The sequence below is a fragment of the Symphalangus syndactylus genome, chromosome 14 (assembly GCF_028878055.3).
Source record: "Symphalangus syndactylus isolate Jambi chromosome 14, NHGRI_mSymSyn1-v2.1_pri, whole genome shotgun sequence".
Classification (NCBI taxonomy): Eukaryota; Metazoa; Chordata; class Mammalia; order Primates; family Hylobatidae; genus Symphalangus; species Symphalangus syndactylus.
Window position 1 is genome coordinate 56,201,071 of NC_072436.2, and position 103,017 is coordinate 56,304,087.

At 44.1% G+C, this 103,017-nt stretch overlaps 3 protein-coding genes and 1 long non-coding RNA gene across 8 annotated transcripts; 1 reads left to right on the forward strand and 3 right to left on the reverse strand.

The window, feature by feature from the left end:
- Positions 1-13,505: 13,505 nt before the first annotated feature.
- ZNF892 (zinc finger protein 892) lies at positions 13,506-22,156 on the reverse strand. Its single transcript, XM_055243434.1, has 2 exons — positions 20,651-22,156; positions 13,506-13,791 (listed from the first exon to the last, which is right to left on the reverse strand). The coding sequence occupies exon 1, from the start codon at positions 22,154-22,156 to the stop codon at positions 20,963-20,965; it is 1,194 nt and encodes a 397-aa protein (XP_055099409.1). The 3' UTR covers positions 13,506-13,791; positions 20,651-20,962.
- Positions 22,157-26,846: 4,690 nt separating this feature from the next.
- Positions 26,847-29,020, reverse strand: LOC129462570 (uncharacterized). Its single transcript, XR_010115434.1, has 3 exons — positions 28,618-29,020; positions 27,704-27,792; positions 26,847-27,027 (listed from the first exon to the last, which is right to left on the reverse strand). It is a non-coding gene; the product is annotated as an uncharacterized lncRNA (long non-coding RNA).
- Positions 29,021-51,237: 22,217 nt separating this feature from the next.
- ZNF2 (zinc finger protein 2) lies at positions 51,238-70,240 on the reverse strand. Of its 4 annotated transcripts, none has more exons than XM_063617694.1 (6): positions 68,587-68,656; positions 61,490-61,747; positions 58,222-58,293; positions 56,852-56,978; positions 53,928-54,041; positions 51,238-53,102 (listed from the first exon to the last, which is right to left on the reverse strand). In XM_063617694.1, exons 2-6 carry the CDS (start codon positions 61,520-61,522, stop codon positions 52,099-52,101), a joined length of 1,350 nt encoding a protein of 449 aa, XP_063473764.1. In that variant the 5' UTR covers positions 61,523-61,747; positions 68,587-68,656; the 3' UTR covers positions 51,238-52,098. The 4 variants fall into 4 exon arrangements, with proteins under 4 accessions (XP_063473764.1, XP_063473765.1, XP_055098633.1 ...); XM_063617695.1 differs by having other exon boundaries at positions 59,547-61,747; XM_055242658.2 differs by lacking the exon at positions 61,490-61,747 and having other exon boundaries at positions 68,587-70,240.
- Positions 70,241-74,961: 4,721 nt separating this feature from the next.
- On the forward strand, positions 74,962-89,952 carry ZNF514 (zinc finger protein 514). 2 transcript variants are annotated; one of them, XM_055242655.2, is made up of 5 exons: positions 74,962-75,721; positions 77,109-77,197; positions 81,485-81,611; positions 81,982-82,077; positions 84,654-89,952. In XM_055242655.2, the coding sequence occupies exons 1-5, from the start codon at positions 75,598-75,600 to the stop codon at positions 85,637-85,639; spliced, it is 1,422 nt and encodes a 473-aa protein (XP_055098630.1). In that variant the 5' UTR covers positions 74,962-75,597; the 3' UTR covers positions 85,640-89,952. The 2 variants fall into 2 exon arrangements, with proteins under 2 accessions (XP_055098630.1, XP_063473763.1); XM_063617693.1 differs by having other exon boundaries at positions 74,997-75,616.
- Positions 89,953-103,017: the final 13,065 nt, after the last annotated feature.

Sequence of the window (103,017 nt, forward strand, 5' to 3'; positions counted from 1 at the left end):
GCAAAAATCCTCAATACAATACTGGCAAACCGAATCCAGCAGCATATCAAAAAGCTTATCCACCATTATCAAGTTTGCTTCATCCCTGGGATGCAAGGCTGGTTCAACATATGCAAATCAATAAACGTAATCCAGCATATAAACAGAACCAACAATAAAAACCACATGATTATCTCAACAGATGCAGAAAAGGCCTTTGACAAAATTCAACAGCCCTTCATGATAAAAACTCTCAATAAATTAGGTATTGATGGGACGTATCTCAAAATAATAAGAGCTATCTATGACAAACCCATAGCCAATATCATACTGAATGGGCAAAAACTGGAAGCATTCCCTTTGAAAACTGGCACAAGACAGGGATGCCCTCTCTCACCACTCCTATTCAACATAGTGCTGGAAGTTCTCGCCAGGGCAATCAGGCAGGAGAAGGAAATAAAGGGTATTCAATTAGGAAAAGAGGAAGTCAAATTGTCCTTGTTTGCAGATGACATGATTGTATATCTAGAAAACGCCATCGTCTCAGTCCAAAATCTCTTTAAGCTGATAAGCAACTTCAGCAAAGTCTCAGGATACAAAATCAATGTGCAAAAATCACAAGCATTCTTATACACCAATAACAGACAGAGAGCCAAATCATGAGTGAACTCCCATTCACAACTGCTTCAAAGAGAATAAAATACCTAGGAATCCAACTTACAAGGGACGTGAAGGACCTCTTCAAGGAGAACTACAAACCACTGCTCAATGAAATAAAAGAGGATACAAACAAATGGAAGAACATTCCATGCTTATGGGTAGGAAGAATCAATATCATGAAAATGCCCATACTGCCCAAGGTAATTTATAGATTCAATGCCATCCCCATCAAGCTACCAATGACTTTTTTCACAGAATTGGAAAAGACTACTTTAAAGTTCATATGGAACCAAAAAAGAGCCCGCATCGCCAAGTCAATCCTAAGCCAAAAGAACAAAGCTAGAGGCATCACAATACCTGACTTCAAACTATACTACAAGGCTACAGTAACCAAAACAGCATGGTACTGGTACCAAAACAGAGATATAGACCAATGGAACAGAACAGAGGCCTCAGAAATAATGCCACATATCTACAACTATCTGATCTTTGACAAACCTGACAAAAACAAGCAATGGGGAAAGGATTCCCTATTTAATAAATGGTGCTGGGAAAACTGCCTAGTCATATGTAAAAAGCTGAAACTGGATCCCTTCCTTACACCTTATACAAAAATTAATTCAAGATGGATTAAAGACTAAATGTTAGACCTAAAACCATGAAAACCCTAGAAGAAAACCTAGGCAATACCACTCAGGACATAGGCATGGGCAAGGACTTCATGTCTAAAACACCAAAAGCAATGGCAACAAAAGCCAAAGTTGACAAATGGGATCTAATTAAACTAAAGAGCTTCTGCACAGCAAAAGAAACTACCATCAGAGTGAACAGGCAACCTACAGAACGGGAGAAAATTTTTGCAATCTACTCATCTGACAAAGGGCTAATATCCAGAATCTACAATGAACTGAAACAAATTTACAAGAAAAAGACAAACAACCCCATCAACAAGTGGGCAAAGGATATGAACAGACACTTCTCAAAAGGAGACATTTATGCAGCCAAAAGACATATGAAAAGATGTTCATCATCACTGGCCATCAGAGAAATGCAAATGAAAACCACAATGAGATACCACCTCACACCAGTTAGAATGGCGATCATTAAAAAGTCAGGAAACAACAGGTGCTGGAGAGGATGTGGAGATATAGGAACACTTTTACACTGTTGGTGGGACTGTAAACTAGTTCAACATTGTGGAAGTCAGTGTGGCGATTCCTCAGGGATCTAGAACTAGAAATACCATTTGACCCAGCCATCCCATTACTGGGTATATACCCAAAGGATTATAAATCATGCTGCTATAAAGAAACATGCACATGTATGTTTATTGCGGCACTATTCACAATAGCAAAGACTTGGAACCAACCCTAATGTCCAACAATGATAGACTGGATTAAGAAAATGTGGCACATATACACCATGGAATACTATGCAGCCATAAAAAATGATGAGTTCATGTCCTTTGTAGGGACATAGACGAAGCTGGAAACCATCATTCTCAGCAAACTCTCACAAGGACAAAAAACGAAACACTGCATGTTCTCACTCATAGGTGGGAACTGAACAATGAGAACACATGGACACAGGAAGGGGAACATCACACACCGGGGCCCGCTGTGGGGTGGGGGAAGGAGGGAGGGATAGCATTAGGAGATATACCTAATATTAAATGATGAGTTAATGGGTGCAGCACACCAACATAGCACATGTATACATATGTAACAAACCTGCACATTGTGCACATGTACCCTAAAACTTAAAGTATAATAAAAAAAGAAAAGAAGTAAATTTGCCTCACTGAGAAATCCTTTGAGTGCTCGTTTTCTTTGCAACTCTGAACTCTTATTTCCAACACAGGCCAAGGTTTTTCCTTGTCCCTTCCTTTCCAAATTTTGATTGGAAGGAGGAAAACAATTGTAAGAATTCGATCTTTTAATTGCAACACTTGTGAATTTGGTTCTGGGTACCCACTGGTCATTGACCCACAGCCTCCCATGAAGAGTCTTCATTTTCTTGTCTCTGACCTTTGAAAGTGTGATTTGTCACAGGGGAAAAATCCTAAGAAGAGATTCTCCTTTCATCTTGTTTCATGTCCTAAGAGCTTTGGTTTGTGACCAGCAAAAATATTCTCTGGTCTCTGTCAGAGAGGACCCAAGTGGTCAGGCTGAGCCCTGGATGACAGCCCTGAAGCCCAGTAATAGTGCAGAGGACTCCAGTTTCCCCTTTTGCCAAATGTTGCCCTGGAGTTAAGTTAACTTGATCTACTCAGCCAACTTCAAGCTTTTGCTAGGCAGTTCATATTTCTGTCCTTCCTTTTTGTTTTACACTTGGAGCCATAATTTATACACACACTCTCGTATATTTATACGCATTTTAGGAAAATTTTATATATATTGCATATGTAAATCTTAACTACAATTTTGACAAACAGATACACAGTTGTATGCACACCCCAATCAGGACAAGGAACGTCATTGCCCTAAAAAGTTTGTTCTGCCCCTTCCCAGGCAGTCCCCCTCTAAGTATCAGTGACTCTTCTACTTTCTGTCACTATAGATCAGTGCTGACTTTTCCAGAGTTTCATATAAATGAAATAATGTAATATGTACTGTAGTGTTCTGACTTCTTTCACTCAACACGATGTTTTGAAATGGGCTCATTTGTTTTATTGTTGAGTAGTCCATTGTGTGAATACACTGTAATTTGTTTTTCTATTATACTGCTAATGGACATTTGGGCTGTTTCCAGTTGTGAAGAGCATTGCTAGGAACATGCTTGAAGAAGTCTTTTTGTGAACATATGTGTTCATTTCTCTTGGGCAAACATCCAGGAGTCAGATTGCTGGGTCAATGGGTATCTTTATAAGAAATTACCAAACCATTTTCCAAAGTGGTAGTAGCATTTTTATCTTCCCACCAGTAGTGTGAGACCTTCCTTATATTTTTTTAAGTTGGAAGGGGTCCAATTCTACATGAGCAGCAACATAAGTGCTAAGAAGCACTCACAGACACTATCGTGTCAGCACTGGGTGAAGTGGGCATTCTCTACAACTCCCCACACTTTAAAATGGAAATGCTGGATTAAAACATCATAAATCAGCTCATGAAAACATAAAAGCAACCCCCAGAGCTTTAAAAACACATAGTCATTCCTCACTAAAAGGAACCAAGGATCCTTGGCTGATTCCAGATTTGGTGCAAGGAAAGAACAAAGTGAGCCTGAAACCTCCATCCCATCGGAAGCAGGGAGGCGCCCAGAGGCGGCGACGGAGGAGCCAGCGCAGAGGTCTGCCACTTCCCGTCTCACCATCGCTGAGTGCTGGGAGACAATGTCCCCAATCCAGACAGCTACCAGCGGACTTGCATTAAGAATACAGATAGAGAGTAACTGTTGGAGGCCCACGCGGGGTGGGGAAGGGGGCGTGAGCGCCCCGTCTGGCTGAAGCGGGGGGAGGGGAGTTCTTGTCAGAGCAACAAGATGGCCGCGGTGGCAGCTCCGCACCTCAGCGCGAGGGGCCCGGGAGCCGCAGCCGCCGCCGCCGGCTCCGCCGCCGCGCAGCCTTGAGCACCGCCCGGACCGCCCCGACAGGGCCGTCCCAGCGCCCGCCTCGCTCCCGCCACCGTTACCGTTGCAGTAGCCGCGGGCCGCCCGAGCCGGAGGCGGAGGGAGCGGAGCGGCCCCGCCCTCAGCCGTCCGCAGCTGCCGCAACCGCCGCCGCCGCCTAGGACCCGGGCCGCGCCGGAGCCCCGTCCCGCCCGGCGTGAGGAGGAGGACGCGTCGCAGCGTTGCCGGGGCCGGACCTGGACCTGCCGGGACGCGCCGCCGCCCGCGCCGGGACCTGAGTCCGCGGCGCCGGCGCTGAGCGGGCCCCCGGCGCTGAGCTGGCCCCCGCCGCCCGCGCACTCCGGAGGCCCCTGGGCGGTTGTTGTGTCGCCGTCGCCGCCAGGCCCGCGCCACCGGAGCCCCGCGGAGCCGCCACCGCCGGGGACGGAGCCCAGTTAAAACAATTTTGGCGGAGTAAGAGCCCTCGCATTCCAGGAGGAAAGAAAATCAATGGCAGTAGCCCTGACACAGACACTTCTGGTGGTTACCACTCAACTGGGGATTCAGCAACAGGTGTCTACAGGGAGGACCCTCCGTCAGCTACCCTGAAGGATCTGGAGGCTCCTCGCATGTTGAAGGAGGGGAAGCATCGGTTACAGAAACTCAGGAAGAGCTTGTTCAAGCTAAAAAACCAGACGGCTGAACCCCTGGCCCCAGAGCCCCCAGCAGGGCCCTCTGAGGTGGGGCAGCTAAAAGGTGAGACCAACCAACTAAGGAAGGAGCTGGAGATTGTGGGAAGACAGCTCCAGGCCGAGATGGAAAATAATCAGATATTGAGTTTCCTGAACATGAGACAGGAAAAGAGGCTACACAGACAGGAGGAGCCGGAGTGGGAAGCCCTCGATGAGCAGTGGGACAAGCCATCCAGCGCCTTGGAGGACCTGGCCCTACAGCAGCTGGAGCAGAAACTAAAGAAGAGGAAGCTGGCATCAGCCACACAGCAAAGTCACTGTGAGGACTTCAGAACCTGCGTCCAGAGTCTACTGGAAGGCTGCCCCACACCAAGGAAAGACCAGCGTCACTCTATTTAAACAATTTTTTTTTTTTTTTGGCCATGCCAGGTGGCTCACGCCTATAATCCCAGCACTTTGGGAACGAGACCCTGTCTAAAAATAAAAACTTTAAAAAAAAAAAAAAGAATACAGATAAAGAACTTCCGCAAAGGAACTTAAAACACTGAATTTTTTTAAATGGATAAAAGATTCAGTCACTTTTAAAGAGAATGTAACCAATATCCAATAAACACTTGAAAAATTGATCAACAGTAACACTCAGAAAAATGAAAATTTATTTTATTTATATTTCAAATTTTGGAGGGAACAGGTGGTGTTTGGTTACATGGATAAGTACCTTAGTGGTAATTTCTGAGGTTCTGGTGCACCCATCACATGAGCAGTGTACCCTGTACCCAGTGTGTAGTCTTTTATCCCTCATCTCCTTCCCACCCTTTCCCCCTGAGTCCTCAAAGTCCATTATATCATTCTTATGTCTTTGCATCCTCATTGCTTAGCTGCCGCTTATAAGTGAGAACATACAATGTTTGGTTTTCCATTCCTGAGTTACTTCGCTTAGAGTAATGATCCCCAACTCCATCCAGGTTGCTGTGAATGCCATTATTTCATTTCTTTTATTCCATGGTATATATATATACCACAGAAAAATAAAAATTTAAACCAGTATGAAGAGACCAGTGCACATGAGCCAGATGGTTAAAATGTAACACTAAAAGTACAAAGTGTTGACAAACTGGAACTCATGCCTTGCTGACAGAGGTGTTGTAAATTGGTAAAGTCAAAACCATTTGATATTATCTTCTAAAGCTAAACATCTGTCTGCTCTATGACTCAGGAATTCTACTCCTAGGTATATGTACCCAAGAGAAATGCATATGCTTACTAGGAATGTTCATAGCACTTATATTCATGAGAGCCCCCGAACTGGAAACAATTCAATTATCCATCAACAGTAGAATGAATAAACAAACTGTAGTATATTCCTACAGTGGAATACCACACCATCAGTGAAAAAGAACAGTTGATACATACAGAATGGTTGAATCATACAAAATGTGGGGTGAGGAAGCCAGATACAAAGGAGTATATACCGTAGGATTTTTTTTTTTTTTTTGAGACGGAGTCTCGCTCTGTCACCCAGGCTGGAGTGCAGTGGCGCGATCTCGGCTCACTGCAAGCCCCGCCTCCCAGGTTCACGCCATTCTCCTGCCTCAGCCTCTCCGAGTAGCTGGGACTACAGGCGCCCGCCACCACGCCCGGCTAATTTTTTGTCTTTTTAGTAGAGACGGGGTTTCACCATGGTCTCGATCTCCTGACCTCGTGATCCGCCCGCCTCGGCCTCTCAAAGTGCTGGGATTACAAGCGTGAGCCACCGCGCCCGGCTATATGATTTTATTTAAATAATGTTCAAACAGATAAAACTAGTAGAGGAGATAGAAACCAAACCAGTGATCACCCATGGGGATGGGGAGGCGAGGCACTGGGATGATGAGGTGGGGTGGCGTGGGGTGGATTAACTGGGAAGGGAAGGGCATGGAGGAGCCTTCCAGCAGAATGAAAAGGGTCTGTATGGTTGGTTGTTACCTGGGTTTATAGACATGTAAAAATTCACCAAGCATATACTGAAGATCTATACATGTTACGAATGTTAATCCTCAATTAAAACTTTCTTTAAAAGGAATCCATGGACCCATAGTGATACTGTGAACCCAGAAAATCTGAGACAGGTCTCAGTTAATTTAGAAAGTTTATTTTGCCCTGGTTGAGGACACGCCCATGACACAGCCTCAGGAAGTCTTGACGACATATGCCCAAGGTGATCGGGGCACAGCTTAGTTTTACACATTTTAGGAAGACATGAGATATCAATCAATGTATTAAGAAGTACATTGGTCTGGTCTGGAAAGGGGGGACAACTGGAAGAAAAGGCAGGAAGACTGCAAGTGGGGAGGGAGGTTCCAGGTCACAGACAGATGATACACAAATGGTTGCATTCTTTTGAGTTTCTGATTAGCCTTTCCAAAGAGGCAAATCAGATATGAATCTATCTCAGTGAGCAGAGGGGTAACTTTGAATAGAACGGGAGGCAGGTTTGCTCTAAGCAGTTTCCAGCTTGAGTTTTCCTTAATGATTTTGGGGGCCCAAGAGATTTTCCTTTCACAATATACATATAAAAAAAATACCACCAGGTGGAAAGTGTAGATAGAAAGCTCTTCTTTTCATAAGAATGCCAGCGCTAAATGTGGGAGGAATAACAGAATTATAAAAACACCATTTTGTAGGCACTAATGTAATAATTGATTCAGGCAAGTATCATCAATGGAAAGCAAAAACACTAGGTGAAAAGTTGTTAGGAGCCAAGATAGTCATAGATTATTTTATTAAGTACAAAGGGAGAAGTTATTAATTACAACTAGAGAATTTGGACAACATGTGAACAAAGTAATCAAATTTAGCATTAGGAACAGGACAAATTGGCATCTTGAGTCTCTTGATGTGATGCAAAAAAATTTTTTTTAAAAACAGGGTCTCACTCTGTTACCCAGGCTGGAGGGCAGTGGCATGATCCTAGCTCACTATAACCTTGAACTCCCAGACTCAAGCAATCCTCTTGCCTCAGCCTCCTGAATAGCTGAAATTACAGAGGACAGCCACCAAGCCCAGCCCTCATAATGTCATTTAATGAAAATCAAACATATATGTAGATTTCTTGTCAAAATTGCTTAATCTGGATCTAATCATGAGGAAATAGAAAACACAGATGGTGGAACATTCTACACAATAACTGGTCTGGACTTCTCATGAAAGACAAAACGAGGTGGAAAGACCATTCTAGACTGAAGGAAACTAAAGAGGCAGGACAAATAAATGCAGTGTGTCCCAACTGATTGGAAAATGGACAGGGAGCTGTACATGACATTTGGGGATAACTGTGGATAAATTTAAACTAACTTTGTGTTAGACAGTAATCTTCCAACACAGTTAGACTGTTTGGGTTGAATAACAGCATTGCGATTATGTTGGAGAATGTACTTGCCAATAGAAGACACATGCTATAATCCCAGCACTTTGGCAGGATGGCTTGAGCCTAGGAGTTTGAGACCAGCCTGTGTACCATAGCGAGACTCTATCTCTACAAAGAAAAAAAAAATTAGTTGGATGTGGTGGTGTGTGCCTGTAATCCCAGATACTCGGGAAGCTGAGGCAGGAGAATTGCTTGAGCCCAGGAGTTCAAGGTTACACTGAGCTATGATCATGCTGCTGCACTTCAGCCTGGGCAACAGAGCAGAGACCCTGTCTCTAAAAATGAAATATCTGGGTGCAGTGGCTCAGGCCTGTAATCCCAGCACTTTCGGAGGCTGAAGCAGGTGATCACTTGAGCCCGGGGTTTGAGACCAGCCTGGGCAACATGGCAAAACCCTGTCTCTACAAAAAAAAAAAAAAAAAAAAATTAGCTGGGCATGGTGGTGTGCACTTATAGTCCCAGCTACCTGGGAGGCTGAGGTGGGAGAATCACCTGAGCCCAGGAGGTTGAGGCTGCAGTGAGCCATGATTGTGCCACTGCATTCCAGCCTGGGAGACAGAGTAAAACTCTGTCTCAAAAAATAAAATTAAATTAAAAAATACACATGCTGATACATATTCTTGTAAGATACAGGACATGAGTAGTAAAATGCCATGATGTCGGCAATCCTGTTGCAAATAGTTCAGCAAAAGGAAAACATGCATAGGCAAAGATAAAGCAGATGTGCTAGAAAGAAAAAAACAAGGAGAAGGAAGGAAGGGAGGGAGGGAGGCAGGGAGGGAGGGGAGCGGAGGGGAGGGGAGGGAGGGAGGAGAGAGGAGCCTCAGGTCTCTCCTTTCTAGGGCCATAGCAATAAATTGTGGTAGCAATTATTTCATTGTCTTGAAAAATAATTCATTTAATAAAATACTTCATTTATAAGGACAAAAGAAACCAGAAATTTCCTGCCTTGCATGCTGCTCTTAACTCCCTGGGACTTTGGGACTCAAGAGCCACTTAAGCCAGGAGACCAGGACCTGGGCGTGAGCAGGGCAGTGATTTGGATCCAGGACACCACAGTGGATCGAGACCCTTAGTGAAACAGGTGGTAGAAAATGCATCTAACCACTAAAAATGGGAGTCCACAGGGACACGTGGGCCTAAGCACCCCCACACTTGGTGATGAGAGTTGGGAATGGGGTGATCTTCCCTTAGTGAGTCAATAACCACAGACCTGTCCCAAGGAGAGTTTGGCATTTGAGGTAATGTTTCCTGCTTAGTCCAGGAAATCTCAATTCAAGAAATAAACTTATTTAATAATTCTTCAGAGAAACATCCCACAACACAGGCCTTCCAGAATCCCTATGTACTAAGGCCAGTAAAACGTAAGCTCACAATTCATGATTATAAAACCATGAGAAGCTAAGTCGAACCAAAGTAGGATACTGTCTTTAAAGAGATGAGAGAAAAATAACAGCAGCCTAGAACTGAACATCCAGTGAAAATACATTTCAGGAACTGAGACAAAAATGTCAAACAGAAACAGAAATGTCATCAGTCAACAGAAACTGACAATTTATCAGCTACCAATCCTCACCAGACTAACTTCTATTCAACATAGTACTAGAGGTCCTAGTAAGAGTAATTAAGCAATAAATTGGAAAGGAAAAAATAAAATTATCTGCAGATGACCTGATCTTCAGTGTAGCCCTAGATTTCCAAGAATGTGATGAACAGCCTGGGGCAGAGACTTGTTACAGGGTGGAGCCACTGTAGAGAGACCCCACTAAGGCAATGCCCAGTGGAACTGTGGGATCAAAGCCACTGCATAAAGTCTCCCACTAGGCCTAGAGGAGCTGTGGGGGCAGGGCCACTCCCAAGACCCCAGAACTGTAGAGCTACCAGTGTGCAACACCAGCCTGGGAGAGCTGCAGGCACAAGATTTCAACCCACGAGAGCTTCTGTGTGTACTGAGCCCGGAAAGCCACAGAGTGGACTTGCTTAGGATCTCCTCTCTTTTTTTCTGACTCCTTTTTGGAATGCAAATGTCTATCCTATGACTGTCTCACCACTGTATTTCAGAAGCACATAACTTGTTTAATTTCACAGGCTGAGCTGGAAATTTGCCTTTGCATGAATAGTGATTTGAGTCTCACCCATATCTGATTTTAGATGAGACTCTGGGCTTTGGAATCTGGTGTTGATTATGAAATCAGTTAAGACTTTTGGGGACATTGGGATGGAATGAATGTATTTTGTATGTGAAAAGGACTAAAGTTTTGGGGAGCCAGGGGTGGAATGCTATGGTTTGAATGTTTACCCCCTCCAAAACTCATGTTGAAATTTAATTGCCGGTGTTAAGGGTTTAAAGAGGTAGGACCTTTAAAGAGGTGATTAAGCCATGAGGACTTCACCCTTGTGGGTGCAATTGGTGCCATTACAAAAGCATGAGTTCAGTCTTCTCTTGCTCTCTTACCCTTCCATGTTCCATCATGGGATGATGCTGCAAGGAGGGCCTCATCAGATGCTGGCCCCTTGATCTCGAACTTCCCTGCCTCCAGAACTGTGAGGCAATCAATTTGCCACCCCTTATAAATTACCATCTGTGGTATTCTGTTATGGCAGCACAACACAAACTAAAACAATGGTTAAGAGGGTAAATTTTATGTTATGTGTTTTTATACCACAATAAAAAAGTACTATCACATTTGAAATTTTTTTAAAAAAGGAAACAATGTTTTTAAAATAAATGAAGCACTAATATATTCTATAACATAAACCTTATGAAAACATTATGGTAAGTGAAAGAAGCCAATCACAAAGACCATGTCTTAGCCCCTTCTGTGCTGCTATGACAGAATGCTATAATGGGTAACTTATAATGAATAGAAATTTATTTCCTCACCATTCTGGAGCCTAGGAAGTCCAAAATCAAGGAGCTAGTATCTGTTGAGGGCCTTCTTGCTGCATCATTCCACAGCCAAAGGGCAAAGAGAGGGCAATAGAGGAGCAAGAGGGAGCCAAACTTGTTCTTTTGTAAGGAACCCACTCCTGTGATAACAGACCCACTCTCACGAGAATAGTATTAATCCATTCATGAGGGTGGTGCCCCCATAATCCATTGACCTCCCATTAGGCCCTACCTCCCAGAACCACCGCACTGGGGATCAAGTTGCCAACACATGAACTTTAGGGGACACATTCTGATATGGTTTGGGTCTGTGGCCTTACCCAAATCTCATGTCAAATTGTAATCCTCAATGTTGGAGGTGGGACCTGATTGGAGGTGATTAAATCATGGGGGCAGATTTCCCCCTTTGGTGCTATTCTTGTGATAAGAGTTCTCATGACATCTGGTTGTTTAAGTGTGTGGCACCCTCCCCCTCTCCTACTCTGGCAGTGTAAGATGAGCCTGTTTCCCCTTTGCCTTCCCCCATGATTGTAAGCTCCCTGAGGCCTCCTCAGCCACGCCTCCTGTAAAGCCCATGGAACCGTGAGCCAATTAAACCTCTTTTCCTTATAACTTACTTAGTTTCAGGTTATTTATTGCATGTGAAAACGGGCTAATACACCTTCAAACCACACCAGATCATATACTGTATGATGACTGTATGATTCCATTTATATGAAATGTCCAGAACAAGCAAATCTACAAACATAGACAGTGTATTCATGGTTGCCTAGTGCTGGGGAGAATAGAGGAGTTAGGAGTTATCTTAGTCTGTTCCAGCTGCCATAACAAATGCACCATAGACTGAGTAGCTTATAAACAACAATAAATGATTTCTTACAGTTCTGGAGGCTGGGAAGTCCAGGATCAAGGCACCAGCATAATGAAATTTGAGTGAGAACCCACTTTCTAGCTCACAGATGACTATCTTTTCATTGTCCTCACAAGGGAGAAGGGGTGAGTGACCTGTTTGAGGCCACTTTCATAGGAGCACTGAGCTCATTCATGAGGGCTGTGCCCTCTTGACCTAATCACTTCCCAAAGGCACCATCTCCTAATACCATCACCTTAGGGGTTAGGATTGCAACTTATGAATTTTGAGGGTACACAAACATATAGACCATAGCAGAGGTTATAGCTAAAAGTTTTATTTTAAAGGTGATAATGTTCTAAGATTTATTGTGGTGATGGTCGTACAACTCTGTGAATACACAAACACTGAATTGTACATTTTAAATGGATGAATTTTATGGTATGTAAATTATATCTCAATAAATCTGCGGTAGAGCAGAGTGGCTCATGCTTGTATTTCCAGCACTTTGGGAGGCCAAAGTGGGCAGACTGCTTGAGCTCATGAGTTCAAGACCAGCCTGGCCAACATGGTGAAACCCCATTTCTACAAAAGATGCAAAAAAATTTAGCTGGGTGTGGTGGTGCATGCCTGTAATCCCAGCTACTCGAGAGGCAGTGGTGGAAGGATTACTTGAGCTCAGGAGGTTGAGGTTGCAACGAGCCAAAATCGCACCACCACTGAACTCCAGCCTGGGTGAGAGTGAGACCTTGTTTCAAACCTCCTCCCCCCAAAAAAACCCCCAATATTATCTGGTATAAAGTATTCTTATGTTTAAAGAAAGTTGCTACATAATGAGAAAACATTCAAATCACCAGAGATTTGATAATTCTTAACTTGTATTCAGATAACAACTGAGTGTCAAAATATATAAAGTAAAACTTGACATAATATATAGACAAATATATGACAGTGGAAACATATAAATTAGAAAAAGAATAAATTTGAAGGGCTTACATTACCTGATTTTGAGATTTACTACAAAGCTACAGTAATCAAGAAAATGTGTGGTCTTGGCAAAGGGATGGACACATAGATCAATGGAATAGAACAGAAAACTGAGAAACAGACCCACTTAACTATGATCAATCAATTGTTGACAAAAAGGCAAAGGCAATTCAATGGAGAAACAATATGTTTTCCACAAATGATGCTGAAACAATTGGATTACCACATGTAAAAAGAATGAGCCTGGGCCTTTATTTAACAACTTATATAAAAATTACCTAAAATGGATGTAAGTGAAAAACATTATCATTAAGCTAGTAGAAGAAAAATTTCCTAAACATTAGTTAGGGGTGGGGTTCTTAAATATGACACCAAAGTATGGTCCATAGAGGGAAAAACTGGACTTCATTAAAATTTAAAACCTTTGCTTTATAAAAGACACTGAAATAAAAATTGAATAAAAGAGAATAAAAAGACAAGCCACAAACTACAAAATTAAACTAGGAAAACAAACAATATAACTCTTTTAAAATGGCAAAAGATTTGAACACTTCATCAAAGATACACAGATGGATAATAAGCACATGAAAAGATGCTCAACATCATGTCATTAAGGAAATGCAAATTGAAGCCACAATGAGATACCACTACACATCTACTAGAATGGATAAAATAAAAACAATGAGAATACCAGGTGTTGGCAAATTATCTTCATACATTGCTGGTGGGAAAACACCTTCTTCAAACATTGCTGGTGGGAAAACACCTTCTTCATACATTGCTGGTGGGAAAACAAAATTAACCAATCATTCTGGAAAAGGTTGGCCCTGTGTTACAAAGGTAAACATACACTCACCATATGACCTAACTAACCATTTCACTCCAATATTTACCCTACAGAGATGAAAATTTATGTTCATACAAAAACCTAATGTTTGTAATAGTTTTATTCATAATCACCAAAAATTATAAACAACCTAAATGTGCTTCAGTGGGTTAATAGCTAAGAATATTGTGGTACCTAACATGGAAAACTACTCAGCAATAAAACTGAATAAATGACACAACACTGATGAAAATCAAAGCCTTTATACTCAATGCGGGGTGGGGAGCCACTCTTAAAAAAAAAGCAGCACAAGCGGAATTTGTTGGTGCAGTGGAATTGTTCTGTACCCTTTGTGGTGATGGTTACACAAGTCTACATAGGTCGTTTTAAGACAGAACTGTGGAAGAAAGGAAGAAGGGAGGAAGAAAGAGAAAGGGGTGAAAGGAGAAGGAAGATGGGGAGGAGGAGGAGAGAGGGAGGGAGGAGGAGAAGGAGGAACTATTATAACCACACACACAATTACAGTGGTGGTTAAAAGGGTAATATCTTCGTCAAACATAGCAAATACCTTTTAGTGGGTGAATTTTATTGTGCATTTTGATAAAAGTTGATTTTTGCAAAAGTTCAAAAAGTCAGTTATTTTAAGACTAGTAAAATTGACACATCTCTAGAAACATTACCAAGAGAGGATACAAATAAGCAATATCAGGAAAGAAAAAAGGGACTAAGTTCAGATAGAACAAGTACTTGAAAATAAAAATATTTTAAACAACTCAATGACCAAAAAGGATACATTTTTAGAAAAACCTAAAACTTTCTAGAAGAAACAGTAAATCTAAATAGCCCCTAAAACCAACCAAACCACACACTACAAACACAATAATCCCAGTTTAACAGATGAATGCAACTAAAATTCAAGGCACACAAACTCCCCCAGAGATGGAGAAAAAAATCATGAAATTGCATCCCCGAAGTGCAAGGATTCTTTAACATCAGAAAATCAATGTACTTTACCACATTAATAGATTAAAAGGAACCATATGATTATCTCAAAAGATGCAGATTTTAACGGGATCCCAGAAAACTTACTTAAAAAGATAAAAAGCCTCATTCCATTATATTCACAGTTGTTTTTATTGGGCTACACCACTGTGAAGCATACATGATGGATATGTCTTCTAAATGACTATATCAATAATACCTAATAGTTACATAGCACCTGATAGCTTACAAACCACATTTGCATCCATTTTCTACCTAACTCTTAATCATTCTCAAGTAGGCATTAAATTTTAAAACATGTATCTATGAGGAAACAGATTTCAAAGAATGAAGGTCACCTGTCCCAAATCTCAGTTATTTTCATTCTTTATTTTGTTGATTCTCTATGATCTCATCTGTCATATGGCAAATTAAAGTGAACAGATAGCCACGTGTAGATAATATATAATTGGAAAAAAAATCCGAAATTCTGAGTCCAGTTCTCCAGTGCTTCTCATATGTTTTCCAAACAAAAATACAAATAAAAAAAATTTAACCCTACAGTTTATATTCTTAGTCATAGCTACTCTTCTCCAGTTTATAACCTACAATTAAATACTGGTGTTTCCTCAATTTATAAACTATTGTTCCTTCAAAGCTAGATGAAGCAGGCTGATAGTTTCTACCTATCAAATTGGCAGCTTATCTTCAGGACAAATGACCTGTATATACCACAAACCCTTAGGTTACACACCACAAACCCTATATATACCACAACTTGATGTGCGATTTCAGTGTCAAGCACAAGGATGTCACGGGAAAGGTGAAGCACTACTTTCTCCTATTGCTCTCACTAAGTACAACTAAAAATCTGGGATATTATATACAAAGCAAACATAAAGTTCTAAAAGGTAGACAGAGAATGGACTGGCCAGGGACCTCAGAACCTGAAGAAGAACACAGCAGTGACTTTCTTGGGCTTTCTTATTGCCTCATCTATCCCAGATCGGGTTCTAGAGAAGCTGGCAACCCGGAAACGCCAACAGGCACAGACAAAAAAAAAAAAAAAAAAAGCCTCAAGAAAAATCTGCTTTTTCTAGCCAAAGGACTGGGAAGGGAGCAGCCTAGCAAGACAGAAAATGTTTAGAAAACCACAATCCTACTTCAAAGACCACAGAAGCTATAGTCCTATCCCCGCCAACAAACGCCTATACTTCCACCCTCACCAGGCTGTAACAAGGCTCCTCAGTCCTCCACCTTTACTCTGGGGTGCTATCAGAGAAGACCAACAGGGCAGACAGATTTCTAAAACCCACCCCTCCCCATACATCGCCCTGGCAGCGTCCCCCCTACCCAGAGCCCTCTCTCTTCTTCCTTACTGGTGTGGTCTCAGTGGAAACCAAGTGGGGAGTCAGGACTTACACCAATTCCCAATAGTAATGATGTCACCCTCAACCCCACACCATGCTGTCAATCGAGGCCATGTAAGTAGCAATAACAAGGCATTCCTGATCTTCCCCAGCCAGTGTGGTGTCAGCGGAGGCCTAGTGGGGAGCTGTAAATCCCACCCTTGCCCAGCAGTATTAAGGACCCCTGCCCCAGGAGTCATTAGAGGTCAATGGTGAACCTGGACTTCCAACACCAACTTAAAGTAATGAGGCAGCACCCCCTGCAACACTTTCTCCACCACAGTGGTATCAGAGGAGGCCTGTCAATGCAGAAGACTAAATAGGATACCAAGTCTCATACCAAAGTACTCAAAATGTCCAGACTTCAACTGAAAATCACTCGTCACACCAAGAACCAAGAAAATCTCAACTTAAATGAGAAGATAACCCAAAGATGTCAATACAGAGATGACACAGATGTTAGGATAACCTGCAAGGATTTTAAAGCAGCCATCACAAAAATGCCTCAATGAGTAATTACAAACATGCTCAATACAAACAAAATAAGCAAAGAAAGGCTCTCAGCAAGGAAACAGAACAAAGAATCAAATGGAACTGAAAAATACGATAACTGAAATAAAACTCAAGGATGGTCTCAACAGCAGAATCAAAAGGACAGAGGGAAGATCTAGTGAACTTGAAGACATAACAACAGAAAATACTTGGCCGGGGTGGTGGCTCATGCCTGTAATCCCAGCACTTTGGGAGGCCGAGGCAGGCAGATCATGAGGTCAGGAGATCGAGACCACCCTGGCTAACATGGTGAAACCCTGTCTCTACTAAAAATACAAAAAAAGAAACAAAAAAAATTAGCCGGGCATGGTAGCAGGTGCCTGTAGGCCCAGCTACTTGGGAGGCTGAGGCAGGAGAATGGCGTGAACCTGGGAGGCGGAGCTTGCAGTGAGCTGAGATCGCGCCACTGCACTCTAGCCTGGACGAGAGCGAGATTCCCTCTCAAACAAACAAAAAAGAACAACAGAAAATGCTCAATCTGAAGAGAGAAAACTGTTATGAACTATGTTCCCCTGACCCCAATTCATTATGTTGACACCCTAACCCTCAATGTGACTATATTTGGAGACAGGTTCTGAGGAAGTAATTAAGGTTAAAAGAGGCCTTTAAGGTGGGATCCCAATCCAATTTCTCTCCACACCTATGCACTGAGAAAAGGTCATGTGAGAACACAGTGAGAGGGCAACCATCTACAAGCCAGGAACTGAATGCTGTTGGACCCTGATTTTAGACTTACAGCCTCCAGGACTGTGAGAAATAAATTTCTGTTGTTTGAGCTGCCCAGTCTATGGATTTTTGTTATGGCAGACCAAGCAGATTGAGATTTTGGTACCCAGAAGGGGAATGCTGCTGTAACAAATACCTCAAAATGTGGAAGCAGCTTTGGAACTGGGTGATGGGTAGAGGCTAAAAGAGTTTTGAGGTACATGCTAGAGATATGGATATTAATGGCCACTGGCAAGGTCTCAGATGGCAATACATCTGAGTTACATGTAACTCAGATGAGTTACATGTTATTAGAACTGGAAAAAAAAAAAGATGGTTCTTGTTATAAAGTGGCAAAGAACTTCTCTGAACTGTTCTAGTGTTTTCTGAAAGGCAGAACTTGAGAGTGATGAAACTGTTTATTTAGGAGATTTCTAAGCAAAGTACTGAAGGTGCAGCTTGGGTCCCCTTAGTGCTTGTAGTAAAATGTGAGAGGAAAGAGATTAAGTGAAGAAGGAACTGTTAAAAAACAAGGAAGCACAATTATAGAGATTTGAAAATTCTATTTGTATCACAAAAATATGAGAAAATTTGCTACGAAGAAAACACTAAGAGTGTGGCTTAACAACCACTTAATAGATCAAATGGGTTTAGCAGCCCCAGGAGAAGCCAGGAATATAAACGGGATTATAACAGCAGAAACACAGCCACCTGGCACTAAAGGGGACAGAAAAACAACAAAATAAAATGAAGGCAGGCTTTAGGACTTCTTAGATCCTATAGAACCAGACTAGAGAGCCATTTGTCTATGAATATGTGTTATCCTTCAAGAAAAGAGAATGAGGCCGGGCGCGGTGGCTCACGCTTGTAATCCCAGCACTTTGGGAGGCCGAGGCGGGTGGATCACGAGGTCAGGAGATCGAGACCATGGTGAAACCCCGTCTCTACTAAAAATACAAAAAATTAGCCGAGCGTGGTGGCGGGCGCCTGTAGTCCCAGCTACTCGGAGAGGCTGAGGCAGGAGAATGGCATGAACCCGGGAGGTGGAGCTTGCAGTGAGCTGAGATTGCACCACTGCACTCCAACCTGGGTGACAGAGCGAGACTCTGTCTCAAAAAAAAAGAAAAAAAAAAAAGAAAAGAGAATGACCCTGAAAACAATTCAGAGACCATTGGGGATGCCTCCTGTTTCAAAGGGTGGAACCATCACCCTGGTTTCAACAGAACAGCAAGCTTCCAACTGAAGACTTAGGGGCAGAATTGCCCTGCAGAGGCTTAGGAGAGGGGCTACCTGGCAGTACCACAGAGATAGGACCACTACCCCAGTGGATCTGGAAGGTAGAGCATTGAGCAAAAGAGGATTATTCTCACAAGATCTGGCGAAACAAAGGCCTAATGGAATTTGCCTTGCTAAGTGTTGGACTTGCTCAGGATGCATCCCTTCTCCTACTTTCCTATTTCTCCCCCTGTGGAATGGGAATGCCTACATTATGTCCAGATCACAAATGTATTTTGGAAGCACATAACTTGTTTGGTTTCACAGATTCACAGCTGGAGAGTAATTTTGCCTCAGGATGAATTGTACCTTGAGTCTTAGCCATATCTGCTTTAGGTGATATTTACTTGAAGGTCTGGACTTCACAGCTAATGCTAGAATGAGTTAGGGCTTTGGGGGCCGTTGGAGTGGAATAAACGTATTCTGCACCCAAGGACATAAATTCGGTGGGGGGCTGGGGTGGAATGTTATGGACTAAACGTATCCCCTCTTCCCCAAAATTTTGTTGAGGTCCTAATCCCCAATGTGAAATTATTTGGAGACAGGGTTTTCAGGGGGGTAATAAGGGTTAACTGAGGTAATAAGGGCAGAGTCCTAATCTGCTAGAACTGGTAGACTGATAAGAAGAGGGAGCTATCTCTCTCCCTCTCCCAACTGGCCCCCCATCTGCATGCACTACGGACATGAGAAGACACAGTGAGAAGGCAGCTATCTGTAAGCCAGGAGGAAAGCCCTCACTAGAAGCAGAGTCAGCAGGCACCTTGATCTTGGACTTCCCAGCCTCCAGAACTGTTAGAAATACATATTTTTTTGAGCCACTCAGTCAGTCTATGCTATCTTTTTATGGCAGATTGAGCAGATTCAGACAAAAATCGTCAAGAAAAAATGAACAGAGCCTCAGGAACTTGTGAGACTACAACCAAAGAGCTAACATTTCTTTCATTAGAGTCCCAGAAGAAAAGGAGTAGAAGGTGGGGGCTAAAATGTATTTAAAGAGATGAGGGCTGAAAATCTCCCAAATTTGGCAAAAGACATAAACCTACAGATTGAAGAAGCTAAGCAAACCCCAAATAGGGTAAACTAAAAGAAATTCACACCAAGATACATCATAGTACAACTTCTTAAAAATAAAAACACTGCAATCAAAATAATATTTCCAATAATCTTCAAAGTTTCAATGAAAAAAATATAAAAAGATGCCACCTGCCTCTACCCGAGTAAAAATGGTAAAAGGTATTTCAAAGTCTTTTCAAGTTTTTCATAATCTAATATGCAGTGTCAGTGCAAATCTACAACTAAACTTTACTATAAGCTATAAAAAAATCTAAGGTACAAACTGGACACAACTGAGGTAAATCTTTATAAATAAGCACATTGTCAGGTAACTCAGATACCTTAAAACAGTTTGAACACATCAAAGGTCTCTTCTGTACTCAATTTTCTAAGCTGTTGTTCTTGACCATTGGAATTAACATGATTTAGTAGGCAATGTCTCAATAAGCAAGGTCTAAAAGACAAAAAGTCCAAAAGCAAACACCCTGCATTACCCTGCAGCCAACATTCCTTAGTTGCAGGGTAAGGCTACCCTCACAGAAGCTTTTCAACTGACCAACTAGCAACTCTATATTTCTCATGGTTGTGAATATTCAGTTGAGTAGTTCTCATAATCAACATTTCTTGGGTTCATTCCCCCAGCTCTTTTTTCCTATCCTTTCCCTCTACTTCCTTTGGCTCCTTAAACTTAAGAATGAAGGGCAACTTCCCTTCCACCACCACTCCTGACTCTGGACAAACTCATTGTGAATTCTCAATCTCTTTTTTCTACCCATGCAACTTCCCTACAAGGATAACTTATCTCTTTAAAACTTATATTCTTAGTATTATGAAAATACTTGGCACAGTCAAGATGTCCCGTTTCCACCATGGCACACCCCATTTCTCTCCCAAGGATATGGTAATTTACATACACATTAGGGTGTTACAAATAATTTTCCTCTTTCCTGAGGGAAATTCAGTGTCCTCTGCCAGAACACTTTTAAAAATGTAAAACTATACTTTCACAGTCTAATCATGCTACATCCCACAACAGCAATGACTTGTCAATAACTTTTTTGCAACAGTCTTAAATTTCTTTGTAGACTCCCACAGCAAGTATGGTAAATGCTCAATAAGTATGCTCTGAATGTACCATATTTCCATGGTCTTTATCCAGTATGAATTCTCTTGTGTTGGCCAAAGGCTAAATGCTCACTAAAGGCTTGGACATATTTCTTGGTTTTCACTCCAGCATGAGTTTTCTGATGTTGAGAGAGGGACGAACTCTGGCTGAAGGCTTTTCCACATTCCTTACAGTTGTAGGGCTTTTCTCCAGTGTGAGTTTTCTGATGCTTTGTAAGAGATGAGCTCTGGCTGAATGCTTTTCCACAATCTTTACATTTGTAAGGTTTCTCTCCAGTGTGTGTTCTCTGATGACGAATAAGGGCTGAGCGGTCACTGAAGGCTTTGGCACAATCATTGCATTTATAGGGTTTCTCCCCAGTGTGAGTTCTCTGGTGCTGAGTCAGGGCTGAGCAGTAGCCAAAGGCTTTCCCACATTCGTTACACTCATAAGGCCGCTCCCCAGTATGAGTTCTCTGGTGCTGAATAAGACCTGACCGATCACTAAAGGCTTTGCCACATTCGTTACACTTATAAGGTTTCTCTCCAGTGTGAATGACCTGATGCTGGGTAAGGAATGTGCTTTGGCTGAAGGCCTTCCCACATTCATTACACTCATAAGGTTTCTCTCCAGTATGAATTCGCTGATGTTGAGTGAGGTATGAACTCTGATTAAAGGCCTTCCCGCATTCATTGCATTCATAGGGTTTTTCTCCAGTATGAATTATATGATGCCGAATAAGGGCTGAGCGGTGACTGAAGGCTTTCCCACACTCATGACATTCATAGGGTTTCTCTCCAGTATGAATTCTCTGGTGCAGAGTAAGGTGTATGCTCTGGCTAAAGGCTTTACCACATTCGTTACATTCATAGGGTTTTTCTCCCGTGTGAATTCTCTGATGAAGGACAAAAGCTGAGTAGTAACTGAAGGCTTTCTCACACTCATTGCATTTCCAAGGTTTCTTTCCTGCACAAATTCTCTCATGCCTAATTATATCTGAATTTTGTTTTAAGTTATTTTTAAATGAATCACAATGATGTAGTCTCTCTCCTTGCTGCTGAACAAGTAAGGACCTCTGAGTGCAATTTCTTCTAAATTCATCAAATTGGTAGCTTCTCTCCCTAGAAGATTTCTGAGTGAGAGTGACAGCCTCTTGTGTTAAATGTTTCTCATGGTTTTCCTGCTGACTCTCTAAAGAATCCTCACATTCACTAGAACTTTCCTTCGAAAATCTTACCATTAACACCCCAGGAGCCGATTCTTCTTCAGAAATATCCTTCTCTGGAGTTAGCTCCTTGCTTTCTGGTATTGTTTCCCAGTCTGAAATAAGCAAAAATACATGTGTATCATTTCCTACACTGAGAGAAAAATAACTGCTGTGGTAGGAAATTAATGAGACATGTTTGTCTCATTCTTTGTTAGGAATATTTACAGGGAACACATGAACTTGAAAGCTCTCAAAAATAGTCTTGCAATCTTGAGAGAACACAAGAAAAAAAAGATGACTGGACAAAGAAGTATGACTGCATAAAAGGAGAGTGTATGCAGGCACTCAACATTCCTCTATGCAGCAGGATAGGAAATAACAAAAAATAACAGAATGAGACTAAGAAGAGGTGATATGGAGAAATAGCTGATTTTTTTTAAAAAAGGATCTAGAGGAGATAGGGCTAGGATCAGAGAAAGATGGTCTTCCAAAGACTCACTGTACCAATCTGACCAGAGCCTTGTCATTTCATGCCTCAAGAATGACCATCTTTAGCTAATCTCCTTGCCACCAATCTTTTCCTACTCCAATATGTCCCAACTACTGCTAAAAGACTAATTGCTCAAAACCATCTCCCTTTCACAAAAATCTGTTGGTTCTACTGTCTCAAGATAAGACATAAATTCTAGAAGCTAGCATTCGACATGGTCCAGGTCTATAAACTCAAATGACCACAAAGCTTATTAATTGGAAAGCAACTATCACCTCTGATTGCTTACCATCACCCTAGACCCAGCAAACTGGAAAGAGTAAAACAGAACCAAGAAGAAAGAAAAAAGAGAAAAAGGAAAGAAAGAGAAAAACAGCAGTGTGTTGGGAGGGGAAGGTCAAAACTCCATGCGTTCAGATGAGTCCCCAACCTCTCAAGATATCTACCCCAAGTTCCTGGGCTTCCTAGTAAGAATTTGAGGGGGAAAAGCTTCATTGCTAAAAATGTTTAAATACTTCCAAGCTTAAATGGTCTTTAATACCCATTCCAATCATGTCTCTACATGAAATAAATTAATACAATACAGTGTTCTCAACTAGATATAGTCAGGGAAGTGCCTGGGATTTTAAAGGACAAATAGGTAGAATAGGTTAAAAGCAAATGGACTTCCGGCTAAGGGGAGTGGAAAAATTAAAGCCCCAAATGTTCATGAAGAACACACAGTTAGTGGAGGATAGTAAGAGACTTGCCTATCTGATGTTAAGAGTTCAAGCTGAAGAACAGAGAAGGCAAAAAAGTTAGGCAGGTAGACTAACAACGGCTTTGAAAGCAGGTAGAGGAATACAGAACTGGCAGAGTAAGCAACTCATTGGGGAACCTAGAAGTATTATGCTGCCTCAATTTTACAAGGGTAAGAGTAAAAGAAAGTATAATTAGCCAACAGTCTTTTGCAGTAATCCAGTTTGACAGAAGTAACAGGGTCAAATCCACAGCATCTTTCAAAAGTTACTAGGACTTAATAGCTATCATTTGCTTAGCATATAGCCAGGTACTGTTTAAAACATTTCTCTTGGATTATTTCCTTTGATCGTCACCAAAACAGTATAAGTTCTGTGCTATCATTATCCCCATTTTAATTTAAGTCACAGAGAACACAAGTCATTTGTTAAAGGTCACAAAGCTAATGAGTCGCTAAGATCAGCTTTAAACCAAGGAAGCTTAGTTCCAAAGTCTGCAGTCTTAACCATCATGCCATGCTGCCTCTGCTTAGACAGAGAAGGTGGCAAGGGAAAACCCAGAGATGAATTTATAGTCATTGATCTGAAACAAAAAAATGGCATCTGGCAAAGATAAAATAACACATGTAAAAAATCCTGCTTTAGAGCCTTGAACCCAAGCAAGTTACTAACAAACATTAAAATGTTGGTTTCATTTTACCTTATTTGGGGAAAAGAATTGGTTTGAAAGAGTAGAAAGTATTTACTTTCTAAAAAATCAAATTATAACTTTATAAACAGATCACCATCCACAGAGCTAGGATGTGGCACAGGGGCAAGACAGGGACTTCAACTTTTCCTTGGGTCTAGCAAAATCTGGACAGGCTCCTCCTCCATAAGCATTTGCATTGACAATCTGGGTTTTACTCGCACTGTTTCCAACACAAACGCTTTTGACTGGCTGCCTTTGAGACTTCTCTCTCCAGCTCCTCCTCATGCTCCAACTGAGAGATTACATCAGGTGTGGAAATTGGAAGCCCTATTCATAGGGAAAGAAAAAGGAGTCTGGTGAAGACCTCAGTGTTCATTCCCTGGTCTTTAGGAACATGGTAAGAGAGGGAGAGAGTGAGGTCAGTTCTCCATTTCTTCCTCAACAGTGCTCACGAGGTAGGAAGATTGATAGGGGTTTGAGTCCCTTATCAATTTTACCTCCCCCTATTTAAAGAATAAGCATCCATTCTCTTAAGAGTTGTTTTCATTAGCACTTTGTCTCCACATCCTTGGTCAAGGAGTTGAGAAGAAGGATGCTACGAGTTCATAAAATAAAGGTGTTTATGTTTAATTCCAGGGGTGTTAAAACAATATCCAGAAACAAAAGGCAGAAATTGCCTGTCTCAGGCCCCACTAGAATTAAGAATCATTGAATATAAGGACCTTGGAGCTCCTAGGAACTGAGGAGGCCAAGGTATCACACTGGGTAAATTCACAGGCGTTGGGGGAGCCATCCTTACCCAGCAAGACCAGATTCCTAGGCTTCTCAGGCACATCTCCCTGAGGAGAGTTCAGCTGCCTCCACTGGGTAAGAGCCTCGGCCATATCACTGATCATCAATTCCTGAAAAACCAAACACATTGGTGCTCACCAACGAGCCTCCTTACAGGGGCCTCTGAAGAAGAATAAAACTGACAGCACAGGAGGAGGAAGACAGGAAGGATAAAAAAAGGACAGACAACATGGCCTCGGCCACCCTTTCCAGTACTAAGATTCTCTGGTGAATTTGTAGTCCACAGACTCACTCTTTGCCTCCAGGCAGCAGAAATGCATATTACCTGCAAGTAGGAAGGAAAGCACCTTCAGTGTAAAACTTGAAGGTATGAACTTCTTAGTTTATGTATCAATAAATTACAGAACTACAGAATTTGCTACTACTTATACAGGAAAAAGGGGAGAAAAATGTAATTATGAATTAAATATCTTCCTTATGGTATAGTTTTTAAAATATATGGGGTTCAAGAAATTGAAGCATTTTTTTCTCTAGTTTTCCTACGAATGAAATCAATCCCACATATATTAAAAATTAAGACGTTTCCTACACGTCACAGAATATAGACTTATTTGTAAAACAGTATCTGAAGCCCAAATTATTATGAAAGTTCCCAGAGTGTTCTTGTCGTTTTTCACAACGACCCTGATCAGTCTGCCCCCATCCCCCAGTTGCTTACCACCCAGTTGGTGGCATTCTTTCATCTGCTTGAAGTGTGTGTCCTATTCCCTTTAGACCCTTTACACATCCTGCTTCCTATTCCTGAATATTCTGCCCCCTGCCCCATCCTTTCAGCAATGTGAATCCTTCTCTCCCTTCAGATCTCAGCTCAGGTGTTACTTCAAGGGAAGCCTTCCCTGACTCTCTAGTTAGAATACATGTTCCTTCCGTTCCCTTGGGTTGTATACATAGAGGGAGAGATCTTGTGGCTAACATAAGCTCCACAGGAGCAGAGGCCAGGTCTATTTTTGCTCACTGAAGCAGCCCTAGTACTTGGCACAGAGCAGAAACTCTGTAAATATTTGTTGAATATTTGGATGAAAGAAAGGAAAGAAGGAACAAGAATTAATAGAAACAAGTTTAAATGGGGTGTTCTATAAAAGTGTGCATGGGAACAGAAGTGCGGAGGAGAACAGAAGCGTATTAAACATCGAAAACACTGCAGGAGTATTTAGCCTAACCTTCATCTAGATGACAGGCATAAAGTTTAGTTTGTTTACTAAAATATCGAAATAAGGGAGTAGGGCAGGTAATGCTCTTTTGAATCTGTTACTGCTGATAAGACAAATGTCTAATAATTTTTCAAATTCTATTTTTAAAGTTTCTATGCAACTACAATTTAACTTAAATAGAGTAAAATAAACCATCCCTTGGGTTAGCAAATGAATCAGTTTTACTGCTCTTTAAACTACCACTTGGGCCACAGCCCCTTGAATGAATATATATATATATATATATATATATATATATATATATATAAATTGAACAGTTGATTTTGTTTATATTCAGCTTTCTAATGTATATTTCATAGTCTTTCAAAAATGATTGGTAAAACAATGCACATAATGACATAAAGTTAAAAGAACTACCTACTCTGAAAATTCTCTGCGCAAAATACACTCTTTAACACTTTAAGTAAGAAATCCCACACTTTTAAGTTTATGGCCCCTTAAGGTCATATGCCTCAGGAGTGATCAGCACAAGTAATATAACGTGCACCATCTTCGTTCTGTACAATGCTAACACTAACAGACTAACAGGCAGTTGCTTTCAGACTTCAGTTCCCTAAGAAAACCTCAGCAATCAACTCAAGTGCATGTGCCGGGGTTAGAAGGCACATGCAGGCCAATCAGACACTGTTACCAGGTGCTACTGACTTTCTCTCCCCTCATCTCTCTGAAAGCGATCTACAAATTCACATATCAAAATCAATACTGGCAATTTCTCCCATGGTTTTATAAGGATCATCAGTACCTGTATGCCTGGTGTGACGGAAATAAAGAGACCCAGCACCTGAACCAAAGGGTCTGCCAATCTCCCACTGTCTTGGCCAGATCTTACAGAAGCATCTTTACTAATCTTCTCTCTCCAATCAGCTATGGCATGTTTCATCTTGCTGGGCCTCTAAAAACCTTCATGGGGCCTTCATTTGCCTCTGGAATAAGACCGAGTGTAGATTGTCCTGGGGTCTGGGTACAACACAACCAAGCTTCCCTCACCACAGTCTAGGTCAACCCACAGTGACTCACACATCCACACATCCTTGGAAGACCTCCAACTCCCTCATCATTTGAAGACTTTTTTTTTATTTTTTGGCCAAAGCTGTTCTGTCTTGGAATATTCCCTTATTCTACCCTCCAACTACCCACTCTTTCTTGTTTTTCAAAGTACAGTTTTTATCCCACACTTCTCCCAAACAGATGATAAAAAAAATCTCTTTCAGAGACTTTTATGACTTGTCAGGACCAATCATTTCTACGTTTAAAAAATATATATTTCTTCATGTTTAACTATTTTATTTATATACCTCTCACTGCCTTAGTAAACTCCACGATGCAGGAGCAAGTGGCTTTTACTTCTTTGCATCTCACCAAGGCCAATTACAGTACTCAATGTGTGTGCAGCAAACACTCAGTGGGTAGAGAGAAAGCAACGCTGGGAAGAAAGTTCTGCATAACTGAAGAGCACTTCCTTCGGGGTCATCAGCCATCAGTTTATCAGGATGAACCCAGTGGTCTAGGAATCAGGGCTGAGCAATTCCATAAATAATGGAAGGAAAGATATCCTTGCTCTGAGAACAGAAGGAAAAGAAAGAAGAAATCTAAACTTACTTGGGACCCAGGGGTCAGCAGCATAGCAGTCACATCATTTTCTTTTGGGTTTCCAGCATGGAGAAGGTCTGAGTCCTCAAAAAGTGATCCTAAAAGTGGAGACAGGAGCAATGATGATTACTCTGTCCTTGCAATAAACTAGCAGGAAGTGCCACACACCAGCTAGTTGTCATCTAAGAAGAGTCAACACTGGGAACCAAAGGACAATCGCATAATATCTTTTAATCAAGACACCTTGACCATTGCTGCCTCAGGCTCCTCCTGTTCTCCTCTGCCCTTAAACTCCAGTAGAACTCCTATGAGCATCTGGACATATAAATTAAACATATTTTTATCTTGCACGTGCTAAGTAGTCAAAATAATACTCAAAAGTCTTTGTATGTCCACGCCTCAGTGATTAATCTCTGTTGTATCCCAGGCTCACAGGATAAACGAAGACTAAATTCTTCTTGAACACTGACTTTTCAGATATTAATACAATACTGCCTGACTCAGAAAAGTGATGTGTCTTATGGAAAAACCACCACCACCACCAAAAACAAAACAGGATTGTAAACAAATTCCGCGATTTCTCAAATTCCTGCTTTCCCTACCATCCAAAAGGGTCAGATAGTCCCTTCCTACTGCCTTCTTGGGCTCCTCTGAGATCAAAACAGAAGTCATTATCAAAAGCCAAATTGTCAGATGTGTTGATATTTTCCCTTGGGCAAGGGAGGCATCCAGCGCCCTACAGACCAGGAGGGCAATGGAAGTGGCGGGCTGTCCCTCAAAACCCCAAGTGATACCGGCTAGTAGGAAGGGGCTCGTGACGCTACTCCTCCCTGAGCCTGCCCCAGCCAGAGGCAGCCTTTCTCCCTTTCTCCCTCTCCCCCTCTCCAGCCGGCACCAAGCCCGCATCACTCCCAAATCCTCACCTCTGCCCCCAGGTTCCATGGAGACTCCTTCCTCTGGCCCGCGCTGGAGGCAACCGCGGCAAGGGAAGGGGCCTGGGGTTCGCCGCTCGGGTCCCCCAAGAGGCCGGGAATGCACGCGCGGGCGGCCTCGCGCCCCCACCCGGGGGTCCTCCCGCCACCCTCCTCCCGGGCACTCAGATTAAAAGGGGATGCGTTCAGCCCTCCTCCACCCTGGGTTCGACCTCCAGCCACACACTGAGGAAGCCGAGCCCGACGACAAAGGAATCTAACAGCCGGCGGGGACGCCTAGCGCCGGCCAACCATGAGGTCGAACTACCACTCCCAGAATCCTCCGCGGGGCGCGGCTGGCCTTCTCATTCCCAACGCCGCTTCCTAGAGGACCCTGCGGCCTCCTGCGCCCGGGGCCGCGTTTCTTGCGGTCGCACGCTCCTGACCGGCCTGGAGGAACGCTGGCCAGCTGGCTAATCCCTGCCAGCGGCTTTCGAAGGGCCGCTCCTCCCTCGGTGCCGGCTCTGGGCGGTGGCCGCGCCAAACCCCGCCCGGCGTGGGACTTTTCGCATCCCTGCTACTGTGAGGGCGGAAGGCGGCGCCCCTGACCCACGCAGGATCCTTCCCGGGCTGCGGTGCTCCATCGGAGGGGAGGCACCTGGCGGTGTCCCCGCTGCTGCGCCTCCATGCATCGGCCCTTCGTGGCCAGCACAGAGGTGATCTCAGTTTACTTTAAGTAACCAGGGATGTTTGTTCCAATATTGCACCTCGGAATAAAGGAAAATGGAATTTCAATCCCAAAATCACCTCAACCCCAAAAACAGCCATATCTCCAAGAAGAACCAGTAAACTAGTCTTGCTGCCCCAAGGAGGCTGGAGCGTGGAGGTCTAGCAGACTCCCCAGGAGCCCTAGGGGTGGGCGGGTCTTCAGGCTAGTGTGAGTTTTCACTTACCTTTCCACAATAAAGTGCCAGGTTTCTGTCCAGTTCAGATTCCCAAGAGAAAATTTAGTTATCTATGTCCTCGTTTGGATACAAGCCACAATGTCCAGTTGACCTTTCTCCAGCAGAATCTCCAATTTTTAGATAGGCTCAAGGATTCCCAAGGCTTCTCATTATTCCTGCCCTTTGCCCTCCCCAGCATCCCCAGCCCCTCGCTAACTGGAACATAGTAAATCATCATGGGCCGTGTGAACTAGGTTAACACCCTAGGGATGGTAAACCAACAAGGTAGAAGGAACGGAGCCCCGGGTAATTTGTTGGAACAGAGCTTGGGCTTTAGCATGAGAGAGATGCAAACTTCTATTTTGTATAAGCCAGTATTATTTTGGGTTTCTTCTGCACAGATAACCACACTTACCTCTAACTGGTCCATAGATTGGCTGCATTTGGTCCAGGCAGCTAGGGCTGGTGGGGATAAAGGACATGTGGTAGAGACAAAGCCCTGCCAGCTCAAATGACAGCCAAAGGGAATCTCCCCACCCTTCCTTCCACAGGAGATAAGGGATGGGCAGTTTCCTTCAGAAGATGCTTCATATGAAAGACACCACTCGCTGATGTTGTTACGGAAACCCCAGGGATAAGGTCTAGGCCCTGCAGCTTGCTGCACAAAAAAGCCAATCACTGAGAGGAGGAAGAAGGCTTTAATCAAGTGCTGCAGCCAAGGAGATGGGAGACCAGCTGTAAATCCATCTCCCTGACCTACTAAAACCAGGGGTCTATATAGCGGGGAAGAAATGTAACTGTGTGGGGGAAAACAGGAACTAGGGAGGAATAAGGAAGCAATCATGATGAATGAGGGGTCTGGTGTATCCTTGTCTGGATGCCATCATCTCGTGTTTCAGTTCTTTGATACTTTTTTTTTTCATCAAGTGCTCTCTCAGAATCATCTTTTGATACTTTTTTGAGAGGCCTGAGGGTCTTTCCTGAGAAAGGAACTATGATAAAATAAGTATAAGCTTCAAGCTTTAAGACCAGAGAGTCTGCCAGGCGCGGTGGATCATGCCTGTTATCATACCCAGCACTTTGGGAGGCCGAGGTGGGTGGATCACTTGAGGTCAGGAGTTCGAGATCAGCCTGGCCAACATGGTGAAACCTCGTCTCTACTAAAAATAGAAAAATTAGCCAGGCATGGTGGTGCATGCCTGTAATCCCAGTTACTCGGGAGGCTGAGGCAGGAGAATCGCTTGAACCCATGAGGGAGAGGTTGCAGTGAGCAGAGATTGTGCCAGTGCACTCCAACCTGGGCAACAGAGCAAGACTCCATCTCAAAAAAACAAAAAACAAACAACAAAAAAACCACCAAAGAGTCACTTTCTATGTTTATCCAAAATAAAGTCTATGGGACTATTGGCTGGTTTCAGTGTGTCTGGAGTACCCCTTTCTTTTTGTTGCTAACCATCCCCATCACAGATATCCCTTCTTTGTTACCACATCAATTGTCAGTCCTCATCTCACTTTATTAACAGCAGTTGATAACACTTGGCTACTCCCTGCTCCTAGAAATACTGTCTGGTTTTCTTCCTCTTTGACTGCTCACTCTTTCTCAATCTCATTAGGTATTTCCTCTTCTCCTCACCTCTAAGCCAGTGTTTTCCAAACAACAGTCATGCATCACTTGTTTTTTTTTTTTTTTTTTTTTTGAGACGGAGTCTCTCTCTGTCGCCCAGGCTGGAGTGCAGTGGCGCGATCTCGGCTCACTGCAAGCTCTGCCTCCCGGGTTCACGCCATTCTCCTGCCTCAGCCTCTGCGAGTAGCTGGGACTACAGGCGCCCGCCACCACGCCCGGCTAATTTTTTGTATTTTTAGTAGAGACGGGGTTTCACCGTGGTCTCGATCTCCTGACCTCATGATCCGCCCACCTCGGCCTCCCAAAGTGCTGGGATTACAAGCGTGAGCCACTGCGCCCGGCCTAGTCATGCATCACTTAACAACCAAGATACCCTCGGAGAAATGCATTCTTAGGCGATTTTGTTCTTGTGTGAACATCATAGAATGTATTTACGAAAACCTAGACTGTACCACCCACTGCACACCCAGGCTATATGGTATAGCCTATTGCTCCAAAGCTATAAACATGTACAGCAGGTTGTGTGGTGAATACTGTAGATCATTGTAGCACAATGGTATTTGTGTATCTAAACATAACATAGAAAGGATACAACAAAATATAAAAGATATGGTACACCCGTACAGGGCATTTACCATGATTGGAGCTTGCAAGACTGGAAGTTACTCTGTTACCAAAACACTTTCATCTCCTAGGATAGCAATGCCTGCTTCCAGGATACCTCCCGAAGGATCTCTCTGAGGCTGTTTTACAGTTAACTTTTTTCTTGTAGGTCTGGGTCCTGCCACTCACAGCACAAGAAGCCGATGACTGAGACCATAATCTCACCGCACAGGAGGCTAATGACTGAAACGATTATTGGGTGCTGCAGCTGTGAAGATGGGAGATCAGTATCAAATCCATCTCCCTGACCCACTAAAGTGAGGAGTTTATATAGCAGGGAAGAAATGTAACAATGTGTGGGAAAATAGGAATTCAGGAGGGGTAGGTTAAAATCATGATGCATGAGAGGCCGGGTGTCTCACTGTCTGGATGTGGTGATCTGGTGAGTTTCCGTTCTTTTTTTTTTTTTTTGAGAATGAAGTTTCACTCTTGTTGCCCAGGCTGGAGTGTAGTGGCGCGATCTTGGCTCCCTGCAATCTCTGCCTCCCAGGTTCAAGCAATTCTCCTGCCTCAGCCTCCTGAGTAGCTGGGATTATAGGCGCCCGCCACCACACCCAGCTAATTTTTTGTATTTTTAGTAGAGACAGGGTTTCATCATGTTGGCCAGGCTGGTCTCGAACTCGTAACCTCAGATGATCCACCCACCTTGGCCTCCCAAAGTGCAGGGATTACAGGCATGAGCCACGGTGCCCAGCCCGTTCTTTGATACTTTTGAGAGGCCTGGGGTTCTTTCCTGAGGAAGGAACTCAGATAAGTTTCAAGCTTTAAGACTAGAAGGGAAGGCAGGGCATGGTGGCTCATGCCTGTAATCCCAGCACGTTGGGAGGCCGAGGCGGGCGGATCACAAGGTCAGGAGATTGAGACCATCCTGGCCAACATGATGAAACCCCGTCTCTACTAAAAAAAAAAAAAAAAAAATAGCCAGGCGTGGTGGGAGGTGCCTGTAGTCCCAGCTACTCAGGAAGCTGAGGCAGGAGAATGGCATGAACCTGGAAGGCAGAGCTTGCAGTGAGCCTAGATCGCACCACTGCACTCCAGCCTGGGTGACAGAGCAAGACTGTGTCTCAAAAAACAAAACAAAACAACAACAACAAAAGACTAGAAGGGACACATTCTGTGTTTATCGAAAAAAAAAAAACCCGTCTGTGGGACTATTGGGTCGGTTTCAGCTCTGGGTGTGTCAGTGAATGGTGAGTGAATGTGAAGGCCTATGACATTACTATACACTACTGTAGATTTTATAACTATTGCACACTTAGGCTACATTAAATTTATAAAAAGAATTGTCCTTCAACAAGTTACCTTTTCTGGCCAGGTGCGGTGGCAGGCAGATCACCTGTCAGGAGTTCATGACCAGCCTGGCCAACATGGCGAAACCCCGTCTCTACTAAAAGTACAAAAATTAGCCGCGTGTGGTGGTGTTCGCCTGTAGTCCCAGTTACTGGGGAGGCTGTGAGACAGGAGAATCTCTTGAACCCAGGAGGTGGAGGTTGCAGTGAGCCGATATCACACCACTGCACTCCAGCCTGGGCGACAGAGCAAGCCTCCGTCTGAAAAAAAAAAGAAAAAAGAAGAAGGAAAAGGGCCGGGCGCGGTGGCTCACGCTTGTAATCCCAGCACTTTGGGAGGCCGAGGTGGGCGGATCACGAGGTCAGGAGATCGAGACCACGGTGAAACCCCGTCTCTACTAAAAAATACAAAAAATTAGCTGGGCGTGGTGGCGGGCGCCTGTAGTCCCAGCTACAAGGAGAGGCTGAGGCAGGAGAATGGCGTGAACCCAGGAGGCGGAGCTTGCAGTGAGCCGAGATTGCGCCACTGCACTCCAGCCTGGGGGAGAGAGCGAGACTCCGTCTCAAAAAAAAAAAAAAAAAAAAAAAAAAGAAGAAGGAAAAGAAAAGAAAATTAAGAACTAAAACACAAACACATTAGCCTAGGCCTATGCAAGGTCAGGGTCATCAATATCACTGTCTTCCACCTTCACATCTTGTCCCAGTGGAAGGTCTTCAAGGGCAATAACAGGCATGGAGCTGTCATCTCCTAGGATAGCAATGCCTGCTTCCAGGGTTACCTCCCGAAGGACCTCTGAGGCTGTTTTACAGTTAACTTTTTTTCTTAGAAGTAGGAGTATACTGAGTATACTCTAAAATAACGATAAAAGGTATGGTATAGTAAGTACATAAACCAGTAACATAGTCGTTTATTATCATTAGCAAGTATTATATACTGTACATAATTGTATTGCTGTACTTTTACACAACTGACAGCGCAGTAGGCCTGTTTACACCAGCATCGCCACAAGCAGGAGTAATGTATTCCCCCAATGGCTACAACATTACTAGGCAATAGGAATTTTTCAGCTTCATTGTAATTGTTTGGAACCACCATCATGTATGTGGTCTGCCATTGACTGAAATGCTATTTTGTGGCGCCTACTCTTAGATGATCTTGTTCCACCCACATGCTCTAAATACCACCCAAATGTGGTCAGCTCCCAATTTATATCTCCAGCCTGGGCTTTTCCCCTGACCTTGAGCTGTCTCCTCCACCTCTTGACTTGATGTTTCATAAACATCTTTAATGTAGCATGTTCGAAAGTGAACTCTGCTGTTCCCCCTCTTCCACTGCCAAACCTCTTCCCCCTGCAGTTTCCCCACCTCAGTAAATGGCAACTTGATCCTTTGGTTGCTCAGTGCAGCTACCTTGGAGTCATCATTTTCTTCATCTCATGCCACACATCCTGTTCCATTGGCTCTACTCTCTCTCTCTCTTTTTTTTTTTTTTTTGAGGTGGAGTCTCGCTGTGTTGCTCAGGCAGGAGTGCAATGGTGGGATCTTGGCTCACTGCAACCTCTGCCTCCTGGGTTTAAGAGATTCTCCTGCCTCAGCCTCCTAAGTAGCTGGGACTACAGGCGCATACCACCACGCCCGGCTAATTTCTTGTATTTTTAGTAGAGACGGGGTTTCATCGCATTAGCCAGGATGGTCTTGATCTCCTGACCTCCTGATCCACCTGTCTCGGCCTCCCAAAGTGCTAGGATTATAGGCGTGAGCCACCGTGCCTGGCCGGCTCTACTCTCAAAATACATGCAGAATCTAATGACATTTCACCACCACCACCACCATGACCACCACCACCCCCCTGGTTCAAATCATAATCTTTTGTGTGGATCACTGCAAATGCCTGCTAACTAGTCCCACCCCTTCTACTCTTGTCCTGCACATTCTATTCTCAACATAGTGGCTCCCTCATCTCAGAATAAAAGCCAAAAGTCTTTATGATGGCCCACAGCCCCTTCATAATCTACACCATCCACCTCCACTAGCTCTCTGATCTCTTCTACGACTTGCCCCTTGCTTGCTTTATTGCAGCCATGCTGACCTTCTTGTCCTTCTTCAGTCAGGTGAAGCTTCCACTCTGGAGCCCTCTGCCTCTTCCTCAGCCTGCATAATCCTTCCCCAAGATGGCCACCAGGCTTGTTCTCTCACCAGCACCAAGCCTCTGTTCACTGTCTCTGTGAAGCCTTTTTGTCCTTCATTACTTTATTTCTTTTCTATATTTTCTAATATTATAATTATTAATTTTATTTCTTGAGTGTCCCCCAGTGTGCATGCACGAGGGATCAGGCTCCACGGGGAAGGGATATCCCCAGAGTATTTACTGGTACTTACATGATCAGTAACTGAAGGAGAGTATACTCTTCACTGTATGATGCAGAGAAGGTAAAAGTACCTGAAACTAATATGGTTCTCATTGCTTTTCTTGGCTTTAATTTGTGTGCTTCTGGAAAATTCAGACTTTCTTCACACATGGACACGGGCACTACTTTAGAATAATGTGGCCTTGAACAGCAGTGGCACCCCTCTCCCACTGCAGCACATAAATTGGTGTCACGCAGCAGTAGGGTGGAATTGGAACACCTTGTAATAAAAACCCACGAGTCTTCATTGTCTCTTACAGGTAGATTAACCCTGAGTTCTTCAAAACTTATGAGAACATCTATTTCCTTCTAATAGGTCTGACATCCTGTCAGGAAAGCATAGTTGCCTTTCTTAAGCAGCAGTAGTGCCATAAAAGGCCATTTACTTTGATGTGAAAGTTGACGTTAAGAGAAATGAATATGGAATCTGTTCATCATCATGGAAGAGGGCAAAGCCAAAAATGTAAAGGAAGGATTTGGGTGGCAAACGGGTGAAGATTTGGGGTACATGAGATTCAACATAACAGAGAGAGGTGCCAAAGGCCTCAGATAGTGAGAGAGGCAGGCAGACCTGAGGCAGGAAGTCAGGCTTGGAGTGAAGCAGCAGAGGGAGTTCATCGGGCGTGTGTCTTGTGCCTCGTCACATCCCTTAGGCCTCTGCACAGACCCTTGGCCATTTGCTCCACCTCAGCTGCCAGGGCCTGTGAACCCACTCATCTCGTACATTTGCACCACCTGCGGCTGGATGGTTACCTACCTGGGAGTGCCAGGCTCTCCTCCTGCCAGCCAAAGGCCAAAGAGCTGCACACTCAGGTTTCGGACCCCTCACACCACTTCCAGCCTTATTGAAGGGCCATGCAGTGGGTTGTGGGGCTAGCTTCCCTAGGAATGGCTGGGTGATGCCATCTGAAGGGCAGGGGCATCTGAGAGATGGAGGAAGCTGATCCGATTAATTCCTTTGGCTTCCCTTTACCCATTATTGCCTTGAGGAATGGTTGCTCCACGTACACTGGAATGTGGACTTCTTACAGAGCCAAGTAGATGCACATGCTGAATAATCTCTCTTTCCCAGCTGGTGAAGTAGAAGTCAACAGGCAAACAGATCATCTTGCATTTCTTCCCATCCTTTCCTGCTTCACTTCCTTTTCCTCACTCATGTTGCCCTAGGTTTGCACCTCATAAAGCACCAGCTCTTAATCCTTGCCTCAAGCTCTATTTCCTAGGGAATTTAGGCTAAGACTGGGAGCATGGCTGCCTATGACCCCTGGTCCCTCTAATGGCAGCATTGTTGCAAGGGACAACTGTGGGCGAGGAGCAGTGACTCATGGTGGAGCAGGAGCAGTGGCTAGGATCAGGTGATGAAGGCAGAGGCACAGGCCTGGATCAAGGAAGGAGGAACCTGGAGACAAGCCCCTGGGGGAGAATGACAGAGAGGCTCTGATCCTAGCACCAGGAACTTCAAGGAAGCAAATCTCTTACTGTCTTAGAGTTGCGCAAGGAGCCTTAGTGTCGTGGCCACATCCTTAAAGAACTCTAGTATAGCAGGAATTTACTTGTGAAATTTCTGGCCATCTCTGACTGATGAAGTCGCGCTGATGGTAGAGGAGCTGTGGCAAACAGCAGTCCAGGAAAGAGCCACAGAATGAGGCCAAGACAGCTGCTGACATCACAAGCATAACCAATGGACTTCTGGAACCTGACAAATGCTGATCTGGCATTTTATCTGGTATTTGAAAGGAGCAACCATGAAGACTGAAGAATGCAAAGGTATCTGGGACCTGGAGGTCTATCTGGGCAGTTTCTGTCAAGCCAAGTGACACAGTGGTCCACACCCACTTTGCCCAGACACAGGACATTCAGGGTTGGTTTTAGCTTGTCTTTGGTTTGCTGATATCTGCTTGGCTTGTTCCCCCACAATAGCTAAAGGAGTATTATGGATTCTTTGAAACTCATAAAGTCATAGTAAATAGAGGAGATCTTATTTCCATCCATGCTTCCGTCAGATAGACTTACTGATATGGCTTTTCAAGGGAGTTACGGAAAACTCTCATTTCCTAGCAGGGTAGCTGTTGGGGATTATTAGGAAAGAAATAGCAGGAATGGGCACCCATGTTGTGAGGAAAGCAAATAGACCTTTAAATGAGAAACACCTTCCAGCCTATATCATGTCATTGTCTTGCACCAAGAGGATGCTTGGGATGTCCCTTTTACCACTTCCAAACAACAAAATGAGATAAGTAGTAGACCTGGAGGGTCATCAGGCATCTCCACAGCCAGGTGTAATAATAGTCAAGAACTCCATATTGAAGTGACTCTTGGCAACCAGTTAGCCAACTGTGAATAGTGTGGTTGTATATTTTGTTTATAATTCATTCTGTGTGTACTTTGAAAAGATAGTTTTATGTGGATGAATGGATATATTTTTAGTAAGACTGGCAGAGAAGTTGACCTGAAGAGAACCAGGCAAACGATGTTTGAAAGATGCTGGGATTGAACTCTCAGATACTTATGAGGGATTTGCGAAGAATGATGCTGGGCTATGGGGACAGGGAAGGTCAACACCTCCTCTGTGACTATTATTCTGCCCTTGTGAGCTACAATCCTGGAGGCGTCAGTGCTCTGGAGCTGACCATAAAGCTTCTGAGGTCAGGCCAGCTGCAGAGTGAGGTACAGCTCACCTCCCTTCTGGTCCCAATATGAGGATGGAAGAGTTAGCTCTTTTTCTGTGGAATCTATGTATTGTTTTGGAAAGTTTAACAGGAACTTTCTTTGGCTGTAAGTACAATGGTTAATTACATCAGGTTTTATTCTCTCACATTCAAGTCCAGAAGTAGGCAGTCCAGGGCTGATATGAAGCCTCCGTAAGATTATCGGGGAATCAGCCATCTTCTGTTTTTCTCCTCTGCCATCCTTAAGGCATGGCTTATGTCCTCAAAGTCACAAGGTGGCTGTTGGGGTTCCAGCCATTAAATCCACATTCCAGGTAGAAAGAAGGAAAAGACAAGGCCAAAAGGGAGTGTCCTAGCTGTCACTCTTTCTTTTAAGTACCCTTCCAGAAGTCCTATCCAAAAAATTTGAATTTTATCAGCATAGCATTCGCCTGATATTTGATATATCAATATTTCATTGGCCTGATTAGCTATATCTAGCTGCAAAAGAAGCCAAGAAATATAGTTGGGTGCTCTGCTACTCAGAATAGAACCAGAGTTCTTATCGTTAAGGAGGTGAAGAATGACTTCTGGCTAGACAACGAACAGCTTCTGCTGCAGTAAGCATTGCTCAGTGCTCATTGTCAACACTTTAGCTCATACAAGCTACTTTATCATGAGCATCTATAAAGTGGCTCAAAATCCTGAACCTCTGATTTTAGAGTAGATGGTCTTTTGCATCTTCTGCAGAGTCTGCACAGGTTTTATACACAAGTATGATGGAGAGGAATCCACATCTTTATATGGCACCTCTGGCATGTTCAACAGGCTGGGTACCACACCAGGGGCCAGATATTTGATCATCATGATGACTGGTTTTTTTGAGGCCTCTGCTACTGGGATTCACCATCACTCCATTTATCCTGCCTGAAATTCCACATTCCTGCTCATTTATAGGATGAAAGAAGGGAGGGCCATGCTAATTCTCTATCCTTCATCCACAGGAGTGCCAATATGGGACAAGAAATTAAAATAATGATGCTTTTTAATGCGTGGATAGCAAGAGCCTATCCTCCTCCCCATCCTGGTGCTCACGCTCTCTCAGCTGCTGTCTGAAATTACTGCTTCACTCCTAAGCAGGAATTCTTAAAGCCATAGATGTGAGGAAGCTGATCTAAGTCTCTATTGTGTAGGTGTGGACAGGACAGTCTGTGTTTTGGCTTCCTGGGTACTAATGTTGAGGGCAAGAAGGAGGACACCATGTTTCATAGGCCTGGCCTTCAGTCACATCCTCATGTCTGTTGCTTTGGTGCTGAGGGATGACCATTTGTGGACGAGCAGTGTCTGGAGTTAACTTTGGCTTTGTGGTATTCTTTGAGATTAGACACAGCCCCATTTCCTGTAGCCATTTTCACAGTGGCTAACCTCTTCAGCCTGGGACCCCACCCAGCTGCCACGGCTGCGCCTGGATGCTGCAAAGGACTCCGAACTTTTTGGGATGAACACATTTCCCTTCCACAGCTACAAGTGAATCTATGATGAGAAAGGGAAAGGCCGGGCATGGTGGCTCATGCCTATAATCCCAACACTTTGGAAGGCCGAGGCAGGCGGATCATGAGGTCAAGAGATCAAGACCATCCTGGCCAACATGGTGAAACCCCGCCTCTACTAAAATTAGCTGGGTGTGGTGGCACACGCCTGTAGTCCCAGCTACTCAGGAGGCTGAGGCAGGAGAATCGCTTGAACCGGGGAGGTGGAGGTTGCGATGAGCTGAGATCGCACCATTGCACTCCAGCCTGGGTGACAGAGCAAGACTCCATCTCAAGAAAAAAAAAAACAGAGAAAGGGAAGGGGCTATATCCAGGGTGCTGTGGAATGGCAGAGCCAGACTAAGGAAGCTTGGTTATCAATAAAATTAAACAAAGATGAAACAACCAACACCACTGTAGAAACAAGGATAGTTGGGTGATGGGTTTGTCTTCCAGAACCCAGAGGTAACGTCTGGGGCCAGAAGACCACAAGTAAAGGGAAACACAGGGTCCTGAGCCGAGTGAAGAACAGTAGCCGATAACCAAAGTCAGAGCTCCAGGAAGAGATAAGAGGAGCAGATGAAGAGCTCACAGCACAGCTACAGTGAAGGCATTGGCATCCGTAAGTACATAGAAGCTTGATGTTTCTTATCTTTTTTTTTTTAATTATTATTTTTTTGAGACGGAGTCTCGTTCTGTCGCCCAGGCTGGAGTGCAGTGGCACGATCTCGGCTCACTGCAAGCTCCACCTCCTGGGTTCATGCCATTCTCCTGCCTCAGCCTCCTGAGTAGCTGGGACCACAGGCACCTGCCACCACACCCGGCTAATTTTTTCTATTTTTAGTAGAGATGGGGTTTCACCGTGTTAGCCAGGATGGTCTCGAACTCCTGACCTCATGATCCGCCCACCTCGGCCTCCCAAAGTGCTGGGATTACAGGTGAGAGCCACCACACCCAGCAGATGTTTCTTATCTTTTTTAAAAAAAATTTTATTTTTGGCCAGGCGTGGTGGCTCATGCCTGTAATCCCAGCACTTTGGGAGGCCGAGGCAGGTGGATTGCCTGAGGTCAGGAATTCAAGACCAGCCTGACCAATATGGTGAAACCCCATCTATACTAAAAAAATACAAAAATTAACCGGTCATGGTGGTGGGCGCCTGTAATCCCAGCTACTCAGGAGGCTGAGACAGGAGAATCACTTGGACTCGGGAGGCAGTGAGCTGAGATCACGCCATTGCACTCCAGCCTGGGTGACAGAGTGAGACTCCATCTCAAAAAAAATTATTTTTAATTGTTGTGGATACATAGTAGGTGTATAGAGAGTACATAAGATGCTTTGATACGGCATTGCAATGTGTAACAATCGCATCATGGAAAATGAGGTACCTGTCCACTCAAGCATTTATGCTTTGTGTCACAAACAATCTAGTTATACTATTTTAGTTATTTTAAAATATACAGTTAAATTATTATTGACTACAGCCACCCTGTTGTGCTATCAAATAGTAGGTCTTATAATTTTTTTTTTTTTTTTTGAGATGGAGTCTCACTCTGTCACCCAGGCTGGAGTGCAGTGGCGTTGATCTTGGCTCACTGCAACCTCCACCTCCTGGGTTCAAGTGATTCTCCTGCCTGAGCCTCCAGAGTAGCTGGGACTGTAGGTGTGTGCCACCATGCCTGGCTAATTTGTTTTTTTTTTTTTTTTTTTTTTTTTGTATTTTTAGTAGAGATGGGGTTTCACCACATTAGCCAGGATGGTCTTGATCTCTTGACCTTGTGATCCACCCGCCTCAGCCTCCCAAAGTGCTGGAATTACAGGCATGAACCACTGTGCCCGGCCCATTCTTTTATTTTTTGTACCCATGAACCATCCCCACCTCCCTCCCACCCCCCAACTACTCTTCCCAGCCTCTGGTAACCATCCTTCTACTCTCTATGTCTATGAGTCCAATTGTTTTTTAGATCCCACAAATAAGTGAGAGCAGGTGATGTTTGTCTTTCTGTGCCTGACTTATTTCACTTAGCATAATAACCTCCAGTTCTATCCATGTTGTTGCAAATGATAGGATCTCATTCTTTTTTATGGCTGAATACTACTCCATTGTGTATAAGTACCACATTTTCTTTGATGTTTATTTTCTTACTACAGTTTCTAATTGTATAAGTGCGTTTGATTTTTGGCTCAAGTTCTCAGGTATTCATTCGTTTAGAAAATACATGATGAGGCCGGGCACGGTGGTTCACGCCTATAATCCCAGCACTTTGGGAGGCCGAGGCAGGTGGATCATGAGGTCAGGAGTTTGAGACCAGCCTGGCCAATATGGTGAAACCTCATCTCTAGTAAAAATACAAAAGTTAACCGGGCGTGATGGTGGGCGCCTGTAGTCCCAGCTACTCAGGAGGTTGAGGCAGGGAGAATCGCTTGAACCCGGGAGGCAGAGGTTACAGTGAGTTGAGATCGTGCCACTGCACTCCAGCCTGGGCGACACAGCAAGACTCCATCTCAAAAAAAAAAAAAAAGAAAGAAAGAAAGAAAATACGTGATGAGTGCCAGGCACCACACTGGGAACACAGCAATGCACAGATATGAAGGAGTTCTTGTTCTCCTGCAGCATTCAGCCTTGCGATAAATAAATAAATAATATGTCTGTTGCCTATCTTAGGGTCTCCTTCAAACACCTGCAAAGCATATTGATTGGAGAGCTTCTGACCAATTTGGGGATCCTCCAGGCATCATCTCAAATTTGAGATATCCCAATGAAGTGTATGGGATGGTTAATTGAGACTATTTATTAAGACTGTGGTACCAAATGGAGGCATAAGGATAAGCAGTTGATAGAAGGTGCTCAAACATTAATCGTCATTACCTTGAAGAAAAACATGCTAAGTCTCTCTTGGGACTGCATGTCTGGCTGAAGCACCTCCATGGTACCCCAAAGCCTGTTTGGCATAAACATCACTGATGTTGGATGATAGAGGACTTGCGACTGAAAACTTTCCCACATGTGCTGCACTCATGGAGCTTCTCTCCAGGGTGCGCTCTCTGATGGTGAATGAGCCATCTTTTCTGGAGGAAGGCTTTCCTACATTCAATGCATTCAGAGGGCTTGTCTCCACTATGATTTTTCTGTTGCTGATTAAGGGACGAGCCGTAAAGAAAACCTTCCCACACTCATTATCTTCAGAATGTGTCTCTACAGTGTGCACTGTCCTGTGTTGAATGAGGGATGAATGGTCCAATAGAGCTCTGCCCTATCCCTGCGTTCCTAGGGCCTCTCTCCAGGGTGGGTTTGCTGTGGCCAGCCAGAATACCTTTCCCGCTGAAGGATTCCCCACACTCTGTGCATTCGTAAGGACTTTCTCCAGTATGAGTTCACTGATGCCCAGTAAGGGTTAATCAGTTGTAGAAAGTTTTCATTGCATTCAAAGGGGCTCTTCCCAGTGTGTGACATCAGGTGTTTCTTTTTTCGATTTTAATTAATGTTATAGAGACAAAGTCTCACTATGTTGCTCAAGCTGGTCTCAAACTCCTAGGTGCAAGTGATCCTCCCAAAGTGCTAGGATTACAGGCATGAACCACCGCTGACATCAGGTTTTTCTTAAGACTCCTGCAGCTGAAGGCTTTTCTGCATTCTTGACAGTCATTGGGCTTTCCTCCACTGTGAGTCTTCTGATGGTGGATGACAAATACGTGGTTATACGGAGTCTTCCCACACACGCTGCATTCGAAGTTCCTCCCCTTACTGTTGGTTTTCTTGGCAGGAGTAGATCTTTGCCTCAGTCCTTCTCCTTGGGGGCAGATTTCTTCAACGTTTCCCTGAATGGTTTTTCTTCTTTCTGCCCTCAGGCTTTTCAGGGAAAAGTGCAGGACCCAGTGGACAATCTTTTCAGAGGTTTTCATTAATGTATTTAGTGATTTTATTTTTTAAGAAACATCCTGCCTTTGAGCAGAGTCCTGGCTCTTAGATCTAGTCTTCTGGTCTAAAATAAATAGCAAATAGAGATCAAAGCTTTGAGTGCTAGTTAAGAAGAAAGTATTGTGTGTGTTAAGAACAAACACAAAATACTGGCTGATTGATTGGTAGCTCCTTAAAAGAAAAACAACAGGGACAGAGTGAAAAATAGCAAAGGAAAAGAGAAATAGAGACTAGAAGTGGAAAGTGGGCATTTAGTCCACTAAACACGTTTCAGTTATTCGTGCATTAGCTATTTATCATTTAGTGTGCCTGTTAAGTGCTGGGCACAGTAAGTCACTGAAACACGAATGCCTAAGACAGCCAGAGTCCCTGCCCTCATGATGCTTATATTCTACTACACAGATGGCAAAGAAACAAACAAAATATAACAGATGGCGATGAGTGCAGTGAAGGAAATAATGAGCGGGAGTTGGAGTAGGGGCTTCAGAGAGATGCTTAAGAGTGGTCATCTAGAACTGATGTTTAAACTAAGATCTGAAAGAAAGAAGTTAATCATGTGAACAGCCAAAAGAAGAGCATTTGGAAAAGAGGTATATGAAGAAAAATAGGAGATATGCATAGAACTATAGAAGAGGGAATGACCAGGGCAGCTTGCTACAGGAAGAGGAGTGTAAACATCAGGGAATAAGTAGGGAGACAGGCTAGCTCCTAGGAAAGTAGCTGCCTGTGACTACTGAGTGGATCTAAAAGGAAAAGGAAGGTCGTATGGTAAAAGATAAGCAGGAGAAGCCAGGCATGGTGGCTGACACCTGTAATCCCAGCACTTTGGGAGGCTGAGGCTGGCAGATCACCTGAGGTCAGGAGTTCAAGACCAGCCTGGTCAACACAGTGAAACCCTGTCTCTACTAAAAATATAAAAATTAGCCGAGCATGGTGGCGGGTGCCTGTAGTCCCAGTTACTTGGGAGGCTGAGGCAGGAGAATCGCTTGAACCCAAGAGGCGGAGGTTGCAGTGAGCCATGATCGTGCCACTGCACTCCAGCCTGGGTGACAGAGTGAGACATCATCTCAAAATAAATAAATAAATAAATAAGCAGGAAAGATGAGAAAGTGTTATCAGAGTTGAAATAAAGGTGTGTCTCAACCCTCTCCTCTCCCACCCTCAGCCCTCACCACTACCACCCCCAAGAAAGACAAACAGGAAGGGCCTTGCTGTGGACAGCTCCACTTTGTCACTCATCTGACAGTATCTGTGTGTGTGCTGTGTACCAGGTAGTGTTTTGAGACAGTAGGCGAGAACATAAAACAAAACATCTCTGGTGGTGTTGACATTTTAATTAGGGGTAGGTGCGTACAGACAGTAAACAAAATTAAAAAGTAAAAATGTCAGGAAGACAGACCTGGGAAGACAGCTGGGAGTGCAGGGGCTGGGAAGTGTAGAAGGGATGGCGAGAGTTATGTTTTATTTTATTTTATTTTTTAATTTTTGAGATGGAGTCTCTGTCACCCAGGCTAGAGTGCAATGGCATGATCTCAGCTCCCAGCTTCAAGTGATTCTCCTGCTTCAACCTCCCAAGTAGCTGGGATTACAGGCATGAGCCACCATGCCCAGCTAATTTTGTATTTTTTTAGTAGAGACAGAGTTTCACCATGTTGGCCAGGCTGGTCTTGAACTCCTGATCTCAAGTGATCCACTGGCCTCGGCCTCCCAAAGTGCTGGGATTACAGGTGTGAGCCAATTTGCCTGGCTGAGAGTTCTGTTTTTAGACAGGATGGCCAGGGAAAACCTGGCTGAGAAGGGGGCACATCTGAGCAAAGACTTGGAAAAGGTGACAAGAAAGCCACGTGGCTATCTGGAGCACAAGTTTTTGCAGCAAAGGCCCAGTATGGCCATGACCATCTCCATAGGCCTATGAGACCCCAAGGAGGGGTCTCTATGTGAACCTTCCACTAAATCCCATCTGCCCATCCACGCATGCCTACGGAAGTACTTCCTGCACCCTCTCTCACTTCACCTGCCTGAATATCAAGTTTCCACGGCTCTCCACCTCCATTCCACTGGAAAATCACATCGGGTTTAGGAAATAAAAGTCCTGTTCACAAAGAACAGAATGAGAAATGGCTGTTTAGGATAGAAACCCATGGCCCCCTCAGGGTTTAGTAACAGTGCCTTACTTTCTAGGGGGGAACATGAAACTGTCCAGAAAGCATATGCTACTTTCCAGAATCACATACACAGCTGAAGGGAAGTCAGGGCAACTTTCTAGAAAATCTGAGTTAGGTCTCTTTGAAGTGGTTCATGTGTTCTTTCCCTGATGAATATCTGGGAATGTCCCCCATATGGACCTGGTGTTCTTGTGGGTTGAGGGAAATTTCTTGGCTTAGAGCAGTGGAATATGGAGAAGGTTCCACGCCTCAGGAACAACCCCATGAAGCCATTTTCTTTTATAGCTTTAAAAATAATGAATTTGTATCCGTTAATTATATTTCTGTGCAATTTTGTTGATTTTGATGAAAATACAAATTCAAGTGGAAGAGTTTTAGATAATACAAAACAACTATAATTATCAATAAACAGATTTTTAGAAATCCTTAAAAAGATAAATTATGATGGCTTTGGCTTTTAAAAATGTAAAATAGGCTGGGCGCGGTGGCTCACACTTGTAATCCCAGCACTTTGCGAGGCTGAGGCGGGCAGATCACCTGAGGTCAGGAGTTCAAGACCAGCCTGGCCAACATGGTGAAACGCTGTCTATACTAAAAATACAAAAATTAGCTGGGCGTGGTGGCGGGCGCCTGTAATCCCAGCTGTCCAGGAGGCTGAGACAAGAAAATCGCTTGAACCTGGGAGGCAGAGATTGCAGTGAGCCAAGATTGCACCACTGCACTCCAGCCTGGGGGACAAGAAGAGATTTTGTCTCAAAAAAAAAAAAAAAGAAAAAAGAAAAGTAAAATAGTGAAATTTATAAAGCCTTAATTTTCCGTATTTAGTTTCTAAATGCATTATGAAATGCATAAGACATACAAGAAGCATAAAGACTAAAGCAAACACCTATGGACCCACCACCTAATTTAAGAAATAAACATTAACACTAAGATTGAAGCTGCTCCCTCATCTCCTCTCTTCCCCTCCATGAGGTAACCACTGTACTAAATTTGGTGTTCATTACTCCATATATTTTAAAATGTGCCTCCTCATTTTATTTGCAGTTTTAAAAATATTTTTAAAACATTCCATGTTCACTGGAGACAACTAGGAAGTATAAAAAGGAGATAGGCCAGGCACGGTGGCTCACACCTGTAATCCGAGCACTTTGGGAGGCCGAGGTGGGCGGATCATGAGGTCAAGAGATTGAGACCATCCTGGCCAACATGGTGAAGCCCTGTCTCTACAAAAAACACAAAAAATCAGCTGGGCGTGGTGGCGCACATCTGTAGTCCCAGCTACTTGGGAGGCTGAGGCGGGAGAATCACTTGAACCTGGGAGACGGAGGTTGCAGTGAGCTGAGATCGCGCCACTGCACTCCAGCCTGGTGACAGAGTGCTACTATGTCTCAAAAAAAAAAAAAAAGAGATGGAATACTATGCAGCCATAAGAAACGATGAGTTCGTGTCCTTTGTAGGGACATGGATGAAGCTGGAAACCATCAATCTCAGCAAACTATCACAAGGACAAAAAACCAAACACCGCATGTTCTCACTCATAGGTGGGAATTGAACAATGAGAACACATGGACACAGGAAGGGGAACATCACACACCAGGGACTGTTGTGGGGTGGGGGGGTAGGGGTAGTATTAAGAGATATACCTAATGCTAAATGATGAGTTAATGGGTGCAGCACACCAACATGGCACATGTATACATATGTAACAAACCTGCATGTTGTGCATATATACCCTAAAACTTAAAGTATAATAATAATAAAATTTTTAAAAAAGAGAGATAAAGAAAAGTGTATAAACTGGCCTGGCATGGTGCTTCATGCCTATAATCCCAGCATTTTGGGAGGCTAAGGCGGGTGGATCACCTGAGGTCAGGAGTTCATGACCATCCTGGTCAACACGGTGAAACCCTGTCTCTACTAAAAAAATACCAAAAATTAGCTGGATGTAGTGGCACATGCCTGTAATCCCAGCTACTGGGAAGGCTGAGGCAGGAGAATTGCTTGAACCTGGGTGGTGAAGGTTGCAGTGAGCTGAGATCGTGCCACTGCACTCCAGCCTGGGCGACAGAGCAAGCCTCCATCTCAAAAAAAAAAAAACAAAAAGTATATAAGCTTTCTAGTCAAAGATAATTAGGGGTAATATCTTGGTGTTGGTCCTTCTTTTTCTATGCATATATGTGGAACTATATTGTAAATGTATTCAAGTTCCAAACATTTTGTAACCTGCTTTTATCATTTCACAATATATCATCATCTTTCTAACTCCATAAATATCACTGCTAAATGTCACTGATAAACTCCAGTGGAGCCTTCTCAGGCTTTGTCTTCCTTGATTACTTGGCAACTTTGAGTGCTTTTTGACCATTCCCTCTTTCTTGAAAATCTTTTGACTTCTGTGACACGGCTGTCCCCTGGCATTTCTCTGACCTCTCTATCTCTATCTACTCATTCTCTTTTGAAGCCTCGTCCTGTCTTCACACCCGTTAAATCTTGATCTTCCTGTGACACATCACATGAGATCAGATGTGGAATTTTCCACTTCTGGCTTTAGCTCAGCACTCAAAAAGCTTCACATTTTGGAGCATTTTGGATTTCAAATTATAATGGTCAATCTGTATATACATTTCCCAATCCACTCAAACCCTTGTAAAAGCATTTCAGAGAAGCCCCCTCACTAGGATCCCCATCACCCAACTCAACATACCTACTTTAACTTTGTTTTTACCACAGGAGTCTTGCCTCAGTAACATCGACCACTTACGAACTTGACATCCACTGCAATAAATCTCTTAGACTTCCTGAGGAATCGGTTCTAGCTGGTTATTGAAAATGAACATATTTATCTTGCCTAATGGCTGGCACCTGGTATCTTTGCTTCCTTCTTCAGCTCTGTGTGATTTATTATGTAAGACTTGCAGAGGCGGTTATTCTTAGAAATGCAGGCCTGGGGAGGAGGGGCTGGGTGTGCCTGAGCCCAGAAGCTGGCCAACTCTCCTGCTGGCCACCCTGGAATCGTGACACCCCAGATGCATTTCTGGGATTGGTTGGCCTGCCAACCGTGCCAGGCTGCGGTGCCCAGCTTTCTGCCATCTGCCATATTCTTTCCATCGCAAGATTCTCTAGCATTGCCAACCTTTCTTTTGATTCATGGAATGCTTCTGTGCCTTTGTGTGGCAAGCACTCAATTCTCTCTTAAAACTTAGAGTTTGGCCGGGCGCAGTAGCTCACACCTGTAACCCCAGCACTTTGGGAGGTGGTGGTGGGTGGATCACGAGGTCAGGCGTTCAAAACCAACCTGACCAACATAGTGAAACCCCGTCTCTACTAAAAATACAAAAAATTAGCCGGGCATGGTGGTGGGCACCTGTATTCCCAGCTACTCAGGAGGCTGAAGTGGGAGAATTGCTTGAACCTGGGAGGTGGAGGTTGCAGTAGCCGAGATCACGCCACTGCACTCCAGCCTGGGCAACAGTGTGAGACTCTGTCTCAAACGAAACAAACAAAAACTTGTCATCAGTAATATTTCCTTGAAACTCCTTTTAAAGCTTGACATCAGTGATATGACTTCATTTCTTTGAGGCTCAAACCCCTGCAAACACTATCCAGCCATTTTTGCTTTATACCTTAAGAATGCTGATATTCTTCCAATTTGACCAATTTCTAATTCCAAGATTTGATCCTACTAATGGCTATTAGGTGAAGCCAATACCTCAAAATTTAAGGTCTCCACTACTACATGCCATATTGGGAGATATTAATTAAAAGGTAAAATGGCCATTTCCTGTTTTTAGAAGGAAGTGGAACAGTATCCACATTAAAAAAAAAAAATCTCTGATAACCAAATTTAAATGGGAAACAGGGAAAACTATCAAATCCATGTCCCCACTCTGTCTCCATTACTACTGTGCTCAAAATCCCATTGGTATCTTTTCTAAGGATATTAGAGTAAAAAAGATGTCCATTGGAATCCTAAATTTGTTCCAATCTCATCTTGCTGAAAATGGTAGAATGTATTAGAGAAATATCTGACCCTCAATTTACTTTTAACAACGCAGTAAAAATTCAGAACTCCCAGAGACAGTCATCTGCCAAAAGTTTGTCAATAGTCTCTTTTATTTCCTACTTGACATTATTTAGCAATATCACATATTGTCCGCACCTATAGATTCTGTTACGTTTTTCCTCAAGTTCCTTTCAAAAGTCCACAGATCAAGTCTTCCCTGCCGTTTGTCTGCTCTAGGGTGAACAGAGTAACAGGGTCGTTAGTAGGTTGGGGAGGGTCTGTTTGGTAATTCAGCTTCTCGAATCTGACTTGAACTTCCAGAGGAAATTCATCTAAATTCACTGGGAATCATGTAGAACAATCTAACTCCAGACAGCCTTTCAGAACCAAGTCCTTTTCTGAGCTTCACCCTAAGCAAAGAGCAAGAGAATGCAGATGCCTAGAGTCAAGGTCATCTAGTGCCTAACCTTTAATAAAAATAAAAATATAGGCCGGGCACAGTGGCTCACGTCTGTAATCCCAGCACTTTGGGAGGCCGAGGCGGGCGGATCACGAGGTCAGGAGATTGAGACCATCCTGGCTAACATGGTGAAACCCCGTCTCTATTAAAAATACAAAAAATTAGCCGGGCGTGTTGGCGGGCACCTGCAGTCCCAGCTATTCGGGATGCTGAGGCAGGAGAATGGCGTGAACCCAGGAGGCGGAGCTTGCAGTGAACGGAGATTGTGCCACTGTACTCCAGCCTGGGTGACAGAGTGAGACTCTGTCTCAAAAAAAAAAAAAAAAAAAAAAAAAAAAGACAGGACTGGGCCCAGGGAAGAGAAGAGTTTTTGGATCAGGAGGTAAAGTTCAGCAATGGGGATCATGTTAAGGCAGACCTTAAATATTCAGATAATTTTTCACTAAATAGGGAGCTATTTTAGGTCTTCAGGAAGGCAGTGATGGGCAGGAAGGGGTCATTTGCAAAGACTGGCTGAACAGTAATATGCAAAATGTAACTGTGATAGAGGCTCTTGGTATTAACCAACTTTCGAGGTGCTTGTTTACTTTCCTAGCTTCTAGGTGCTGGGTTCTGGCTTATTAGATGTGCACAGAAGTGATGTAAGCCTGGGTCTAAGAAAATATCCTACAAATTCCTCTAGCTTTCTCTTCCTCCCTTGTGGTGACTTTGGAAGCCAGATGTTCCAAACCATTAGGATAGAATAAGACAGAGTGGTTCTCGTCAGGTTTTAAGGGAGACATAGCTCTCTGTGGGCTTGTTACTGTACCACAGCTTAGCACATCCCTCTTCAATAAAGCAGGAAGAACTGGAATTAGGAAGCTACTGCTGCCGGGAGTGGGAGCTGGGGATGATACAAGTATAGGCTGGGCTGTGAATTCAGAGAAAGTATGCAAATCCAAGAGGTGTTTTGAATGGAGAGAATTTGGTAAGCAGAAAAGTCATTCACTCATATAAATATTTATTGAGCACCTATTAGCAAGGCACTGTGTGAGATACAAAGACCTGTAAGTCACACCTCCAAGTGCTTACAATCTAGCTGAGAGGATAATACATATACATAAATTATAAAACAAACAAACCATCGAGCATAATGGTAAAGAGAATAGACTTTGAAGGTGAACCTGTCTTCAAGACCTGGCATCACCTTTTACCAGCTGGTTCACCTTGGGCAAGTTATTTAATCTCTCTAAACCTCAGGGTGCTCATCTGGAGATGCAGGTAGTAACACTGCCTACTTCATATGGTTGGTGACAGGATCAACTAATCTACTTCCTGTAAAATCCTTAGCTGAGTCTTTACCTCATCGCAGGTGCTCAGTAAGTACTAGCTACTAGCAGTGGAAGTAAGAGATCTAAAAGCTGGGACACAAGAGAACAACATTAGTGTCCCAAAAAGCTCCAAGAGAGGGGGACTAACAGCCATCAAAACAACTGTTCTGAAAAAAAAAAATAGTACTGCTCTGATATCATTCTGCCTTTCCCTCCTGTTGCAGCCTCCAGTTTCTTCAAGTGCAGTGATACCTGGGGCCTAGGTCTCAGACAAGAAGTGTGTCTCTTCCTAACATCTATCCTATTGTCTGACAAACCTCTTCAAAATTTTGTATTTTTAGAGTCATTTCCATGGCCTCCCCTACAGTTCTATAACACAGCAGGAAGGGAGTGCTTATTAAACGCTCTGGCGCAGAAGCAGGACAGGACAACGGCAGCCAGAGTGGGTAGAATGAGCAAATGGCAGCTTTAAGATAGGGGAGATCTATCTCAAATTTGTATGGAAGTCTTGTCCTACCCAAGCTTTTGCCCAACTCAGTCTATTCCCTGTTTGGCATAACGCCGTTGATGTTGAATAACAGAAGATTTTGAACTGAAAACTTTCCCACACACACTGCATTCAAAGGGCTTCTCTCCCGTGTGGACACGCTGATGCCGCGTGAGCCGGCACCGCTGGCTAAAGGCTTTCCCGCACTCGCTGCATTCATATGGCTTGTCTCCAGTGTGGATCTTCTGATGCTGTGTAAGGGATGAGCGGTCAAAGAAAGCTTTGCCACACTCGTTACACTGATAGCGAGGGTCTCCAGCATGAGCTTTCTGATGTCTATTCAGTGACGAGACACCATAGAAAGCTTTCCCGCACTCGTTACACTCATAAGGCTTCCTGCCAGTGTGGATTAGCTGGTGGCGAGTAAGGATGCTTTTCTGGCTAAAGGCTTTCCCACACTGATGACATTCATAAGGACTTTCTCCAGTGTGAATTCTCTGGTGTCGAGTAAGGGATGAACGGTCAAAAAAGGCTTTTCCACACTCGTTGCACTGAAAGGGTTTCTCTCCAGTGTGAATTCGCTGATGGACAGTTAGGGACGAGCGGTCAAAGAAGGCTTTTGCGCACACACTGCACTCGTAGGGGCTCTCCCCAGTGTGTGACATCAGATGTCTGCTGAGGCTGCTCCTGTGGCTGAAGGCTTTCCCACACTCGCGGCAGTCGTAGGGCTTCTCCCCAGTGTGAGTCCTCTGATGGCGGGTGAGGGATGAGTGGTCAAAAAAGGTCTTCCCACAGTCACTGCATTCCTGGTGTCTCTCTTTAGTGAGAATTTCCCTGGGCAGGGCTGACCCTCGCCGCAAGCCTTTGTTCCGGGAGAGGGATTTCTTATGAGTCTCCCCTGAAGGGCTTTGCTTTTCTGTTCCCATCCTGCCATCGGGTGTATGAACTTCAAATTTAGGACACAGAGGACTTTGCCTTCCAAGGCATTCCCTCAATGATCCTTCTGATTTTTCGTCTGAAGCACCATGAATCTCAGGCTTAGTTTCCCAGTCTGGAACAAACAGAAAACAGATGCAGTTTTTTTCCTGGGCTAGGAAATATTACAGAAAGAAGAGATGCTCCGATGAGTCTGAAAGTAATGTATGGTCACTGCATTGCTTGCTCCCACAGATAGTCTTACACTGCAGGGAGGGACTAAGACCTGGGAGTGAAGAAGGTGGCAGGGAACAGAATGGATGGTGGACACCTCAGAAAACAGGAGGATGTCCAGTAGGAGCATGGCCAGGACAATCAGGAGAGCATGCCGAATGGACAGGATGGCACTCAATAGAAATAGCAAAGTGTAGCTGGGCACGGTGGCTCACACCTGTAATCTTGGCACTTTGGGAGGCCAAGGTGGGCAGATCACCTGAGGTCAGGAGTTTGAGACCAGCATGGCCATCATGGCAAAACCCCGTCTCTACTAAAATACAAAAATTATCCAGGTGTGGTAGCAGGCGCCTGCAATCCCAGCTACTTGGGAGGCTGAGGCAGGGAGAATCACTTGAACCTGGGAGGTGGAGGTTACAGTGAGCCGAGATAGCACCATTGCACTCCAGCCTGGGCAACAGAGCGAGACTCTGTCTCAAAAAAAAAAAGAAATAGCAAAGTGTGAGTGCACAACGTTACAGATGTGAGAAAGTAACACTTGGTGAATATAGATGAATAATACGTTAAGGTGTAGAGGGAAAAAAATGAAAGCTATTGGGTGATATACAATAAATAATAAAGCAGAAGACTTGAATTTGAGAGAAAGATGATACCTGTTATTTCCCCCATCACCCAAATAACAAAAAGCCAAACAAAATTCCATTCTGTCCTGTTCACACTCAGTTACCTAGAGAGATACTCTCTGGCCATTCTCTCTCCTCAGACCCATGAAGATCTACCATCCACGGCTTGTCCCCTCTCTTCCATTGGAAAATCACATCAGGTTGAGGAACTGGAAGGCCTGCCCAAAGAGAAAGAAACAAAGCAGGTGGCTGTGTGTGATGAAAATAATATCACTCTCCCAAAGCTCAATCCCAGCCTCTAAGACTTTTTTGTTGTTGTTGAGACAGCATCTCACTCTGTCGCCCAGGCTGGAATGCTGTGGCCTGATCTCGGCTCACTGCAACCTCCATCTCCCAGGTTCAAGTGATTCTCCCGCCTCAGCCTCCCGAGTAGCTGGAATTACAGGCGGGTGCCACCACACCTGGCTGATTTTCGTATTTTTAGTAGAGATGGGGCTTTGCCATCATGGCCACGCTAGTTTCAAACTCCTGACCTCAGGTGATCCACCTGTCTCGGCCTCCCAAAGAGCTGGGATTACAGGCATGAGCCACTGTGCCTGGCCACAGCATCTAAGTCTTTTAGAGAGAAAATGCAGAAGGCAGAACGCACAAGCCAAGAATGCAGAGTCCAAAGCAGAGGAACCTTTGGACGGAGGCCAGCACTGAGGCTATAAAAGGAGCAAGTGGCACAAGGTCAGAAGGTTGAGAGAACCCGTGTGGATTCACGTGTTTATTCTTCCCCGTGAAGTGAATGGGAAGTTCCCAGTGTTAGCACTGGTAGGATGAAGGTCATTGGCTTAGGGGAGATGAGAATGAAATTAAGTCACCTTGAGTAAAAAGTGAATCCAAACTGCCCATTTTTGTTTATTTGTTTGCCTTGAGCATTATGCTTTCATTGAAACAAGTCTGTCCGAGTCATTCTAGGAAAATTAGCAGTGTATACAAGCAAAAAGAAAAAATCACCTTGGGTACAGTGTATTTTTTTTCTTTCTATTCAGATATCCAAAGATATCCACAGATACATTCTGTTAAAAACTGGATAATGCACGCTTGTAATCCCAGCACTTTGGGAGGCCGAGGCGGGTGGATCACGAGGTCAGGAGATCGAGACCACGGTGAAACCCTGTCTCTACTAAAAATACAAAAAAATTAGCCGGGCGTGGTGGCGGGCGCCTGTAGTCCCAGCTACTCGGAGAGGCTGAGGCAGGAGAATGGCGTGAACCCGGGAGGCGGAGCTTGCAGTGAGCCGAGATTGCGCCACTGCACTCCAGCCTGGGCGACAGCGAGACTCCTGTCTCAAAAAAAAAAAAACAAAAAAAAAAACTGGATAATGAGGCTGGGCACAGTGGCTCCCGCCAGTAATCCCAGCACTTTGGGAGGCCGAGATGAGTGGATCACCTGAGGTCAGGAGTTCGAGACCAGCCTGGCCAACATGGTGAAACCCCGTCTCTACTAAAAATACAAAAATTAGCAGGGCGTGTTGGCTCATGGTTGTAATCCCAGCTACTTGGGAGACTGAGGCACGAGAATTGCTTGAACCCTGGAGATGGAGGTTGCAGTGAGCCGAGATTGCATCATTGCACTCCAACCTAGGCAACAGAGTGAGACTCTGTCTCAAAAAAAAACAACAAAAATAACAAACCTAGATAATGAAATGATGCTGATTTGTAAACTTGATTTTTTTTCACATAATAAATTTAAAATACTATTTTATTTCAATCAGCACTGATTTACCTCACCATTGTAATGGCTATGGGATATGACATTGCATGGATAACATAATTTATGTAATGAATTCTCTTATGATAGAAATTTAGACCATTTTTAACGTTTTGCTATTAACAAACAATAGTGGGATGAACATCTGCATACACCATGGACTGCTAGTCCTATTATTTCCTTACGATAAATTCCCTGAAGCAAATCTATCCATTTTTGGTTATATTAAAAAATAGATCCTGGAAATAGGCTTGGGCTCTAAACTTCCCTTTTGTTGAGGCCCCAACTTGGGAAAGAGGCACTTTCTTATTGGGCCCAAGGATTGTCTGCTGGGTTTTATGTGGATTCTCTGTTGACAAAACAGCCACACCCAGCATCTCCCTGTGGCTCTCTGTCCCTGACCTCAGGGGTTCTATTTTCCTCAATACACCATCTGCTAAAGCCTGTAACAAATGCTCCTTTGATGCCTCCTGAATATTCCATTCTGTTTGGGAGACAATTGGCCTGATTAAGTTAATCTAGGGGGTGTTAGCACTCACTTTTTGACCTGCCTGGTAGGAAATTTGCAATGTGACTTTTACTGCCATCTGCTGCTTATTTTAAGCCGGCTTCTCAATCTGGGCACTCTCTCAGCTTCTCGTGAAGCTCCTGAGAGGTTCTCATAACCTCCAGGAGCCTAACTTTACTTTTCACTAACACCAGAATCAGCAGTGACTCTTAACTTTCTCTTTGTCACACAAGTCTCTATAATTACAAAGTGTCTTCTGTGAGCATCTAAGACTGTACCTAAGACAAATATTCAAAATCAAACATGTATCTGGTGACCTCAGAGGCACAACCCTGAATTCCGACAAGATGGCCCCCACCCCAGCACACACTCCTCTGGGTGAGCTGAGTTACCTGAATGGCGAACTGGGAGAAGAACTGGGCATATGGAACTCAGCGTCTTTGCCTGCCCCTCTGGAGAGCCAGCTCCCTGCCTCTAACACACATTCCGCTCTGTCCCTCAGCCTTCACTGGCCCTCCTTGCATTTTGCCGGGGCAGGCTGCTGAGCGAGAGAGCCTATGGTCGTCGGGCATGTCGGCCCAATGCTGGGGTTCAGTATTGAGCCCGCTGTTGCTGTACTCTGATGCCACATCTTTTGACTCTTACTTTATCTCTCAGGTGGCTCAGAACTCAGCGGGGAGGAGAACGGTATTAATTCCTCAGCCCTCTCAGCCCCACATTAGCATAGTACAAACTGTACCTCCTCATGGAGGCTCCCCTTACCCAATGACACAATGCTGTTATAGTTCTCCAGCATCACCTCCTTGTAGAGGTCCCTCTGTATGGGGACCAGATGACTCCACTCTTCATCTGTGAAAACCACAGCCACGTCTTCGAATGTCACTGATTCCTGAAAATACAATCACATTCTCCCTTACTCTTAACCCTTCTCTTTACTTGGACCAGACCAAAAATGTCAAAGATGACAGCCCTGGAGGACGCATGGTGGGAGGGAAGAAAAACAGTTCTGACTGAGTAGAACTTTAAAGCATTTGGGAAAAGTGGCCTTATCACCCAAGACATGAAGTTCTTGGTCAGAATCTCACACCACTATACTTACAGCTGAGCTTCTGAATATCAGACTCTTTTTTGAGACTTCTAAAAACAGCACAAAAAAATTCCTGTGTACCCTTCACCTGGCTTCCTCAACTGTCAACATTTTCCATATTTACTTTATTTTTCTGTCTCTCTCTAGATACACATTCTCCTATCTTTTCCCTAGGCCTCTTGACTAACTTGTCAACATCATGTGTCTTTAATCCTAAATATTTCAGTGTGTATTTTGTAAAAACAAGGACGTACTGTTGTTATAATCACAGTATAACTATAAAAAATGGAGAAAATAGCATTGATCTTATACTATTATCTAATCTACAATCTTACTCAAATTTCACCAATTGTCTTTTTTTTTTTTACAAATCCTTAGAATAATGGTGTTGATTAGATAATCTGTCGGATCCCTCTCATTTCATTCTAATGCTCTGTAATTCTGTAAGATTGCATCTCTTTACCTCCAGTTCTAAAACTTCAGATGAGTCTCCAGTGTGTCTGCAAAAGTTCTAGGCCAGGGTGCAGAATTTAAGACTCTGCCCTCGGGCAGGAATGGAGCAAGCCACACAGTCTCTAGCACAGGAGACTCTCTTCAGGGCTCTTAGCACCCCACAGAGGTGCTCTACAGTGTGTATCACATGCCCCAGCCTAGCCCCACACTCCCTGGAACACTGGGGCCTCCTCTCAGTCCACACATGAATGTACCAAAGGGACAGTCAGGACCAGAACCAGCCCACTCTTCCCCAAACCAGCCCACTCTTCCCCAAACCTTCCAATCAGACCCTACCATTGGCGTCTAGGCAAAATCACTCACAGTGAAGGCTCCAGGAGTTTTAAGCCTGGCGACAAGCTAATGGGCACATGCTCACAGCAAGAAAAGGTCACTAAAGGATACCTCAAGTCAAATAGGAAAGAAATACTCCCTATGGAGTCCTTCATCTGCCTGGCTGGGTCTGCTCAAAGAGGCTCCAGGATAGAGAAAGAAAAGTGGTTACATTCTGGAGACGAATGGAGTATTTCAGAAACACAAAAGTCCACCTCACCTGGCATCTGGTGGTTGGAGACACAGCAGCCATTCTCTCCTGTGTACTCTCCTTGTGGACAAGGGCAGAGTCCTAATGAGGCAGAAGTGGGGGGTGAGAAAGAAGGTAGGAGAAAGACTAGTCCTGTCGCATAGTCTTTTGACCCATGAAGCACATACCAGGGGGATATGTCATTCTCGATACCTTACAAAAGGGGGTCCAAGTAAAGCAAGGCCAGGAACAATCCCAGACCACCCCAGAATTAGAGCCAACAACCATGGAATTGCGAATTAGACCACGATGTGGTGGTGGTTTTTACCATGATGCTAGAGGCAGAGTTCTATTCCTGAGAGTCAAGAACTGTGTAAGATTCACACAGTACGTATAAATTCACATTCAATATTGCCCTGAATGATTACTGGGCAAAAGCCATAAGCAATTTTATAAATGACTACATGGACAAGACATATCAAAGACAATCCAGTCTCTTCAAAGGAAAAATACCCCACTCATAGCCCTTGCTAAAGGAGCATTCCTTGGGCAGCCAGGTTTTGTACCATGTGACCCTGTGTCTCATTCCTGGAGCCACACTGATTAGGCCACAGGTGGGTAATGCATATACGACTAGTAGACTGAGATGTGATCTGGCTTGAAAAGATGACATCCTTCCTTGGGAATGTGAACTAAGAAATGTCAGGACAAGTGGGTGACGAGCTGAAAGGATATCATGAGGTCCCGAAGTAGCCACAAGGATCGGGGAACCAAAGTTACCAGCAGCAGAACCCGTGGGCACATGGGAGGTAAAAGGTAGAGAAAAGGTCATAACAGACCACGGGACCAGAGGCAGGCAGGGGGAAGCCCAGTGCAGTCCCATCAGTGGTGAAACACTGACGCAAAGACCTAAGAATTCCTGGGGAAGCCCTCACCTCGCCTAGCACCACCCATGGGCTCCAATTTCCATGCAAACCAGCCTTATTTATTCATAGATTGCCATAATACTCTAACCCTCTTGGGCTCTGTGCAAGATCTTATCACTAATTCCCTTTACTGGGATTAGCTAAGTCTCAGTTTTTCACAATCAAGAGTCTAACTAAAACAACAGACCAGGCACGGTGGCGCATGTCTGTAATTCCAGCACTTTGGGAGGCTGAGGTGGAAGGATCACTTGAGGCCAGGAGTTCTCGAGACCAGCCTGGGCAACATAGCAAGACCTCTGTCTCTATAAAAATAAAAAATATAAAAATAAAACAAGAGCATTAAATCCCACATTTATGGGATTTATGGTGGCTGGGAGATGGTGTGGTCCTGGTGAGGAGGAAGAAAAGGCATATTTGTGGTATACTGACCATTCTCCAACAGTCAAGGGGATATGGTTACTGCTTCTTGTGACTCATTCATCCTTCTATTCAACCAGCATTTATTCAGCACCAACTACTTATATCAAGCGCAGAAAAACTGTCAGACACTGTCTTTGTCCTCCAGAAGCTATAGCTTAGCACAGAGAACAAACAAGTAAACGAAATAATATTTCACTCCAGAATGCGTTAAGAGCAGCAAAGTGATATGCACAGCAATCCATGAGAGCACCTCAGAGGCTCACCTAACCCAGCAGGGAGGGACGGAAGGAGGAACACTGCCGCTTTCTTGACAGGAGTGGGATCTAAGCTAAGTTTTCATTTGTGGGAGGAGCTAGAACATTCTAAATCTTGAGGTTTTTCAAAAAGAAGGAGGCAGGTCTTTATATGGAAAGGATTAACAACAAAAATTAGCTTAGAATGGTAGAAGTCTAGGCCGTGAGTAGTGCTGTGGGGAAGACAAGGGAAAAGAGGTAGAGGCCAGTTTCATCGAGGAGAGCTTTGCATGACCCTTTCTCCACAGGCGTGGAGATTACTGAAGGATTTGGGTGTGGACATGTCATCACATCTGTGCTTTAGAAAAATCACTGTGACTTATGTCAAGGGCCTTGAAACATACTGTTTGACCCAGCAATTCTCTCCTAGGAATTTATACTAGGAAATAAGTAATAATATATACACAGCTTTTTATGACTCATCATTAACACTAACCCTTATTGACAGCTATGTTCCAGGGCACTTCCTAAGCACTTTATATGTATTATCTCATTTAATCTTTTCAACAAGGCAGCAAAAATTTGGAATACCTTAAACATCTGGAGACTTGGTTAAATAATTTATGGCCCAGTCCATACATACAATGGAACACTATTAAACATCATCTTGGCCTGGCATGGTGGCTCACACCTGTAATCCCAGCACTTTGGGAGGCCGAGACAGGTGGATCACAAGGTCAAGAGATGGAGACCATCCTGGCCAAAATGGTGAAACCCCGTCTCTACTAAAAATACAAAAAAATTAGCTGGGCGTGGTGGCGTGTGCCTGTAGTCCCAGCTACTTGGAAGGCTGAGGCAGGAGAATTGGTTGACCCTGGGAGGTGGAGGTTGCAGTGAGCCAAGATCGTGCCACTGCACTCCAGCCTGGCGACAGAGTGAGAGTCCATCTCAAACAAACCAAACCCAAACAAAAAAAACCCATCATCTTAATAACAGCTAGCATTATTGAGTATTTTCTATTTGCCAGGTATTGTGCTAAGTGCTTTTTATAAGGCTAATTTAACTCCATCCTCATAAATCAATAAGGTAGGCACTATTTTACAGATTAGGAAATTAAGGCTTTGTAAGAATCTGAGGTAGAACTTGAATCCATGTCTGCCTGGGAGGTTTTAACTTGTATGCTATCATGATTTATTTTCATGAAAAGATAGCCACATCAATTACAGACCAATAGACTAGAACAGAAAATCCGAAAACATATCCAAACATTAGGGAAGCCTGATGTATGACTGAGGTGGCATTACAAGTCACTGGGGAGAAGATCACTAGTGATAAACTGCAAACAACTTCAATGTCCGTTAATCAGATAAAGGATTTGTGAATATATATACAAACATGAATATTATACATTATCTCATGTTAACAGAGATAAATTGCAAAAACATAATTACTGGGCAAAAAATAAGTTATAGAATGACTTACTGTTTAATATTTATATAAAATTTAAAAACAGGTAGATAACACCTACAAAAATCTATTAACACATGGGACAATAAGCACCAAATGTGTACATATCTGAGAAGAGAGGGAAATAAGACTGGGGAAGGATACCCAGGATACTTCAGCTTTATCTGTAATGCTTTGTTTCTTACAAAAAAAAAAAGAAAATCAACAACTGAAAAAAACCCACAAAGAACGGCCAGGTACAGTGGCTCACACCTGTAATCCCAGCATTTTGGGAGGCCGAGGCATGTGGATCACTTGAGGTTAGGAGTTCGAGACCAGCTTGGCCAACATGGTGAAATCCCATCTCTACTAAAAATACAAAAATTAGCCAGGCATGATGGCACGTGGCTGTAGTCCCAGCTACTCCGGAGGCTGAGGCAGAAGAATCGCTTGAACCCAGAAGGCAGAGGTTGCAGTGAGCTGAGATCACGCCACTGCACTCCAGCCTGCGTGACAAGAGTGAGACTCCATCTAAAAAAAAAAAAAAAAACCACAAATTCAAAACATACTAAGTGAAGAATGCACACTTTTAAAATTACATATTTGTACATGCATATTATGTATAGAAAAAGGAAAAACACATTAAAATGTAAATGAAATTTGAGTGGTGAGTTATAAGTTATTTTTATTTTCTTACCATTTTTATATATTTTTTTCAACAAGAGTATGTCCTTATTTTGGTGTACAGAAAAAAATAACAGGAAGGAAAGAAGGGTGGTGTGCAGAAAAGTTATAGCAGACCTGAGACTGCTATTCCTAGAAAGTTCTGCTTGCATGCTGACCCTTCGCTGGCAGCTGGAAACTTCGATTTTGAGAGGGTTCCCCAGTTCCCTAAGAGATAATGGTGGTCTACTATGCCTAAACTATTTGTGCAAACAATGTGGTTTATGGTGAACATGTGCTCTCCTATTGGAGGGTTTGGAATTTTGGTATGTGTTAGGCAGACGGTGCCTATGTTACTAGCCCTCAATAAAAAACATGGGCTCTGAGTCTCCAATGAGCTTCCTTGAGCACAGACATCACACTTGTTGCTGCATTTTCGTTGCTAGGGGAAGGAGTGTGCTCCATGTGACACCCTCATGGGAGAAAGAGAATAGAAGGAAGCCTATATACGTATTCCTCTACTCGGCTTGTCTTTTCCCCTTATGATCTGGCTGCCTATCCTTGCAGGGTCATCATCATACTGTTAGCCAGAAGTACAACTACGGGTCGAGTCTTAAGTCCTTCTAGTGAATCCCTGAACCTGGGGTGATCCTGGGGACCCCAACACAGGTAGCCACGCCACACTGAGTGGCTGTGGTGTGATGGGATTACAGGAAGGAAAGAATGGAGGTGAGTAGACCATTGAGGAGAGTGTTATAATTAAATAAGAAAGATGACAAATTGAATGAAAGCTGTGAAAGCAGAAATGGAGGAAACTGCTGTCAAGCTATTAAGAACAGACAGGCTGGGTGCAGTGGCTCACACCTGTAATCTCAGCACTTTGGGAGGCTGAGGCAGGTGGATCACGAGGTCAGGAGTTCAGGACCAGCCTGGCAAAGATGGTGAAACCCCGTTTCTACTAAAAATACAAAAATTAGCCAGGCACAGTGGCGGATACCCGTAATCCCAGCTACTTGGGAGGCTGAGGCAGGAGAATCGCTCAAACCCAGGGGGCAAAGGTTGCAGTGAACCGAGATCACGCCACTGCTCTCTAGCCTGGGTGACAGAGCAAGACTCTGTCTCGGGGGAAAAGAAAAAGGAAAAAGAAAAGGAACAGACAATACACTGGCTGGAAGAAGAGGCTGAAGGTGATGAGGGCAAAGATGATGCCCGGGTTACCAATGTGGCATGGATAACGATGCCGTTCATGGAGATAAGGAATAGAGAAGGAGGACTGAAGGGAAAACCAATGAGTACAGTTTTGGACATTCAGAATTTGAGCCGACCGCACATCTTTGAATAAGAAAACTCAGATGACTCTGGCTCCCACTGGCCAGATAAATAATAAAAATCACTAGTGCTAAATAAAATAATTTGAACTTTGAAGGACTATGAGTTTCATACTCAAAATAGAAAAGTTAATATAAAGTATGCCATAAAAGTTCTAATACAAGGAAGGCAATGTTTAAAACTTTAGTTATATAAAAAGGTACTTTTTTCTATTAATTGTATGACTATTCATAAAGTATAGATGTACCCCTGGGATAGATACTTGTATCTACTCATATAAGTATGTAAAAAGAAATTTGGAATGGGAATAAACCAGGTAATTCTAGATACAGAACTACATACCCCAAACAGTGAGGACTAATCAGTACTGGGGCTACACGTAAGTATCAAGTAGAAAGAGAAATGGGCTCTATTAACAATGAACCAACCTCTGGTTCCAAAGAGGCATAGTAACTGTGCAGACTTCATCCTTTCTCCCTTAGGAGATGTCTCCCTATAGCTAGACTTATGAATCAAAGACAGAAATAAGCAACAATTAAATTTTCAAAAATGTCAAAAGACCAGATCAATAGATATTTACTGGTCTGTTTGGTAGCATTCAACTCTATTCTATAACAGGTCTATCATATTCTTGGATATTTGGGGATTTTCTCTTCTAGTCTATTGGTCTGTTACCTATGCTATCTTTTCATGAAAATAAATCATTATAGCTTAGAGTTAAAAGTTGCCAGACAGCTCAGGGTTATTTAACAATGGGTTCACACTGGCCAAGCAAAATTTTAAAAGAATGTTACCTTGAGGGTGAATACCAATTTGCAAAAGCTATGTGAAAAGCAAAAACTTATTGGAAAAACAAGTTTAGCTAAGTATAAGCAAAAAACAAACAAACAAAAAACACCCCCAACCTAACGGGGAGAGATTAGAGTTTGAATCTGGCTGAGATATAAACATAAATAGAAACAAAGACATGTCAATTGATAACCAGAGCATGCAACGTGTGTTGTCTAAGAGTATTCTTTTCCTTTTTGGTCTTTTAAGATTCGTCCATCCCAAGAGGGTATCCAAATATTACCCTTAGGCCCTAGAAAGAAGTCAAAATTAGCATTTAGAGATACAGGAAAGTGTAGTCATTGGGAGTATAGGCTCTGGAGACAGACTGCCTGAAATCAAAATCCGCCTCTGCCTCTTCCTACCGGTGCTACCTCAGGAAAGTTTCTTAACCTGTCTCAGTCTGCCTGTTTGCAAAACTGGAATAACAGAAGTACTATCTCTTGCAGTTATCTTGATGCTTAAATAGGGTAATACATGTAACACATTTAGAATAATGTGTTAAGTAAAGTTAGTATAAGCTAATGTAATAAGTAATGTTATAATTCTAGGAAGGTAGTGTACTGAAAATATTAATTACACTGAGTTGCTGCATTTTTTTGTTTGTTTTGTTTTTTTGAGACAGGGTCTCACTCTGTCGCCCAGGCTGGAGTGCAATGGCATGATCTCGGCTAACTGCAACCTCTGCCTCCTGGGTTCAAGTGATTCTCCTGCCTCAGCCTCCTGAGTAGCTGGGATTACAGGTGCCTGCCACCATGCCTGGCTAATTTTTGTATTTTTGTAGAGGGTTTCACCATCTTGGCCGGGCTGGTCTTGAACTCCTGACCTCAGGTGATCCGCCCACTTTGGCCTTCCAAAGTGCGGAGATTACAGGCATGAGCCACTGGGCCTGGCCGAGTTGTTGCTATTTTAGAGTAGGTTTAAATGTAAGTGTAGTAATAATAAGTGGAGTCAAATTAATAATAAGTAAGTAATAAGTGGAGTCAAAGTATTTGTATATGTTTGTCTAAGGCACTGGAACTTTTTGAACAAATCAAACCATATCCAAAACTGCAGTCGAAACTGCTCAGTGTTAAATGTTTAAAGACAATTTTCAAAGTTTTGTTTATTAGATTACAACTTTAATTAAACAGAGCACTGAACAAATTACAAATGGTGGTGAGCATATATGCTCCCCAGCTATTAAGCAGTGGATATTCCCAAAGTGCTCCTCATCCATAGGTTCCCTGTCACGTAGACTTCTCTCCCCATTAGGTTTAGACTCCACCAGCAGTCACTTCAGTAAGCTCACTGACACTGAAGACTTCTCAAATCCACCAAACTCAACGGGCAGTTACCGCTAGCCAAGAACCACCTCCACTTCTGTGTTCTCTTTTCCTATCCCTGGATCTCAGAGTATCACTGGAGAAAATGTCCTCTAAATTCAGTCTATATCTTCAAATGAGCCCTTGACATCATCCAGAAAGCTTTTACTGCTCCCATCTTAGCTACATAGCTATTCCAAACCTCCATGGGTACCATTCAATTTCCACATAACTTTTGTCTTCTACCACACCAAAGATTCCCGGAAATGAGTTTCAAGGGAAGCAGGGTTATATGGTAGAAAGCATTCCACAGGCATGGAATTATTAACCATGAAGCCTTGGATGAGTTACTTAAGCCAACAGTTGTTTACTACCTAGCTCACAGCATAGTTATAAATGATGAGACCATTAATATAAAGCATTTCTCATACAGTTCATTCAACAAATAAAAGTTCTCTTCCTTTCTACTGCCCAGTGCAACCCATCCACTCGTCCCACTATTCGATAAATGTGTACCAAGTAGCTGTTATGTGCTAGGGCAGCGAGATGTGTGAGGTCAACAAGACAGAAATGTCTGTCTCCAGGACTTTACCTTTGTGTCCTATACCCTGTGTTCCACTGTTTTTCACATTGCTTCCTCTCAGAATTTGTCCCTGCACTTCCCTTTTTTTTGTGGTTGTTGTTTGTTTTGTTTTTGAGACGGAGTCTGGTTCTGTCGCCCAGGCTGGAGTGCAATGGCGCGATCTTGGCTCACTGCAACCTCTGCCTCCCAGGTTCAAGCGATTCTCCTGCCTCGGCCTCCTAAGTAGCTGGGACTACAGGTGCGCGCCACCATGCCCAGCTAATTTTTGTATTTTTAGTAGAGACAGGGTTTCACCATTTTGGCCAGGATGGTTTCAGTCTCTTGACCTCACGATCTGCCTGCCTCGCCCTCCCAAAGTGCTGGGATTACAGGCATGAGCCACCGCGCCCAGCCCCCAGTCTTTTTTTTTTTTTTTTTCAGCATTTTCCAACCCAGTAGTACTTTCTTTCGACATCTTCAAAGACATACAAGCCTCCTCTACCTGAAACTATTTTCACTGAATCCCATGACCTCCTTCTAGCAAAACAGTTCTCATTTAGGTTTTCCTTTCATGATCAAACTTTTTGGAGAGTAATACAAACCTACTGACTCCACACTGTTACCACTTACTGTTCTCCAGTCCGTTTTTCAGCTTTTGCCCCTCACGCACCTGAAATGGCATGCTTGAAAACTATCTTTTTTTTTTTTTTTTTTTTTTTAGACGGAGTTTCACTCTTGTCGCCCAGGCTGAAGTGCAATGGCATCATCTCGGCTCACTGCAACCTCTGCCTCTTGGGCTCAAGTGATTCTCCCACCTCAGCCTCCCAAGTAGCTGGGATTACAGGCACCCGCCATCATGCCCAGCTAATTTTTGTATTTTTGTAGAGATGGAGTTTCACCATGTTGGCCAGGCTGGTCTTGAACTCCTGACCTCAAGTGATCTGCCCACCTCTGCTTCCCAAAGCGCTGGGATTACAGGCATGAGCTACCGCGCCTGGCCTACTAATGCATTTCTGATCTTATTATCTCTATTTATTTTTGTTTTGTTTTGTTTTGAGACGGAGTCTCGCTCTGTCACCCAGGCTGGAGTGCAGTGGCGCGATATTGGCTCACTGCAAGCTCCACCTCCCGGGTTCATGCCATTCTCCTGCCTCAGCCTCCCGAGTAGCTGGGACTACAGGCGCCCACCACCACGCCCAGCTAATTTTTTGTATTTTTTAGTAGAGAGGGGTTTCACCGTGTTAGACATGATGGTCTCAATCTCCTGACCTCGTGATCCGCCCGCCTCGGCCTCCCAAAGTGCTGGGATTACAGGCGTGAGCTACCGTTCTCGGCCATATTATCTATTTCTCTGTAGCTTTTCACTGTTCTGACAAGCTTCTGCTTATTCGAATGGTTACTGTAACTGCTATGATACTGCAGTAGCCTTTCTTCCAACCACTAAAATTGCTGTCTTTCTGTGACTCTTTTTCCCCACTTTTGCCCTGGAAACATGGATGCTGCCCATAGCTCAGTCTTCGTACTTTCTTCGTTTTTGCCATCCCTCAGAAAGTTCATCCACATTCAGGACTCCATTTTCAAACTCTACAGATGTCCATGTCCTGTAATTTGACAATACAACTGTATTGCATTCTTCCAAACTCATCCTGCATCTCCAAATGACTGCAAACCTTGAATTAGGCGTTCCACCATTACCTCAAAACTATCTTCCTTTAGGCAATTCCCCACATCAACGCCTCTTCCTGGCTTTACATTTGTATCCGATGTTTTATTATTCTCCCAGGTGTCCCAAATTCAAACTCTTACCTCACTCTCTGTCCTCCCAAATCTAGTCACCAGGCCCTTTTGACTCTTCTTTTGCAGTGTCATCTGTATCCTTCCCTTTCACTACCACCACCATAATTCAGGTCCACAACATCTTACTTCAAAACTACCATATATTCCTAACTGGCTCTCTGCTACTGGTCCTTTCCCCTCTCTAGTCCTGAATGTGACCTCTAGAATAACTGTCCCCAAATAGTTTCATTCGTGTCAGTCCCTGGATCACACCTATACAAGCCACCTTGCCTACTGAGTCTTGTCCTGATTCTCTGAGTCCCGGGCCCTGGCTCCCAGCGTACCTTTTCTTCAACCTTGTCTACCACTGTTCCTGCATTTCTGTAAAAACTATCTCCATCTCAAATCTGCCTAACGCTTAGCTGCTTCTTTCGTGGTTTTTGTTTTGTTGTTCTTTTTTTTTTCACGTCAAATCCCACCTCCTCCATGAAGCCCTCCAGCACTCATGCGGAGGCCCAGGGCAGGGAGCTAAATGAGGCAATCTGAGGCGCTGTCTGGGAAAGAGGAAGCGGCAGCATCCTAGATTTGGTGTTAATTCCACCCACGTTCATTAAGCACCCATTATGGGAAGAAGAAACGGGAGAGGCGGAGGAAGACTCCGAACCTCCAACCTGAAAGTCCGGGACCGACACACAATGGGTGCCCAGACCCCACGGGACACACGCACACACGGGGGTGGGTGCACAACTTTCCGTCCGCACCGAGACGTCGCGACACACGCTCTGCAGGCTGGCCTCGCCCGTGTCACCTCGTTTTGCTCCCACAGCACCTCCCCAAAGTTCTCATGTCCCCTCTCTCGGCTGCTGCGCTCACTCCGCTCCTTGAAGACACACACCCACAACCCTCACCTCCGGCACAGAGTGCTCGGGACCCGGGAAGACGGCGCCTCTTCAGGTCGGGAAACCAACGCGCCTGCGCAAAGGGTCCTGGAGCCCGCGCTCCCAATCAATGCGGGGCCTTCGCAAGGACTTCATTTCCCAGAAGTCTCGGCGCCCGGTGCGCTTTAATATGACGTCCGAAAATCTGTGCAAACGCCGGCTTCGCGTGGGTGAACAGGATCCAAAATGGCAGCGTTGTCGCCTTAGCTGGAGGACGAGCCGTTGTGGATGTTTGGGAGACTTATGGTCACCCTGAAGTACTGCCTGCCTCTAGTGTCGCGTCCCTCCAGTCATCCGATGGGAGCGCCGTCCACAGGGAATGTGTCTCTCTGATCATGGTGTACAGTGCCCAGCCCTGGGGAAGACCGAGACGAAATCGAGTCAGCTGGCGTTGGGAGGGGGCTTATTTCCGCTTCCGCTTGCCCACTTTCAGGAATCTGATTCTGAGAACAGGGCTGCGGTTCCAGGCAGGGTTTGTGCACATATCTGCGTTGGAAGGAGAGAGGAGCCTAGGACACATATGTATTAACTGTGCAGCTGGTCCGACTCCCGACAGCTTCAGCGCACACCAGCCGGCCTTGGAGTTGCTGGAAGGGCCCTGGCTGCAAGCTGGAATCACCCGCAGAGCTTTAGGCATTGATGCCTGAGGCCCAGCTGTAGGGCGACAGTTTGAAAAGAGCTGCAGGTGACTCTAATGTGCAGCTAAAGCTAGGAACCACTGAGCTACATCTCAGGGAAGACTGAAAATTACAAAGAATATGATAAAATCCTACTTCAGGAACAAAACTACGTTTTTCCAGGTTAATTTATTAGTTTTTTTTTTTTTAAGTTTTTTGTGGGTACACAGTAGGTGTAAACATTTATGGGCCACCTGAGATATTTTGACCCAGGCATGCAATACATAATAATCTCATCAGGACAAATGGGATATCCATCACCTCAAGCATTTATCCTTTGTGTTACAAACAATCCAGTTATATTCTTTTAGTTACTTTAAAATGTACAATATTATTGGCTGCAGTTACTCCGATGTGCTATCAAATACTAGTTATACTATTTCTTATTCTATTTTTTGTACCCATTAACTATCCCCACTTCCCTACCCCACCAACTCTTCCCAGTCTGTTAACCATCCTTCTACTCTCCGTCTCCGTAAGACTACACTTTCTTTCAAAAAATCCAAATTGCTCACCATAAGCAAGGCATGGTTACAAATATGAGTAAGTTACTGCCCCAAATGTACTCGTGGTCCAATGGAAAAAATCAGAATGTAAAATCACAATAGAGGCAGTATGTTCTATAATTGTGTCACATTCAACAAACTATGAGAGTACAATGGAGGAAGCTATTAACTATGGCCGGGAAAGGTGGGAAAGGATTCCTATAACTGGTATACTTAAATACTTAAGAAAAAAAAGTGTGATCTAAACAGAGAATGGTACATGCAAAGGCATAGTCTAGAGGATAAAAGTGAAAAGAATTAGTAGCAAAATGAATGCCTTGTGGATGAGGTTTAGGGGCCAATAACTATCTTGAGGTAAGGCCAGGTTGTGGCTGCCTTTGCGTTGTACTAAGGGGTTTGGACCTTCCTAGGAGATTAGAGCTTGATTAAAGTCACAATATCCACAAGAGAAATATTTTCTTTTTGTTCCCTTCTGTGTGGTGGTTTTTATTATTTAGCCTTATACTGAGGGTGGAAACTGGGGTCCTGAAAGTGTTTCCTTCTAGAATATTCCCCACCCACTGGGAGGCCCTAGGGTTTGTCTTTACTGCTTTCAGGTAGCTGCCAAGGTGGAAGTTTATGTGCTCTAGGATTTAGCAGTCTAAAAGTCAGGTTTGTTGCTCGATTCTCAGAATCCTAGCTCTCACTTTATTTATTTATTTTTTGAGACAGGCTCTGGCTGTGTCAGCCAGGCCGGAATGCAGTGGCATGCCTTCAGCTCACTGCAACCTCCACCTCCTGGGCTCACGTAGTCCTCCCATCTCAGCCTCAAGAGTAGCTGGGACTGCAAGCATGCACCACCATGCCTGGCTACTTTTTGTATTTTTTTGTAGAGATGGAGTTTTACCATGTTGCCCAGGCTGGTTTCAAACTCGGGCTCAAGCAATCCACCCTCTTCGACCTCCCAGAGTGCTAGGATTATAGGCATGAGCCACTGCACCTGGCCCATTTCACTTTATTTTTTAAAATGTTTACAAATTCCTCACTTTCATGCCTGCTCATCAGTGTGTTTATAAAGATGTTTGCAATTTTTCAGCATTTTTTTTGTTTTTTTTTTGAGACAGAGTCTCACTCTGTCACCCAGGCTGGTGTGCGGTGGCGCGATCTCAGCTCACTGCAAGCTCTGCCTCCCGGGTTCACGCCATTCTCCTGCCTCAGCCTCTGCGAGTAGCTGGGAGTACAGGCACCCGCCACCACACCCGGCTAATTTTTTTTGTATTTTTAGTAGAGACGGGGTTTCACCGTGGTCTCGATCTCCTGACCTCGTGATCCGCCCACCTCGGCCTCCCAAAGTGCTGGGATTACAAGCGTGAGCCACCGCGCCCGGCCAATTTTTCAGCATTTTTAGTTTTTTTATTAAGAGGGCTGTTTAGGCCATCTAATCGGCCATGTTACTGGGAAGACGAAGAGAATTTTAAATGATTTTCTCAAAAGAGTTAGGAGGAGCAATATGGAAGCTAAGCAGCCAAGAAGTGACATACATCCATCTTTTTAGAGTAAAACAGGTATCTCTTGGGCCCAGAAGCTTGTAGGCTGTGCCAAATTGCAGGATGTTATGGCCATCTGATGCTGTTTAACCACTCCAAACTTAGTGGCTGAAAACAACAATTTTATTAGGCCAACATGTTCTGTGGGGCGAGAACTTGGATGGGCACAACAAGGATGGGCACACAGGGATATCATTTGGATATCCCCTCCAAATCTCATGTTGAGATGTAAACCCCAGTGTTGGAGATGGGGCCTGGTGGGAGGTATTTGGGTGATGGGGGCGGATCCCTCATGGCTTGGTGCTGTCCTCGCAATAGTGAGTACTCCTGAGATGTGGTTGTTCCTGCTCTCCCCAATTCTGTTTTGTCCCTGCTTTCACCATGCAAAGTGCAAGCTCCCACTTCACCTTCCACAGTGAGTGAAAGCTCCCAGAGGCCTCCCCAGTAGCCAAACAGATGCCGTTGCCATGCTTCCTGTACAGCCAGCAGAACCAAGAGCCAAGGAAACCTCTTTTCTTTATAAATTACCCAGTTTTCAGATATATCTTTATAGCAGTGCAAAATGGCCTAACACAGCTCATTTCTGCTTCACAATTTCTGGATCCTCAATTGGGAGGACTATATCTGGCACCCAGATTGGCACCCATGGCTAGGCTCAGCTGGGACTGTTGGCCAGAATCCCCGCATGTAGCCTCTCTTTGTGCTTGGACTTCCTCACAACATGGTGGCCTCGGGGCAATCAGGCTTCTTGCACCTCATTTCAGGGCTCTAAGAGGGTCCCAGTGAACAAGACAGAAGCTGCATGGCTTTTTTTTTTTTTTTGAGACAGAGTTTCGCTCTCGTTGCCCAAGCTGGAGTGCAATGGCACGATCTTGGCTTACTACAACCTCCACCTCCCGAGTTCAAGCGATTCTTCTGCCTCAGCCTCCCGAGTACCTGGGATTACAGGCATGTGCCACCACGCCCAGCTAATTTTGTATTTTTAGTAGAGACAGGTTTTCTCCATGTTGGTCCATCTGGTCTCCCGACCTCAGGTGATCCGCCCACCTCGGCCTCCCAAAGTGCTGGGATTACATACAGGCATGAGCCACTGTGCCCGGCCAAGAAGCCAGTTTTCTTTTCTTGTCTTTTTTTTTTTTTTGAGACGGAGTCTTGCTCTGTCACCCAGGCTGGAGTGCAGTGGCGCAACCTCGGCCCACTGCAGCCTCTGCCTCCTGGGTTCCAGAGATTCTCCTGCCTCAGCCTCCTAGGTAGCTGGGATTACAGGCGCACGCCACCACACGCGGCTAATTTTTGTATTTTTAGTAGAGACGGGGTTTAGTAGAGGCAGGTGTGAGCCACTGCGCCCGGCCGCCGGTCTTAAAAATTTATAAACTGTATGATTCCATTTATGTGACATTCAGGAAAAGGCAAAACTATAGGGACAGGTAACAGAGCAGTGGTCACAGGTTGGGGTGGAAGAGGCATTTGACTGCAAAGGAGCAGTAAAAGGAATGTTGAAGGTGGTGGAAAGTGTATAGGCTGGTGAGGACTGGAGCTCCACCAACAGTGCTTTGAGATCAAATGGTGCACTAGAGCACTGAGCAGGAGAGAGAATATTCCTGGGGTAATAAATGTGCATTGTAACAAACAAGGGCGTCTGGATCAAGATCTGTCCCAGAGGACACAATGTAAGAGTGGGGAATTTCAGACACTGCAGCAGGCCCACAGGATGGGCATCAGGGAAAGGCAGTGGCCCTCAAGTTCATCTGAAATAGTTCCATCTCTAGTTCTGTTGAGCCATCAATGAGATGAAAATCTTTTCTCATTTGTCCATCCCCTCACCTTTTTGGTTCAGAGCACCAAAGATGGAAAAGCTCCTATATCAGCCGTGGTTCCCAGACAACGTCCCCCTGCGTGGAAGAGGGCTTGCTTGCTGCACCATCCTGGCCATCTGTGCCACTGGAAATGCTGGCAGAAAAGTGAAACAGACTGCAAAAGCAGGAAAGGAGAATGGTCTCTTTGCCTTGATTTTGTAAGTTATTTTGTCTTTGCCTTGATTTTGTAAGTTATTTTGTCCTGAACTCCTAAATAGGGTTGATAAACCAATCTCTGTCCTCACAAGTTGCCCTTCTCTGGCTGAGGACTGCCTCCAGAAAACCACCGTTTTAATACTCAGACTGTGTCTTAGGCATTGGCGCTGCTATAACAGAGTATCTTAAACTGGGTAATTTGTAAACAACACAAATTTGTTGTTCACAGTTCTGGAGGCTGGGAAATCCAGTATCAACGTGCCAGCCAGTTCAGGGGCTGGTGAGGGTACGTTTCTCATAGATGGCACCTTCTGTGTCCTCACATGGCAGGAGGAGCAAAGGGGGCTTAAGGCCCGTTTTTATTTTTATTTATTTATTTAATTTATTTTTTGAGACGGAGTCTTGCTCTGTCGCCCAGGCTGGAGTGCAGTGGCACGATCTTGGCTCACTACAACCTCTGCCTCCCGGGTTCAAGCAATTCTCCTGTCTCAGCTTCCTGAGTAGCTGGGATTACAGGCGTGCACCACCACGCCCAGCTAATTTTTAAATATATTTTTGGTAGAGACAGGGTTTCACCATGTTGGCCAGGCTGGTCTCAAACTCCTGACCTCAAGTGATCTGCCTGCCTTGGCCTCCCAAAGTGCTGGGATTACAGATGTGAGCCACCACGCCCGGTCTAAGGCCTGTTTTTAAAGGGCACTAATCTCATTCATGAAGGCAGAGTCCTCCAAAGGCTCCACTTCTTAATACTATCACCTTGGGAGTTAGGTTTCAACATATGAATTTGAGGGGGACACATACATTCAGACCATAGCAGGCCGTTTCTCCATTTCTTCTGGGTCGTAAATGATATTTGTTTCTGGAGCAGGAGGGCATTCAAAGTCCTCTTTTGTTCTCCATCACCCTTCGCTGATTTCAGGGGCAGATGGAGAAAGGCAAGAGGCACGGGGCAGCCTGTAGAAGCAGTATCTAGCACTGAGTCCACAGTATCTCCTAGGCACGCCAGGAGAGCCTCCTGGAAATCCTCACTCAGCAGATCCAGGGTAGGACCGCGGCTTCCGTTGAATAGCCTTACATCGAGATATGCGGGCTGGGGGCGGTGGCTCACACCTGTAATCGCAGCACTTTGGGAGGCTGAGGCGGGAGGATCATCTGAGGTCAGGAATTCGAGACCAGCCTGGCTAACATAGTGAAACCCCGTCTCCGCTAAAAATACAACAAATTAGCCGGGCGTGGTGGCGGGAACCTGTAATCCCAGCTCCTACGGAGGCTGAGACACGAGAATTGCTTGTACCCAGAAGACAGAGGTTGCGGTGAGCCGAGAGCGCGCCCCTGCACTCCAACCTGGGCAACAGAGTGAGACTGTCTCCCCACTCCCCCCAAAAAACGAGAGAGAGATGAGGCTTGGCTACCAAAGTCACGCGCGAGAGGGGAAATGCTTGTAGGTCCCGGCCCTGAGATAGAACGGGGTGAAAGCCTGCGCGTGGCCCGCGCGCACAGCCCCTCCCAGCGGAGGTCCTACTGGCGCCCGCGAGCCCCGCCTCTCCGGCCTCTCCGCGCCTGCGCCCCGCCACCGGCGCCCGGTCTGAAGGGCCCCGGCGGCGGCCGCGTCTGCGCAAGCTCGGGACAGCCTTGGGAGGCGGGGCGGGCGCGGGGCGGGGCCTGGCCCTGAGAGCGTTCGGAGACGGCGGGCGCGCAGACCTGTGCTGGGCCCGCGCCCCAGCCCTTTACATAGCTGGGCGTGTCCCTCCGAGTGCCCCCCGCTAGGGACTGTGCAGGCCGGAGCTAGGCAGGGGCAGCGGGGCGAGCCGGGCTGATAGGGTCTGTCCCTGCTCCTGTGAGGCTCTCACCAAATCCCTGCTGTCTCTGGGCAGCTGAAGAGCGCTGGGCCCTCGCGTCGCGGGCGTGGCTGTGGCCGTGTCTCCTGGTGGTCTGAGCCCACTGCACGTGTGGATCCACGTGGGAGCTGGGTTCCAGAGCCTGGTCCTGAGGCGGAGCCGAGCCGGGGGTAGGAGTCCGGACTTGGCGAGGGAAGAGCACGACCCCGGGCAGCCGTGCGCCGCGCCGGGCGCACCCAGGTTTGCCGGCCCTGCTCTGGGCCCTGCAGGTCCCCTGGCCCCGCCGCGCCTAGTGGGGATGCCCCGTCTCCCCCAGGCAGCCCCAGCCTGCGTCCCGCTCCCTGAACCCTCGGGAGGATCACAGGGCTGTGGCCGAAAGAGATTTGGACCTAGTGAAAGGACGCCGTTCCTTAGCCCCAGCTATGGACTCCACAGCATCAGGTTTGGCTCTGGAGCTTGCAGAGGGCCAGGAGCCCTCTTGGGGAGCTAGTACCGGGCCCGATATCAGGAGGACCCCAGGAAGAGGTCGGGGAATCCCACTGAAGGGTGAGGCTGTACTTCATCTACCTTCCGTGTGGCGACATCTAACCTTCCGGACCCAGGAGGCTGAAGCCGCAGTCTCCTGGGTCTGGCAGGGGTCTCTAAGATGACCGTGGCGGAGGTGGAGGGGATGACCACGGAAAATTGTCCCAATGGCCAGAGGAAAGAGAGGAGAGCAGAAGAGGATCCGATCTCTTCCTGCTGCGGCAGGGAGAGGGCAAGCAAACCCCAGAGGGAGTGGCCCTTGGCCAGGGATCAGAGAACAGTAGGGCCATTTGGAGCCTGGTCATCCACCTCCTTAATCACCTCACTAATAAGGTTCTTCCAGTCGTTCTAGCTCAGCCGTGTACAAGGTCAGCAGTGTACATGGTGGGTACCTCCTCTGAGCCCCTTCCCCCAGTAGCGTTGGGGGCAGGGCAATCCAGGTGACCCAGGAGCTTTTAAGCCAGTCCTAAGTTTAAAACGTCTTATCTCTCACCAGGTGGGCGTCTTAATCCGACTGTTCATCCTTCAGTGCAAGTGCTCAAGGACACATAACCGTGGACCTCCCACCCCCTCTTTTTTCCTTTATACCCTTGCTAATCAGTGTGGCTCTGGGACCAGCAGAGGCATTGCCCAGAAGCACTCTAAAATTGCAGACTCTGGGGCCCCACACATCCTCAGACAGGTCTTAGCAAGTCCTGAGCCAGAGTTTGACGAGATCCTCAGGGATCCACACACACATGAAGCTTGAGGAATCCCGACCTGTGCTATGCTGCCTGCTTACACCCATGTTGTTAGCCTTAACTACTTCTCTGGCATGATTTGGGTTAGTTTTTTTGTTTGTTTTAAGGCTTTATGAACAGTATGAAGCAAAGCTTTATAATGAAGGAGCTCTCAAGTGTGTTGCAGAGACCTAACAGAGCTTGGGAACACCAGGGGCAGCTTCTCAGAAAGAGGTGGCCTCTGAGCTGGGTTCCCAAGGATGAGGGGAGACGTGTAACTTCCCTTAAAGGCCTTGCCTTGGATCTTGTGTAATTGTTAACCTGTAGGCTAGATTTAAAGTTCCCTGAAGGTCTTTTCCATGTTTATATTTCCAACAGTCCTAGGAGATGGCCTGCATACAGTATGCCCAGTAAATAACTTCAGTAGTATGGCCAGACTGGTCACACTTCACTCACTTGTAGACTGATGTGGGCTGTGGACAGGTGGGAGCCTCATGCAGCTGTGTACAGGGGCACTTCTCTCAATGTTTGAAGGCTAGAAGCTGCCTCTCAGATCCCTTTGATCCACTGGTGTGCTCAGGACAACGGAGGTGACATTTAGAGCTGTTCTGGGTCTCAGGCTTGGGAAGTCTGAGAGCTGTGTGTGCCGGCAGGGTCAGCTTCCCTTATGTCTCCTTCTACCTTCCCAGCTTCCCCTTCTCAGAATCCTGCTCTTCCTCCAGAGAGATTCCCAGGAGAAAAGGGAGCAACCAATTCATTCCTGAAAGCCAGGCCTCAGGTGAGTTGTGTTCTTAATTTTTCCTCAAATGCCTGAACGATGGTTAGCTTTGCCTACTTTTCACCAAAAAGTAGCCTCTTTGTTCACTAAGGGAACTGACCCAATGCTGTCTCTGCAGGAGGCTGAGCCCATCCAAGTGAATGATGGCTCCCTGCCCTGTCCGGGGCGTTCTCTTCTTGCTGTGCACCCACTCAGATCATTTGGGCTTACTCTGGCATATTTCTGGAAAGGGCACTGTGGTGATCACCAGGTAATATGACAGCCCTGGCCTTGAAAGAGTGTCACAGCCACAGTGGGAGAGGACCCTGACACCCAGAACGCAGCCACCAGTACCAGGATGTGAATGGTTTGATGCCAAATGGAGTGGCACAGACAGGCCTTTCCATCGAGGTTCACGAAAAGGGGAATCAGCCTGTTCTGGAGAGGTTGGGAAAGCTCGTGAAGAATTGGGGACAAGCAGGTTCTGAAGGTATGGACAGGTGGGCAGGCTATTTGAGGCTAGGTCCCTGTTCAGATGTTATCTCCTCGGATTAGGGAGGAGACACACTTAACTTTACTATTTACAGGCTGTGTGGCCTTGGATGAGTCACCTAACCTCTCTATGCATTGGTTTGCCACCAGTAACATGTTAAGCAGGCAGCAGTAATATGAAGACTATAATAATGTTAATGATGATGAAAATAATTATTATTTATGGAGAACAAAACCTGTATCAGGAACTATTCTCTACAATTTACACATACTAATTCATTTTGTCTCTAAAACATTCCCATAAATGGTTACCATTTTGAAGAATGGCAACCAAAGTGTGGAGAGGTTAACTGAAGAAGTCAAGGCACAGAGAGAGAAAGTAACTTGTTTGTGGTTATCTAGTTAGTGAGGAAGGGACCCCAATTTTACATCCAGGGTGTCTGGCTCTGAGATCTTAACCACTCAATCATAGAGCTGCCTCATGTGGTTGTTAGAGTCCGCTGGCAGTTCTGCTGGCAGATGGTAACTGCCTAATCCTTGTTGGCATCAGGGATCATGGTGACTGGCCCTCAAGGGGGATTCAAGTTTGTCTCTAGTGAGCTGTATGTGGAGGGGTACAAATGCCAGCCTCCGGGGTTTCCCAACATCCAGGATAGGCATGGGATTCAGGCTTGATGATAGACACTGACATTTTAACTTTCAAGCCAAAAGGGGGAACCCCCCTAGTAAGGAATTTAATCAGTAAAGTCCTAAATAGCATTTCAATCTTTTTGGCCTTGATGTACATCATTCAGAGGTTTATCAGAGCACTTAGGTGGGTTCAGTGTGGTAATGATAGCCCCACATCTCAATGGCTCGCAGTTAGAAAGAGTGTCTTTCTTCTTTCTGCTGTCTTTGTCAGTAGTGGGCTGACTGTGACTCTGCTCCATACCCTCTTCTCTCTGAGTTTCAGGCTGAAGGGTCAACTCCCTCTGGGATATGCTCTTCTTGTATCAGAGGGAAAGAGCAGTATGAGAACCTGGGGATGGCTCTTTGGGCTTCCACTCAGAAGCGGCACATGTGGCTTCTGCTCACAACCCACTGGCTGCTACAGGTCCCGTGGCCAAACCTAATATTAATGAAGTGGGAAGTATTAGCCTCCTAGAGTGAGGATCCTGAAGGGAAGGGCAGGGATTATGTTAAGCAAATAATTCATCTATTACTATATATTTTCTTACCCATAGATGTTCACTTCCCTCTCTCCTGCACACAAAATGCCCTCCAAGAGAAATAACCCAAGAGCTGCATCCAGTCAGAGCATCATGATCAAAGTCCTGGATGGCACAATAGTCTGGATGGAGATCCTGTGGATCTGGATAACTATAAACTAAAAGGACAATTATCTGAATCCATATATCCAATATACAATGAGCAATGGGGACAGGATAGCCATGGTAGACACTCCTTTGCAGAAAGGGGAAGCATGGGAAGAGTCAGTCCCGGGTCCATAACAGTCGTGAAATTCCACTGGACAGACACTGTGAGGACCCTTGGTCTTGGGAGTGGGAAAGTCTGCAGGTTACACCCTGGTTCTGCTCCCTGGGTGGAGCTCCCCGGCCTAGTGTTTTCCTTGGCTGTTGGCTTTGCCCTTGGGAAGTTCCTTCCTTTTGATACCTCCTTGGTGTCATATGAAGATGATATTGGAGAATAAGCTTTCTTGGGGGCAAAGCAGCTTTTTCATCCTGCCGGAGTAGGTTGGTGGCCCAGGATTGTTTTAAGTGCAACTCTAAAAGACTTAATCAGCTTTTTATGAATTTGTTTCCAGTTGGCTCCATGTGTCAGTGGTTTGACCCACAGTTCTTTTTGAAATATGCCCCCTTCTTTGGCCTTAATTGTGGAGTTTTTGGATTTCCTTGGGAAATCTATACTTTTTTCACTCTGAACAATTTGGTCCCACTGAAAGCCTTTACTGGGAGCCTTTTGAAATTACTGGGAGATTTACTAGGAGCCTTTTGAAATTACTCAGAGGTTTAAACAAAAAGGTTTGACAACCACATCCATGATTTGGTCCCTGAAAATGGGCTGAGTTTTAATTAGCCGTTGTCACACAGAAGCTGATGTATATTGTCTTTGGCCAGTTGGAAATGAGAATTGGTTGTCTCCAACCCTGCAAGTCCTAGCATTTCTGGACGTTTCCTATTGCCTTCCATTTTTGTTTTGCAAACCACAAACTCTTGAGCTCATTTTTTCTTGTAATACTTTGTCAAACTCAGCCAATAACAACCAACTCACACTACTAATGTTATGTTTCCAGCCTCTTCTCATAACATCACAAGCTCATGCTTTCATTGTTCATCTTTCACGTTACTGAAGGCAATAGTTTCACCAAACAGTTCACCACCAAATTACATGAGTTGCCACCTTGCCAATAAGTTTCTTCACTGCCTGGCCTGGATGCCAGTGTCATCTGTTTTTGGCTTTTTGTTATGGCAGAACTCCACTTTGAGTACCAGTTTTTTAAGGAGTCAGTATAGGCTAGTTATGCCATGATAGCAACAGCAAACCCTCAGAGACTTACACCATGAAAGGTTCCCTCTTGCCCATGTTAGGTGACAGCTGTGGCTTTGCCCACATCTTCACTCAGATCATTTGCCATTCTCAAGGCAGACAGGAAAGGACAACTGCAGAACCCCCACTGGCTCTGAAGGCTTTTGCTCACCTGTAGCTCATGTCTTTCACGTTCAGTTTGAGAAAGCAGATGACATCGCCCCACCTGGGGCAGGGGGAGGCAGAAGCTCAATTCTTTAGGGAGGGCCAGTGGATATTTTGGACAAATAATACAACCTATCAAAAGAAGTCACTATAGTAGTGAATTTTTCATGTTTGATTATTTTGGATGATTTTTATATTATAAAATTGTTACTTCAGCTTTTCTGTGGAATCAGTATCTAGATGGGATTTGATTTTTAAATACTTTGGGGTAAAAGTAACAGGAATTTATGGTACTTTCACCTATTTTGCTCTTTAGTGGATTGCCATACAATATAAGCTAAATGGGAGGTGTTCTAATTACCGAGATTGAAGGTGACAGGATAGTTCTGGCCAGGACCTATAGAATAATTATGCTTTATAATGGTGACCTGGGATCTAGGGTCTCATGCTCAGCTTTATAAACTTAGGAACTGAATAATGATTAGGCTTTGGGGGAAAGGATCATGCTAGTCAAACTCACAAAACTTATTGTTTCATCATAAAGCCACTTGTGATTTACTTTTGCTGAACTGTGTGCTGGCAGGCAGGTGGAGGATAAATTATCGTAAGCCCCAGATTACTTGATTTGGCCTTATTGTTGTTAAAATCATAGGTCACAAGTTTCAAAAATACTTTATTAGAAAACTGTTGATCCTTGTGCATTTGAGAATGCAAAGCATATTCATCTGTTAATTCTAATTAATTCCAATTAAATGTAACTAGATTGAGAATAAAACCTTTTGACAAATGAGGAAATGTATTACATTTACCTCTACCTAAGAAGAATGTTTCTGTAGGCCTGATTCACCTGAGACCCTGATTATATTTCCTAGCAGTTTCATACTGATAAGCATATAAGTGGACACTGGGTGGAATACCAAGTAGTAAGGCTGGTACAATCCCTGGAGCACCTTAAAATATTTTTGAGATAACAAAACCCACAACTCTGTGGGCACTGGGATAGCTGCTGGGCACTCAGAATCCCTTCTTGCACATCCTGAGGTTCTCCTTAGATGCCTGCCTGCTCTTCTCCCCAGGGCCATGAGGGTGCTCCTTGAAGGTACAGGAGTGTCTTCTGTGTTTCAGGACCTGATGACATTTGAAGATGTGGCTGTGGAATTCACCCAGTGGGAGTGGGGGCAGCTGAACCCTGCTCAGAAGGACCTCTACAGGGAGGTGATGCTGGAGACCTTCAGGAACCTGGCCTTTCTGGGTGAGCACAAGGCCTCCAAAGCCCGAAGCCTGCCCAGCAGGACTTCTTGATTTCCTTGATGTTTAAGAGCTAGTGGTGTCTGGGCCAGTTGGCTGAGTTTTGCCCTGGGTTTCCTTGGGAAGTTTGGAATCAGACATTTACATTCTCTTTGGGGCCCAGTGATACAGTATTTCTGTTCCTAGTTCTAGGAAACATCCAGCTACTTATGGAGTTGAAATAGGAAGTTACCTGGCTGTGTTCCTGACTTTTCACAATGCCTGTTCTCTGGAGGCTTTCCACACCTACAGTATTTCTCCACCTTGAAGATGAATATCCAAAGGCTTGGCCACTGGCACACACAACCAAAATCCTTTTCCTTCTCTACCATCAGGCCTTCTAGTATCCAAACCATATGTGATCTGCCAGTTGGAGGAAGGGGGCGAGCCCTTCATGGTGGAGAGAGAAATCTCAACAGGAGCCCACTCAGGTGAGTGAGTGAGTGAGAGCATTGCATATGATAAGGCCCAGCTGGGGTGGGAGGTAGCCCAGAGCCTTTGGTCAGGGTGCTGTCCTTTCAGAAGATGAGGTCACTTGGCAGGAGCCCTCAACTCTGGCATGTTGAATTTTGTAATTATTTCTGGTGTCAGGAGAGGAGATGTTCCTTTTCTTTTCTCGTTTTTATGCTTTGTTTGGTACCCATCTCTGCCCATGCCTTCTGGGTTGTTGGTGCCACGCAGCATCACTAGATGTCTCATAATCAATGTTAGATGGATCAACAATCATACAGGGCCAGGCAATCCTAGATCAGCAGAGTTAAGGGAGTTAGTGAGGGATCAAACAGAAAAGTTGAGCACCCTAGAAATTAAGGGGTTACAGGCAAGGACAGACAGAAGATGTCAGGAAGATCCAGGTGAGGACACTTCAAGCTTGATTAAGCTGAGTCTCAAAAAAAGTGGTTCCAGGAACAAAGACTACTCCTTGACAGCTGTTGACAGCATCCCTTTGAGACCCTTGATTCTTAGGTGACTTGAGAGTACCTGGTAGGCTATATGCCTTGGAGCACAATTCTTGACTCAAAGCTTTCCTGACTGCCGTGTGTAACCCAGTCACACTGGAGGCACGTGACAGTCTATGCCAGTTCATTTCCATGAGCCAGAATCTTACCCGAGGCCAGAGTTGAAGCTCAGGAAAGTGGTGCTAAATTCCTGAGAGGATAGGCTGGGCTTTATGAGAGGAAACTAGGTTATGGCAGAGAGGGAAGATGCTGATCTCCTCTGTACTGGTACTTACTTGATCTTTTTTCCTTCTGAAATGAGATCAAGGGTCTGACATCTGGATCTAGTCATCCGTTTATTTAACAGTGGTATATGAGCATGGCTATGTTTCAGAATGTCCCAGGGAGCTTGTTAAACATTCAGGTTCCCAGGAGCCACATAAGACCTATTGACTCAGAAACTCTCTAACTGGCCTCTGGGACCACTGGTTAGGCATTACCAGTCATTTCCTTCTTCAGAAGTGTGCTTGTTGTTATTATTTTATTAATTTTCCACTGTGGCTGAAACAGAGTAGCACAGACTTGGTGGCTTTAAACAGTACAAACTCATGTCATAGTTCGTAGGTCAGAAGTCTGGCACATGTATCACATGGTTCCAACCAAGATATCCACAGGGCTGTGTACCTTTCTGGAGTGGCTGGGCACCTTTTTTCTTTTCATCTGGGTTGTTGGCAGAACCAATACCTTGCAGTTATAAAACCGAGGTCCTTGTTTTCTTGCTGGCTATAAACAGATGGGTGTTCCCAGCTTCTAGAGACTGCCAGATTACTTGGCTGAAAGTGCCCCTCCTCCATCTTCAAAGCCAGCAATGGCTTACACATCTTTCTTTTTTTTTTTTTTTTTTTTTTTTTTTTTTTTTTTGTATTTTTAGTAGAGACGGGGTTTTACTGTGGTCTCGATCTCCTGACCTCGTGATCCGCCCGCCTCGGCCTCCCAAAGTGCTGGGATTACAAGCGTGAGCCACCGCGCCCGGCCTTGGCTTACACATCTTTCTGCCCAGCCAGGAAATGCTCTCCGATTTTAAGCACTCATGATTAGATTTGACCTATTTAAATAATCCAGAATAATCTCCCCATCTCCAGGTCTGTGCCCTTAATCACATCTGCAAAGTCCCTTTTGTCATGTAAGGTAACCCACTCACAGGTTCTTGTGATTACGGCATGGGCATCTTTAGGGGAGAGTTTCTCTTCCTATCATAATTATATAGAGTAATGTGATACATGTTATATGTATATGTGCATAATATATAATAATATAGGGTGTGCACTAAGGTGTTAAAGGAATACTTCGTGGAGGACATGAGCTTGTCCCTGAAAGGTATGCAAAGTCTTAAAGAAAGAGAGTGGTGACAGGGGCAGTGGATATATGAGAAACAGGAAGGCAGCCAGTTTCTGTGCTCAAGGCACTTGCTGAAAGGACAGGACCTGGTAAAGTATTATAGAGCTATAGTGAAAGATTAAGGGTCTGTCCTGTAGGCACTGGAGAGCCTTTGGAAGATTAAGACTGGGAAGAAACTTAAGGAAATGGACATTTGGAAAAGAAGAAAGTGAAGGGTTTCAGGAAACCTGGAGGTAGGAAGACTGAGTAGAATTCTGTTACAATTATGTAGGCCTGAAGAAATTGTGAGAATACAGAATCTGCACCTGGGTGACTTACAATCCTATACTTGTTTTATTGATTTTTGTCCCCATCCCTTAAACTTAGTCTATTTCCTTGTCACCCTTCCTACTCTCCTCTCATCTTTAGTCTTTGGACTTACCTTGTGTACTGGAATCTAAACACATATCTCTCAGATTTTCTTAATCTCCAGTCATCTGCTCATCACTCATTCTTGATACTCCAAAACCATCTTCAGACATAAGCCATTATTGAGAAAATCTGTATGTCCCTTTTAGGTGTTATTTTAAAGCTTAATTATTTCACATTCATTATAGGAGCTTGCTTTTCTTGGCTGCATAGGACATTGTACATACTAGAATGTCTTCTTTTTTTTTTTTTTTTTTTAACAGACTGGGAGAGAAGGTCTAAATCCAAGGAATCAATGCCAAGTTGGGGAATTTCCAAAGAAGAATTATTCCAGGTAGTATCAGTGGAAAAACATGTTCAAGATGTGCTGCAGTTCTCCAAGTTGAAAGCAGCCTGCAGTTGTGATGGCCAGTTAGAGATGCAGCAGATAAAACAGGAGAGACACCTGAAACAAATGTCAGCCACTCACAAATCTGCCACCACCCTTAGCAGAGATTATAAATGGAATGGATTTGGGAGAAGCTTAGGTTTAAGATCAGTCCTTGTTAACCAACACAGTATTCTCATGGGAGAAGGATCTTATAAATGTGATACAGAATTCAGGCAGACTTTAGGGGGAAACAACTCTCAGAGAACCCATCCAGAGAAGAAATCTTGTAAATGTAATGAATGTGGGAAGTCCTTTCACTTCCAGTCAGAACTTAGGCGCCATCAGCGATGTCACACTGGAGAAAAGCCCTATGAATGCAGTGACTGTGGAAGAGCCTTTGGTCATATTTCATCCCTTATTAAACATCAAAGAACTCATACTGGAGAAAAGCCCTATGAATGCAGTGAATGTGGGAGAGCCTTCAGCCAGAGTTCGTCTCTTGTTCTGCACTATAGATTTCACACTGGAGAGAAACCCTACAAATGTAATGAATGTGGACGAGCCTTTGGTCACACTTCATCCCTTATTAAGCATCAGAGGACTCATACTGGAGAAAAGCCCTATGAATGCAGGGAATGTGGGAGAACCTTCAGCCAGAGCTCATCACTCATTGTGCATTACAGATTTCATACTGGAGAGAAACCTTACAAATGTAATAAATGTGGGAGAGCCTTCAGCCAGAGTTCATCTCTCACTCAACATTACAGATTTCACACTGGAGAGAAACCCTACAAATGTAATGAGTGTGGAAGAGCCTTTGCTCATACTGCATCCCTTATTAAACATCAGAGAAGTCATGCTGGAAAAAAACCCCTATAAATTCAGTGAATATAGAAGGGCTTTCAGCTGGAGTGCAGACATCACCAGAACTTAAAGAATTCATATCAGAGAGAGATCCTGAAGGTGTAATGTATGTGGGAAGACCACATCTTGTTCCACATCAGGAAATAATTACTAAAGAGAATCCCTATCAATGTCAAGAGGGGGTGGGCTTCCCCTCTCTTGCCAAACACAGGAGAATCCATACTAGTGAGAAACCACGTGAATGTACTGCATGTGGGAAGGCTTCAATCAGAGGATGCATATTATTCAGCATCAGACAGCCAACACTGGGAGGAGCCTTATCAATGCAGTGAGTGTGGCAAGCCTTCAGTTACATACTGATTCTTTAAGAAAATCAGGTAACTTGTACTGGAGAGAAATTCTACAAGTGTGGTAAGTATGGAAAAATCTTCATTTGTATCTCTTCCTTTACCAAGCATCAAGAACACATACTAGAGAGAGGCCCTATGAAAGCAGGAAATAGAGGAAGGCCTTCAGTGGGAGCTCATCCCTTATTAAGCATCAGAAAATTCATACCTGAGAAAAACCTGTGAATGTGGGCAATGTGGGAGAGCCTTCAGCCAAACCTCATTGCTTTATAAACCCCTTAGAACTCTCCCTACTAGCTGGAAACTCTGGTGATGTGATGAGTGTGGGAAAGGCTTTGGTGGATGTTCCACCAAAACACGTTAGAGAATTTGTACATTAGAGAATTTGTGCTAGAGCAACTCTTCAAATTTAGTGAAACTGGGAAAACCCACTAGTATAGTTCAAGCCTCAGTATTCACCTCAAAGAGAAACCTTGGGAACATGATGAATGTGAGGAAAGTTCCTTTCCAACTTGAAATGTATAAAACTAGAGCTGAAAAGAAGCTGAGAAATCACTTTGTCTGGTGATTTTCTGCCTGGTGGGGCCATTTGTATAACCACACTTGTGCATTGCCTCCTCATGCTGTTGCTGACGGGGCAGGGTGTCCTGCATGGGCGCAGAGGATGGAGTCTGAGAAAGGTAGACAGCTACCCATGATCTAGCCCAGTCGTATTTTAGAGCTAATAAAACTGATGTTCAGAAAGTGACATGCCTTGGCCTATAGTCCTAACTGGTCTGGGCCTCTTTCCTCTGGTTCACAGCTGTAGTATGGATGTTAATAGACTGGACATTTCCAGTACAACACCTCCATGCACTTCTTTCTCTATAGCACCTGTTACCTTTCTTTGTGAGGCAATGGAGTGGTCTAGGATTGAGCAAAAAGCAATTTTCATTACATCCTTATGCTAATAGATTTGGAATTTTTGAAATGAAATGAAACCTTGTTTAAACATTAAAATTACTAAAATAGGCTGGGTGCGGTGGCTCACACCTGTAATCTCAGCACTTTGGGAGGCCGAGGCAGGCAGATCACGAGGTCAGGAGATCGAGACCATCCTGGCTAACACGGTGAAACCCTGTCTCTACTAAAAATACAAAAAAATTAGCCAGGTGTGTTAGTGGGCACCTGTAGTCCCAGCTACTGGGAAGGCTGAGGCAGGAGAATGGCGTGAATCCGGGAGGCGGAGCTTGCAGTCAGCCGAGATCATGCTACTGCACTCCAGCCTGGGAGACAGAGTGAGACTCCGTCTCAAAAAAAAAAACAAAAAAAAAAACAAAACTAAAATATGGGTATTATACACAATCCAGATCTCAAAAACATGATTCTAAGTGAAAGAAGGCAGATGCCAGAGACCACGTATTTTCTAGTACCATTTTAGGAAATGTCCAGAAATGGCAGATCTTCAGAAACAAAGTAACTGCAAATGTTACAAGGAATCTTTTTGGGGTGACGAAAATGTTCTAAAACTAGATGGTGGTGATGGTTGAACAATTTGGTAACATCATTAAAAATCATTGAATTGTTCACTTTATATGGGCAGATTTTATGATAAATATACCTCAATAAAATCATTTTTCAAAATCAAATTTACACATATACCAACCATTGCTAAACAAATATTCCTGTTTTGTTTGTTACTTCAAGCCATCTGTGCATTTTTGGTATCACTTTTTATTTTCTATAACAGTTACCCCTACATTTACTGGGTCTCGGAACCTTGTCAGGCTCTTCTTTAAAGTTCCTACCATGTTGGCTCTGTAACTCAGGTGGAGAAGCCTAGACCAGGAGCTGGTATAGACCAAAGGATACTTGCCTAATAAGGATTAGCTTATACTGAGGGAAATCCTTTAAGTATTTAAAGTCCAGATGAGGAAGTTGAGCCCAGAATTCAGGGAACCAGCTCAAAGTGGGCCCATGCAGACAGGCTGGGTCTAAGAGTCCACAAGGTTGGCCAGGGCAGGTAGGATGCACAGGAGGCATCTGGATCTGGAAGTACTTGGAGAGCTGAGGTCAAGATGCAAGTCTTGGAGCCTAAAAATCACACACAGATTTCTTCCCGGACAGCCAAGGTTTACAGGAGCAGAAATAGCAAATATGTTCTTGCTCCATCTCTCCCTTTTTTCCCAGTGCCCTTTTCTGTACCTACCCAGATCACTTTATACCTAGACATCTGTCACAATTTTGTAACTGGTCTTCGTCCAAAATCTGTCTCTTCTTCTCATGTATCCTTGCCATAGTTACGTAACCATACTCATCAGTTTGAACCCAGTGTCCTGCCCTCCAAAAATCCTTTGCACTGCCTACAAGATAAATCCTTACCCCCGTGTGTGGTATATAATGCTGTCTTTAGGCTGCTCCAACCTCCTGCTGCTCCTGACAGAAGCCTCCATTGCACACAACGCTCTCTTGTCATCCCTCAGACATGCCTTTCCACATCTCAGCCTGTAAACCTTTACCTTAGCCATTCTATCAGCCTGGGGCACCTTCTCTACCTACCTAAAGCCTATGTAATCAGTTAGAAACCTGTGTAAATTTCTCTTCCTTGGAGAGATGTTCTCTTGAAAACTGATATGAAGTCATATCTTACCATTTGTAATCGTTAACATACTTGTTTGTGTAAGTTTTTAAAAATGGACAATATCTAGACTTGTGGTAAATCTTATCACTGTCTTGATCTATTTAAATAATTTTTTATCACTTTACCACTTTCTTATTTCCTGAACCAGATGACAACAGAAAAAGTCAAATGGTAAAATATTTTAAGAGATTTGTTCTGAGATAAATATGAGTGACCTGTAGGCACAGTTGACCAGCATTCGCCTTAAAACAGAGACCTTAAGACTAACAAAAACAGACTCTTTGTAGCAATAACAACATGACAGTAAGTCCTGAGAGAAATCAAAGTGTTTTACCCCAAAATAGATTTAAGTCTGATAAGAAACAAGTCTGACACAGCCCCAGGAGATCCTGAGAACATGTGCCCAAGGTGGCTCTTGTCAGGAGCAGCAGCAGCAGATTGGGGCAGCCTAAAGAGGACATTATATACCAAACACGGGAGTGAGGATTTATCTTGTAAGAAGTGCAAAGGATTTTTGGAGGGCAGGACACTGGGTTCAAACTGATGAGTATGGTTAACATGGCAAGGATACGTGAGAGGAAGAGACAATTGTGCTGTCAGGCTACAGCTTGGTTTCGTGCATTTTTACATTTTAGGGGAATGTAAGACATCAATACATGTAAGATTTACATTGGTTCGATAGAGAAAGGCAGGACAACTTGAAGCTAGTGGGGAAGGGACGGGGACAGAGGGAGGGCCTTCCAGGTTGTAGGTGGATTCAAAGATTTTCTGATTGGCAGTGGGTTTATCCAAAGACCTGGAATCAATAGAAGGGAATGTCTGGGTTAAGATAAGGTGTTGTGGAGACCAAGGTTCTTACTATGAGATGAAGCCAGAAGGTAGCAGAGAGAATAGATTGTATATATTTCTTATCAGACTTAAGAGAAATTTATTTTAGGATAAAATACTTAGATTTCTCTCAGGGCCTGTTATCTGTCATGTTATCTTATTGCTACAAAGAGTCTGTTTTTGTCAGTCTTAAGGTCTCTGTTGTAACGTTAATGCTGGTCCACTGTGTCTGAATTCCAAAGAGAGGAAGGTATAATGAGGTATGTCTGACCACCCATTCCCATCATGGCCTGAACTAGTGTTTCAGGTTTACTTTAGAATGCTCTTGGCCAAGCGGAAGGGTCGATTCAGTTGGTTGTGTGCTTAGAATTGTATTTTCGACTTACATAGACTATCAGCTGCTTCGTGTCACATCTCATGCTTCTCTTGTGTTGCCCAGTTTTCTCAGTGCTTCCGACTGCATGTTTTTGTACTATATGAAAAGCCTTCCTTCTAGAATACTACCAATTAAATATTTCTTTAGAAAAATGTAATATTGCTTACTGTAGTTATTTTTCAAATTCAAATATAGATTAGCACTGTTCCATCTTTTAGGGATAGGTTGGGGTGTGTGTGTGTGTGTTTGTGTGTGTGTGGTTACATAGAAATTCAGTGTTATTTTGTAGCACTATGATGACTTCTGATACCAATTACCCAGAGTTAAGCCAAATTTCATGTGTTAAGGACACAGTAGCCCACAAGACTGCCCTCACTTCAGACAACAGCCATGAATTTGGGAGTTCCCAGGCTACCTTTACTTATAACCCATTGGCTACAAATTCAGGAATTCCCATGACCCCTGCAGGTTGATAACTTCCTAGAATGTATATCAGAACTCAGGAGAGTACTATATTTATGATGATAATTATAGAAAAAGGATACAAATCAGAACCAGCCCAAGGATGAGATGCATAGGGAAGAGTATGGGAGTACCCCAAATGCAAAGCTTCTGTCTCCCCAGCAGCATGTTACCCTGCTGGCACACTGATGTGTGAAAATGCACAGAGAAATGCCTACCATGGAAGCTCACTTGAGCTTTGGTGTCCACAGAGTTTTTATTGGGGTTTTATTACATATTCATGAATGACTGAATCATTGACCTCACAGTTGAACTCAATCACCAGCTCCCCCTCCCCTCCCTAGAGGTTTGGCTGATATTACATGGCTCAAAGCCCCAACTCTAATTACGTGCTTGATATTTCTGGCATGACCAGCAGCCATCCTGTTATCTCATTAGCATAAAGTAGAGCCCAGCTGTGAGTCACCTCTTTAGCATAAACTATCAGAAAATGCGGGGGTCTGTCCTGCAGACCCTGAGCAAACAGTGGATGAATAAAGTACACTGATACACAGATACTCTGCTTTGCCAGTCCAGCTGAGTGTCTGGGCTGCTTACAGACTCCAAGCAGAGTGCTATCAACAGTTGGGACCACTGCCCTGACCAGCTAGTGAGACTTGCATTTATTCAGTAAAGATTAATTGACAGAGGCTTGAGTCAACACCACTAGATGGTAATTGACACTGTGGACTTCCCGAGTAGAAAGCAATTAAGCACCCACTGTAAATCAAAGGTTAGTCTTAGGACCACATGAATAAACAAACTAGTTAGGTAAACTCCCCACATTCCTTTCTTTCTACTTTAATTTATTTAACTAAGAGGACAAGGCTGCCTTCAGCCAAGTTTATTACTGGAGCAAGCCCTCCAGGCCTTCCAAGAAGGTTTGTGTCATATAATTTTCCCCACCATCCTGACTGAACCCCCACAAGATGTGGCCCACCATGAATAGTAAAAGGCACTTCTATCCCTCAGGAAATTCCAATGATCTAGAGGTTATTTCCCAGGAACTAGGGACAAAGTCCTGCCAAGTTCTTTATTTTAATTTAATTTAATTTAATTAATTAATTTATTTTGAGACAGAGTTTCACTCTTGTTGCCCAGCCTGGAGTGCAATGGCACGATCTCGGCACACTGCAACTTCTGCCTCCCGGGTTCAAGCAATTCTCCTGCCTCAGCCTCATGAGTAGCTGGGATTACAGGCATGTGCCACCATGCCCGGCTAATTTTGTGTTTTTAATAGAGACGGGTTTCTCCATGTTGGTCAGGCTGGTCTTGAACTCCTGACCTCAGGTGAGTCACCCGCCTTGGCCTCCCAAAGTGCTGGGATTACAGATGTGAGCCACCACACCTGGCCCAAATTCTTTATTACACAAGCACACACCCTCAAACAAATCAATATGAAAATGATTCAATTATTCAAATCAGTCACAAACACTAAGACTGTCAAGGACTTCCCTTTTGATCATTCTCTTTGTTGAGAAAGATTGACCAGAGAAGGCAAGAGATCCAGATCTTCACCACTTGGAGATTGTTCAGTTGTCTCTGTAGTAAACTGTACCAGGATATCTTCTTGATCTTTTTGTTCTATCATTATGGCAATCATCTGATAAGAAAGCAGCTGTACAGAATCATTGAGCAAAGAAGTGCTTTCTTTAAGGTAATGTATAGCTTATTCTACCGTGTCTGTTTCATTAATCCAAGTAGAGAAAGAAGTAGTAGCAATGACACAGATGCTACCATGATTAGCCAACAAATAATCCTAGCAATGCAATTGTCCATCACAACTTGTGCCAGTAAGTTGAGACAGATCTGTATTCCATCTAGGGAAGAGGTGATGTCATTCATAACTTTGGCGAGAGTTAGTGATAGGTCTTTTTCAGTCTTTTTATTTCCCACAATTGGAACACTGCTCTGTTCACATAAACAGTAAGCAATTCCTCAGGTAGAGTGCCTGAATAATCATGGGTGATCTCATTTGGAGCTCCTGCCTGAGTTGGAATTTCCAGCATTGGTGACTAGAGTTAGGATTTCAATACACAGGCAAGCCTTGAAATACTATTCCTTAATCTGGGGAAAATAAGACTAGATGTCCCGGCTAAAAATGAAGTGAACCTGGTAGGGGCACATAAAACTCCAGAAAAAAAGGGAGTTGTTTCATGGCTCAAAATTGGAACAAAGGCCTTGCATTAACTGTGTTACAAATTTGGATTCCTATTAATGTCTCTTCCAGGTGATAAGTAACTAACTCATCACCCTATGAAGTTCACTGGATTCAAATTTAGAATTACCTGGATTCAGATCAACATACTATCATAATTGGTTCTTTTTGTGGGAGAGAAGGATGCTAGTAAAACCACAGGTGGGTTTATTTAATGTCATTTGTTCTGTAGGTGCAAGTGAAAAAGCCATTGCCTATTATTCCCTATAGACTCATTTGATAAGACTAGAACCTGTCAAGTGTATTTATCATGGTGGTCTGGTGATGGATGGTATAACCAATGTTGGTAAGATTGAGGGTACTGGCTACTGTTTAGGATAATGTAAGAATGGCATTAGAATGAGCATGTTCTGACCTAACAATCATAACAAAAATGAAAGAAAAGAGACAAAGGGCCACTGTGGTTGGATGACAACCAGGGGTCTATAGAAAATGAAAAGAAGAATGACCATAAGCAAGCAGATGAAAAACAAAACAGAATTTTTACAGAGGTCTTGGTCCGATATCTTGGGCAGAGGCTATCTACTATTCAAGATAATTTATTCTGAGGGTCTTGAATTATCTGTATAGTACTGAAGATCAGTGATGTATAGAATACCCTGGAGAATCCTAGTTTGTAATTTTCTATTGGAGTAGCCATCTTGTTGTGTCAATTCTTAATTGTTTCCTTAGTTGTGAAATGAGTACAACTTGACTCCCTAGAGTTTGATTGATTTATTCCCTGGAGTTTCACTGCTGTATTTTTTGCTAATGGTACCTGATAATGTCCCTCACAATAAGGTTCAAAAACAGTTTTTCTTGGATGACTCTTCCAGTAGACAAAATCTTATGATCTAACATTATAAAGAGGCTGTTTAGGAAGATGTGGGAAGGTGGCCTCAACCTGTTGGTGATAAGACTGTTGGCGACAGTACTTGAGTCCTTTGCCCTATTTTGCCATGCCTGCATACAGCACGGTAGAGTATAGTATTGGAGGTAAAATCCGTAAATAAGTGGGCCTTCCAGTTACCAGTTCTTAGGGGTAGAACTGATATGTCCCCAGGGGAGTGAACCAAATGGCCGTAAGGTATTCTGGAAGTACCTTTGCCTAGAGAGTGCAAGGGTTTCTGAAAATTTTGTTAATTTTAACTTAAAGATGCTAGTTATTCTTCTAAGCTTTCCAGAAGATTGTGGATAGTAAAAGAAGTATAATTTTTGAGTAAGGGTTAATGCCTTATGGAGTTTTGTTATAGTGGTTCCTGTATTAGGCTGTTCTTGTATTGCTATAAAGAAATACCTGAGACTGGGTTTTTGGGGAACAGGTGGTATTTGGTTACATGAATAAGTTGTTTAGTGGTGATTTATGAGATTTTGGTGCACCTATCACCCAAGCAGTATATACTGTACCCAATGTATAGTCTTTTATCCCTAATCCTCCTCCCACCCTGAGTCCCTGAAGTCCATCTGTCGTATTGTTCCTTCCTTTTCTTTTTTTGAGACGAAGTCTCACTCTGTTGCCCAAGCTGGAGTGCAGTGGTGTGATCTCGGCTCACTGCCACCTCCACCTCCCAGGTTCAAGCAATTCTCCTGCCTCAGCCCCCCGAGTAGCTGGGACTACAGGCACGCAACACCATGCCTGGCTAATTTTTGTGTTTTTAGTAGAGACAGGGTTTCACTATGTTGGCCAGGCTGGTCTCTTAACTCCTGACCTCATGATCTGCCTGCCTCAGCTTCCCAGAGTGCTAGCATTACAGGTGTGAACCACTGCGCCCAGCTCCATTGTATCATTCTTACGCCTTTGCATTCTCATAGTTTAGCTCCCCCAACATCCCAACATATATATATATTTTTTTTTTCAAGATGAAGTCTTGCTCCATCAACCAGGTTGGAGTGCAGTGGTGCAATCTCAGCTCACTGCAACCTCTGCCTCCTGGGTTCAAGTAATTCTCCTGCCTCAGCCTCCCTGGGATTACAGGCACATGCCACCATACCTGGCTAATTTTTGTATTTTTAGTAGAGATGGGGTTTCACCATGTTGGCCAGGCTGGTCTCAAACTCCTGACCTCAAGTGACCTGCCCACCTCAGCCTCCCAAAGTGCTGGGATTACCAGTGTGAGCCATTGTGCCTGGCTCCCCAACGTACTTTTAAAAAAAATTTAAAAAAATTTTTTCTGGCCTTTTGTTATTATTCTACTTTAAGTTCTATGGTACATGTGCACAGTGTACAGGTTTGTTACATAGGTATCCATGTGCCATGTTGGTTTGCTGCACCCATCAACTCATCATTTACATTAGGTATTTCTCCTAATGCTATCCCCCGCCAGCTCCCCCCACCCCCTGACAGGCCCTGGTGTGTGATTTTCCCCTCCCTGTGTCCAAGTGTTCTCATTGTTCACTTCCCACCTATGAGTGAGAACGTGTGGTGTTTGGTTTTCTGTCCTTGTGATAGTTTGTGAGAATGATGGTTTCCATCTTCATCCATGTCCCTGCAAAGGACATGAACTCATCCTTTTTTATGGCTGCCTCCCCAACATACTTTTAAATGACGAGATCTTGTAAGCACTTTTTCCATTCATGAGAACTCCACCCCCATGAACAAATCACCTCCCACCAGGCCCCACCCTCAACATTGGTATTACATGTCAACATGAGATTTCAGTGGGGACAAATATCTAAGCCATTTCATTCTGTCCCTGGCCCCCTCCAAATCTCATGTCCTTCTCAAATTGCAAAATACATTCATGCCTTCCCAATAGTCTTCCAAAGTCTTAACTCATTCCAGAGTTAACTCAAAGGTCTGAAGTCTCAAGTTTCATTTGAGACAAGGCAAGTGCTTTCACTTATGAGCCTAAAAAATAAAAAAACAAGTTATTTACTTTCAAGATACAAGGGGTGTATAGTCATTGGGTAAACATTCCTATTCCAAATGGGAGAAATTGACCAAAAGAAAGGGGCTACAGTCCCCATGCAACTCTGAAACCTGGCGGGGCAGTCATTAAATCTCAAAGCTCCAAAATAACCTCTTTGGCTCCATATCCTGCAACCAGGGCACACTGCTGGAAGGGGTGGGCTCCCAGGCCTTGGACAGCTCCACCTCTGGGGCTTTTCCATGCTGAGATTGCAAGCTGCTGGTGGCTCTACCATTCTGGAATCTGGAGGGCAATAGCCCCCTTCCCACAGCTCCACTAGGCAGTGCCCCATTGGGGACACTGTGTGGGGGCTCCAACCCCACATTTCCCCTTGACACTGACCTAGTTGAGGTTCTCTGTGAGGGCTCCACCCCCACAGCAGGCTTCTGCCTGGGCACTGAGTCTTTCTCATACAGACTCTGAAATCTAGATGGAGGCTGACAAGCATTCTTCACTCTTGCACTCTGCACACAACAGGTTTAATACCACATGAAAGCTACCAAAACTTACTGCTTGCATTCTCCAAAGTGGCAGCTTGAGCTATACCTGAGCCCCTTTGAACCCCAGCTGGAGCTAAAGCAGCAGATGTAGGCAGCACTGTCCTGAGGCTGTGCAGGGCAGCATGGCCATGGGCCTGGCCCATAAAACCATTCAGCCCTCCTAGGCCTCAGGGCCTGTGACAGGAGGGGCTGCCACAGTGGTCTCTGAAATGCCTTAGAGGCTTTTTTCCCATTGTCTTGGCTAGTAGCACTTGGATCCTTTTTAGTTATACAAATATCTCTAGCAAGTAGTTGCTCCACATCCTGCTTGAATTCCTCTCCCAGTAAAGCTTTTTCTTTCTCTGCCACAAGGTCAGGCTGCAAATGTCCCAAACTTTTACACTCTGCTTCCCTTTGAAATATAAATTCCAACTTTAAGTCATTTATTTGCTTCCACATCTGAGCATAGGTTATTAGAAGCAGCCAGGCCACATCTTGAATGCTTTGCTGCTTAGAAGTTTCTTCTGGCAGACACCTTAAATCATCACTCTGAAATTTAAACTTCCACAGATCCCTAGGGCATGGATATAATACAGCCAAGTTCTTTGCTAAGGCATAATGGGTGACCTTTGCTTCAGTTCTCAATATGTTTCTCATTTCCATCTGATACCTTGGCAGTGTGGACTTCACTGTCCATATCACTATAAGCATTTTGGTCACAAGTACATAACTAGTCTTTAAGAAGTTCCAAACTTTCCCTCATCATCTTGTCTGCTTCTGAGCCCTCCAAACTCTTCCACCCTCTCCCTGTTACCCAGTTACAAAGCTGCTTCTGCATTTTCAGTTATCTTTATAGCAATGCCCCGCTGCTGGATACCAATTTTCTGTATTAGGCCGTTCTTGCATTGCTATAAAGAAATACTTGAGACTGAGCAATTTATAAGGAAAAGAGGTTCAACTGGTTCATAGTTCTGCAGGCTTTACAGGAAGCATAGTGCTGACACCTGCTCAGCTTCTGGGTATGGGCTCAGGAAGCTACAATCATGGTGGAAGGTGAAGGGTGAGTAGCCACATCACATGGTGAAAACAGGAGTGAGAAAGAGTTGGTGGGGGCAGGTATCACCTAAATGACCAGATCTCATGAGAACTCGCTCCATTCATGAGAACTCCACACCCATGATCCAGTCACCTCCCACTAGGCCCCAACCTCAACATTGGTGATTACATTTCAACATAAGATTTGGGTGGGGACAAATATCCAAACTATTAATTTATCAGTTCCCCTAAAGTGTGTGTGCCTTGATCACTTGCTATAAAAGTTTGGATGTTCCAGGTTGGAAACCTCTTAGTGGCTGTAAGGACTGCAAATTTTCAGAAAGGAAATGCTTCAACCCATTAATATAATACATATAATACTAAAACATACAATAACTAAAACATATTCAAATATCATGAAGGGAGGAGGCTGGATAAAATCCATCTGAAAGTTTCCAGAGGGCTCTTGAGACTTTGGTTCCTGGCCATGTCCTACCTTTACAGTTTTTCCAGGACTATGTTGACAGATGGTGTTCAGCCTAAAAATACTGTTAAAAAGCTGTTCTTTAAAGTTTCTTCATCAATGTTAATTTAAGATAGTAGCAGTCATATGTACCATAATGGATAATATAATGGAGAAATTTAGCTGATATCCACTTGAAAAAACCTGGCACAACCACACGGCCATTTTGGGAACACTAGGGATTATTTGAGTGAAAGTTATAATTTTTAACACTTTTCATTTCCAGAATCAGGGCCTTAATGTTGATATTTTTGAATCTCTTGGAATTCCTCCAGAGATGGATCCTTTGAGGGTTCAGTTAGGAACATAGCCTTGGTTAAGTCTGCTTCTTTGGGCATGGGAATCAGCTAGAGCATTTTCTTTCACTTCCATATTATCTTTTTCATATTATCACTTCTCATACTATCTTTTCATGGGCCTTAGCTTTCATAACAGCCACAATCTAAGAAGTAGGAGTGCATCTACCTAATATAAGTTCTTTACTTTGTTGTTCATTTTTGAAGAGGGTTCTGTCTGAGGTTAGGAAACCCTCTTTGTTTTTAGAGTACCCTAAAGTCATATACTCCTCCCAAGCATGTCTGCTATCTGTATATATGTTTACTCTCTGGTATTTGGCTAGTTGATGAGCTCTATATAGTAAGTGAGATAAGTTCTGCCATCTGGGCTGATTTTACCTCAGATAGGGGACTATATTCTAAAGAGAACTTAAATTAGTAATAGCTTATCCTGCTTAATAACCTCCAGTTTCAGTTTTAAGGTATCATCCATCATAAACAACAACAAAAATATTAGGCCATGGTTCTCACAGGAGTCTCTAATGGATCTGAGTGAGGTACAGAAAGTTCCATAACTTTCTGTTAGGTAAGACAATTGTGAGGTCCCTCTTTTTTTTTCTTTCTGTTAGGAGCAGGAGAATGGCAGGATTCAGAGTGCTGCAGTGGTGAACAGAAATATTAGAGGGAGAGAATAATAGAGCCAGGTGCGGTGGCTCATGGTTGTAATCCTAGCACTTTGGGAGGCAGAGGCAGGTGGATCACCTGGGGTCAGGAGTTCAAGACCAGCTTGGCCAACATGGTGAAACCCCATCTCTACTAGAAATTTAAAAATTAGCCATGTGGGGTGGTGTGTGCCTGTAATCTCAGTTATTCAGGAGGCTGAGGCGGGAGAATCACTTGAACCTGGGAGGCAGAGGTTGCAGTGAGCCAGGATCACACCACTGCACTTTAGCTTGGGCAACAGAGTGAGACTCCATCTCAAAAAAAAAAAAAAAAAAGCATTGTAAATGTTTAATTAGTTGGTTGAACATGAAAAACTATTTCTATTCACAAATGATATGATCTTGTGTATAGAAAATGCTAAGGAATCCATTAAAAACCTTTTAGAGTAAATGAGTTTAGCAGCATTGCTGGATACAAGATCAATATACAAAAATGAATAATATTTATTTATTTATTTAATTAATTTATTTTTTTGAGAAGGAGTCTCGCTCTGTTGCCAGGCTGGAGTACAGTGGCACGATCTTGGTTCACTGCAACCTCCACCTCCCAGGTTCAAGTAATTCTCCTGCCTCAGCCTCCTGAGTAGCTGGGACTACAGGCCACCACGCATGGCTAATTTTTGTATTTTTAGTAGAGAGGGGGTTTCACCATGTTGGCCAGGATGGTCTCAATCTCTTCACCTTGTGATCCACCTGCCTTGGCCTCCCAAAGTGCTGGGATTACAGGCATGAGCCACCATGCCTGGGCAAAAATGAGTAATATTTCTATACATGTGTGATGAACAATTCAAAAATAAAATTAAGAAAACAATTCCAGACCAGACGTGATGGGTCATGCCTGTTATCCGAGCACTTTAGGGCCCAGGGATTCGAGACCAGCCTGAACAACATAGTGAGACCCTGTCTCTACAAAAAATACAAAAATTAGCCAGGTATAGTGGTGTGGGCCTGTAGTCCCAGCTACTTGGAAAGCTGAGGTAGGAGGATTGCTTGAGCCCAGAGGGTTGAGGCTGCAGTGAGCCATGATCATGCCACTGTACTCCAGCCTGGGCAATAGAGCATGACCCTGTCTCAAAAAAGAGAAAAAAAGAAAGAAAGAAAGAAGGAAGGAAAGGAGGAGGGAAGGAAGGAAGGAAAGAAAACAATTCCATGTGTAATACAGTGGCATCAAAAAGTCTAAAATACTTAGGAATAAATTTAACAAAAGAAGTGGCAAAACATATTCTGAAAGCTACATGACAATGCTGAAAGAAATTAAAGAAGATATAAATAAATGAAAAAACATCTCATGTTCATGGATTGGAAGACTTACTATTGTTAAGATAACAATACTACCCAAATTGATCTACAGATTCAAGGCAATCCCTATAAGAATCCCAGCTATATTATTTGTAGAAATTGAAAAGTTGATTCTAGCATTTATGTGAAATTGCAAGGGATCTAGAATAGCCAAAACAACCTTGAAAAAGAAAAATGAAGTAGAAGGACTCACACTCACTAATCTCAAAACTTACTATAAAGCAACAGTAGTCAAGATAGTATGGAACTGATAAAGGTATGGACATATAGACCAACAGAATAGAATTTTGAGCTCAGAAATAAACCTATGTGTCTACGGGCAACTAATTTTCAACAAGAGTGCCAAGACCATTCTATGGGGAAGGAATAGTCTTTTCAGCAAATGGTGCTGGGACACCTGTACAGCCACATGCAAAAACTGGACTCTTACCTAACCCAATATACAAAAATAAATGCAAAATGCATCAAAGCTAAAATGGTAAAACTCTTAGAAGAAGATGGATACATTTCATGATCTCAGATTTGGCAGTGGGTTCTTAGTTAAATTAGTGGTTTCTTTAAGCTAGGGTGGCAGACTGGACAAAGTTTAGGGGAGAAACAGCTAAAGGGTATGGGGTTTCTTTTTGCCCTAATAATAGATGTTCTAAAACTGCCTCTGTTCATGGGTGCACAGTCCTGTGAATATACTAAAACCCACCAAGTTTTACACATTAAATGAGTGAATTGTGTGGTATATGAAATATATCAAAATGTAGCTGTTATAAAAGGGGATGAGGTCAGCCCTAGGGAACTGGGGGAGCCTTAACCATGGCCTGAACTGCCTGTATCTGGTTCTCCACAGCATTGGTAGCAAGTCCTTCCAGGGAAACACCTGGGAGGGAAGCCTTAAAAAGCGGTTTGAATAACCAGGGTGCAGAAATAGGGGTGATCCCTAAGACTGAGGCCTAATTTGCTGGCCTGGTTTGAGCAAATGAGTAAGGGTGATGAGATGTGGCTTGGACATCCAGGGACCACCAGAAAGAACCTTTGTAAAAATCACAAAGTTTATGATTTTTGAGAGGCTATCAACTCCCAGTAAAAAAATTTGGCCAAGATTCTTGGTAGGGGAAAAGATTCCTTTAGTCCTTGGTATAAGATATCCATTCTCATGGTCAGCTGAACTTTTTTGAGTTCATATATTTGTTATATTAAAATTTTTATTTGGAAATAACTGTAGATTCTCATGCAGTTATGAGAAATAATACAGAGAAATCCCATGTACCCTTCACCTAGTTTTCTTAATGGTAACACTTTGCAAAACAATAACAATATGACAACCAGCATATTGACATTGATACAGTTAAGATACAGAATATAGTCATTCCTCAATATCCCTGAGGGATTGGTTCCAGGACCCCTGTAGATACCAAAATCTGAGTCCCTGATACAAAATGACACATAATAGTATTTGCATATAACCCATGCACATCCTCCTGTAGACTTTAATCTCTAGATGACTTATAACACCTGATACAATGTAAATGCTATATAAGTAGTTGTTATACTGTATTGCCTAGGAAATAATGACAAGAAAAAAGTCTGTACATGTTTAGTACAGACACAACCATCCTTTCTTTTCTGAATATTTTTTATCTTGGTTGGTTGAATCCACAGATAAGGAACCCACAGATATGGAGGGCCAGCTGTACTTCCATTACCACAAGGATTCACATTGCCCTTGTATAGCCACACCACTTCCCTCCTGCTGCCACCCCCTTCCTAACTCCTGACAACCAATCATCTGGTCTCCATTTCTATGTTTGTCATTTCAAGAACATTGTGTAAATTAAACCATGCAGTATGTGACCTTTTGAAATTGACGTTTCCTTTTTCTTTTTCTTTTTGAGACAGGGTCTTGCTCTGTCACCCAGGCTGGAGTGCAGTGGTGTTGTCGCAGCTCACTGCAGCATCAACCTCCTGGGCTTAAGCAATTCTCCCCACTCAGCCCCTCAGAGGGCTGGGATTGCAGGCATGAGCCATCGTGCCTGGCCAAGATTGGCTTTTTTCATTTAACATAGTTCTCTGGAGAGTCACCCAAATTGTGTGTATCGATGACTTACTCCTTTTTATTGCTGAGTAGGAGTATATGACATGGATTTACCAGAGTGTGTTTAACCATTCACCCATTGAAAGATGCATGGGATGTTTCCGGTTTGAAGGCTATTACAAATAAAGCTGCCATGAACTTTCATAAACAGGTTTTTTTGTGTAAATAGAAGTTTCCATTTATCTGAGATAAATTTTCAGGAATGCAATTGTTAGGCATAGTAGGGTAGAAGCATGTTTAGCTTTTTTTTTTTTTTTTTTTTTTTGAGACGGAGTCTTGCTCTGTTGCCCAAGCTGAAGTGCAGTGGTGTGATCTCAGCTCACTGCAACCTCCGTCTCCTGGGCTCAAGCGAGTCTCCTGCCTCAGCCTCCTGAGTAGCTGGGATTACAGGCACATGCCACCAGGCCCGGCTAATTTTTGTATTTTTAGTGGAGACGGGGTTTTGCCATGTTGACCAGGCTGGTCTTGAACTCCTGACCTCGTGATCCGCCCACCTTGGCCTCCCAAAGTGCTGGGATTACAAGTGTGAGCCACTGTGCCTGGCCTGCATGTTTAGCTTTTTAAGAAACTGCCAAAATGTTTTCCAGAATGGCGGTACCATTTTATGTCCCCACCAGCAATGTATGAGTGATCCCGTTTCTCACATCCTCATCAGTTTATGGTGTTGGCACTACTTTTTACTTTAGCCATTTTGATAGGTGTGTAGGGATATATCATTGTGGGTTTGATTTGCATTTCCTTAATGGTTAATGTGGTGGGATATCTTTTCATGTACCTCTTTGCCTTCTGTACATCTTTTTTGGTGAAATGTCTTTTCCTCATTTTCTAGTCGAATTGCTTGTTATTTTACTGTTGAGTTTTGAGAATTCTTCATAAATTCTAGATACTAGTGTTTTGTCAGGTATGTGGCTTGCAGATATTTCCTCCCAGCCTGTAGCTTGTCATTTAATTTTCTTTCTCTGATTTTTTTTTTTTTTTTGAGACAGAGTCTTGCTCTGTAGTCCAGGCTGGAGTGCAGTGGCACAATCTTGGTTCACTGCAACCTCTGCCTCCTGGGTTCAAGTAATTCTCCTGCCTCAGCCTCCTGAGTAGCTGGGATTACAGGTGTCTGACACCACGCCTGGCTAATTTTTGTATTTTTAGTAGAGACGGGGTTTCACCATGTTGGCCAGGCTGGTCTTAAACTCCTGACCTCA

What these genes read in the sequence shown, in the direction of transcription:
- ZNF892 (XM_055243434.1), bottom strand. Translation starts at nt 22,156, where the DNA reads ATGGTAAGATTTTCGAAGGAAAGTTCTAGTGAATGTGAGGATTCTTTA.
- ZNF2 (XM_063617694.1), bottom strand. Translation starts at nt 61,522, where the DNA reads ATGCCTCGGCCTCCCAAAATGCTGGGATTACAG. An exon ending in CCAAAATGCTGGGATTACAG is followed by an intron (nt 58,294 to 61,489) that starts GTGTGAGCCACT and finishes CTGCCTCATTAG; the next exon opens with GACTCTGCCCTTGTCCACAA. An exon ending in GCCAGAGAGTATCTCTCTAG is followed by an intron (nt 53,103 to 53,927) that starts GTAACTGAGTGT and finishes TGTTTGTTCCAG; the next exon opens with ACTGGGAAACTAAGCCTGAG.
- ZNF514 (XM_055242655.2), top strand. Translation starts at nt 75,598, where the DNA reads ATGGACTCCACAGCATCAGGTTTGGCTCTGGAGCTTGCAGAGGGCCAG. An exon ending in TCGGGGAATCCCACTGAAGG is followed by an intron (nt 75,722 to 77,108) that starts GTGAGGCTGTAC and finishes CTACCTTCCCAG; the next exon opens with CTTCCCCTTCTCAGAATCCT. An exon ending in CAGGAACCTGGCCTTTCTGG is followed by an intron (nt 81,612 to 81,981) that starts GTGAGCACAAGG and finishes CTCTACCATCAG; the next exon opens with GCCTTCTAGTATCCAAACCA.